Genomic DNA, 133,133 nt, shown 5'->3' on the forward strand with positions numbered 1-133,133 from the left:
TGAAAGAATGAATGTATGCATGAAGGAACACATAAAGATTCCTGGCAATCATTCCTTTCACAACATGATGGAATCAGATTATCTATACCTCCATCCTCCCTGAAGAACAGGGCTCTCAAGAATATCAGGGCTCTGGCCACACAGTCATAGGGTCAGGCAATCCTAAGTCAAAAGCCTGGTCACAAAGATACAGTCAATACCCCAGGGTTAACAGCCGCAGAGTGCCCAGCATGTACCTGAATACGCACGCTGCGGTGAGTCTAGGAATCCTGGATGGTGAGCGCAGGTGCTGAGATCTTGCCTGCCCTCTTAGACTCAGCTCAGATATGGTCCAGAAGAGCCTCCAGGGAGAAAGCAGGAAGTAATCAACATATGGCAGGGGCAGGTCCAGACAAAAATAAAGGCAAGTGAATTGAAGGAAGCATGAACAGCACATCTCCACTTTTCAACAGTTTGTTTCTCGTTGTTGCTATTTCAATGGCTCCCTGTATTCTGCCCTATCACTGAAATCGAGAAAAAGAAAGTGGCTCAATTGTGAAACCTCACCCAATTCCTTTTCTGTTGTTGTTTTTCCAGAGTACAACCCCATGTACCTGAAAGAGCTGATGAAGCCCAGTGTGTTAACATTTCGAAGACAACCTCAGGCAACAAAAGTACTACACATTTTTAATTAAAGAGTAAAGTCCATATGACCATCCATTGTTTATATGCCTTTGCTTTCAAATTTTGGGTTACTTTTTTTCTTGTCCATTAATATTATTATTACCGTTAATAATAGCAGAGGCTCGGGGACTCCCTCTAAGTGAGATAGCCTTCCTATACTGCCAGTTCTGCTCCCTATGCCAGGAGCAGGTTTTAACGGCTTCTTTTCATTTCAGAGCACACTTGTGGGCCGAGCTCACCTGACTGGCTCCTGGCTCAGGACTAATGTTTAAGACTAACACCTCCTGTTTCAGATTCAGCCTTCTTTTCTTAATTTTATAAATTGTGTTTTATGTAGAACCCCCCAATTACTGGAATAATGGCTTTTATCTATGCTTAATTCTCAAATAGTGCCTCATTCCATCTTGTATATTTGTGACTACCTCTTCAGTCTGGGTGGGAGTTATGTATGTTATGGCTTTATAGTGTTGCTATTAATATTTTGAAACATAAAGAGATGTGTACTATAATAATGTAATTACTATGCCCTAAGAAAAGTCTACCCACTGCTCTGTGAGGGTCAGTAAGAAAATGATGGCTTGGTGTGCGGAACAAATCAAAATTTGGAAAATTAGGCACGATGGAGATAGAACCAGCTCTGAATCCTGGAGCCACTTCTGTCTGGGCTGCTGTTAATCCGAGGAGGATCCACCTGCCAACAGGCTATTGATAAGTCTTAGCAGAGAGCACTGTGTAAAGCAGGAAAGCACTATGCACTGTGAACCCTGCTTCTCTTCTTGAAAGAAAAGACTGAGATGATGGCCCAGGGTAACTGTTCAAGAACAACTGAGAGATCACAATACTCAAAAGAGAGAGACAGAGATAGAGAAGGAAAGCTTTTGACCGACAGAGATGTGCATGAATGTCCTATCTGTCCAGTCCTCCAGCAAGCAACAGGTGAACAGACTGTCCAAAAGGACTGGAGACAGACAGCACCTTCCCTGGTGGTTGGTGAGAAGTTTGGATAATACTCAAGTTATTGTGATTTTCCATCTGGCTGGAGGCAGAGCTGCGGAGGGACAGCTATCATCTTGATAATGGGATAAATGGAAGGAGGCTGAGTACTCTTCCAACTCATGGCTGAGAGAGAAGGAGCTAGAGTGGAATTAGGAGGACCAAGATGCAAATCATCCAGAGGCCAACATAGCTGGCAGGTGTCCTAGGAAGGGATCAGCTGGCCCAGAGCAGGACTCGCAGATTTGTGCCTGAGGACTGTCTATGTCATTCTCAATGATGGGAAAGCTAGGTGCACAAGAGGACTATGCTAGCCTGGTAGAAATGAGTTAGGTGACCCTGGCATCACTAATGGATGGAGCAGCCTCAGTCCAAACCGAAAGAGAACTTTGGGAGGCCCAACCCACAGAAATATTTCTTCTTATTCTATATAAAGGAACCTAGAAGATTGTAGACAGCTGTGCTAGCCATGCTTGCCTTGTAATATTACCATTTGTGTGTTGTGCCCTGCCTCTGACTTCATTAAGCTCTAAGCATCTTGTTGGTTCCTAACTTGTTTTATACAGTGAGCTCTTAATAAATTTTTCTTAAATTGAGTTGAAAGTCTCCATTTTCTGCTTCTACTTCAACAGTACTACTCAACACTTGTAGTCTGACATTACTTGCTCTGCCTTCCTAATGTACTTCCTTCCTCTCAATGTCTCCATGGAAGCCTCACTCTCCAGTCACCCTAGCTGGAGGCCTCTGACTCATCCCAAACCCTCTCCTCTTCCCATTTCCCTTAACAATTATATAAAAAAGGGGGGGCTTATATGATTCTAAATGTTTATCTTAGTTATGAGACATAAAAAATAAAGCAAAGAAGGTTCTTTCTGAGGACAGTTGGGAAATTTAGAGTTAGGAAAGAGATACTTGCTTTTTAGTTTGTAACTTCTTATATTCTGTAATTTTAAACTATGTACTCATATGTACATTAAGCAAAAGCTTAATGTAAAATATTCCTTAAAATGCCTTGATTACAAAATGAATGCTTACAACTATTTTGTATATTTCTAGAGTTGCCAAAAGAGTAAATCTCGAAAGTTCTCATCACAAGAAAAAAAAGTTTGCACCTATGTGTAGTGATGGATGTTAACAAAACTTGTTGTGTCGATCATTTCGCTATACATATATAATAATTTTATAATATATATAATATATATTACATAACATATATTATATATAATAATATATAATAATTTGATATATATTAGTATTATGTTGTATACCTAAAATTAGTACAATGTTATATGCCTATTATACCTCAACTAAAAATAAATAAATGCATGTATATTGCATGCACTTAGCACATATTGCTACATATATATTGCACACACTTAGCATATAAAATGCACTTAGCACATATTGCTACATGTAGCTTATATATATGGCATGTGAGAAGACCCAGGAAAATTCTGGAAAAAAGAAAACTCCAGGCTCTGTGAGGGCAGCAATGTATCTAATTTCTTCACCAATGAATCCTGGGCACCCAAGAGTACCTCAAAGCTATTTGTTCAAAGATTGAATGAAACATTAATGTGTGTTCTGGTGAAAACATCCTTCCGTTGTATGTTAAATTCTCTAGATTTTCTATGTTCCAAATCTGGGGAAAGAAAAGCCAAGGAAAGTTGAAAGAGGTCATTAAGTATAATAACAGTACAAGTTAACACTCCTGATACTCACCTTGGACCAGGGACTCTTCTAAACTGTTAAACTCATTATCCCATTTATTCCTCACAATGACCCTGTGATGTAGGTGTGTGGATAGTATGACCATTTTGCTGATGAGGAAACCTAGACATGGACAGGTCAAAGCAATTAACCCAATGTCACTAAATGACAGAACTGGGGAAAATTTTGCAAAGCATCACTCTTTCTGCCCCTTTGTTTCCCAGCCATAGAAGAGACAACACTTTGGATGGTTGTAGGTTGAGTGCCTACACCACATCCCACACTACACTCCCTCAGCCCTCCGAGGTGGTGCCTCTAGAGGATGCATATCTCATAAGGCCAGAAGCTGTGGATGATAAGGCACATGATATGACCAGCAGAAATGAGTTTTTGGCATGTGATGTAATGAGCACTGGGTATTTATAAGACTGATGAATCACTGACCTCTACCTCTGAAACTAATAATACATTATATGTTAATTAAGTGATTTTAAATTAAAAAAAAAGAACACGGTAAAACTTGTATAGATGGGGAAATGTAAATCATATTTCCCCGACCCTCCCCAAGGGCAGAATAACTAAATGGACTTTGAGACAATGAATTTAGGAAGAACTATCTGCCATGTTAAAAGTTTAGATGTGAAAAACTTTTATATTCATCATTAAAGAAAAACTGGCAAACCAAAAAAAAAAAAAAAAAGAATAAGAAGAAAAGAACTGAGTTTTTGCTCAGAGGGAAAGCAAACTACAACTGCGGCCTCCAACTCCTCCCCCTCCACCCCCACTACTTACTCTTTTGCAATCCACCCTCCTCCCCCTGCCATTCTGAAACCAGTTTCATCTACTCAGTGTTCTCACATTTGTGAACTTGGGTTAGAAAGCAAAGAGTCATCTCTGACTACTGCCCTCCAAACTTTCCCTCAGTACCCACTGCCACCCCACCTTCCTGCCACATTTGGTTATCACAAGACCATGCAAATATTCCTCTGACTTCAGCAACCACCCTTTCTTTTCTCATTCAGGTCCTTATTTCCTCGATCTAAGAGCATGACAGTCACTACCCAACGGATCCTAGTCTACTGTCTCTCTTCCCCTGCATTCTGTCCAAAACATCAAAAAGAACAAGGAGATAAATAGTGAAAAAAAGGTCTCCTCACATTCTTTTTCTCTAGACACACAGAGACAACTACAATCTCCAAGTTCTTATGTATCTTTCCATAGACACACTATGCCTATATGTGTGTGTGTATGTGTACATATACATACAGAAAAATAGTGTACATGCATATATACATATACATACATAAAAGTGTGTGTGCTTGTATGTGTATGTATTTTCCCCCCTTATTCAGGTAGATTTGGTTTTACTCTACACCTAATGAAACAGCCTAAACATAAGACTTCTGCTAAGATGATTAAGAGAGACACCAGCCGTCAGTATAATCCTTCATATTAAAAACATATTACTGTATCCGTTTTCAGTCTCACCCATTATACCAGCATTATTGTAGAACTTGTAATAAAAGTGAGATTCCATTGGCTTTCACCATGTCTGCCTGTTCACTCCATAAGAAAAAATACTTATAGAGTCCTGCACTATCCTCAGACACAATTTTTTTTAAGAGAGAATCTGTGCTAGCGTGGGGCTTGGGGGTACTGTGGGGGAAGGGGCAGAGGGAGAGAGAGAATCCCAAGCAGGCTCCACACCCAGCACAGAAGCCCAATGCAGTGCTCAATTTCACAACCCTGATATCATGACCTGAGCCAAAACCAAGAGTGGGATGCTTAACCAACTGAGCCACCCAAGCATCCCTTTAGACACAAATTTTTGAGCCTGCTCCAATTTGAACAAGTTTTACTCTAGGTCTGGTCAACAACAGTCACCCTGAACTGGATCTCCCATTTCCTGTGCGTCATTTTTTGTCTTTCTTCATTTACTCCCTCACTTTGGTGGTACATATACGCCAGTGGCTTTCTGAGAAAGGATATATAGGAAATAAATTTAATGAGATTTTGTGTATCTGAAAATGTCTTTTTCCTACTTTCCCACTTAATTAATCTTTTGGCTTGATATGGAATTTTGGATTAGAAATTATTTCCACTGTTTCTACTTTTCATTGTGGTTCTTGAGAAAGCTATAGAAATTCTGACTCTTTATATGTGGAAGCTTTTAAGATATTCTCTCTATATCCAGTGTTCTTAAATTTTGTAATGAAATGGCTATTCATCCACTGTGATTTACACTGAGGTGGTCTTTTATATCTGAAAACGCATGTCCTTCACTCTAAGGAATTTTCCTGAATTATTTCATTGATTAATTTTTCCACTCTACTTCACTAACTTCTCATTCTGTGATATGGATTCTGATGTTGGACCTCCTACATTGATCCTCCCATTTTCTTATCTTTCTCTCCTCTTTTCCATCTTTTTGTCTTTTGTTCTATTTCTTAAAGATTTCCTCAAGTTTATCTTCCAAACTTTCTGTTGTATTCTGCTATCATATTTTTATTTTCAAGAGTTCTTTTTTGGCTTCTGAATGTTTCTTTCTTCAAGGAGTCCATTCTTAATTATGCAATATCATCTTTTGGCTCTCTGAAGATGTTAATGATAGGTGTTTAAGTGTTTTTCCTCCCTTATCTCTGTGTCCTCCAAGTTGTTTCTTCCTGTGTGTTTGCTTTGGTCTATATTATCCATGTTGGAGGATTCCTCAGATGTCTGATGATGCTTGATTGTTCATGATTAAGAGTAAGGAATTAAAAATTTGTTTGGAGGACCTAAGTCTATGGATGAGCTTGTCAATTTTAGCATTACAGTAAAGGGACCTAGGTGGGCCTTTGCTGGGAAACCATATTTAGATCTTTCCTCTTCTGCTAGTAGTTTTCCAGTATCTTGCCTAAAAGGTGGAAGTCTGGCTGTCAGCACTTTGGAAACGAGTGAGAGAAAAGAGGTGTGTGCACACGTGTGTGTGTGTGTGTGCGCGCGCGCACATGTGATAGTGGTGGGGTCTGTGCAGGCTTTATTCAATATGAATAAATGTATTTAATCTATACGCTTTCAGCATGGTAACTCCATCCTCAAATGTGTGAGATGTTTCCCAAATGAAACACTTTCTGCTTTACCCTCTCCAGAGAACAAGACTCTAGACTTCTACCAGGGTGGGAGAGGGAAGTTGCCCAGTGGTATGGAGTGGGAAACAAGAGCTCAGCAATAACTCCTATCAAACAACTTTTACCCAGTCTTCCTTATTTTGGCCCTTATCATTCCACCCAACATTCACCCTCAATTGATTCTCAGTTCTGCCAGTTCCTGAGGCTTTTGATGTTTCTGGAGTATAAACTGGATTGTTTCTTGGGTTTCTGCACTGATAGGTAAGACTTGGCTGTCCTGCCTTATTAAGTTAGTTACCACTCATCCATTTACTTTTCAGATTCCAAACTGTTGTCTCCTCTCCTATTCTTGTACTGTTAAATTTTTCCACTTAAATAAATAATTTTTCTTTAGTTTTAGTGGAATTCAGAAGGTAATGGAATTAGATGTGTGTATTTAATCTACCATTGTATCTGGAACTCCACTATTCTCGGACTCTACCATTGAGTGCCTTCAATCTAACATCCAAAGTCAACAGCAGTGGGACTTGAAACTAACTCAACTCTTTACCAATCTTTATTTCCCCTCTTCTAATCATATTGGAAAACCATGACACTGCCAGATTTAGCTACTAATAATTTCTGAAATATAGCCTGTATTATCCAGGTTGTTTCCATTTATGCTATTCTGTATCTCTGGGATATTTCTCCCCATCTTTCTCTGTTTATTGGACTCTTGTTCATCATTAAAGCCGGCCTCAAATACCACTACCTCTGTTGGGCCACATACCTAAACACTACCCAGGCTTTGTAGTGAAAACATATCCTTGGATCACAGTATACCCTTTCCAGCAATAATTCATTCCTATCCTTAAACTTTCCTTCCCCACCAAGCACCATGATTCTGGCCATCAAACAATATATAGAGGAGCTCCAAGTTTCCAGGGGGACTTCAAGGAATGAAATAACCAAGTGTTATTTTGTTATATATAGCCTTAGTCTTAAACCCCTTGCTCTGGGTAGTTTTATGCTCTTCATGCCAATTTCTCCCAACCATCCTAGCTTTGGCTTTTTTTTTTTTTAATATTTTATTTATTTATTTGACAGAGATAGAGACAGCCAGCGAGAGAGGGAACACAAGCAGGGAGTGGGAGAGGAAGAAGCAGGCTTCTAGCGGAGGAGCCTGATGTGGGGCTCGATCCCGTAACGCCGGGATCACGCCCTGAGCTGAAGGCAGACGCTTAACCGCTGTGCCACCCAGGCGCCCCTAGCTTTGGCTTTTGATCACCCAATTGCCTCCTGTCCTTGCCATACCACTTAGATCTGACAATCATCTCCCTCACCCAGGTTAAAATCTTAGTTTCCCCACATTAAGTATGACTTGGATTCACTCCCTAAAAAAGCTGCCTCTGGCCACCCGGGATAATCATCCCTTGACCCACCTCAGTCTTCTGAGACCATTATTTCAGAGCAGTCACACTAGACCAGATCTTCCCAGCCAATAGGAAGCAGGATTACAGTCACATGGCCCTACACAGGAGGGAAAGGTGTGCCCTGTATCTACTCCTCAATTTTAGTAGACATTCTCATTAACTTAAGTAAAACCTTTCATTTCATGGAATCATATAATTTTAGAGCTTAGAAGAACTCAAACAGTCCTTGGCCTTCATGGGAGGTGGAAGCTGGATACCACAGGAATTGAGAAGCAGGGTCTGGAGAGATGTGGAAACAGAAAAGGAAGACTCCCTCAGAGATGGGTAGGGTGGTGGCAAAGTTAAAGTGGAATAGAAAATGAAAACTGTTTACAACATTTCTGAACCTTACTACACTTTAAGTTTGCTGGCATGTAATAAAACATTTCTAATTATGTGAGCAGTTATTTTTGTCTGTTCCTTACACATTTCCTAAGAAAATATTTGTCTGAAAATGCTCCATTAACAAGCATTAAGAATTAAAGGCACAGATAATGAATGAAACGGAAAAGAAATCAGAATCAGTAGTTTTCATGTCTTATGAAAAAGTACATAAGATTTCCCACTTCTCAAATTATTTCCTATTAACCTACACTTTTGCTTATAGCAATTAATAAATTCTCTTTAGTGAATGAGAATACACCTCAGTTTTTGTAGGGCCCTACACCTGTAAAGTCTAAATCAGAATCTCAGAGTTGGGGGAACCATAGATGCTGTACCTTGGGTCAAGGCTGTCTACTAATGATATTTTCAGAAAAAGTAAGTACCTATGCCTTCTTCATCCCGGCGCCATTTACATTGTCCCCTATTCACATATACACAAGAACAATGTAGTAGTTTTTTATAAGCAAGTGTAACATGACAAAGATTAGAGTACTTACTACTTTTTAAATGTTTTATTGTGAAAAGAAGCCCTTTAAAAATATATGTGAAGTTATTTCAGAAAGTAGCTCTCCACCCTAGCAGTAGTGCCAGCTTACTCCTACCCATTGCATGAGGCCCAGTGGCTTCTTTTCCCATGATCCGATTGTATAGCACTGTTCCTGAGATTACACACTGTGAACTCAAAGGTTTCCAAAATAGAGCACAAAGTAAAAAGTCACTAAATTGTCCTAACAGTCTATTAGACATGGAAGAAATAGAGAAAGCATCTAGTAGAGCCCTTTCATTTTATGTAGCAAACAAGGGCGGAGAGGAGAGGGATTAACCAAACATCAGAGAAACCCAGCACCAGAACTCAAGTTCTTGACCTTCAGGTTGGTGCTTTCCACTTTATAGTGCCTTCTGTGCTTCCTGTTAACTGGAAGAGCTGTGGGAGATGGGTGTCAACAGATTAAAATGCTGCAAAAGCATGGACATCAGGGTCAGATAGACCTGGCATTGCTGGAGTTGGCATATGAACTTGGGTGATTTAATCTCTCTGATTCTAGGTTTCTTTATGTGTAAAATAGGGTTAATAATACCAACTTCATGAGATCAAGCACAATAAAAAAAAAAAAAAGATGAGGATTATACATCCGAGAAGAGAGGAGAGAAAAAGAGAAAAGGCAGGAAGGGAAGGAGAAGGATCCAGGAAACAAGCAGTTGTGTAGCTTGTGGGAGTAGGGTGGGTTGGGAGGTGGTGAGTGAGCTTTAGTAGTGGGAGGATGGGAACAGGAAGCCATCGAGGACTAATAGTGGTGAATGTGGATTCTTTCATATAACACTCAGCCCAGAAGTCCTTCCACACCCTGTTGAAAGCCAGAAATGCTCCTACAATTCCTCCTACATCAGCTTCACTTGAAGAGAAGTCCCTCATTCAGCATCTCAACCCAGAGCCTGAGATGATCCATGCAATCTCCTTACATGCATGGGACCTTTCCATTCTTACTGCTGCAGCCAGAGTCATCTTTTTAAGACCTTTATCTTTGTTAAATTATTTCCAGACTCAAGAACACCTACCTCTCTGTCAAGGTGGCAGAAAGTTCTGCCCTTACTAAATAAAACATGAAATTCTGTACAGTCAGGCTGAGAGACAAAAAGGGTCTCTCAAGGGCAAAGGGATCCCAGTCCAGATTTTGGAAGACCTTTGCCTTAGAGGGCAATCATGCAGAAAATGATTTTGGAGGGTAAGGGTGTACAAATTGGAGGCAGGAAAACCAGTTAGAAAATGGGCACAATGAGCCGCTGTAAGTTTGGCATTTCCAAGTTGCTGAACTAGAAGAGCCTCCTTACATTTCCAGGCTGGATCCTGGTGCCTAGGTTCATCAGATCAGGGGCAGGGCTAAGTACACTCCACTACAGAATCAAATCCAAATGACACGGAAAAGGAAACTTAAGGGAGATGCTTTAGGAAAGATGGACCACAGGAGTTCTCTGCACTCATTCAAAATGGGATGAAAGAAAACCTAAACTATGTTGGAAATGTGAGATGATTCAGGTACAGCTACCAGACTAAAAATAATAGTATAAATCATAGTCTTTGAATAAATTACTCTTCAACAAAAGAGGCAAGAATATGCGTTGAGAAAAAGATAGTCTCTTCAACAAATGGTGGTGGGAAAACTGGACAGCAACATGCAAAAGAATGAAGCTGGACCACTTTCTTACATGACACACAAAAATAAACTTAAAATGGATTAAGGACCTAAATATGAGACCTGAAACCATAAAAATTCTAGAAGAGAGCACAAGCAGTAATTTTTCTGACATTGGCTGTAGCCAACATTTTGTAGATATGTCTCCTGAGGGAAGGGAAACAAAAGCAAAATTAAACTATTGGGACTACATCAAAATAAAAAATTTCTGCACAGCGAAGGAAACAATCAACAAAACTAAAAGACAACCTATGGAATGGGGGAAGATATTTGCAAATGACATATGTAATAAAGCATTAGTATCAAAATACAGAACTTTTAAAACTCAACACCAAAAACCCCCCAAATAATCCAATTTAAAAACAATCCAATTTAAAAATGGGCATAAGAGGGGCATCTGGGTGGCTCAGTCCTTTAAACATCTGACTCTTGATTTCAGCTCAGGTCATGATCTCAGTGTTGTGAGTTCGAGCCCCATGTTGGGCTCCACACACAGGGTGGGGTCTTCTTGAGATTTTCACTCTCCCTCTCCATCTGCCCTTCTCTCCACTCTCTCTTTCTCAAATAAAAAAAAATAAATAAAATCTTTTTTTCAAAAATGGGCAGAAGCTATGAACAGACATTTCTCCGAAGAAGACATACAGATGACCAACAGAGACATGAAAAGATGTTCAACATCTCTTATCATCAGGGAAATACAAATCAAAACTACAGTGACACCTGTCAGAATGGCTAGAATCCAAAACGCAAGAAACAAGTTGGTGAGGATGTAGAGAGAAAGGAACACTCATTCACCGTTGGTGAAAATGCAAACTGGGGTAACTGGTACAGTCACTGTGGAAAACAGTATGGAAGTTCCACAAAAAATTAAAAATAGGTCTACCATATGATCTGGTAATAGCACTACTGGGTATTTACCCAAAGAAAATGAAAACACTAATTCAAAAAGATATATGCATTATTTATTGCAGCATTATATACAATAGCCAAATTATGGAAGCAGCCCAAGTGTCCATCAATAGACGAATAGATAAAGAAGATGTGAGATATATAGATAGATAGATGATAGATAGATAGATAGATAGATAGATAGATAGATAGATAGATATAATGGAATATTATTCATCCATGAAAATGAATGAAATCTTGTCATTTGTAATGACATGGATGGAACTAGAGAGGATAATGCTAAGTGAAATAGGCCAATCAGAGAAAGAAAATACATGACTTAATCATATGTGGAATTTAAGAAACAAATAAACAAAGGAAAAAAAGAGACAAACCAAAAATCAAACCCTTAACTATAGATAACAGATGGTTACCAGAGAGGAGGTAGGGGAGAGGTGAAATAGGTGAAAGAGATTAAGAGTACACTTATCTAGATGAGCATTAAATAATATATGGAAGAACTTAGCATCAGAAACCAGTGATGTACTGTATGGCGACTAACATAATATAATAAAAAAAAATTAAAAAAAATAATAATATATGGAAGTGCTGAATCACTATATTCTACACCTGAAACTGATAAAACACTGTATGTTAACTACACTAGAATTAAAATTTAAAGCAGGAAAAAAACCCTAGATTCTTTAAGAAAATGGAAACATTAAATTTTCAGTAATAAAACAGTTATCTTTCAAGAAAATAAATAAATAAATAAATCACAGTCTTTGCTATAGTCACCAAGATGAAAAGATCCTTTTCTATTTCATAGATCCAGTATGAGGGTAAGGCAAAGGTAATTTCAAAAATGAGACCCAAAAGACACAAAGCAAGAAGCAGAGTTTCTTTGCTTCCAGAGCACTGACTGACAAATAATTAAAACTCTTTAGGTTCATATTTGCAACCCACAGTATATACCTGAAGGTTCTTACTAGAACATGCCAGGATAGGGTTGCCATGCTGACTGACAACACAAACTAGTTACGTGCTGTTTTCACCAGTCCACCTGCCACTTTTTAACTGCACACATCAAGTATGTGCCCTCAGGCGTCAGGACCCACAACCTTTGTAAAACAGTTGAGCTGTATCCGCTGGATGGGAAAACATCAAGTCTATTCCATTAAAAAAAAAAAAAAGCAAGCCAACCCAAACAATCAAAACATAGTGGGTTTCTTTACTGATTTACTTTTTCCTCTAGTTTTCAATTTATTTGTTGAACACTCTTAGAGTTATAGTCTCAGAGTTTGAGAGTCTCATTATTGATTTAGAAAGGAAAAAAAAGAATGCTTTTTTTAATGTTAAAAATAAAGTCTATTCCTGTGTCCAAACCAGGCATGCATATTAACATATTAACATATGTGAATGTCCTTAGGGTTTAAAGTGTCTTGACTGGAAAAAAAAAAAACTTTAGCAAGACTTAAACAAGGTGACAAATCAACGAAAATTTTAAGAATTTCATTCTCCCTGAGTAATTGCTTATATTCAGAACTTACTAGAAATAGTTTATTTGCAGCAGGAAGTATAGGTAAGTTATAAAGAAGATATTACATCAGGGTCTTAAGCATTGGTTTGGTCAAATCTTCCCAAAACTATGTAAGGAAGGGATGCTGCATCATTGTCGTCATTATCATCATCACAGCTATTTATTGAGCATACCATATGTCAGGCACTATGTTAACCACCTTATGTGTATTATCTTGGGAAGAAGGAAGAAAGGCTGCATCATTCAGAAGTTTAAGAACTTGTTTGAGAAGGGAGAACCAAAAGGAAAGGATAGTGAAGTAAGGTAGTACCAGAATTTAGAGAAGGGGGGAAAAGTACGACAGCAGCAATGAACAAGTATTTTACTGTACTGGAGCAGGATGGGGAGTTGTAGTCCTACATTAAGAGTCGGGTGTAAGTGATCACGAGGACAGAACTGTCAAAGAAAACTGATACTACTAGGAAATAATTCCTAAAGAAAGAATTCAGTTATGAATATTCAGGCATCATGGAACAATTGCCAAAAGTGTAAGTAGATTTTGAGGAAACCAGAGTATCTCCCCCAGCTTATTGCTTGATTCATGTTTAACCTGAAGATGGAGCCAGTCCCAAGAAAGCGGATCCAAGAGATAGATCATGGTGATGTCCTGCAGGCCCTGTTTACAGCCACACCTTTGGTTATGTAAGCCAATAGTTTTTCTGTCTCTCTCTCTCTCCCTCTTCTTCTCCCCTCCCACCCCTTTTTATTCCTCAAGTTGGTGTTATTCCTTAAGTCAGACTTTTTATTCTTTATACATCACAGAAGGGAATATCTTGATACAGCTGAGTCCAAAGGTGCAATCAATATCTTCAAGCTACTTTCTTCCTCTCCCTGCTTCATTTTGGGTTGGCTTTTCTTTGCATGTTGACCTCCTCTCCAATTACAGGCAGATTCCTTCAATACGGCTAGGAAAGATGGTCATCAGAAGTTCCAGCTTATGTTGTCTGGGGAATCTTTTTTGTTAGCTCCAGCAGAAATATTCTTGAGAAAATGTTAATTGGGTTTGTTTGGGTCATGAGTTCATCCCTAAACCAATCACCATGGCCAGGGATTTCTGACCTTATTAAACAGGCCCAAGTATTGCTCTCACTTCTCCCTCCCAAAAATCCCAGGGAGTGGAGTCAACTCAAACTGGACTACAAGAAAATGTTGTATGGGGTAAAGCGGTGTAATGGATGTTGGTACCCCACCCAGGTTCCCTTTACCTGGTCAATGCGCCCATCCCCCCAGAAGCTGTGCAGGTCGACACTAAACTACCTATAAACTACCGATAGCTGCCTTCTTTCTCTGAGACTTGCCCTTAGCCAAATAGGAATTTCCTCGTCCTAATTCTATCTTTAAAATTTGATTTTGTTCATTTTGATTTTTTTAATTAATTTTGATGTACTTAAAATGTTACATTAAAATAGTATTCATCTTGATTCCTGAGTTTTTGCCACCCTTCAAATTTTGCCCTGCTCCCCTCACCCTAGTCCTGGCCCTGGCTAAGAAGCTATCGCCAGCCCTCCATCATCCCCTCTGGGGACAGACCTCAGTCAATGATTAACTGATGTGAGCCCCATTGCCTCAAGACAGGGCTAACCCTGCAGTAGGAGCTTCCATGGGATTAGATCCTATAGTTAGGCTCCAGCTAGGCCCACATTCTTGCGGGTCTTTATTCCTACCTCATTTCTGCCTTCCTTAGTCTCTTTTTCTGAGAGCATTCCCAGCAACTTACATCGATAAGAATCCCTGCCTTCAGGGAACCCTACCTAAAACAGTTGATACCAGGAAGGGTTCTAGAAAGTAGACACTAAAGGTGAGTTTCTGTAGTTCAGTTACACACAAGCTGGATAACAATGAGAAGTAGGTTTTGATACTGCCTGGATGCTGTAGTAGTAGATTATTAAAACTTACCTGTAATGAGCTATTATGGGATCCAGACACAAGAAGATGCATTAACTGGTACAATGTCCTAGCATTAAAGTTACCTAGAATCTCTAAAAATTCCTAAGCCCGGACCACATATAAGACAACTGCATCACAATTTTTTGAGGGGGAAGGACACAGGCATCAATATCTTTAGAAGCTCCCCGGTGATTTCAATGTGCTGACAAGTTTAGGAATACTGTCTCAGGCAATTGAGGGGTATGGGAGCAATAGTGACTGTAAGAAAGGACTGTGGAATTGGATCGTTCTTGGTACGCACTAATTCTTTGCAGAGAGAAAAATCACAGGCTCAAGTTTATTAATGCACAATTTTAAACAGTGGAAACATCAGAGTATCTCCTTGACAACACATTTAAAGAGACACTCGTTTCCTACAGCTGGAGGGGAGGCATGGCTGAAGACCAGGCTGAAGAGAGATCGAGAACTTTTAGTTGCCTGAACTGTCTAGGCCTACAGAACTGACCAACTCTCCCTTGTTGAAAGATACAGACCTCATGCTGCTTAAAGGCTATAAGGAGATCTCAATGAGGCTGTGCTTTACAAGTTGGGTTGCCAGATAAGATGCAAGATGCCCAGTTACATTTGAATTTCAGATAAACAATGAATAATCTTTTAGTATTCCAGTCTCCTGTATCCTGTATTTTTATTTGCTAAAGCTGGCAACCCTGTTTTTTATCGATTTATTTATTCGTTTGGAGAGGGGACAGGCAGAGGGAGAAAATCATCAAGCAGGCTCCATCCCTAGCCTAAGAGCCCAAGATGGGGCTTGATCGCACGACCCACGAGATCATGACCCGACCCAAAACCAAGAGTGGGACACTTAACCAACTGAGCCATTTAGGCACCCCTGAAACCCTATTTTTAAGGCAATTCTTGCTCTATTCATAATCTGCCCCCACCTCCATCTGGCTACTGGACACATTATCACGTCTAAGTAAAACCTGACTGGGAAGTCTGAGGCTTGCTAAAGGAAAAGAAGAGAAAATATACCAGAAGAGCTAAAGGACCTGGCTGGCATGTACTGGCAGGAACTGGGAAAGTATTCCTGGGAGTTGAGCCCTGGGATGCCTCATCAAGGGCGGAAGAATGAAAATCTAGATAAAGGATTTAACATCTGGCAGTAAAAGGGTCCTGGCTGACAGTTCTAATATATTACTGAAATGGTACTTGAAGATTAGAAAAAAAAAAAAAGAGGCCCATTGTAAATGAAGTAGAGGTGCCAGAACTGTGATGGCAAACTGTGGAGGAAAGTCTCAGAAGGCTTAGAGAAGTCAGAATGCTAAAATGAGCCTACTATATAAACATGGACACCTATGACTGTCCATTGATCAGGAGGGCCTAGAAGACACTTCATTAACCAAAGCAGTAAAAAGTATGCTGGTGAGAGGGGATGTAAGCATTGCTGAAAACCTAGTAATATTTTTTTCTCTGTAGATGAGGACTGACAGTAGAAGATGCTGTTACAGAGTGGGCTTTACAACATCTACGATGACATGACCCCGAATACTAGAGGGCAGGGGCAGCACTTAAACATCCGAGGTAATGGGCATAATTAATGTGATGGGCAGCAAGTTTGGAACAGTAGGCAGGGGGCCTCAGTGATCCCTAGGGATGGCTTTCATAGAAATGGTATCCCTAAGGGCAAAGAGATGGGCCACCCTCAGAGGTCCTGTTTAACATATGTAAACAAAAAGGATCAAGAACAGATAAGAAAACTGAGGTCACAAACCCACCATCCTCCCACACCTAGAGGTAATCTTTATCTTTGTGATAAAAGTTTTCTTTCTTTTTTTTTTTAAAGATTTTATTTATTTATTTGACAGAGAGAAAGAGGGAGAGAGAGAGCACAGGAGGGGGAGCAGCAGGCAGAGGGAGAGGGAGAAGCAGGCTGTCCACTGAGCAGAGAGCCCAATGTGGGGCTCAAACCCAGGACCCTGGGATTATGACCTGAGCCAAAGGCAGACGCTCAACCAACTGAGCCACCAGATGCCCCTGTGCTTAACTTTTCTTGCTTGATTTATTATTTTTCAGCCTATGTATGTACCCTAAACAATACAATTTAGTTTCCCTCTGTTTCCAACTTTTATATAAATAAAATTATACTATATGTTTTCTTATGTATGACTAATTTCCTTCACTCTATGTTTGTGAGATTTACATATATTATGTGTGTGCTCCATGTTATTCCATCATATGAATATCCTACAAGGTCTGTTTCATGGGACATGCAACCAAGGCAGTCATACAGGGTCCCACACTCAGAAGGACCTGTTCTTGGTTTAATAATTTTATCTTTGAATTTTAGTTTTGTAAGGGAAGTCTGATGGAACAATGCAGCATGCGCTGCAGGCTTGAAGTCTTGGCTCAAGAACAATCCCACCTACTGCCATCTTCCTTGAGTAGGTTTTCAGCCAAGCACTCCCCACCCCAGTCATCCCAGGCTTCCTGGTCCCAGCCCCATGCAGCAATGGCTAACCCCCTACTAGAGGTCTGGTCAAGGGCACAAAGAGGGTCAGGATAATGTCCTACAGTATCTGGGTGGGGGGTGGGGTAGCAGAGTATGCTGGTAATAGTCCCTGTCCTAGGCTGGGAATGCCACAGCAAATTCAGAGGTGACTTGATGGGGACGAACCTTTCACCAACCCATGTCCAAGAACCTAGCACTTCCAGGCATGAAGTTGCAATACTTTGTGGGTTAGAAGGGGAGATGACTGCCTCAACTTTGGGGGTCAGGTCTGGAAGCTGGTGGGAAGAGTAACCCAGCAGTTGGTGGGTTTCATGCCTATGCCAATATGGAGTCATGAGGTAGGGCTCCCAAGTGCCTGGGAGGATTTGTACTTGTTCCATGAATGTCCCAGAACCCAGGAGAGCATGATATTAAATAACAAATCATAAACACTGTGACAGGTCAAGAGAAACCACAGAAGAAAGGAAAAGGCTTTCTTCTTGCTTTTTGAAGGTGCCCACATTTTCATTTGGCACTGGGCCTGCCAAATGATGTGGTCAGCCTTGATCCTACAGTTGTTTGTCCGCTGCTATTTAAATCAATTTGCAAACCTTAAAAATTGTACCTATATAAAAATGTATAATTTGGGACAGCTGGGTGGTGCAGTCAGTTGAGCATTCAACTCTTGGTTTTGGCTCAGGTTGTGATCTCTCAGGGTCATCGGGTAGAGTCCTGAGTGGGGCTCTGCAATCACGCAACATCTGCTTGGGCTTCTCTCTCCCTCTGCCCTTACCCTCCCCTCACTCTAAAATAAATAAATGAAGCTTTTAAAAAATGTATAATTAGATGAGTTTTGACATAATTTATATCCCCGTGAAGCTGCTGCCAAAACCAAGATTCAGAACATCTCCCAAAAGATTCCTTATGTCCTTTGCAGTCCACTCCTTCCTCCATCCTGGCCCCCAGACAACCACTGATCTGCTTTTTGTCATTATAGATTGTTTTATAGATGATAGATTGATTTTCAAGTATTTTACATAAATGAAACCATACAGTATGTATTCCTTTTTTAATTAAAAAAATTTTATTGAAGTATAGTTGACACCCCATGTTACATTAGTTTCAGGTGTACAACATAGTGATTCTACAACTAGTATGTATTATTATTCTTTTGTGACTGGCTTCTTTGACTCAGCGTGGTTTTGAAAATCCACTTAATCTTGATGGACAGTTTAATTTTTCCCAAGCACAGCTGTTATGGAAAATACCATTGTTGACATTCTCATACACATGTCCTGGTGCACATGTGAACAAGTGCTCCAGGGTTCATACATAAGTTCATGGGCCATGGTTAGTTTCTATTTTATTAGATAAACCCAACCTCTTCCAAAGTTTTCCAATTTAAATTCCCACCAACATGTATGACAGTTTTCCCTACTTTACATCCTTGTCAAATCTTGGTATTGTCAGTCTTTTTAATTTTTGCCAGTCTAGTGGGTGTGTGATGGCATTTCATTTGTGGTTGGTTGGTTTTAATTTGCATTTCCCTGATTACATCTTTTCATATGCTTATTGGCTAACTAAATTTGCTGTATTATGAAGTACCCATTTATTCAGTTTTTTTTAAGATTTTATTTATTTATTCGGCAGAGATAGAGACAGCCAGCGAGAGAGGGAACACAAGAAGGGGGAGTGGGAGAGGAAGAAGCAGGCTCATAACAGAGGAGCCTGATGTGGGGCTCGATCCCACAACTCCGGGACCACGCCCTGAGCCGAAGGCAGAAGCCTAACCGCTGTGCCACCCAGGCGCCCCCCCATTTATTCAGTTTTTATATTAGATTGTCTACCTTTTTCTTTTTGATTCATAGGAGTTCTTTATATATTTTTATTACTAGTGAGGTTTTTCTATCAGTTTTATGTGTTATTAATATCCTCTCCTCTTCCATAGCTTGTCTTTTTATTCTTTTTATTGTATCTTCTGGTTAACAGAAGTTCTTCATTTTAATGTAGTCAAAAGCATCAATTTTTTCCTTTATGATCAGTGCTTTTCAGATCTTGTTTAAGAAATCAGTCCCTACATGCAAAGTCATGAAGATATTCTCCTCCTGTGTTACGCTCTAAAATATTTTTGTCTTTTCCTTTCACATGTTAGTACTATTTACAATTTATTGTGTATTGTATAAAGCATATATCCCAAATAGCATTTTTTTCAATTTGGATAACTAATAATCCCAGCACTGTTTACTAAAAAATCTACCCTTTCTCCACTGCTCCATATACTACCTCTATCACAAGTCACTTGTCCAGATATACATGGATCTGTTGGGGGGGCTCTCTGTTTTATCCATTTATCTATTTTCCATCCTTACACCAATACCACCACACTGTCTGGTTAGGGCTTACCAAGCAGTCTTAAACTTAAAGTCTAGTAAACAAGTTCTTCCACTTTCTATCTTGACTATTCTTAGCCATTAGCACTTTCATATATGTTTTAGAATTTGCTTATCAAATTCCACAAATAGATCTTTTTGAATTTTGACTGTCACTACATTAAATCTATGAATCAATTTGTAAAGAATGGGCATCTTCACAAAATCATGTTATCCATCCTACGAATATGGTAGAACTGTCCAATCATTTATGTCTTCTTTGATGTCTTTCAATAAAATGCTAGAATTTTCTCCATGGTATCCATGCTCACTTGCTCATCTTTTGATAGACATGATCCTTGGCACTTGATGTGGTATTTTTAGTTTTATTTCATGTCTAATGAACCATTGCTGGTATCTAGAACTACAATTTATTTTCATACATTGACTTTGTATCCAGAAAACTTCCTAAATGCTCTTGTTAATTCTACTAATTTATCTGTAGATTCTTTCCGATTTTCTACTTACACAGTCGTGTCATCTGAGACTAGCAATAGTTTTATTTCCTTTCCAATCTTTATACCATCTATTTTTTTCCTTGACTTACTGTATTTCCTAGGATTTTCAGTACAACACTGATTAGAAGTGATAGCAGGCATTGTTTTATTCTTTTTTTTTTTTTTTTTTTTTTTTTTTTTTTTTANTTTGACAGAGATAGAGACAGCCAGCGAGAGAGGGAACACAAGCAGGGGGAGTGGGAGAGGAAGAAGCAGGCTCATAGCAGAGGAGCCTGATGTGGGGCTCGATCCCATAACGCCGGGATCATGCCCTGAGCCGAAGGCAGACGCTTAACCGCTGTGCCACCCAGGCGCCCCAGGCATTGTTTTATTCTTGATCCCAAAGGAGATGCTTTCCAATGTTTCACCATTAAGAATGTTTGCAGTAAGTTTTTGTCCATATTCATTATCAGCTTAAATACCTTTTTGTTCCTAGTTTAAGAGATTTTTTTATCCTATTATTATAAATGAATACTTAATGTTATCAAATGGTTTTCTGTATCTTTTGGGACAATAATACAATTTTTCTACATCATTCCATTAATGTGGTCAATTATATTAATTGTATTTCTAAAGTTATTCAATTTTATATTTCTGGGATAAATGCAATTTGGTCTTGATCCTTTTTATATATGATGAGATTTGGTTTGCTAAATATTTGGCTTCAGATTTTTGTACCCATTTTCATGAGTCAGATGTCTCGTAATTTTCCTTTCCTGTCCAGTTATCTTGTCCTAGTCCAGTTTTGGTATCCAAAGTATATTAGTTTCCAATAATGAGTTAGAGAAATGTTACTTTTTCTATTTTCTAAAAGAGTTTGTCTCGTACTAGAATCATTTCTTTCTTTCTTTCTTTCTTTCTTTCTTTCTTTCTTTCTTTTTTTTATTTGTCAGAAAGAGAGAGAGAGCACAAGCAGGGGGAGTGGCAAGCAGAAGGAGAAGCAGACTCCCTCTTGAGCAAGGAGCCCAAAACATAACTCAATCCCAGGACCCTGGGATCATGAACTGAGCAATAGACAGAAGCTTAACCAACTGAGCCACCCAGGCTTTCCTAAAATTATTTCTATATAGAATATTTGACAGACCTCTCTGGTAAAGCCATCTGTGCCAGGAGTTTTCTTATAACCAGGTTTTGACTACCGATTCAATTTCTTTAGTAGTATAGCACTATTCATTTTACTTTTTTCTCTTTAAATCAGTTTTGTTTATTATATTTTTCTGGGAAAATTTCCAATCTACCTAACTTTTCAAATTTATTGACATAAAATCGTTTATAAAATCTTCTTGGTATCATATTAATGTGTGCAAGATCTGTAGTGATGGCTCTTTTGTCATTCCTAACATTGGTTATTTGTACCTTTATTTTCCCTTTCTCTCCCCCCATGCCAACCTTTCTCCCACACATGCACTCAATCTCACCAGAAATTTGTCAATTTTATTGGTCTTTCCAAAAAACTACCTTTTGGTTTTGTTGATCCTATTTTATTCTGTTTCCTACTTCACTCATTTCTGCTCTTATATTTGTTATTTTTTTCCCTTCTACTTTCTTTTGGCTTATTTTGTCATGCTTTTTCTAACTTCTTTAAATAGATGATTCATTCAGGTGTATTTCCTTTCTGATCTACTTACTTAAGGCTATAAATTCTGTCTAAAAACTGCTTTAATTATATCCCAATAGTATGCTATGCAGCATATACATTATTGTTCAGTTCAAAATATTTTCTAAATTCTATTGTGATTTCTTATATAACTCATGGGTTACTTATAAATGTATTTCTCATTATCTAAACATTTAGGGATTTTCTAGGTTTTGTTTTTGTTTTTGTTTAGTTTTTACCAGTTTTTAGATTAATTACATCATAGTCAGAGAACATGATCTGCATGATTCCCAGTCTGTGGCTTTTTGTTCTTTACGGCTCAGTATATTGTCAATTTTTTTACTATGCTCCTTGTGGGTTTGAAATGGAAGTACTTTTGTAGTTGTTGTGCACAGTGTCCTATATAAATTCACTGTGTCAAATCTGTTAATGTTAGTTAAATCATAAATCCTTATTGATCTTCTTTGTATTGTTATTCTATCAACTACTGAGAGAAACTTTTTAATTTTCCCATGATAGCTGTGCATTTTTCTATTTCTTATAATTCTGTCAATTTTTGCTTTGTATATTTTAAGGCTAAAAATTAGACGCATTATAAATTTCAAATTGTAATGTTTTCCTGATGAATTAAGCCTTTTATTGTTATAGAGTGGTTCTCATTGCATATGGTAATTCTTTTTATTTTTAAGTGTACTTTGTGTTATGTTTATTAACCATACCATATTTGTTGGTGTATTTGCATACTGTATCTTTTTCATTCTTTTAAGATACCTCTTACTGTCTTTATGGTTTAGATGTGTCTAAACATTTATTCTTAGTTTTTATAAATCCAGTTTATTATTATTATATGTATTGTAATTACTGATATATTTTATTTATTTTTGTTAACTATATCATTTTATTTTGTTCTTTTTATTTGTTCCATCTGTTCTATGTGTATTTTTCTCTCCTTTTTTGCCTTCCAGTATTCTAGAATCTTTTATTCTCTACTAAGTGTGAAATTAAATATTTTGTTTCCGTTATTTTGAAGATTTCTATAGAAACAACAATATACAAAATTATCAAAGTGTACAATTAATCACAATCTCCTCTTGGAAAATACAAAGCCCAAGTATACTTTTTTTTTTAAGATTTTATTTATTTATTCGACAGAGATAGAGACAGCCAGCGAGAGAGGGAACACAAGCATGGGGAGTGGGAGAGGAAGAAGCAGGCTCATAACAGAGGAGCCTGATGTGGGGCTCGATCCCACAACGCCAGGATCACGCCCTGAGCCAAAGGCAGACGCTTAACTGCTGTGCCACCCAGGCGCCCCCCAAGTATACTTTTAATACCATTTAAACCCCTTCCAACTTACATATCATTTTTGTCATGTACTTTAACCATATATTTTCTTTTTTTTAATACTACAAGACATCATTACTGTTTTATATAGTCAATTTACCCATATATTTACTACTTTTACTATCTTTTATTTCTTCTTAAACTGTAGGCCTTCTTTCTAAGGATCCCTCTAGGATCATTTTCAGTCTATTTAAGGCATATGCATTAGACCTTCTTTCAGTGAGTGTCTGCTTTTGAAAAACTCTCTGTTTTGTTTATTTACCCTTATTCTTGACAGATACAAAATTCTATGTTGGCAATTTTGTGTGTGTGTGCATTAAAGATATTATCCCACGGTCTTCTCGCTCTCCTTGTTACGTTGAGAAGTCAACTGACAATCTGTCACTCCTTTGAAAGCAATCTGTGTTTTTTTTCCCCTCTGGCTTCTTTTAAAATCACTTTGTCTTTGGAGTTCTGAAGTTTCATTATGATGTGTCTAGGTATGGATTTCTTTTTATTTATGTTGCTTGGTTTCATTAAGCTACTTAAATTGTTGTATTGAAATTTCTTTTTCATTTCCTATAAATTTTGATCTATTACCTCTTCATATATTGTTTTTCCAAATTTCTTTTTCTTCTTCTACTACAATTCTGATTAATTGATTTAGGTCTTCCCATACTATCCTCCTTGCCTCTTAACTTTTCATCTGTATTCTCCATTTTTTTTCCTCTAGACATTTTTTTTCTGCCCTATCTCATAATTCACTAATTATATCTTTACCTATATCTAATTTGTTGTTAAACATTTCTACATTGCATCTACTATGAGATGCAATTCCTGGTCCTTCTCAGAATAGAATGGTTGTCATTCATTCATTCATTTATTCAATTAATACTGAGTACTTACTATGTTTCAGGCACAGTGGATGAATAAACTCGGATATACAGTAGTGAATAAAGCAGATAAGATCCCTGCCCTCATGAAGCTCACAGTCTAGTAGAGAGAACATACATTTAAGAGGTAATTAAACATTCACACTCATTTCATATTGTAGTAAATATGATGAAAGAGAAAAAAATGTTGGGAGACAGAATGGGTGTTGGAGCTTCCACTGTGCCTCATTTACCTCCATGAAGGCTCACATCATGATTTATTCTAATAGTCTGATACCTGTGGCTATTATTTCTTGGCTACCAACTTGTCTTTTGTCTGACACTATTCCTTTCTGAGCCATCATCCCTAATAGGGATACACCCAAGTTTGACTCTGCTTCCCTATCCCCTGGCCACCCTGCTGACCTAGCATGGCATGAGTCACTCTGGCTCTGAGAAACAAAGTTCTGAGAAAACTGAGCCAATGAAAAGGTGACAGAAAAATAAAACTCCTAGCATAAGGGATTTGGAGCATGTAGGGGTGGAAAAATCACTCTGGAGTTGTCAGATGAACCTGATCCAGATAAAATACTCTGTGCTTAGATGAGCAAACAGATAGTGAAGTAAATAAAAGTATATTTTGAGTACTGTTTGAAATAGTGGCACATAAATACTTCCTGTGCCTTGAGAAAAGACCTCACAGTAATAGAGATGTTGTGACAAAACCAGACGTAAATATTTGGACTGTGAAAAAACAGAAGACAGAACATGCAGTCAATGAATCCACATTTTCCCTAACACCATAGTCTGGAAATAAGCCATTATATCCTCAGGATTTCAGGATCTTAAAAGAAGTCCTAAAATGACAGGAAAGGGCCTTCCAGTGTCTTCTTTGAGCTAAGGGCATTTACCATCAAATTTCTGCTCCATCAGCTGCATGGTCTTAGGAAGATTGTTTAATCTTACTCACTTTGAGCTCAATTCCTCATCATAAAATGTGAATAATAATGGTGGTTTTAATACTTAATATATAATAGGCATTATAATTTTATAATATATAATTTTTTCAGCATCCAGCTCAGTGCTGAACACATATTAGATGCTCAATAAATGTTTTTTTGTTCTATGAGCTGTGCCTTTATTATTGGGGCCTCTCTCAAATAGTGAGGATGCATCTCTAAGATAAATGAGTAGGTAGTCTCTGCAGCCCCACAGAGGATTTCAGAGGCCTGGTGACCAGGTCTGCAAAGAGTGACACAGGGGCATTCCAAGACACATTCACCCAGCTAAGCCCCCAAGCATGGAAAGGAAAAGACTTCCTCCGTTTACCTAGGCCAGGTGCCTTGCTTCACCTATTTATCTTCCACCTCCCTAGGTAGACATGGTGGCAGAAACAGAACAATTTGCATATTCTTTAAATAAATGAATGGATGGATGAATAAATAAATAACACTGGGTAATGCTTATAAACATTCTTAGTCAAGCTGAGCTAAAAAGAAAACTCAAACTGACTAGAGGAGCTTTGCCAATGACCTGCTCAACATATAAGGTTGTGATAGAGTAGGCAGTTAGTTAGACATGAGCTGCAGGCAAGAACACTGATAAATAGGTTACACATTAGAAGATTGGGGACACAGCATCCTGACTTTGTGGTTTTCAAAACCCCTCAACATCCTGGTCTTGTTCCAAGACCCCAGGACTAACAAACCAAGAGCTACTGGTGCAGCACATGCACTTTCCCCTTCCATTTCTGCCCCCAAGGTAACCCTTAGACTCATTATAGTGCATTTGCACTATGATTTTAGTCCCCCCATGGGGGAAGGCTGCCATGACTGTTCTGGTAAAAACCTTGTAGGGTCAAAAACTCCCCCTGCCAACTTGTGAGAGGAGTGCCCCAAATGCTTGGAAGCAGCCTTCACTAGAGACTACCCTCCATGACCCAAGACCTAGCTTACATAAAAGGAAAAGACCCCTATAGACTCAGGGCACACCTGAAGGGCCTTCCCACTGTCCCTTCTTGAGAGTGTACTGTCCTTAATAAACTGCTTTGTGCTTACTACTTACTTTCTGTCTATCTTTATTAAAGTACAGATCCTCATGTAAATCTTTCATGGTGAATCCAAGAACCAAGACCTCCATCCACACAACGTAGACTCTCCTATCAGTAACAGTTGCATGGCGTTAGCTTTACGCAGAAGACCACTGACCGAGTCCCAGGACCCACACCTCTTTCCTGACCAAAGTTCTATCCCACACCCTGGTGGTCTTCAGTCAGTTCATATGGGGAAAGTTTTAACTTTCTCCATGGAGCAGCAGAAATTATCTTCTTTAGTCTATCATCTGCTTCACCACCATAGCTACAAAATGCCAAATCATGAACTGTCAGACGATGGGGTAGGAGCTGCCCGCAAGGTCACCACCTCTGGCTGCTTCCCTGAGTATTTAATGGAAACTTCAGCTCTACAGGAAACTCTGTTGTTGGGGGCCTGGTACCTGGGGTAGAAAGAGACTCCCTCTGAACTGCACTTGGTCCTAAGCCAGTCTGGGACACAGAATAAGAAGGGATTCTTAGGGAAGGAGAGACATTCTGCAGGGCTCCCCACCTGAAAGGGTAAAGTTCATCTTAGAAATTTTGATGGAAAATTTGATGGACCTAATCAATAAATCATCTAAAATTCAAGGAAATTTGCTCCTACCACAAAGAAATATAAGGTCAGAATTTTTCTTTTCAAAAGAGCCTGAGGCACTCTTTGGAAAGGAAGTTTGATATTTATAATTATGGGTTTCTTAGTAATCAGCTGGCAACAATTTTATAAATCAAGAATGGAGACAGAATTAAGCATTCAGATATGAATTTGATACATCATAGTTAAGGTCAATCCTGTGACAGTAAAATGGTTAATCTTGGGTTCACAGCTGTGAAGTAAAACAGAAAAAAAAATAGTTTATTTCCTGAAAGCTAAAGACTAGGCTCTCTCTCTAATCCCAGACCACATTATCCTGATAAATAAGGAAGTTGTGCTTATTAACAGGAGCTTAATAAGATTGCATCCCCCTTTAAATATCCTGAAGATATTGGCGGCTTTCCTCTCTAGCAACAAACTGTGGTAAGCAACTCAGAGTCATTTCCTGCCCTGTCCTTGACTCCCAGCAGCAGCCTGTGGACATGGCTGACCAGGACACAGAGCCATGATTCATCTATCTTCCAGCATATGGATATGAGGGCAGCACCATCTCACAGGAAAGCACAATTTTGTTTTATATTGTTTAATGTGCTTCTGGGACAGCACAAGCTGTCCCTATTCTGAGGCTGGAGAATTTGATTTCTTCTCTTTCCGTGGAAATGGGCTCCGTATCTGACCCTATTTAATGACAGATTGTTAGCACTAACCTGAGTAAGACGGCAGACTGGAGGCCCTCCCTGGGCCATGGCAGAGAACAGCACTAATTCCTTCTCACTGAACCTAAGCTCGGGCTCAGAATTCAGAAGTGTTGGCAGCCCCACCAACCAGAGTAGGCATGTGTGATTAAAACCACCATATGTTTCTTAAGTTCAACAATTCATATTATTTTTTCACTAGGAAAGAAAAACACATTATTATTTCAACAGTTAGCATGGAATTCTACTGAGGGAAGAGAACAATTAGCTCTAGCAACAGTAATGTACATTTTTCTGACCCTCTTTTCAGTGCTACTTTCAAATTCCCCTCTGAGCTCCCTAACTCCTCAGTCAGAATCTAATATAGACAACCACCTTAATATTCCTGCCGCCTTAGGGAATGGAGGAAGAAGGGTGCTGTCTATATGAAATGAAGCACAGGGGAGACAGGACCACAGATGCTGAAAGATGGTAGAAGCCAGGAAACAGTAGAGAGGCAGGCTGCAGAGTGGACAAACTCAGAGAGAGGTAGACACAAGAGAATCCTGCAGAAAAGGGGGCAGGGAATGGGGGAACAGGTGGATGAGCGTAGAGGGCCTTGGGGCTATTATAAGTGAGGGGCTTTCCAAATAGTAGACATTTATTTGTTTAAAACATCTGTGGTGATAATTCATGTGTAATCCAGTACCTGACTTTTTTGCAAAATATAATCTCAGAAGTACTTTCTATGTTACTAATACATTTTCTTCATAAATATCATTTCCAATGGTTTCAAAATAGTCTATTGAGCAGATGTGCTATGGTTTACTCAATATTTCTGTATAATAGACTTTTAAATAAATTCAAATTTTAGCTATAAAGGATGACGATACTATGAATATCATTATGTATAACATTTTTTATCATAGGATAATTCCCTCATGGTACATTATCAGCAATGGCATTTACCAGGCCAAATGGTATGAAATTTTTGAACTTTTGATAAATATTGATATATTTTTTTATTTCCATTAATAATGATGGGGATCCCAGTTTCTCTGCACAAGGGAAGCTCTCTATTAAGTTCTGTTTATTCCCTGGAGGGAGATTTCTTAGACTGACAGATATTTTTAGAGGCTACATCCTTAAAGATAAAATTGCTAAGTCAAAATGTACACATATTTGAACTTTTGGGAGACAATGCTAAATCACCTTCCAAATAGGCGATATCATTTAAACTCCCAACCATAATGTTCATACATCAATCACATATGAAAATGTTCATTCCTCCTATGGTTGCAGACCATGGGTACTATAAAACTCAAAATAACTATTTTTGGTCAGTCTGATGGTCAAAAATATCATATCATCTTAGTTTATATTTTCACAGCTGCTAAAGAGGCTATTTTTTCATATTATTAGCTACTTGTGTTTTTTCATCTGTGAATTGCCTGTTCATATACCTTGTCTATTATTCTATTAAATTATTCATATTTTACTTATTGATTTGCAGAAGTCCTCTAAATATTACCAAAACACATTGCCTATTATGTATATTGCAAATATTTCCTGCTTTCTTTGTCTTTAATGCCTTTTATTGTACAGAAATTTTTAATTTTCCTCAATAGTCAGATCCACCTGTCTCTCCCTTTTGGCATCTGTGTTTTTATCTTGCTTCGAAGGGTCTTACCCACCTCACGATTATAAAAATACTCTCAGAAGTTTTATTCTAATAATTTTTTTATATTTAACTATTTAAATTGAATGGAATTTTGTTTTGCATATGTTGCAAAGTGCGATTTTATTTTTTTAAAATAAATGACAAGTTGTCCATTTATCACAAACTAAATCCATAGTCTCCTTGGATTGAGTTTTACATTCTCTAATTATTAACTTCATAACAGATTTTATTCTACTGAAGACAAATATCTCCTTGATATCTTTCTTATTTTAAAATTTTATTGATTATTCTTGCATATATATGTTTTCAAGTAAACTTTAGAATCATCTAGAAAAGGATTACCTTTTTAAAAGGCAATTAATTTTCATTGAGATTACACTAAATTTATATGTTAATTTGGAGATAAATAATACACCTTGATAAAATACCTTGGTAATAATATTAAATCTTTTCGTGCATAAAATGGCATCACTCTCCATTTACTTATTTATTGGACTACTTTTCTATTATTATTGATATCTTCAAATTTTTCACTTTGTCTTGATTATCTTTTTTTCTTAGTTTCATTGAGATATCATTGACATAACATTGTGTAAGTTTAAAGTGTACAAGATAATGACTATACATATATATTAATATATATGAATGTCTATATATCAAAATGAGCACCACAATAAGTTTAAACATTCATCATCTCACATAGTATAATTTTTTTCTTGTGATGAGAACTTTTAAGATCAAGTCCCTTAGCAGCTTTCAAATATATAATACTGTATTATTAGCTGTAGTAACCATGCTGTACATTGTAGCCCCAGAACTTACTTATCTCATAACTGGAAGTTTATACCTTCTGAGCACCTTCAGCCATTTCCCTCACCCCTCCTCTGTCTCTGGCAAACACCAATCTCTCTTGGTTGCTATGAGTTTTTATTTTATCAAGTCACGCATATAAGTGAGATCATACAGTATTTGTTTTCTCTGCCTGACTTTTTCACTTAGCTTAATGCCCTCTAGATCCATCTATGCTGTTGCAAATGGCAGGATTTCCTTCTTTTTTATGGATGAATGACATTCCATTGTGTGTGTGTGTGTGTGTGTGTGTGTGTGTGTGTGTGTTTTCTTTAAATATCAGCTGATGGGTATTTGGGTTCTTTCCACTTTTGACTGTTATGATAATGCTGCTATAAATACTTGTATATAAGTTTTTGGTGGACATATGTTTTCAGTTCTCTTTGGCATATACCCTAGGATATAGGTATATACAGTTATACATACCTGGAAGTACTGGGTCATAAGATAATTCTATAACATTTTGAGGAATTGCCAAACTGTGTTCCAAAGTGATTATACCCATTTTACATCCCCACCAGCAATTTATAAGAATTTCAATTTCTCCACCTCCTCGCCAACACGTTATTCTTTTTTATTATAGCCATCTTAGTATGATGTATCTCATTGTGGTTTTGATTTGCATTTCCCTAATGACTGATGAATTTGAACATCTTTTCATGTGCTTATTGACCATTACTCCTGTGTTTTCTTCCAAGAGCTTTATAGTTTTAGCTCTTATTCAGGTCTATGATCTATTTTAAGGTGTGAGGTAGGGATCCACCTTCATTCTTTTGCATGTGGTCATCCTGTTTTCTCAGCGGCATTTATTGAGAAGACTATTCTTTCGCCCATTGAATGGTCTTGGTACACTTGTCAAAAATCAGTTGACTACTAGGTATTTACCCAAAGGATACAAAAATACTGATTCAAAAGGATATGTGCACTCCAATGTTTATGGCATTATCAACAATAGCCAAATTATGGAAAAAACCCAAATGTCCATCAACTGAGGAATGGATAAAGAAAATATGGTATACACACACAAACACACACAATGGAGTACTACTCAGCCATAAAAAGAATGAAATCTTGCCATTTGCAATGACATGGATGGAGCTAGAGAGTATTATGATAAACAAAATAAATCCTTCAGAGAAAGACAGATACCATATGATTTCACTCATATGTGGAATTTAAGAAACAAAACAGATGAATATAAGGCAGAAAAAAGAGAGGCAAACCAGAAAATAGACTTTAACTATAGAGAGCAAAGAGAGTTGTTGGAGGGGAGGTAGGCGGGGAGATGGGTTAAATGGGTGATGAGTATTACGGAGGGCACTTATGATGAGCCCTGGATGTTGTATGCAAGTGATGAATCACTAAATTCTACACCCGAAACTAATATTACACTGTATGTTAACTAACCAGAATTTAAATTAAAAAAATTGAAAAAGAAAAAAAAAAACAGTTGACCACAGATTCATGTTTTTTTTTCCTGGACTCTCCATTCTATCCCATTGATGTGTATGTCTATTCTTATGCCAGTAGTTAGTACACGATCTTGATGACCATAGTTTTTTTTTTTAAAGATTTTATTTATTTATTCGACAGAGATAGAGACAGCCAGCAAGAGAGGGAACACAAGCAGGAGGAGAGGAAGAAGCAGGCTCATAGCCGAGGAGCCTGATATGGGGCTCGATCCCATAACGCCGGGATCACGCCTTGAGCCGAAGGCAGACGCTTAACCGCTTTGCCACCCAGGCGCCCCTTGATGATCATAGTTTTGTAGTAGTTTTTGAAATTTAAAAAATGTGAGTCCTCAACTTTGTTCTTTTTCAAAATTGTTTTGGCTATTCTAGGTGCCCTGCAATTCCATATGAATTTTAGAATCAACTAGTCAATTTCTATAAAAAGTCAGCTAGGATTCTGGTAAGGATTACAATGACTCTATAGACCAATTTGGGGAAGTATTACCATCCTAATAATATTAGCTCTTCTGAATCATGAACATAAGGTGTCTTTCCACGTATTGAGGTTTTCTTTAATTTTTCGACTATGTTTCAGAGTACACTTGTTTTTGCTTAAATTTATTGTTAAGTATTTCTTTTTCTAATCCTATCAAAAAAAATGGATTTTTTTTCTTAATTTCATTTTCAGATTGTTCATTGTTGGTGTATAGAAACACACCTGATTTTGCATATTGATTATATATTCTGCAACCTAGCTGAACTCATTTATCTATTCTTATAATTTTTATAGATTTCTTAATTGTGTTTTTATATAGAAGATAATGTCATAAGATAGTTTTACTTCTTTCTTTCCAACCTGGATGTTTTTTATTTCTTTTTCTTGCCTAACCGCCCTTGCTAAACCCTCCAGAACAATGTTGAATAGTAGTGGTAAGAGCAGACATACTCATCTTGTTCTTTATCTAAAGAACTAGTCTTCCACTGTTATGTATGATAATAGCTGTGGATATTTCAAAAATGCACTTTTTCAGGTTAAGGAAGTCCTCTTCTATTCCTAGTTTTTCAGTGTTTTTATCTTAATGAAAGGGTGTTGGATTTTTTCAAATGCTTTTTCTGCATCTGTTAAGATGAGCATGAGTTTTTGTTCTTTATTTTAATAATACAGCATATTACAATAATTGATTTTCAGATGCTAAGCCAACCTTATATGACTGGGATAAATTCACTTGTTCATGGTATATAATCCTCTGTATATGTTGCTGGATTGGTTTGCTAGTATTTTGTTCAAGATTTTGTTTCTATATTCATAAGGAATATTGAGCTGTAGTTTTCTTGTGATGTCTTTGAATGTTTTTGGTATCAGAGTAATAGTAGCTTCATATAATGAGTTGAAAAGTGTTTCCTTTTCTTCTATATTTGGGAAGAGTCTCTGAAGAATTGGTATTAATTCTTCTTTAAACATTTGGTATAATTAATCTGTGAAGCCGTTTGGGCCTGGACATTTTCTTGTAGTAAGTTTTTTGATTACTAATTCAATCTCTTTACTGATTATGGGTCTAATCCAATTTTCTATTTCTTCCTGAGTCATTCTTTAGTTTCTGTCTTTCTAGTAACATCCATTTCATTTAGATTTTCTAATTTGCTGATGTATAACTTTTTATAATATTCTCTTATAATGCTTTTTATTTCTGTAAACTTGGTAGTTATGCTACCTCTTTCATTCATTTATTTTAGTAATCTGTGTTTTCTTTTTTCTAGTTTAGCTAAAGGTTTGTTAATTTTGTTGATCTTTTCAAAGAACTAAATTTTTGTTTGATTTTATTAGTTTTCTATTCTCTACTTCACTTATTTCTACTCTAGTCCTTTTTTCCTTCCTTCTGCTTGCTATGTGTTTGGTTTTCCCATCTTTATCTGCTTGTTTCTTATGATGTAAGCCTAGATTATTGATTTAAGATATTTCTTTTCCATATAGATGTTTGCAGCTATAAATTTCTCTCTAAGCACTGCTTTACCTGCATCTTGTATGTTTGGTATGTTGCTCATCTCAAAAAATTTCTAATCTACCTTATAATTTTTCCTTTGACATATTTGTTATTTAAGAGTGTGTTTTAATTTGCACATATTTGTGAATTCCCAAATTTTTTCCTGTAATTAATTTCTAATTTCATTCCAATGTGGCCAGAAAACATGTTTTATATGATTTCAGTTACAAACAAAAAGTACATTTATATCCTCTCCTTTATATATCCATGTAATTACCTTTACTTGTGCTTTTTACTTCTTCATGTGAATCTGAGTTACTGTCTAGTGTCCTTTCATTTGAACCTAAAGGACTACACTTAGTATTTCTCTTTTCTTCAAGTTTTTATTTAAATTCCAGTTAGTTAACATACAGCATAATATTAGTTTCAGGTGTAGAATTTAGTGACTCAACTCTACATACAACACCTGGTGCTCATCACCACATACACTTAGTATTTCTTGTAGAGCAGGTTTGTCACCTTTTATTATCAGGGAACACCTTGATTTCTCCTCTGGCTCTGAAGTATAATTTTGCTGAATATAGAATTCTTGGTTCACATTTTTTTTTCAGTACTTGAGTATGTCAGTCCTCTGCCTTATGACCTCTATAGTTTCTGAGAATTCTATCAGCTCTTGATCTTATTGAGGAGTCCTCGTATGTGAGAAGTTGCTTATCTCTAGCAGTTCTCTCTCTCTCTACTGAGGTATAATTGACATATAACATTATATTAGTTTTAGATGTACAACACAATGTCAGTTCAGATGAACTGAATAGACCTGAATTTTTCCCAAAAAGATATGCAGATAGCCAACAGGGACATCAAAAGGTGCTCAACATCACTAATCATCAGGGAAATGCATTTCAAACCTCACACCTGTTAGAATGGCTAGTACCAAAAAAACAGGAGATAACAAGTGTTAGTGAGGATGTAGAGAAAAGGGCACTTCCCAAGTGCAGCCACTATGGAAAACAGAATGGAGTTTCCTCAAAAAATTAAAAATAGAACTACCATATAATCCAGCAATTCCATTTTTGGATATGTATCCAGAGAGAATAAAATTACTATTTCAAAAAGATATCTGCACTTCCACGCTCACTGCAGCATTTTTTATAATAACCAAGACATGGAAACAACCTGAGTGTCCATCAACAAAAAAATGGATATAGACTATATATAAATACATATACATATATTCCATATATATTATTCCATGTTATTCAGCCACAAAAAAGAAGGAAATTCTGACATTTGTGACAACATGGATGGTCCAGGAGAGCATTATGCTAAATGAAGTAAGTCAGAGAAAGACAAATTCTGTATAATCTCATTTATATATGAAATCCAGAGGGAAAAAAAACTCACCAAAAAAGTCCCCCAAACTCACAGATACAGAGAACAGACTGGTGTTTGCCAGATGCAGAGCAGATTTAGGCAGGGGGTAGTTGGGGATGAGGAAGGGGGAAATGGGTTAAGGTGGTCAAAAGTTTACAAGCTTCCAGTTATAAGATAAACAAGTTCTGGGGATGTAATGAACACCATGGTGACTAAAGGTAAAAATATTGTACCATATATTTGAAAGTTGCTGGGAGAGCTGATCTTAAAATTTAAAATTTCTCATCACAAGAAAAAAAATTTGTTAACTATATATGGTGATGTTAACTAAACTTATTATGGTAGTCATTTCATAAAATATACATATATCACTTCATCATATTGTATATACACCTAAAACTAATATAATATTATGTCAATTTTATCTCAATAAAATAGGAAAAAATAATAAAATTAATTAATTTTTAAAATTAAAAATGTGACATTATGAATACAAAAAATACAGTGAATATTTATAGTGTGATAAAGAAATCACCACAGCCTTGGAGTTAAGGTCCCCTTATTTTATACCTAGCATCCCTGTGCTAATTCACAGGGGCCATACAAATGAAGTATCCTGACTTTAAGCTTTATTAGCTTTAAGGTATAACTATCTCTGGCAAAAGTTCTGCATTTATGTTAAAATAATTGAACTTTATTTCAAAAATACAGGCTGAGGATATTGTTTGACTACAATCTTATTGTGCATCAATATTGTGACAGAGGGAAAAAAAGAGCCAATTCAGGCAAGTAATATTCTAAATTTACCATATGCATCAGTCAAATCAGTCTGGGAGCCCAGACTGAAGGAGAACATTGCAAACCAGAGCTCATACTAAGGAATGAAGACAATATGATGAGAGAGTCTTAAAACCTGTTTTTGAGGAACTGCTGAAGGATTTGAAGCACTTGGCTGTGAGAAGGGAGTTCTGTTGGGGAATAGTTGAAGAGCCAACATGTACAAGAAAAAGACTTATTAGGGGCTCCTGGGGGGCTCAGATAGTTAAGCGTCTGCCTTTGGCTCTGGTCATGATCTCCAGGTCCTGGGATCAAGCCCCATGTGGGGCTCCCAGCTCGATGGAGAGTCTGCCTCTCCCTCTCCCTCTGCTTCTCCCCCTGCTTGTGCTCTCTCTTGCTCTCTCTCTCTCAAGTGAGTAAATAAAATCTTAAAAAAAAAAAGGAAAAGACTTATTCTGTATTGTCCAGAGGAAGAAAGTATGAGTTGCAAGATGTCGATTCAATATAAGTCAATTCAACTCAACAAATATTTAAGGCACCTATTATATGCCAGGAATTGTTTGAGGCACTGGAAATAAAGCAGTGATCAAAATGGACAAAATCTCTATTCTCAAAAAGTGTATGTTTTGTAAGAGAGATAGATAATAACACACGAATATGTCAGGTGATGAAGTGGTGACGTATCTTAGAAAAAGAAAAAAAGAAAAATATCAGCGACAAACAGTTAAGAATGAAATTTTAAAATGATACCAAATGCAATTGTATCAAAAACCATCTAGGGGTACCAGGATGGCTCAGTAGGTTAAGCATCTGACTCCTGATTTCAGGTCAGGTCATGATCTCAGGGTTCTGGGATCGAGCTCCGCATGGGGTTCTGCACTTAGTGGGGAGTCTGTTGAAGGATTCTCTCCCTCTCCTTCTGCCCCTTGCCCCACTTGCTCACTTCCTCTCTAAAAAGTAAATAAATAAATCTTTAAAAATAAAGCATCAAACACATAGGAATAAATCTAGGAAAATATATGCAAAACTTATACACAGAAAACTCTAAATTATTAATGAGAGGAGTTAAAGAAGATTTAAATAAGTGGGAGAATATTTCATGTTTGTAGATTGCAAGTCTAACTATGAGATGTCAATTTTCTCCAAAATTGATCTATAAATTCAATGTAATTCCAGTAAAAAATCTAGAGGGGAGTGTGTGTGTGTGTGTGTGTGTGTGTGTGTTGACAAGCTGACTCTAAAAATGTATATGGAAATGCAAAGGACCAGTAGCAGCCCATATGATCTTAGAGAGGAATAAAGTTAGAGAACTTACTGTACCAAATTTCAAAATTTACTATAAAGCCACAATAAAAAAGACAATTTGCTATCTCAGCAAAACAATAGGCAAATACATATACAATAGAGAGTCTAGAAGCAGACCCACACGATTTGGTATTTCACGACAAAGATGACACACAGAACAGGAGGCAAATGTTGATCTTTCCAATAATGGTACCAAGTCAATTGGATATTCATTGGAAAAAAAATGAAAGTTGACCATAGAAAAATCAATTCCAGGAGGATCCTAGATCTTAAAGTAAAAGGAAAACAATAAAGCTTCCAGAAGATAACAATGGAGAATATGTTCATGACTTGGTATAGGCAAAGCTTTCTTAAGCAGGACCAAACACACTAACCATAAAGGAAAAGACTACATTAAAAATAAGAACTTCTATTCATGAAAAGGCACTTAATATTAAGAACCACAGAATTGGAAAAGACATTTTTAATATCAATAATTGCAAAGAACCTAGAATATAAAAGGTATGCAAATGTTTAGCACTAGAAGAGATTGCCAAAGAATTTTCCGAAGTAGTCATACTGATTTCTATTTTCACCAGGAGTAAATGGGAGTTCTTATTTATCTTATTAACCCAGTAATTCTATGCTGATATATTGCCCAACAGAAATGCAAGCACATGTACACCAAAAAATATTCATGGCAGCATTATTCATAACAGCTCAAAACTGGAAGCAACATGCCCATCAAGTGAAATGGGTCAATAAATTGTGATACAATCATACAGGAGAAAATTCTACAACAATGAATAGGAACAAACCACTGCACAATATGGTTGAATGTCACAAGTTGTTGAGTGAAAGAAGTTAGATATAAGAGAGCATTTAGTGAATGATTCCATTAATATAAATATAAATATGGTGTTATAAACCAGGACAATGGTTACTTTCTGGGGGTTTTACAGAATGGAAAAAGGTACAAGTGCCAATCAAGTTGTACGTATTTCTAAACATGTGTTCCACTTCAATAAAATTTGTTAATTAAGACAAAAAAAATGATTAGGCTCCATCTGAGTTTCTTAGAGCATCTTGAGAGGGATTAGGGTGAAAGAAGGATGTGGGCTAGAGATGAGAGTGTGAAAACACCCTCTAGCAACAAGACAGGAAACTAGGAACCCAGGAGGAAAGACCGCCAAGGAGAAATTCATGGCAGCTGGATTCCTACGTGTTTGTAAAGAACAGAGTATTACATATTCATTTTTAAGTTGTTTTCTGTGCTGCGATTTGCTCTAACTTCTCTGACCCCATCACCTCTCTTCCCAACTTTATTTCCCTCAAGCCATAAAGTTTACAACACCCTAAAAAAATGGTAAAGCAGAGTAAAGAAATAGGGATGATGTGGTTGAAAGAGGGGCTATGCTGTTAGGGGATAGGAATCCCAGACGAATGCATATCTGTAAAGGTAACCCTTGAATAGAAAGCAAAAATAACGTTCCAGATTGGGAAAAGTAAATGAAAGTCTCTGAGGCAGGATCTGCTGAGCACATTCAAAACCCAACAAGGAAACCAGTGTATAGGAGCCAAGAAGGATTATAGGAGATGAGATCAGAGATGAGATCAGAGAAATAGCCAGTTGATGTTGGTTTTTATCAGCCATGAATTTTACTGGATTTTAGTCTGAGTGAGATAGGAAGTCATTACAGACAGGGTTTTGAACAAAGAAATGACATAATCCAAGTTGTGTCAAATGTATCGCTCCAGTTGCTATAAGAATAGATTGCAGAGAGGCAAGAGTGGATGCAGGAAAAATTAGGAGGTTTTCTAAGAGATGCTGGTTTGGATGAAGTTGGTAGTGGTGGACATGGAGAAAAGAGGTTGATTCTGGCTGTATTTTGAAATTAGAGCCAGCATGACTTGCAGATGGATTGGGTATGGAATGTGAGGGAAAGAGAGGTCTTTCAGGGATACCTTAGGAAAGAATTTTCCAACCTAAAGAGCTGTCCATTGAATGAGCTTCCCTGAATGCAGTTATTCTAATGTGGGCAGTTACTCATTCCATCTGAATGCTCTTTTCCTTCTAGCTTACCTGTAGTATAAGATCCTAAGAGGATTCCTGCCCTTAGAAACAATAGGCCTCAGTGACCTCTAAGATATTGCACATGCCATATATTCTGGAGCTTTAAGGCAGTTCGATCATGATCCTGTACATCATGAATTTTTAGCCCATACAATTGCAAAATAAATTTCCTACACCAAAGTAAATTTTTAACTGCTGTGTACCTTTTTCACCACACATGCATTTTTATACTGGTCAAAATGGGTTAAAATGAACAGCACGGGCAGCTGCTTTGGGGTAAGCAGACACCACACAAGCCTGAGACTGGGAGATGCTGATATCTGAAAGAAGGAAGAGCAGCCTTGTCCTCGTGGCCCTTGGAGATTGTTATGAATACAGATGACACCAGAAGAAAGTGCAATTAAAGAGCAAATGATTGAATTATAAACACCCTAACATTTTCAAACGTCCCAAAATGCTATCTCTTTCAAAGCAATTACCTTGAGAGTGATCTGCCAGTGTTCCATACATAATACAAATGTCACATTGGTGCTGCTGTTCCTCAAAGCTCACTTGGAACCCTTCTTTTGGATTTGTCTGCAAGGGCAGTTAATGTAACTTACTTCAAAATGCAGTCTCTCCAGTGGTCAGGTCCCTGAGAAGCTCTGCTGTCAAGAATGTCAGATTCTCCGGGTTGGCAGGAGCTTCAAAGCTTACAGCCTATCTAGTGTGTTTGACTTTCCATGCCATCACTAGTGGCAAGCAGGCATCTAACCCCTGCTTCAACTCCTGGAGGGAATGCAATGTGGTAAACACCCCCATGGCAGCCCTTTCAAATCTTCCCACACAGCTCTCATTGTCAGGAAGTTCCCATTCATTTTGAACTGAAACCTGCCTCACCATACCTTCCATCCACTGGTCATAATGGAGTGTGAGGCAGGATTTCCCAAAGGTCAGGCAACTGTGTATCACCTTCATCATTTTGCCATTTCTACTATATCCAAGAACCACTGGTCTTACTCGTTCTTTAATATTTTTCTTTGAAGTTACCCATTTTTCTTATGTAAGTAAATTTACCTTAAATGAAAACAAAAACAACTTGTAAGTGGAAAACCTGTATCAGTCAGAAATTAACAGTGTAAGGAATAATATCAGAAGGAAGAGAAAGCGATGATATTAAATTCTACTTAGGAACTGTTGCCTAGCAAAGGCGCTGAGCCTGAGGCAGGCTTTCTCTTTGTTAAAAACAGATTAGCAAGTGTCAGAGAGGTGTAAAGACAAAGAATCACAAAAATGATAGTTCTACGTAGACATAATCCATAGAATCAAGAGAACTGAAAAGGACATAACTTTTTTCACCATGTGATCCACTGTTACATAGCATCGTCAACTATATACCACTCAAAACCATCTACTATACCTCCAGCGGGAGATGTACACACTGGGACTCACTGGCAAAGGGGTCAAACACTTTGGCTGTGCTCAAACGAATCCGATTTCAGGTCATGCTTCTGCCACCTCTTAACTGCTGTAAGCTTCAGTTTCTTCATCTTTAAAATGTAATAATAGCTCTTCAGAGTGACACTTTCTTAATTAAAGACATTTGAACATTATGCCCAGGTGTAAGTTGATCGTTGAGAAGTATTAATTCAGCCTAAGGCTGCAGTATCATTCGGTTTTGGGGTGGAATTAATTCAGCCTTTGGGCATGACTACCTGGTGCTTGCAGCCAACTACAATCTTTTAAGACATTTTGATATGAACTCATAGTGAGCCAAATCCCCTGCTGTGAATTGCATTGCTGGGCATTTGGGCCTGAGGAAGGTCTTGGCATTTATTCTTATTAACTAGTTCTCCTCTTTATCCTGGTGCTTAAACATTTGTTCAACTCTCCTTATGCTGTGTTTGAGGGGAAGTCAATGGGCAGAACTTGGCTGTGAAGAGGATGAATTTGAGAGACTAGATGTGAGTCTGTGCTCCTTTGAAGCAAGAAAATGGAAACTTTTTGCTGACTAATCACTATGTATCAGGCATCTTCCCCAAATATTTAATTACATTTAATATTCCAAGAATCCCTCTATGTGTTATCCCCATTTTACAGAGAAGAAATCTGCGTTTTTTACTTGAAGTTGTTAAGCTTAGTAACTATGCAACTTTTTACTCTTTTGGCTTAATGTTGTTTTGCAAACACTTCATCATGTTACCTCGTATTTTCCTTTTTTCTTTCTTTAAAAATAAATACTCCTTCTTGTTCTAAAAATATTTTGAGGCACTCTTGCCTTTGGCTTTTCATTCTAAGGATTGTGTAATATCTTTTTAAGTTATCCTCCCATAATTTAACCGATTTCCTATTGTCAACAGTTTGGCTTTGTTTGTTTGCTTTTTGTGTTTTTTTACTATTATTAATTTATGTAAAAAAATAATAATTTTGCTACGAACATCTGCACATGAGCATTATTTTGTTTTGGAAATTTCCCCAAGAATGAAATTACTGCGTCAAAGGGACAATAATTTTTATGGTTCTTTATAGGGACTAGCAAACCGCCCACCCAAAGGAGTACGTGTTGCTTGAGGATAAAAAGAAAAACACTGGTTTTCTACAAAAGACATTAATTTTCACTTATTCAAAAAATATTCGAGTGCCTGATAGGTGGCGGGCGCCATGCCAGGGGCTGGGAACTGAAATGAGCAAGGCGTAGGGTCCCGGTCTTCAAGGAGCGCAGGGTCGGGTCGGTAGAGGAAACCACACGTTACAGGTGCCTGCCACCGGCCAAGGAGGACCGAGAGCTCTTTGGCGCAGGAGCGTGGACAGAAGAGAGGAGGCAGATGTTTTCGAGCACCGAGAAAGTCTCGCAGCGTGGGCAGCGCTTGACCGGAGTCTTGCAGAATGAGTAAGAGTTTGGGCATGGGATTTATATTTTACTGTGACTCTCTGGCCTTTCACCAAAAAAAAAAAAAAAGTTTCCCGCTCTTGGCACAGAGAACGTTGGTGGAGTCGTAAGCCCCCAACGCCTTAAAGCCTCTTTTTATTTCCAAGGAGAAGGTAAGGGGTTCTCTCTGACTGCAGGAGCAGGATCTGGGGACCGGGAATTCCTGGTGCGGAGAGGACAGGAGGGGACCCGAGCGCGGGCCCGCTGTCCCCGGGAAACAGACCCAACGAGTGGCCCCCGGGAGAGAGAAGAGGCACCTTTGGCGCCGGGCTCCAGAGGAGTTAGCGCAGCTTCATCTGCATGGGAAGACCGTGAGCGTACTGGGGCTGCCGGGGGTGCGGGGTTACAGAGCAGCCGGCGAGTGGGCTCCGAAGGGAGCTGAGCTCCGCAGTCTGGGATCCCCAGGTGGCAGGCGGGCGGGGAGCGGGAGAGGGGCGGAGCTCCAAGGCCGGAGCCGCGGCGGCTGCCCAGAGGGTCTGCGGGGGCTGCTGCGGCCGGCCCCGACATCTGGCGCCTCTCCGAGACCGTGGCCTTGGTTGGCATCGGGAGCTGGGCCCACCTGGTGCCCTGAACTCAACTTCCAGCGGATCCTCGTGTAGATCCACAGCCAACGGGTCGGAGCTGCCCCTGGTGAGGGAGCCCGGGCCAGGGCGGCAGGTAGGACCAAGGTACGCGAGGAGGGCGAGCGGAAAGCGCCCCGATGCCGGATGGGCAGTGGCGGCGTCCAGAGACCTCACGGCCTCAGGAGCTAAAGGAAGGGCGCCCACCGAAGCGGTTCAGCCCTGGGAACACCGGGTGCGGGGCGTGGGGGAAGTCAGGGCAAAGTTACAAGACCAAAGACTTCAGGCGCAGGACCGTTCAGTTACCTCGGATGAACAGGAGTTCGTACCAAGACACAGGCTGTGGGTAGTGTGTTGTGCCTGCGCCTTGTTTCTGCCTGTGGCGCCGTCAGAAAGAGCTCCCTTTCCCTGTGTGTTAACAAGGACACGGGCAGCTTTCTAGTGTGTTCGCAAAGGGAAGGGAGGGCCACAGTGTCAGCACCCATCCTCCTTGGCCAAAGGCTCCAGGTGCCTTGAGGACACCGCCTCCATGGCACCAAATTAGGGTGTCAGACCTGATCACCAGCTGCCACATTCCTTGGGGTGAAAAAAAAAGGTACCAGACAAATGGGGTCTTTTATTATTTTTTAGATTATTTTAAAATTGTAATTTTAAACAGATAGCACATGGTTTTTAAAATCAAATAATGCAAGTTTATCTTCTAGTTTATAGCTCTTTTTTTTCTCATGTCCTTTCTTACTCTTGCTCTTCCTCCCCCCTTTTGATTCTTTATCCCACCTCCTGCCTAATGAAAGTACCAGAAGAAAATGACATCACTGCCACTGCCTGCGTCCCATAATCTCCAGTGTTTCCCACTGGCACCACCCCTGCTGTCTTCAAAGTCTTTCATTGGGGTGGACCTTGGGGTAGGGAGCCCACTACCGAGAGGACACTTCATTTACTTTCCTTAACTCTCCCCACATTAGGGAGGAGTCCATGATGAGTGCTATTCTATGTTCTTTCCCTTAAACTAGACTTTCCAAGTGTGATTTAGTAGAGTCTGGTACTGAGGGGAATTAATGAAGGGTATTTCCTAAAATGCGCTCGATTTCCAGGAATTAAACACCTCATGAGTTCCTATTCCTGAAAGCAGAACTTTGCCAATGACAGCTTTACATTGCCTCTCCCTTCTCTACCCAGGCCCAGCAGAGTAGCAGGCATAGGATTCTTCCTCTGGAAGAACCTCAAAAGATGGAAGTTTTATACCTGTGAAGGGGCTCGGGGACATAGCTTTGTGGCAGACAATGGGGGTGGGGGGCTGACAGAGAGAGATGTAGAAGGGTGAGAGAGGAACACAGAAGTAGGAAGTGAGAAGCAGGCCAAGATTCTTGAGTGGAGAAGAATCCTGAAGCACAGGGCTCTATCATTTAGGAATAATCTCCAGATAATTTTGCTATAAGACACACATATGGCTTAACTTCTTGCTAACAATCAGCACAATCAACTCTGTTCCAAGGCCAAAATATATTGAGAAATGGAAAAAAATCAGCAAATAAACCCATTTTTATCTATATGATAAAATAGAAGTACTTTAAATTGTTTTTAGTGAACTAATAGGTTTTTTAGGAGTTGTGTAGAGTGTTTAAAATAACCTAATGGGGGCACCTGGGTGGCACAGTTGGTTAAACAGTTGACTCTTGGTTGCAGCTCAGGTCATGATCTCAGGGTCGTGGGATGGAGCCCCTAGTCGGACTCTGTGCTCAGTGCAGAATCAGCTTAAGACTCTCTTTCCCTCTCCCCCTCCCTCCTGCTCTCTCTCTTTGAAAGAAATAAATCTTAAAAAAAAATACTTAAATAAAATAACCAAATAGGTACTCTAAGTCACTACATTTCCTTTATTTTATTCATGTTTTTCAAGTTGCATGACCTAGACCTGTATCCCACACATGTCAGAAAGTTCAAGCTGGTTAGAAGCTACCACTTGTAAGAAGCCTTTTTGAATGAAGGTTAATAGGGGAGTAGATTTGAAAATAAGGACAGATCCTTATGGTAGGGTAGGGAAATAATGAGGAGGAATGAATTGAGTACCAGCTTGAGTCTCATAAGGAATCAGGTATAATTCTTAAGAGAACATGGCAATGATTCATTCATTCATTCTTTCTTTCATAATGTTTATAGAGTGCCTGGCTATGTGTCAGTCACTGGAGGAAAAATGGTGAATAAAACCAGGCAAGATCTCTGATCTCCTGGAGCTTATAGATGCTTTAGGGAGGCAACTGTTAGTAAAATAACAAAGTATTGAATACGTAATTACAAACTAAAATAAGTTCCCTAAAGGAAAGAAATAAAGTTCTTTGAGGGTGTATACACACTGTACAGCAAGACCAAGGAGGGCTTATCAAGGAGGTTTCCCTAGAGCTGATATTCAAGAGTAGGTGGAAATATTGATGATATATATGGTTTTGAGATAGGAGCAAAATGTATCGGCTAGAAATTGCATTTGGCTGCTAGTAATCAAAAAGTCTGGCTGCCACATAATGTTTGCCAGACGGCATGTGTATACGTGTAGAATTGGCATTTCTGGAATTTTGGGGAAGGATTCCTTGCTATCACAGTATCATCTGTGCTGCCTTGAGTTGGTCATCGTTTTCCATTGCTGTTATTCTTGCTTTTAAATTAAATGTTTAATTTCATTTTTATTGGTTTATTTTACTGAGCATAATAAAATATGTGCATTGTGGTTCAAATATGAATCATCCATATTCCCATTGCTAAGGTAGGTATGTATGTAACTGCCATACCACATTTGGCTTGTACAGTGACAACTCATTGTTATCACTTTCCCAGGTGAAAAGAAGTGTGGCAGGTAGACTACAATATCTTCTTTCCATTCTTATCCACTGCTCTAATTGGTAGGATTCAAAATGTTTTTTGACTCTAAAGCTGCATGTACCTCTTCAGAATATTCAGTCCTTTAGTAAAGAAAAAAATTACTAATTGCGATTGGTGCTCTAAGTAAAAGCAATATAAATCTCACAACGTAATGGCATGGGGTGCTCTGACCAAGCAACATACTGCAAGTGCAAACAAATATTTTCATTCATTCAACAATATTTGCAATAAACCTTCTAGATGCCCAGCACTGTGCTAGATACTATGGATAAAGTGGATTAGTAAGACATGGTCCCAGCATTTAAGGAATTCATAGAAGTCTAAGATGGGGGACTCATCCTTATCCATGTAAGGATAGGAAAGCATTGTGGTTGCCCTAATGAAAGCATAATTAGTGATACACAGGGAGCGGAGGGGTCAATTCCAGCAAGGAGAGGAGGGGTTGAGGAAAGGTTCATGGATGAGTTAACACTTGAGATGAATCTTGAAAGATGAGACATTCCACAAGATAAACAAAGGAAACAGGGCATTAGAGAAGAAGGGACTTGTGCGCAAAAACAAAGACAGAAGTGGGAAACAGCATGTCAAGGTCCAGGACAGGAAAGTGGCTCAAAGAGCTGAAGCATCAGGAGCAAAAAGGGGCTCATGAAGAGATGAGGCTGGAATGGTGAGCAGGCCAGGTCACAGAGAACCTACATGCCATCACTTGGATAGGTGGTGGTTTTAAAATAGACACTGTGAAACAGGCATACAGACCCAAGTTTGAGTCACTGCTCTGCCACTTTTTTGACTTCAATAAGTAATGGTATTGAAGTTTGTACCTCCATTATTGGGTTCCTGCAAGAACTGAGGATAAGTCAGGTAGTACCTGGCACAGATTATGCATCTAGTTATTATTGGCTTTTTTTTCATTATTTATCCTTATGCAAAGGAAGTCACTATAAGTAGAGGAGTGACTTAATGAGCATTTTTATTTAGACCATACTCATTCTGGCTGCATAAGGATGCTGAGTTAAAGGGGAGCAAGTTTGGAGCAGAGAACCCACTTACAGAAATTATACCCATTCAGATGATGATGATGATAGCCCGAACCATGGTGACCATGGCAGTGGCCATAGAGAAAAGGAACCAAAGCTTGAGGTGTCTGCAAGGTAAACGCCACAAAACTCAATTACTCATTATTTGTGGGGAGTGGGATTCTGGTCTGTTATTTTTTTGGTTCTGTCATCTAAGTGATTTTAGGATAACAAAAGAAAACCAGATATCAACCAGGACTAGGGATTAGGTATCTAGGAACTGCTTCTGTGCAGAGGACTTAATGATTGGAACAAAAAAAAAAAAGCTGTCTTTGTAACTGAGAAGACTCCTTGACAACTTCTATGTTATAACATAAAATAGCATCAGGAAGGCTTAGTTGATCCATTACAAATAAAAGCCATTATCTCTCTCTCTCTCTGTCTCTCTCATCTCTGGGAGGCTTTTAGTTCAAGGTGAGTGAACATTAGATTTCATCCATTTGCCACTGTCATAAAGTGCCACATACAACACTCACTCGTGCCTGGTAGTTTGGGTTTTAGTCTTGCCTGACACTAACCTGATTGAATTTTTTCTCCATTTTTCTCAAATGCCCTCTCACAATTCAATATGCACAGGCTAAGGTGCCTCTACTAAAGCTAGTGAGAATCGGAGGATTTAGGTGGTCCCTGTTTTATATGCAATGTAGTCTTGGTAACCATAGCATCCGTTTGTAAAATGGAAAATAATCCAGATGTGTGTGGTAATGTTTGCTGAAAAGTTGTTGGAAATTTTGTGCCTGTTTCCCCCAAATGTGGATCCTAGGAAATGCTGACTGAATGTTGGATTCACTTGCTTGAACAACTGTATAATTACTTGAAGCCACAGAAATGAACAGACATTATAATTAGGCAGGGCCAATGAGTGAGGTGGTAAAGTGTAAAATGAAGAAAAGTAAGGTGTGCCTCTGCCCTAGACAGTCTAGAGTTTGGATAAAAGTGGACTGGCCATCTCTGTGACTTTGGGCAACATATCTCACCTCTCTAAGCCTCAGTTTTATTGGTGGATATTCCTTTGGATATCTGTAAAACAGAGGTAATGTCTCCTTCAAAGGGTGGTTGTGAGGGTTAAATGAACTATATAGGGAAAGTGCTTAACAATGCCTGGCATATGGTAGCTGCTTAACTGGTCCACATCCTTTGGCTCAGCCCCTGTCTGAGATCTTTCCTTATACTGATAAAGCAGGAAGAATGAAGATTTCTTAGGTTAAGCAACCTGAATTAATTGGCTTTTATGTGTTTCTCATCTATAATTGATTTTTTCCCCTAGAAACTAGGGTGGAAACCTGTTTTCCTCCACCCTCCCAGAATGCTTATCAGTATGATGGGGGCAAAGGTAATATGATACCTGCAGGGAGAAAACTAATTTTAGCTATTCTTTCAACAAGTCTTCCACATACATACAAGCAAAATTACTAACAGTAAGAAAACGAAGTGATCTGACTTCTTTCTCCCATGTTTTTTGTTGGTGGAGTTCCTAACAAGCATGTTTCATGTTTATTTGTTGTTTTTCATGTAGAAAGAAAGAAGCAGGCTCAAAGATACTGCTACTGTTTCCCCAACCCCCAACAATAACTGTGAGCTGTTTGTCCTTAGGAAATAAGTTGTTTTTCTCCTCTTAATAGAAGTTGATGGTTGAAAAAATTATCACATCCTCCATTTAGTCCTTCTAAATATTCTGTAATTTGACATAAGCCTTTTTTAGTTCAACAAGCATTGTTTGAGCTCCAACTGTGTGTCAGGCATTAAGTTATCACTACACACTCAGGCCAGTCTTGACCCAGCTCTCCAATCTGGTAACCCTTGTGGAAGAGGGTGGGTAGGTAGAGGAGTGGACGTGCAGGCTGATCAGAGAGAGCCAAAGAGAGCAGAACCACCAGACCAAAGTTCTCTACCATAGCTTCAGGCCCCCAGTCCATCAGATCATGAGCTCCTTCAGGTCAAGATCCCAGTCTGCTCCTCCCTACCCCATAAACCCCTGTCCAAGGGAGCCCTTTAACACTGTTTGTCAATGGAGAGATCAAGAGATGAAGGTAGTGAGGAGGCCATATGGCCTTCTCTTTCTGTATTCTTAAAAATGAAAATATTCCAAATAAAGTTTCACTCTGCAGTTATCTAATTATCACCCTCATCTTTTGAGAGGCAGCACAGCCTCATGGTTAAAAGTCTGGACTTTGGAGTTACATTGCCTGGGCCCGTGTCCCAGCTCTACAACTTACTAGTTGTGTGACCTTGGGTGAGGTATTTAACCTCTCTGTGCTCCAGTTTCCTTATGTATAAACTGGTATTATTAATATCACCTACTTCATTGGGATTTTTTAATTGAGTTATAATTGATATACATGATGTTAGTTTCATGTATACAACATAATGATCACCAAAATAAGTCTAGTTAACATCCATCAACATAAACAATTCTTTTCTTGTGATGAGAGTTAAGATCTACTCTCTTAGCAACTCTCAAATATGCAATACAGTCACCATGCTGTATTACATCATTACATCCCCATGACTTATAACTGGAAGTTTGTACCTTTTGATGCCCTTCATCCATTTCACCCACCTCATTTCACCCACTTGTTGGTTGTTAAAGGACTTAAAAGAGCTAATACACATTGTTCAACCTCATCCAGCACAGACAGCAGGTCTTATTCAGGTGTTGAAACCCCAGAGTCCATTGGGGGAGCTGAATGAAGGAATGACTCTCAAGATGTAGACTGCTGTAACACTCAGTGGCGATAAAGCACTTTCCTAAGATTAACTCATATGATCCTCAGAACATCTCAGGAGATAAATAAGGGGGATGAGCGGGATAGCTATCATCATCTCCAGCTTACAAATGAGAAAAACAGAGCACTGAGCGGCAGAATGACTTGCCAGAGAAAACATGACTATGGAAGACAGAGTGGATTAATGCTCTTGAGTGCGTTTATTTCTGGCCCTTGACTCTTCCCGCTACCTGGCTGTCTCTTGATCTTATGCAGATTTCATGGAACTCAACAGATATCTAATAGCAAAAGTGAATACATATAGCTCTTGTATCTTTCTGAAGAAATGAACTTCTTACTGTAAATATACTCCCTCAAATTGTAACTTCAAGTTAAACTTGAAGTTTGGAAAGTTTCTTTTTAGGCATGTGGGGAGGAAAACAGAGGATTTTTTTATGGAAATGAGGAAATTCTTTCTCAGTGTGAAAGCAGAGAATCATGAAGGAAAATATTAATAGATTTTATTACATAAACATTTAAAATACTACATATTAAAGTCAAAAGGAAAACAAACTTAAAAAAATTGTACCAAATATGCCAAAAGGTTAAAAGTTTCAGTATCTAAAAAGCACATAGAACTGAATAGGAAGAACATTTCAAAAAGTGCGCAAAGGACTGTTGTTTTCAAATAAAGAAAAGCATGTGGTTGGTGAACATATACAAATATTTTAACTTATGAATAAAAGAACCTTTGGGACTAATGGTTTTTTATAACTTTATTACCAACAAGACATAACTGAACTGACATAAACTGACATAACCTAATCCCACTTACTATACCCATATTTTGTGACTATCATCTATCTTAATCCTTTTCCATAGTTTTACTTTCCATGAAGAATCTCTAAAGTTCTTTATAAATTAATAACCTTCATGCACTTGTAAAAAGATTAACTTTGAGGTCAAAGCTAACTGGAATCAAATGTATCTACTTTGAGCCAATCTCTTGGCCAAGAAATTTTTCCAATTCCTCCAGCCCAGGACTTTCAAACTTTATGGTTGGGGATATTCTTAACATGTAGATTGCCGAGCTCCACCCCCAGAAATTCTGATTAGGTAGTTCTGGTGTAGAAGCAAATGTCTGTGATTCTTACCAGTTCCCAAGGTGGTGCTGGGATGCTGATCTATGGACCACACTTTAGGTAGCTCTGCTCAGATCCATTCCCTCTTTAATTTGTATCACCTCTTACATTGTACCTTTCTTATTTGAACATTTTCATTTCTGGGAATCTTCAACTTGTTTTTTATGTTATCATTTTCCAGTCAAGGAGACGTCCTTCGTATGCTGTGCTTTTATTTACAGAAGTAATCATATAATAAAATTTTCTATCACTTTCTAAGCACTTACGATGTTCCAGTAACTGTGTTAGTGCTTTATTCATACTACTTTTTTTCATCCTTTCAACAATCCTTGTTCTAGAGGTAAGAAAACTGAGGTCCTAGGATTCCTAGGAAGTGGGAGGAACAAGTCCTTTTGGCCCCAAAGCCCAAGCTCTTTCCATTTTACTGTCCTGTCCATGGTGGTACGTGTCACCAGGTCTTCAGTCAAAATGCCTTCTCAGTCGTGCCTCAGCTACCTAGCTCCTGCTGAGTCCCCAATCTAGAACCCCCTCTCTCCTCATCATCTATCCAGATCCCATCCAAGCCTTCTATGCCAGAAAGCTTTCCCAGCTACACCTGTCCACAACCAACACCACACCTCATGTTCTTACCTGGCCATTTATCATATGTGTTTGCATTTTTATATTAAGGGATTTTGTCTTCCTAACTGAATTAGAAACTCCTTGAAATCAGGCCCCATCTCATGCATCTCTGGGTCCGCCTTGGAGTAGCCATTGTGGGGACTGATTGCTTCCCTTACCCATACCCCCCTTCCTACTCTTCTCCTTTCCTATCCCCCTGTCTCTACCTCTTCCCTTCCTAATTTGTTGAAATCAAGCCCCATCAACAAGAAGTCAATAAATAAGCCAACCTTAACCCTTCTTTCCCCTCCCCTGCATTGCAGCTGTGGGTTACTTGCTAGTGTTTGCCCTGTTGTTCCACAGTATCTCGAGAAGGAACTTTTCTATAAGACCCTGTATTTGGCAGAGAAGCACTAGCAATGCCCTGTAACCCCTGATTCTTTTTGAGGGTTCCCAGACACCCCTCCTCTCCTTCCATATTTACTCAAATTCCGTTTCCATTATTTTACTTCCCAGTTTCACTCTGCATCCTTCACTGAATGTCTTCATTCGAGTATGTCAGTTCTCAACTGCCCACTCCCAGTTTGTACATCTGCAGAGCTACTTCCCCCCTAATGAAATCTATTAGGGCCAGTATGGTGGGACCCATTCATTTGGTCTGCACACTTTGGTTATTTTTTTCCCTCCCGTCTCCCCTCCTTCCTTCCCTCTTTCCATTCCTGCCTTCCTCCTTCTTTTTGAGGTCACTATTCCTGTTATTGCTTGAGTGGTGTTATCAACCCACTATGACAGCTTACACATCTCAGGGCTTAAAATCTTCCTTTTGTAATTTTCCCAAAACTTGTCATTATCTCCTTGTAAGGGTTCTGCAGAGCAGCTGGGCCTCATAGCAAAGGGGTTAGATTTTCCACGGCGCTTTCATTTCCTCCCTGACCATTGGTAGGAAAAGTGCTCCCTGTGTTCGTGTTGCAGCCTCATGCAGCTATGCTGCTAAAATGACACCACTAGGACATAATTTTAGAGTCAGTTTTCTAATTGAAGAAGGCTTTTTTCTGACCCACATTAGGGGTCACATGAGCCAGTTTTGTGGTGGCCCTGATGCTTTCCTTTAGTCTCCCCTAATCTGAATTCTTTCTCTGTGGTGCCTCATCCTGTGTGCTATTCTTGGTAGCTTTCAATATGAGACTGTAAGAAAAAAAATTCTAAGGAATACCATTTACTGTTTCTTTAGTGTTTACAATGTATTGGACATAGCACTAAGAATTTTTATACCTTGCTTTGTTTAATCCTACCAAAAACTTTGGTTGTTATTTACCCCAAAGATATAGACGTAGTGAAGAGAAGGGCCATATGCACCCCAATGTTCATAGCAGCATTGTCCACAATACCTAAATTGTGGAAGGAGCCGAGATGCCCTTCAACAGATGACTGGATTAAGAAGATGTGGTCCAGGGGCGCCTGGGTGGCACAGCGGTTAAGCGTCTGCCTTCGGCTCAGGGCGTGATCCCAGCATTATGGGATCGAGCCCCACATCAGGCTCCTCTGCTATGAGCCTGCTTCTTCCTCTCCCACTCCCCCTGCTTGTGTTCCCTCTCTCGCTGGCTGTCTCTATCTCTGTCGAATAAACAAATAAAATCTTTAAAAAAAAAAAAAGATGTGGTCCATATATACAATGGAATATTACTCAGCCATCAGAAAGAACGATTACCCAACATTTGCAGCAACCTGGACGGGACTGGGGGAGATTATGCTAAGTGAGATAAGTCAAGCAGAGAAAGACAATTATCATATGGTTTCACTCATTTATGGAACATAAGAAAAAGGAAGATCGGTAGGAGAAGGAAGGGAAGAATGAAAGGGGGGGTAAAGAGAAGGGGGAATGAACCATGAGAGACTGTGGATTCTGGGAAACAAACTGAGGGCTTCAGAGGGGAGGGGGGTGGGGGATTGGGATAGGTTGGTGATGGGTATTAAGGAGGGCACATATTGCATGGAGCACTGGGTGTTGTACGAAAATAATGAATCACGGAACACTACATTAGAAACTAAGGATATACTGTATGGTGACTAACATAATAAAAAATTATTATAAAAACAAGGGGGGAAAAAACTTAGGTTGGGTATTATCCCAATACAATGAAAAAACTGCGGCTTAGTTAGGTTAAGTGACTTGCCTGAGGTCTCATGGCCAGTAAATGGAACAGCCTTGATTCAAACCTATGTCACATAATTCCAAAGCCCGTAGTCAAAATTTAGTTTCTGGGAGCTTTGTTCCATTCTTCAAAAAATATGATGGTTTTGCCAAAAGCTCTCTCGTGTACTTCCATGACAGTATAAATGGAAACACCCTTATTGGAAGACAATTTGCAACACATATTATAAGTTTTTAAAATGTTCTTATCCTTTAACAATTCCCGTGCCTGAATTTATACTAAGGAAAGAATCATTAATATGTGCAAAGATTTAACCCTAGGGAAGATTAGGGAGGCAATATTCATAATATGAAAAATTTGAAATAGGTTCCATGTCCAACAGAAGGGAATTACGTATGATACATAGAGGTAATGAAATACCAAATAGCCATTATAAATTGTTTGGAAAAAGAATGTTCAGTGGCACAGAAATGTGTTCATGATATAGTAACTACTATAGGATTTCAGATTACATCCATTTTTGTAAAAACAGATGACAAAATAGATTCAAAGAGAAATGATACAGAGCTAGAGACACAGATATGTAGTATATATAAAAAATGCAAAAAGTTGTGAGATTAATGTGATAGAATTAAGATTAATTTTTATTTTCTTCTTTTATTGTTTTGTGTACCTTTTAAATTGGCATTGAAGTTTTTTAAAACTTATTATTCTTCTTGAATTGGAAAAATGTCTGTGTGTTGTTTGAAGACATAGGGTCTTTGGAACTGCATCTTGGTCATTCCCTCTGTTAGTGCTTTTATGCTGAAGACTTCTTAGATTGTTCTTTTTGCCCACCCACCTGCAGGGCTGAGCTGGGGAGCTGATCATATGTGCTGGAAATGTTTGCATGAAAGTAAGCTCTCGTCTGGTATTTTGTACCTTGTGGTTCAAGTAGCAAATTTATAGCTTGTTTGATCCAAATCCTTTTCCTGGTCTAAACTAACTAAACGCCCTCTCCTCTTCCCTCTGCTACCTGGTTCTGTGCCTGGCAACCCTTATTTTTCCTGTAGAGCAAGAGTCAGCCACCTTTCCTTACCTTCAGTCACACTGTAAAGAAAATTTCACACTTTTTTTTATAACAAAATCTTTGACCACTGTTCGTATTTACCAGTGCTCTTTTTATAATTTTCTCCACAAACAACCTTTTCTATAGACACTTGAGTTCCATCTTCTCAGCTTTTTTTAAATTATGATATGTTAATGACCATACAGCACATCATTAGTTTTTGATGTAGTGTTCCATGATTCATTGTTTGCATTTAACACCCAGTGCTCCATGCAATACATGCCCTCCTTACTACCCATTACTGGGCTAGCCCATCCCCCCACCCCCTCCCCACTAAAACCCTCAGTTTGTTTCCCAGAGTCCATAGTCTCTCATAGTTCATTTCTCTCTCTGTTTACCGCCCCCCCCCTTCATTTTTCCCTTCCTTCTCTCAGCTTCTTTAATAACTTTTTTTTTTTTTTAAAGATTTTATTTATTTATACGACAGAGATAGAGACAGCCAGCGAGAGAGGGAACACAAGCAGGGGGAGTGGGAGAGGAAGAAGCAGGCCCATAGCAGAAGAGCCTGATGTGGGGCTCGATCCCGCAACGCCGGGATCACGCCCTGAGCCGAAGGCAGACGCTTAACCGCTGTGCCACCCAGGCGCCCCAATAACTTTTTTTTCTTAATGCAGGTTTTCATTCTTTTTTTTCTTTGACTCAGTTCACTTTGGTTTCCTGACCCGGTCACCTCCCAACTGCTTTGTGCCGCTGACTCATATATATCTCCTATACTCATCATATTGCCTCCCCTTCTTTGAGGTCTCAGGGTGTCTTTGGAAGACACCTCCCATTCTTGCTTTCTTTCTGTTCTCCTCACTTTGATCATCTTTCTGCTGGCTTCCTTCATAGACTGCTTTGCAGTCCCCATTTCTGCTTCTACACAGTCTACCTATCAGTCTCTCATCTATTTGTACCCTCCATTCTGCTGGTAATCCTTAGTGTAATCATTTTAGCCTTTTATTTAAAGCTTCTCTGAAGTGTTTTTTCAGATATTTTTAAAGCAAGTTCCACTGCTCAGGCTCCTGAAGGGGGTGTGGAGCTTTCTGACTCATGCATGCCCTTTTCTTTAGAGCATATCAATTGTAGAATGAATAGTTTAACCTTAGAAAATAAAATACTAAAACAAAAAATCAGTTGGAACACCCTGTATTTTAAAAAATGTATATATTGGTTAGAAAAAAAAAACAAGTAATCTTTGAGAAGAGCAAATTATCCATGACCAAAAAAAAGCTCATGACACAGTATTTCCACCTCTTGAAATTAATCCTAAGGAGATAATCAGACAAGTGTTAAAGAAGTATTTGAAGACAGGTTAATTGAAATAGTTTGTAATAGGAAAAAAAATAAGAAATATCTTAAATGCCCAGCAGTAGATGATTGGTTACATAAATTTTAACTCATTTATACCATTAATCACTATGAAGCCATTAAATATGGTTGTTATGTATTTATGGAAATAGATACATTTGAGAATGAAAAAAAAATGGGTTGCAGTCCAGAATGTATAACATGATCCCGTTCTGTAAAATTATACATGTATATGTATATATAGTCACCAGAAGGAGATCTCTTGGTGATGGGCTTTTGGGGTGATTTTTAATTTTCTGTTTCTTTTGATGTCTTCTTTATATCTTTGTACATCGTTTATATATTTTACAGTTAGTAAACATTGTTTTTAAACCAAAAAAGCACTTAGTTTCTTTTCTTGGTACATTACATGACTAACTTCAATTTCTGATTCTTCCTTTTATATTTTCCTAACATTTTAGAATGAAAATATCAAACATTGTTTGATTTATTATGAAATATGTCATTCATACTAGAGATTTGTGATATCCACGTATGGTTTAAAGAATAATAATAAAATAGATACCTGTGTATCCATAATCAGCTTAAGAAAATTAATTGTTTGGAATCCCTCTGTGCCTCTAATCAAGCCCATCCTGTTCCTTCCTTCAAAGAGGCAACTACTCCCACTTTGTATTTCATTCCCTTACCTTACAGTTTTATGAAATATATATATGTTCAGTTGATTATGCTACAACTTGTGTTACTTTAATGCACACTAGTTCATATGCAATGAGCAAATAAGGGAATTGTGTCAATATGCACAAAAGTCACATTGTTTGTATAATATTTTTCTCCACACATCAATGTTCTGTCCTACTAAGGAGCAGTAGCTAACTACAAAGTACACTCACAAGGCTGAATGCAGCAAGCTGTGAATCTCTGTAAACAAAACTCATCCACCCCAAGTTTTTCTCTTGGCTCATTTTAGGCTCATCATCTGTCTGGGAAGTGCCTGTACCTATCTAGGAAGTACTTACTACACAGTTCTTCCTGACCTTCAGGCTTAGGATCTTTGTCCTAAGGCAGTTTCCTCAACCTTCCTTCAGTCTTCTTCTAAGAAGCTATCTTCCTCTTTTCTATAAGATCAATTCTCATATTTGCAGACGTACTTATTTATTAAGAATGTAATATGTCTTGTAGCTACACTAATGTTTTCACTAGGATTATTTATTTTATTAGTATTCTGTTTATAAAGTTATCTAGAATTTTTTTCTATTTTTCCAAAGGAAAATAGTCCATAATCCTGTTACTGTTAATGAATGGTTTTACAGAATGAGTATTTTTTTAATACATATATTACATTATATAAGAGACACCTGTATCCCTAAACAATATTAATTTGCATAGTTTTGAATTTTGTACAAATGGAATCATGCTATTTGCATATTTCAGTGTGCATTTCTAAAAATATTATATTTGTGAGAGTAATCCATGTTAATGACTATAGCTGTGGTTCATCCATTTTCACTGCTGTACAGAATTTCATTCTATGAGTATGCCAAAGTTTATCTATTTTCCTATTGATCAGCAGTTGGTATTTGCAGTTCTCTGGTATTATTTTTAAAATGTTGTTAAAAACAGTTTTGTACATGACTCCTTGGCACATATGCAAGAGTTTCTAGGGCATTCTACCTAGGGGTAAAAGTGCCAGGTTTAGGGTATGCACATCTTCATGTTTACTAGACAATGTGAGATAGATTTCCAAAGTGATTTTACCAATTTAAACTTCCACGATTACTGTGTGAGAGTTCTCATTTATCTACATCCTTGCCAACAGTTGAGTTGTTGCCAAATTGTTGTAGTTTTAATTTGATTAGCGATGTGTATGTGTTTCTTTCCTGGTCTATTCGTATTTTTTTCCCTCTGAAATGCCTGTTCATGTCTTTTGCCCATTGCTTTTCCATTGGGAGGCTCTATTTTTCTTTCTATAGGAATGCTGTACATTCTGAATACTAATCCTTTTTCACTTACATTGCTGCAACTATCCCCTTCCTGTTTGCAGCCTGTCTTTTCACTTTATAGGATCTTTTTATGAGCATTTCTTACTTTAACGTAGTTGAATTTGTCATCTTTTCTTGTATTATTTGTGTTTTTTTAAACTTGTTTAAGAAATCTTTCCATACTTGGGGTTATAAGACATGCTATATTTTCTTCTAAAAGAAATTTTTTGTGAACCATAAACTTTATTAATGGAAAATGGAATGCCTTGTTTCTGTGTTCTCTGTTCTATACTATTTGTCTTCCCTGCCATTATCAACTGTCTCAGTTATTCCAGCATAATATTGTTTTAGCATCTGGTAGGGTGAGCCTCCACCTTCTTCTTCCATCTTCTTCTTCTTTAAGAATATTGAATATTCTAGGCCTTGTTCATCCATAAAAATTACAGAAGCAGTTTGTCAAGGTGTGCTCATGCAACACACACACACACACATCTGTTGAAATTTTTATTAGAATTGTAGTGAATCTATAGATCAATCTGGGGAGAATTGACATGATAACAATATTGAGTCTTCCATGAACACAGTAGAGATCTCAATTTATTTAGATTTTCTTCGGTGTCTTTCAATAATGTGAAATTTTCTCAAAAAAGTTCTTGCACATCTTTAGTTCATTCTCTTCTTAAGAAACTTACTTTTTTCTGGGGCGCCTGGATGGCACAGCAGTTAAGCGTCTGCCTTCGGCTCAGGGTGTGATCCCCGTGTTATAGGATCGAGCCCCACATCAGGCTCCTCCTCTATGAGCCTGCTTCTTCCTCTCCCACTCCCCCTGCTTGTGTTCCCTCTCTCGCTGGCTGTCTCTATCTCTGTCGAATAAATAAATAAATAAACTTAAAAAAAAAAGAAACTTACTTTTTTCTATTATAAATAGTATCTATTTACAAAGTAAATACTTACAAAGTATATATTTCTGTTATTGGTGATTAATAGAAACACAATTGGCCTTTATCTAGTATATAACTGGCAACTTTGCTAAATTCTCTTATGAATTCTAGTTATATGTATGTAGATTCTAAGATTGTCATGTTGTCTATAATTGATAATTTTATTTTTCCTTTCCAAACCTTACACTTTTGATACCTTCCTGCTGTATTACTAAATTGTCTAAAACCTTTGAGAAGTATGGTGACTAACATAACATAATAAAAAATTATTAATAAATAAATAAATAAAACCTTTGAGAAAATGTTAAAGAGAAATGATTATGGGGCATCCTTTTCTTGTTCCTGATTTTGAAAGAAGGGCTTTTAACATTTCATCATTACATATAGTGTTTGGCACCTCTAGCATGGAGATGCCCTGTATATTGGACCACACTTTTCTCATACTTGATTAGGAAGAGTTCAACTCAAGTTTAGCCTTGGAGCAAGAGGCAAAATCATTTGCCTTAGATCTAGATTACGTAGGCTAATGTACTACAGAAAAAGAATTTTCTGTGTGGCCCACTACAATTTGACATTGGGGTTTGGGGCCAAAGCCTCAGCTAATATTCTCTGTACAAACATTTTCCTCTGAAACCTTGAGGGCAGGATTTGAGTAGTTCTATGTCCCAGCCAAAACCACTTCCTAATGCAGTTGGGTGGGTATCAGAATCAAACATTGTTGGGCCCCACCCCAGAGTTTATGACTCAGCAGGCCTGGGATGGGGCCTGAGAATTTGCATTTCTAAGAAGTTCCCAGGTGATGCTGATGCTGCGGGTCCTAGAACCATACTTAGAAAAACACTGTCCTAGCTCACTTGGTTAAGCATCCAACTCTCAATCTCAGCTCAAATCTTGGTCTGGGTCTCAGTGCATATCTTGATCTCAGGGTCGTGAGTTCAAGCCTACACTGGGTGTGGAGCCTACTTAAAAAAATCAAAACACTGTCCTAACCCCACCTCCTTAAAACATCCCAACAGTGACAACTGAGAGACAAGGAAACAAAATTATTAAAGTGTCTGAGAAGGAAAGAGGGAGACTGCAGCCATGAGTACCACCTCTGGACTTCATGACTGGAGCATGACAGATGGCCACTCCAAACATGGGAGAAATGAAAGAAGAGGGAAATACAGGAGGAAATGGGAGATTTGGGACGGAACAATGAAAGGAACTTATAAGAAAGCATGAAGGAGACCACAAATCACCACATAAATCAGGTGGGACTGATTATTCAGTCTGTATCCAACAAAAGACATGGAGGGAAAGGATGACAGTGCGACCTACATAGCTTTGGGGAGGGGCAGTGACAAGATGGCCATTTAAGCGACAATTCCTTGCTAAGATCTGTTCCACAAGGAGGTGGGTCTCTGCCAAGATAGTAAGTGCTAGACAGGTCAGAAACCCAAGCCCCAGGAAGTAACAAACTTAATGCAAGTTTCCTATTAAGCAGATAAACTGGATTTATTCTTAAAGTACATAAGAAAAGGTAAGGTACTGCAAGCAGACAAGCCTTAAAGTCATGTTCATCATTTCAGAAGCTGCAGTCCCTGCCAGAGACACTTTTACTTGGGCTCGGGGACAGTGAAGTGGCAGAGGTAGGACAGGGAGAATCACGTAAGGAAGAAGTTGGATTCATTGCCCTACTGGAGGGAAAGCAATACCAGAGGTGCCAGGGAGAGCAAAAGACTAACTCTGCACATAGGACTGGAATCATATGATGTTTTTAATACTGGGCTTTTACTCACCTACAAGTGCAAATAAGCAACTGATAAAAAATAGGAAGGGCGTAAGTTCTCCATTCCCCTTCCATACCTGCTGCCAGCCAACTTCCTGTCACGGGCTAGCTGGCTCTCTGGGACATCATGTTTTAAAGCTGTCTCTGGCTTTGATAGTGTACAACATCTCAAAGCTGGAAGGAACCACAGAGGTGGTCCTCACCTGCTGGGCCCATATAGCAGGAGCGACTAACCAAAAGTCAACTTGGGTAACTGCATTCATTTATTTTATTTTACATATTTGTCATTAAGACTGTTTGATTTAATTTCTTTACATATTAAAACATATAAATCAGTATCTCCATATTTACCCTATAAAACCTGAAAAGCTTGCCTTGGATATATGTAGCATGTTGCCTCTAGGTAAACTCAAGTAGCTTCATACGTATACGTGTATAGAGACCATTGAGAATTATATCCCTATGAAGGATTTTTATCCCAAATTAGCTCAAACAATTTCTAAGCAAGTTGCTTCATTATTCTGTGATTCACTGCTCTTGTGAGGCTAGAAGTAAAAGCACTTTAAGTTCCAAGAAAGAAAGGTGCAGTATAAATTCAAGATAGTTCTTAAAATTGTATAGTCTTCTACTGGGATAGGCAGATCACCTGTCCACACTCACCCATGGCCAGATGTCCCCTCTGCTTCCCTCACACCTGCTCCTCCAGCCTCTTCCTGAACACTTTTACACCCTCACTTTAGAAAGCATGTATTCCCATTGTTGCATCGTACTGTCATGATTGGAAGCTTTTCTCACGCCTTTGAAAACCTACTAGGTTTGTACCTTGTACAGTTTTGTTAGAAAATTCTTTCTTACACCACACCAAAATCTGTCTCCCTGGAATTTCTGCCTGTCTGTTCTGTCCTATTCTTGATACCCACCAAGAAAAAACCTAAGACCACTTTCACCATCCTGAGGACTCCAGTCATGTCCCAACCAAGTGTTCTTTTCTCCCAACAAACTATCAGTGTTAGTTCCCACAACTGTTTCTTCCTCATGACTTCATTTTCTTTTTTTTTTTTTTAAGATTTTATTTATTTATTTGAGAGAGAGAGAAAGAGCACGATTTGGGAGGCAGAGGGACCAGAGTGAGAGGGACAAGCAGACTCCCCACTGAGCACAGAGCCCGACAACACAAGGCTCCATCTCATGACCCTGAGATTGTGACCTGAGCAGAAACCAGGAGTTAGACTGAGTCACCCAGGCATCCCATGGCTTCATTTTCAAGCTTTCATTGTCCTGTTTGCCTTCTCTAGACATAAGCCAGCTTGTCTGGATCCCCTTCTCTAAGACTGAAATATACATACCTGGACACTGTGTGACATAGGAAGTGTAGGCCAAGGCTGGGTATGATAGGGTTCTTGGTCCTCCTCCTCGTCCTTGTTAACATCCACTGCTTTAGAAGCCACCTAACCCTGTGACTCATATATTGCCTACAGGCATTATAGACCCCTTCTATCTTTTTTCTTACTATTTAGATACAGTTGCTAAGCCAGTATCAAAACACCTATCTAAATTACTCAAATCAACACTCATTTTTTTAATCCATCAATCTGACAACCATAGCAAAGAGAGGTCAAAGATAATTTAAGATGACTTGCATAAGCTGGTTCCTGACTATTTCAGCTGTGGTTTCTAAGAGGTGGAAGCCCTCCACTTAAAGATATGTTTCTCATTTCTTCCATGTGCTTGTTCCTCTTGCCCAAATTCTGCCAATTGCCCTGGACCTATATCAGTGCACTACCCACATTTAGCTCCTTAACACTTGACCCTGTGTTATCCCCTCTTCTTGAAAATTCCAAGGTGACTTTTGGAAGTACTTGCATTTTTGTTGTTGTCGTATACTATTTCCTTATCCCTTTGTCCCTCTGATCTTTCATTTACCAAATTCTTTCATTTGCTCTTTTAGGTTTGTTGATTCTACTTTATGATTCTGCTCTCTTTTTTCTGCCTACAGTATCCACTTGAAGATCCTTTTAAGAGTCTTTGATGGAGAATATCCATTTTGCTCATTAAAGTCTTTGATTTGTGCTGGCTTCTAAAAGCTTTCTTCAGAACTTCTCTAAAAATATGCTACAGTAGCTTTATGGTATCTTAAAAGGGGGTATAGACAAGCAATTTCAGAGCTGGAAGAGAATCAAGTTCTCCAATCTCTCACTTGTATGACTAAGAGAAGAGGATGCCGACACAACCTCACTGTTCTTTCTTAGGTCAGAGTGTTCAAAAACCCCAGGGCGATAGCAAACTAGGCAGGAGAGGTGAGAGTGAACTGGGAACATCAAGATCATCGAATGACACATGCTGAACACATCTGAGTCCATCTCTGGCCCAACAGAGAAAGATGTACTACTATTCAGGTAAACTCAGCTGTCATTCACTCTGTACTTGGATTGTACAGGAATGCTTTACGGTCTAGACTCTAATGGTGAGAATTTAGCCAATTAAAATCTCTCTGGGCTGTTAAGGAGTCCTTGGAATGAAAATAACAAAAGACCATGTCCTCTAACTGGACACATGGTAACAGAGCAGTAAGGCCAATTCCTTGTTTGAAAACACTCATAGAACAGTATTTTTTCAATGACTGGACAAGGGGTCACATAAAAGCCCATGATAAATGACTTGCTTTTCTTACAAGTCATTTATTAACCTCAGGAGTGTGGAATGCATCACCAAGAGACTAATCTTTGCCACTGGAAGGACATAAACCAGAGTTTTCTGGACCACTAAGGGGGAGGGTAGAAAGAAAGAAGGAGTAGGTTTATCCTTGCCTTTGCTATTCTCCCAAATATGGCTGCCTCACTACCCTGAATAACAGAAATGATAGAGAGTTTTTGCCCACACAAGAGAAAGCTGAGCCATGCTATGATTAAAGCCCCCTGCCTCCAGGAGTGAACCAAAAGGCACAACTAGACAGTCAGGCTATGAATGAGGCATAAAATGACTTACTAATTTATTTTAAATCAACACACTTTTATGTGCACAGCCTAATAAGTATGGTCTCCTTTTAAGTAAAGCCCCTTGAAAGGCTTTCCACTTATTGCATGATGGTTCTGTTTGCTCAAAAGATTTGAGGGGAGTTGGGTGCAGGAAAACACACATGCACACAAATGACAATCATCTATATCTACAAGTTAGAATTAGCTGTAAATATTTTGCCATATTCACTTCCAACATTTTTATTTAAGAAATCTGTTTCTATGCTTTCTCATTAGAGCAAAACATGGCTTATTATAGAGGTTTCAAGCAATGCAGAAAAGAACAAAAATTGAAAGGTTTTTTAAACACCTAAAAGTCCATCATTAATATTTGGTGGAAATTCCAGGAATTTCTCTATATATCCCATTCTTTTGAATATCATCAGTTTTGACAAAGTTTCCACCTTTGAGGAAGGATTTGATTTTTGAAATAGGTCAAAGTTGCCAGGAGCCAGCTAAGTCTGGTGAATAAGGTAATGATTAAGTTGAGCGACAAGATTTTGGTGCCAAGTCAGGTGTAATTGGTTTTCTAGGACAGCTCAGAAATTGGCTCTAAGAGAGGCACCCGTGTCAGAAGTGCTCTGAACTCCAACAAGAGCTATCCTCTGAGGGGCTGTCTCTGCAGGATGTGTGCATGGGGTGGCAGAGGCCTTGAGAACACAACCCCTGGAATTGAGCCAGGACTGTGTCCCATGAGAGCTGTGGGCCTCAGTCAGGTCCTTACCCTTGAGGAGCCTCTGTTTGCTCATCTTTAATGGGATGTTCATAATGTCCACTTTTCATGAGCAGTTATGAGACTCTAATTCGATCATGGACATGAAAGCACTTTTGCAAACTGTCAAGCCCTGTACAAATGTAAGGCACTATGATTTAAGTATGTCTGTCAAATTAATCTTGTTTCTTGATGGGCACACCTCCTACAGATACAGTCTCCATGGATGGCCACATCATCAAAGCATAAGTGCGTAGGACTATTCTCTTCCCTTCCGGGTTTCCTTCGGCTGCAGTTTTATCCCTTCAAGTCTGCCTTACCCTTGACCTCATGATCATTTTACCTGATTTTTCCAATACCTGAGCATGGGCAAGGGAAACCAGAGAAGAACTGGTGGGACGTAGTTTGAATCACCACTACTGGCATTTCCAGCTTTCCTGAGGGGAAGGGAGTGCTAAGTGATCTCAGTCTGGGATGTCTGTTTTGGAATTTTAAAAGGATCTGGTCAATTTATCATTTATCTGAAATGTTTGTTTTATTTTTTTTTTTTACATTATCGCTCACAGAACAAAGGAATCAGAACAGTTAGGAGTTCCCATGATGCATTAAAAGGGGCAAGAAAGATTAAAAACTATAGTTATCTTATCTACAAAAATGGGGATAATAACTGCACCATCCTAATAGGTGGTTGTGAGGACTACATTTTAGGCACTATTTATGTAGCCAGTACAGTCTAGTATTTTTGGTGTTATTATTAATACAAAGATTGGGATTCACAGACTCTAAGTTATAAAGATGTCAGTGTACATGCTATCAGTGACTTTTGGCACATGAAAGAGCACCTCATCAATAATGAGCTAATGTTACTCATGTATAGAGATTTAATTTCACCATTTGGAATGGTTTTGCAGCTTATATTTTATTCATTCAACATGGATTTACTGAGTCTTTATTATGTATAAGGCACTGTGCTATCCACTGGAGATACAACAGTGAACCAAACAGACATCACCCTCATCCCCATGGAGCTTACTATGAAGGCAACAAACAGTAAACAAATAATCATGGAAATAAATGTTCTATTAGAACTTCTTTTAAGTGCAATGATGGGAAAGTGTAATTCTATGAGGTCAGGTAGCTCAGTGGACCCAATCTTGTGTGGATGAAGGGGGAGTAGGAAAAAGGATTCAGGGAGTTTTCTTAAGTAAATGACATGTGAGCTAAGATCCAAAGAGTGAACAGGACTAATGTAGCAAAGAATGGGGAGGAGCAGATTCCCAGTGGAGGAACAGATGCAAAGGCCTTGAGGCTGGAAGGAACAGGGCATAGTCACATCTGGAGTAGTGAGAATAATAGGTTGTAGAGCAGAAAATGAGATTGGGAACTGGAGGGAACTAAACCAACCAGGGCCTTGCAGACTACTATAAGGATTGTGGTGTTGAGCTCCACAGCAAAGGAAGCCTCTGAAGTCATTTAAGCAAGAACATGAAAGGACCAGACTTCTGTATTTAAAGATCACTCCCACTGCAAGGAGAAGAATGGATTGGAGGGGAGCCCAACTGAAGCAGGGATGCAAGGTGAGAAGCAGGTCACGTGACGGTTGATGGTAGCTTGACTTAGGGTGGTAGTGGTGGAGCTGGAAAGAAGTAGAAAGAATTAAGTTATTTAAGTGGAAAAATCTCCAGAATCTCATGATAAAATGGATATAGAAGGTAGGAAAGGGGGGATACAAATAATCTACTCACTCATTCATCATATTTATTGAGCTCCTACTAAATTTCAGACACTGTGCTAAGTACTGAGGATTCAGTTGTGAACAAGACAGACAGGTCCTTACCTTCAAGGGGTTACAATCTAGATTTGGAGCTAGAGGGTTGATAATAAGCAAACAGATAAACAATCATGTTTGCATTTGGAAATTGCAATTACATGTTGCAGAGTGTGTGATGTAAGTGCTAAGAAGAAGAAAAACACAGGGATATCAGACAACTGGGTTGAGGGTAACTTTTGATAGGGTAGTCAGGAAAGACCTACCAATAAAAGTAACATTTAAGGTCTGACCTGAAGGATGAGAAGGAAGCAGCCAAGAGAAAAACATTCCAGGTAGAGGTAACAGTGAGGCCAAAGAGCTCGGTGTGTTCCAGGAATGGGTAAGAGACAAGGGTGATTAAAAATAATGAACAAAGGGGGAGTCATACAAAATGGGGCTATAGAAGCATATCATTGTCAGGGTTTAAAAGACTAACTGCTATATGAAAAATGGGGGAAACTGGATGATTTTAGAGCAAGAGTAAAAGCAGGGAGTTCAGGTAGGATCAGGTGATAGAAAATGATGGCTCGAACTAGGGGTGTGAACCAAGGAGAAGTAGACAGATATGAGGTGGACAGATACATTTTGTAGATAAAACCAATTAGCTTCATTTAAGATCCAAATGGCCCCTAAAACAGTGGTGGCTTGATTCAGCTGCAGAGGTCATCAGGATGGTGTAACCTACTCATAGAAACAGGATCTACAATTCATCTCCGGAGTCCAGGCAAGGGTAGGGCTGCATTTGTTCAAGCTCCAAAATAGCAGGTTGCTGGTACTAGGGAGACCCAGCCTGGATCAGGGATCAGAGACCAAAACTGGCCAGGGTAACTGGGATCAGGGTTCACCAGGACTAAGGTCACCAAAGTCACCGTAGCCCAGAGTGAAGGGGGAATCTGTTGAGCTAGGTCTGTACAAGCGGTGCCTTCCCAGAGCCAGAAGTGGGAACTGGTTCAAAACCTGGGTCAGGTCTGGGCCAACCATGAAGGTTAGAATGGCAAACTCACCAGTTCAAAGTTAGAGGGATGAAGAGGTACCATCTATGATACCAGTTTGATAAGATATTTAGTGGATGATTCACACATGTGAGCTCTATTGTAGAATATCAAAAACTATGATCTCGATGTTGTTTAGCTTCTTGTGATTTAGACAAGAGGAGTTCCTGCCTTACAGACCCGGTTTGATCTAGAGTGTGAGGCCTTTGGGCAGCCTCACTAGGAACATACTAGCCTCCCTGATCCCATTCTCTGTTTCTCTCCATGTCAACAACATTGTGCACATAAGGGAAAATATTCAGAATTCTGTGACAAGTCTCAGCTCAGCGCTGCCATACTGCTGTGTCTGCATGTACATATGTGTATATATACACATTGTATCAACCATGATGAGCATGTGTGGCAGCTGGGGTGTGAAGAATGTCTACATCCAGGTGCATTAATCTTCAGGGCAACAAGCATCTCCGTGCTTGCTATGAAGTTAAAGAATAAGCAAAACTAAGCTAGAGTGATAGAAATCAGAATAGAATTTGAGGGTGTAATTGGGAGAAGGCATGAGGGAGTCTTCTAGTGTGCTGGGAATGTTCTATGTCTTGATGTGGATGGTGTTTATATAGCTGTTGTACATTTGTAAAAATTCACCAAGTTGTAGTTTTATAATTTGTGAACTTTATTATATGTAAGTTATACCTCAATAAAAATGTTTTTATTAAAGAGAGAGATAGAAGAGATACCTGAACCCAAGGCAGACAAGACAAAAGGATGGTCCATTCTGATATCAATCCCAAGGAGCAGCAGCGTGTCTCCTCTCCAGAGCTTGCTGGCATCTGACCACTCCTTCCTGCCCTGCTTCTAGTCTCAATCCCCAGCCCATGTGAACGCTGCCCAGCAACATATAGAAAGGGTGTCAATTTATGACAATAAGCCAGGTCCAATGAAGTGTCAGATAGTACTGATTATTTCCAACTATTGGTAATTCAGTGTGACACAGACTGAAAATTTCTAGAGAAATACAGAGCATCATCCCTCTTAGTCATCATCAGTATCCCTGATGATCACAGTTAAATACAAATAAATAAATAAATCATAGAACACCAAGGATTTAGAGCAGTATGAACTTGAGATCCAGGAGAAGAGAAAAAATAAAAAGAAAAACAACAGAATGAAATTATATTTGTCTTGCCTTTCAACTTTATTTACTTTGTCCTTTTCTCGGAGATTCTATAAAGCACATTAGACTACTGAAGGCATTCATAAGTCCTACAGTCAATAGACATGTTTACTTTTATTTCACACAATGTTTCTTTATATATTTGATCAAGAACACTTTGGGAAATTGTACTCTAAGGCTATCTTTTTTCCCCCCCTCATTTTCTTCCTTGGAGAATCATCAAAGCTCACCATTCCAGCTGCCAATTTGGTGCTATAAAGTCTCCCTTGTCTTAGCTCCAACCCCAGCCTCTCCCTACCCCAGCGTTAGGACATCTCTACCCATAGCAAATTTTCACCTAGATGGTCCACATGGGGCAGAATGGGGATCTAAGAGGAGTTCAGAGGGAACACTGAATTATTTCAACTTTCATGCAATGAATATGAAGAATGAACCTGGTGGTATGGAAAAGGCTCTATTTCTGCAGTTTTTATTAAGCCACCTTGAGAACTGAACTCTGAACTCATTGAATCTTAATGAACAACTATGGCAAATATAAGATACCTTTCCTCACCTCTCTTATCTGTCATTTCACTCCCATCTTCTCCCACTTCCTTTTAGATCCATGAAGCTAGCACATTTTCCACACAAACAACCTGAATCCACAGCTATTCTCCTTCCTGCCACAGGCATATTAACTGAGAATTCTGTCAGAAAGGGAGAACTGGGCTGGTCACTGTCTTCTAGGACTGAAGTGGGGTTGGTCTTTCTCTGAGAAAGCCTCTAAAAGACAACATCATAACTTCAGAACAGATTCCACAGAGTGAGTAATGGAGGCCTTTGGGAGTATCCTTGCCCAGCTGGGGGTAAAGACAATTCACTTTGTCTTGACCCTTGGTTTTCTCATTTGCTAAGTAATTCCCCAAGTCCCCACCAGCTCTGATCGCCCACGTACCCAGGGTGTGTGCATAAAGTGCCTGGCAGCTTGCCCACACCACTTGCCCATGAGAGGTTCAGGAAGCCAGGAGGATGTCTGTTGAGCACATTACTGTACCATTTCTTAAAGCAAACAAAAACGAAACTTTTTCTATTGGCATCTAAATGACCCTCTGGCTGGGTCAATGTGACTACTTCAAAGTAACAAGTCCGCTACCTTATGATCCAGCAATTGCATTACTGGGTATTTACCCCAAAGATACAGACGTAGTGAAGAGAAGGGCCATATGCACCCCAGTGTTCATAGCAGCAGTGTCCACAATAGCTAAGTTGTGGAAGGAGCCAAGATGCCCTTCAACAGATGACTGGATTAAGAAGATGTGGTCCATATATACAATGGAATATTACTCAGCCATCAGAAAGAATGATTACCCAACATTTGCAGCAACCTGGACGGGACTGGAGGAGATTATGCTAACTGAAATAAGTCAAGCAGAGAAAGACAATTATCATATGGTTTCACTCATTTATGGAACATAAGAAATAGGGAGATCAGTAGGAGAAGGAAGGGAAGAATGAAGCAGGGGTAAAAAGAAGGGGGAATGAACCATGAGAGACTATGGACTCTGGGAAACAAACTGAGGGCTTCAGAGGGAAGGGGGGCGGGAGATGGGGATAGGCTGGTGATGGGTATTAAGGAGGGCACATATTGCATGGAGCACTAGGTGTTATACGCAACTAATGAAATCATGGAACATTACATCAAAAACTAGGGATGTACTGTATGGTGACTAACATAACATAATAAAAAATTATTATTAAAAAAAAAACACAAAGTAACAAGTCCTTCCTGAAATGTACATACCTATGAGGGACACCAGCAGTCTGAGGAAAGAGTGGATTGGAATGGTCCAGGGGAAGAACACTGAATGGGAAATCTGAAATCTGGTTCCAGCTCAGGCTTTGCCACTTACCAGTTGTGTGATACCGGGCAAATCACTTAATACCCCTCAGTGTCGGGTAACCTTGTTGTTGCTGTGTTGTTTGTTTGTTTGTTTTCAGCATTATGGGTCTAACACTATGAATCCCTTCCCTGTCTAGGTCACAGAGGTGTTAATAATGCTCCATCTTTCCTTTCTATGTCTATTCATATTTTTAAACCAGCTGGTTTCACTGCACATGCTGTTCTGTAAATTTGTTTTTTAATTTATTTAACAGCATACTATGAGTATTGTCCTATGTCTTTAGGTGGTTCTATTACCTTTTTAAGGACTGCAGATTTTAAGGACTGAGACTGTACCATCTTGGCATGCCAATCCTCACTTGTGGGACATGGAGTTCCATTTTTGCTATTAGAAATAAACAGTGTTGGGATGCCTGGGTGGCTCAGTCAGTTGAGCGTCTGCCTTCGGCTCAGGTCACGGTCCCAGGGTCCTAGGATGGAGTCTGGCATTGGGCTCCCTGCTGGAGGTGGGGGGGCTGCTTCTCCCTCTACCCCTGCCCACCCCACTCATGCTCTCTCTGTCAAATAAATAAAGAAAATCTTTAAATAGAGAAAGAAGAAAGAAAGAAATAGAAAGAAAGAAAGAAAGAAAGAGAAAGAAAGAAAGAAAGAAAGAAGAAAGAAAGAAAGAAAGAAAGAAGAAAGAGAAAAAGAAAGAAAGAAAAGAAAGAAAGAAAAGGAAAGAAAGAAAGAAGAAAGAAGAAAGAAAGAAAGAAAGAAAGAAAGAAAGAAAGAAGAAAGAAGAAAGAAAGAAAGAGAAGAAAAGGGAGGAAGGGAGGGAGGGAGGAAGGAACTAGGGAGGGAAGGAATAGTGTTGCCAGGTGCAAAGAAAAGGAAAGAACCTGGGCTTCTCAAATTGAGATCGCACCTCTGTGTGCTACTTGCACAGACTTGTCTGTATCTGGCTGGAATTGAGACCCTGAAAACAGGAAGGACTGAAGAACTGGTCTCTTAGAAGAGAGGAAAAGGCTCAGAACAGGGTAGGAGCTGTATGTGTCTGTTTACTGGGAATTGAGGTACCAGACGCTTTTACGTCTGTTAAAACAACCCCGTGAGATAAAGGTTGTGCCCACTATACCTGCCCTAGCAAGGGTGAACTAAATCTGTGCTTGCTAGTAACTACCAGGTTGAGAGGGGAAGCTGAGAGGGGACCAGAACTACCCCTGTGCTACCTGTTCCTGTGCCATCACGCACTCTACTCCCCATCACGATCCTCCCTTCCCTCCCCCATCTACACCTTCCATCCCCCAATGCGCTACTCCTCTCAGGTACCTCCCCCAGATACCCACTGACTTCTCCTATCTGGAATTCCCAATCACATATGTAGCATTTTATTATAAATGATCTAACTCTCAGATTCTTTTGGTTACCACAGTTGATTTGCACAGCCTTGCCTATGTGCAATAAAGTGCCTACAAGATAAACTACTGTTTTTCTGAAAGTATTGTTAAAATTTAATGATCTCACAATACTATGAAGATAATCTATGCCGAATGTTTATTTTATTGTAAACAGTCTTAAATTTAAAATATACACTTTGTCTGCTAAACTTTTTCCCCCAGCCTCTCTATTTCTCTCTCCCAGCTCCACCCCTCCCTCAAAATCAGGACACACACTAGAAGCAAAATTTCCTACTTTCCTACTGAAGTGTGTTTATGGGGTTCATTTGCATTTCTGTTAAGGTGAGTTTGTTTATTTAAGAACAAGTGTGGCAGCCGACAGGGTCCACAGGTGTCTACACCAAGCAGTTGATAACTAAAATGGGAGTGACCTAAAAGACCTCTAATATCCTTTACAAATTTAGAATTCTGTATCATTTGGACATAATGTTTTAATGGTCCAAAGCGATGGATCTTTTCTTTTGTGGTTTACTTTCTTTTGTAAAAAGTTTGCACACTAAAAATTAAAAAGAACAAAACTTCCATTCCTTACCAAAGTAAGCAACATGAAGCGAGAGAATGAACATTCACGTTCTACCCCTAGCACAGCGGAAGTCTGGCCATGTGCCCTTGGCAAGTCATTTCCCCTCCCTGAGCCTCAGTTAACCCGTTTGTAAATGGCAGATTTAGACTAAACATAGACATGCCGCCAGGGTTTTACTGGATTCCGATTATGTATTTCATCTTGCTCAGTGTCTCTGGTCTTAAATGATCAGTAACTCCTAGAGGAGCCTAAGACCTTGGGATGCAATCCCCCACGCCGGTCCGAGGCGTGCAGGGGCGGCCGTTTGCTGAGTCGCCTGCTGGAGCAGAGAAGTGCAAAGGCAGTGTCCCCTTGTCGCCGCGGGGCCGGCGCTCAAGGCCAGAGAGGGCCTCTCCCTCCGCGCATTAACAAATCAAAACAACCTCTCTGCCCTGCTGACGCCACCGCCGGGCTGGGGCTGGAAATCGATCTGCGATCTTTCTGCTCCAGCACAGCCGGGCCCCTGGCCGATGCGGGCGCGTGGACTCGCGGGCGGAACGACGCCGGGCTGCGCGGGAGCGGCCGGCGGGGGCTGCTGACGGCGGAGAAAGGAGCCAGCTCCCGCGACGGGCGTCCTCTCCCCACGCCTCCCGCCACCGCTACCCAACCCCCGCCGCCGCACCGGACAGTCGCTGAGCCCACGGGGTTGGCTGAAGGGAGGAGGGAGACCCTCTCTCTCACCCGTAGAAGGGGAGGGGAGGGGAGGGGGCAGGCAGAGCGGCCACTTCTAAGCCCAGCCCTCTACTGAGGCTCCGCCTGCACGGCTCACCAAATCCGCGCTGCCCAGCTCAATCATCTTACAGATAAAGAGGCCAAAGCCCGGAGAAGGACAACAGCTGGTCCCCCAGGGGGAGCGGCAGAGCCGAGACTAGAACCAGGGTCTCCTGACCCCTGCTAGTCTTCTGTCTCCAACAGGGTTTTTCAGCCAAAGGGCTTTTTCTTGGTTTCTTCACAACCATGCTTCCAACTTGTTGTACTGACCTATCAGACTGATTCATAAAGGATCCGAAACTCGCACAGTTGAAACCTGAAACCCATCTCTCCCTGCGGGGTTTACAGCAGACATTCCTTGCTTGTTCTACGGCCATCAGCGCAGAGTGTTTGCCACTTTCTCAGTATCATCCTCTGGCCTGTGGTCACCCTGGGAGACGTCAGAAAACGTCCTGATCATGCCCCCACTGTAGGAGTGTGTCACACAGCAATATCCACCCTGTGGACAGGATGCTAACTGCATCTCTGATCCAGCTGTTAGGTGGCGTGCCTGACTTTCTGCCCCAGTCCTATCTCATCATCATACACGTGCTGTTTGAAGGTAGCTGTGCTGTGGGTGAGCTAAACCGGGTGTATTCTGGGACCAGAGAGAAACAGCAAAGTAACCTTTCCGCTCAATTCAAGTAAGAGGGGAGAGGTGGGGGGGCGTTGCAATCATCATGTTAAGAACTAACTTTTATCTAGTATCTACTGTGTGCCAGGCTCTGTGATAAGTTCTTACAAAATTATTTTAGTGTAATCCTTACAGCAACCCCACTATCATTATTCCTGTGTTACAGATGAGGAAACAAAAGCACAGAAATTATACAACTTGCCCCAAGTCACCGAGTCATTGTCAAAGCAGAGATTTGAACCCTGGGTTCATTCAGAGCCTGTGCCTTCAACTGTTATGCCTTGTTGTCTCTCATGATGGAATGAACATTTTGATGTTAGGATAAAGGATAAAAGATGGGGAATAAGGAAATTTAGCTTCCATTCTTGCCCTGCCTCTTCACGGAGGTAACAGAGAAGTACCTCTCCACAGGGAGAAAAACCTCAAATCACATAACCTTGCTTTTCAGGAATATGAAACACCTGAAACATATGGAATTATGTGCGGATGTGCATTTTTCTGGGAAGAGCAGACATAGTTTTCATCAGCATTTCATATAAATAAGCTGTCTGGACTATCTCATCTTTATAGCCCTTTTCTTGCCAAACAGCCCACTCTACACTGTCTTTTAACATTTTAAATAATGATGCAATAGCGGCTTCAGACTCTGGGACCTCTCTCTGGTTCAGGGATGTGAAGGGCTCCTGGCTACATGCTGGCCTTTCCAGCACACCCGCATGTCCAGATAGTGATCACAGGAAGGACGGCATTGGGATGGGATCATCAAATTCATCCTCCACCTACTTGCAACACCTCAGCATTTTTGCTTTAGCCTGTTGTATTCTTTACTTGCAACCAGACTCTAAGTTTATATGGAGGCACCAAGAAAAGATTTCAGAATCCTTTTTTTTTATTATTATTGTACTATAAAAAGAATTCCAGTGGTGGAAGCTCCACCAGTCTTGGGGCAAAGTGTTCATTCATTACTGAGGCTCTGCTATGTCCAGAGCATAGGGCAGTGAAAGAGACCAGATCCCTGACTGCCTGGAAGAGAGTCAGAGGGACTAGCAGGGAAGTGCTAGGAAGATGCAGAGACCATTAGGAAGAGGGGGGCCTCTCAAGAGAGTCAGGAGGGGCTTCCTTGTGAGGTGATGGGATTTGAGCCAACCCTGAAGGATGAGTGGGAATGGATTAAGCAAGATGTGCAGGGCAGAGTGGGGGAACAGCATTCTAAGCTGAGGAAACAATTTGTGAGAAGGGCCTGAGACAATAAAGAACCTGGCCCTTGGAAGAAGTGAAGGGATGGGCAGACAGGAGCACAGGAAGGAGAGTGGTATAGGCTGTCCCTACACCTACACAGTCCTAACTGGCTGCAACATCTCTCTGATCTTCCATTTCCTTAACTTAAACATGCAAGGTGTGAACTAGATGGTTTCTAAAGTCCTTTCTGGCTCCACTATTGTGTGATTTTGTGACTTTAAGGAAAGTGGAAAAGAGTGAGTCAGTGAGACTAACTGGTCAGAAAGAGAAAACTGGCTCTGGATACCGGGGAGCTGGGTGGTACTATCAGTGAGGCCTTGATGTTTTCCTGCTGAACATATGGAAGTTCATAGAACATCACCATCAAACAAGACCACTCTGTGACTATGAAGGACAAAGACAGAAACAAAAGCACTCCACAATCATGTCTGAGCACAGATTAAAAAATAATAATACTAGCATTATCCAAACCACAACAACAACCAAACATCACCCTATCCTGGCTCAGGTGGCAACTGCATCTTTACCAATTACAGCTACAGCCTCACTCTGGTCTCCCTTCCCTTTAGACAACCGTCACTAAGATGCCTTCCCCCAAATCCCCTCACACAAGCCTCATCCTGTAGTTCTTTCTACTACCTTCGCTGAGATGACCCACAGTTCTACTTCTCTGTAGTGAGTAACAAACCACACTTGTCCGACCATAGGGCTGTTCCTCCAAAAGGGCCAGGACGAGGGCCAGCCACAACAAGCAGTGCCTCTCCCGTTCTGCACCCTGGGTGCCTCCCTTCCCTCTGTCCTGGTGGTGCTTGGCTGAAGAGCATTGACATAAGTCCCCTCGCCTTCCAGTGCTCTCTAATCTTACCCTACTGTGAGCCTCAGGGTGTTGGGAAGAGGATCTGTGAAGTGGAGGAGAAGAAGAAAATGAGAGAAATCCAAGAGGACACCTTCACAGGGGAATTTGCATCCATCAATGGCAAGAGCAGAATGAAAGCAAACATTTCTTCTCTCTCTTGAAGTGCTGGGCCTCCTCCTTTCAGGCCTCCACCCCGCCCAGACCATGCATGGGCTACATGGGAGGTAGTGGTATTTCTGTTTCCCGACCAAACCACACCAATCATACTCTCCCTTAAGGTCATCTTCACAGGAAGGTAGCTGGTTCCCAGGGAACTGACTCATTTGGCAGCATCAAAGGGGGTAAAAATTGTTGCTGCTGGTGATTCAGCATCTCAGCTTGGACTTCCCATCTTTAGCTTCCCATTTTTTCACTGGGGGGAGTCCCCACCACACAACCCACTCTTCATGTGAGAAAATGGCAAACAAACAAGACCCCTGATGCCTCCTGAGTCAGATGGCAACCAAGGAGAAGAAGTGACCTGTTTCTCTGGTCACAAAACAGGCTGTTGGACTCATTGCTCTAGTTGAAAAGGCTAATGGAATCCGCTCTTTTTAACTTGCAGAAACTGTTCTGCACACCAGGCACATTAACTATTTCCAAAGCTGTCAGCATACAGTCATAACAAAGATGGAGTTTTCTCTGTGTTCAGTTTAATTCGGGAGTCAGCAAACTTTCTGTGTAAAGGACCAAATAGTAAATATTTTAGGCTTTGTGGGCCAATGTCTGTTTTAACTACTCAAATCTGCCCTTGTAGCACAAAACCACCCACAGATAATATGCAAGTGAATAGGCATGCTTATATTTCAATAAAATGTTTACAAAAATAGGTGGGCCAAATCTGGTCATAGTTTGCCCCCTGGTCTAGTATAATCAACACATGGGCATAGCTAAATAGGAACAGGAATAATACCATTACTCTTAAAAGAGCTTATTTCTCATGATAGAAATTGGGAGAAATCTTAAAAACCAGTTTGGAAACTTCTGAAAAACAAATGAAAGCAAAAGAGGGAAAGAAGAGAGAAGAAAATCAAAGTAAAATAGGATTTCATTTCAAAAGAGGAATGGAGGCATCAAAGTGGAAAGAGCTCTTTGTAAGGCATCTGTGGCCTCCTCTTACCCTGAACAGGTCTTCAGGAGCCTCTAACAGGCTCAGGACTGGGCAGAGAGACACTGAGAGTGCCCTGGATAGCCACAGGTTGCAGAATGTTCAGGACCATTCCAGCTCCTGAAGGAGAGGTCTTTCTGAGCCCCCAGAAGGGCTGGCAGAGAGAGCAGAAGAGAACAGGGGGTACTGGACAGAGGGGATTTGTGGAAGTGACTTTATTTTTCAAGATTTTATTAATTTATTTGAGAGAGAGAGCATACAAGCACGAGCAGGGGGAGGGGCAGAGGGAGAAGCAGACTCCCCGCTGAGCAGGGAGCTTGATGTAGGGCTCCATCCCAGGACCCTGAGATCATGACCTGAGCTGAAGACAGACGCTTAACCAACTGAGCCACACAGGTGCCCCTGTGAAAGTGACTTCTAATGGTCACGTATAAACAGGATGCTGGACCTTCCTATCTGGAGCTAATCCACTGGTTGTGAGGAATATATATCCATTTGGCAAATTTGAAAGAGGAATTTAGTAATGAAAGATTTCAGTTTAAAAGTAGAGCTCCCAAGATTCTGCCAGAGAAAGGTAGAAGAGAATGATCACTAGATAGATAAATCCCCTGGCTCGGAGAGAAGGCAAGAAGGGGCCCATCTGTGGTTGATGGTCATTTTCTCTAGTTCACAAATCATGCGTACTTTTTATAGATTCAGAAAGTTACCCTAGCTACAGAGCAATGATTTATGAACTATGTTTCCTGGAATACTGGTGTCATAAAATGTTATCAATTATTACATGAGAAAAATTTCAGAGAAACTGAAGAATAAATTGACAGGAAACTATTGTGTATGCGCTCCAATGTATTTTTGCCTTGCTAGGTGTTATGCTTAAAGAAAAAAGTTACAGTGTTGGGAAAAAAAGGTTCATTTTGAAATTATTCTTAGGAACCAGATTTTTTTAGAGTCATGAACAGACTAGTAAACTATGCCAATGCAGATAAAAAAGAATTGTTAAGATAGTCTAGCAGAGGTTCTCAAACTTGAGTATATATTAGATACAGAGCTTGTTAAAACCAGATTGCTGGACCCCACCCCAGAATATCTAACTCAGTAGGTCAGGGTGGGATGCAGGAATTTGTATTTCTTTTTTTTATTACGTTCATGAAGCCACTGTATAGTACATCATTAGTTGTTGATGTAGTGTTCAATGATTCATTAGTCACGTATAACACCCAGCGCACACCACAACACAGGAATTTGTATTTCTGACAAGTTCCCAGGTGATGATGTTGCTGGTGGTGGTAGTCCAGGGACTTGACTTTGAGACCCACTGCCCTGCACCCAGCCGAGTGCCTGACAGATATGAGAATCTATTCAATAACATTACATTTCTGCCTGAGATTTACCACATTGCAGGAAATGAATTGGATGGGTTTCCACCAGGTGTGAGGGTATGTTGGATAATCCAGCTTCAAAGTCAGGTTTATGGAAACATACATGGCTTTATTTGGGGGAAGGGTTACTGTACTTTGAGATAGTCTTCCTTCAGAACAGCTGCAAGGGTCCAGTGCAGAGTCTTCTCATGGGGGCAACTGAATGCAGCATTTTCCAGGATTTATGTTTTTAAATGATAATTCATGATTCTCCAACAAGTACAAAGTTGGATAGGCCACTTATTTCCTGACATTTCTTGCCAGCGGGATGGGGTCCTTCAAAAATGGGAACAAAATTCAAAATGAATTTAACGGGACAATAGTTCTTCAGAAACAAAATTCAGTTTGAACAACTGCAATGTGATATATCTGGAGATTTTTTAAAATACCAATATAGGTTCTGAAAGGACTATGAAAACAAATATATATTAGAAAAACAAGCAGAACCTAGATGACCAGAATGTTGATGCGAGTCAGCCAAATTATAGCATGTGGATAAAAGGCTACAAATATGGCCTGAAATCTGCACAGAAGGGCCGGGACATAATGCATCTCAGCCTCAAGCCAGCCTCAAGCACGGTCCCATTTTTGTTAGCGTACTCTAAAGAATGACATGAAGAAGTTAGAAAAAGTTCCAGGATATTAACATGTATCTCTAGAAAAATATGAAATAGCCCTAAGCAGAAAGGTTTGAAAGAAATTTGGATTGTTAAGCCTGGAAAAAAAAGGAGGGCAACTCTATGCTACCTTTAAATGAATTAGAGTTTTCTGAGTCTGGTCTTTCGCTGCAGTGACAATGTAAGCAAAAAAGAAATGGCCCTAATTTTTAAAATATTTGTGATTTTGGTTAACTTTAAGGCAGAATGTTCTTTAAAATAGGATAGTGGGGTATGTCATTTTGGGCCTTGGATTTTGCAAGAAGCTAATAGAAGTCGGGAATTTCATAGAACTCTTTCATAATTCCTGCACAGGTGGGAGCAAACCTGAAGGAAAGACCTGCCATTATCATTGAAACAGCCCAAATGCCAATCAATGGGAAAGTGCATGAATAAACTGTGATCTATTCACACAGTGGGCTATTATACAGCAATCAAAATGATGAATGATAGTAACACATAATAATATAGATGAATCTTACTAATATAATATTAAGTGAAAAAAGTAAGTCTCAGAAGATTACATATAGCGTGATGCCCTTTTATAATGTTTAAAACAATTAAAACAATTCTAATGCTTCTTAGGACTACAGGTAAATACAACATAACCATATAAAAGGAAAACAAGAGATGACTGCAGTGAAAAAGATTGGCAATATCACGGGTGGGCAAGGATATGGATCAGTGGAAATTCCCATATATTGCTCATGGGAAGATAAACTGGTTACAACCATTTGAAAAACTTTTTGGTATTACCTACTAAGTTAAACATACACAAACTCTGTGACCCAGCAATTCCACTTCAGGCATGTACTCAACATATTTCACAAAAAGACATATTCAAGAATGTTCACGGCAGCACTATTCATTAAAACCTCAAACTGTGGGGCTCCTGGGCGGCTCAGTTGGTTAAACGTCCAACTCTTAATTTTGGCTCAGGTCATGGTATTAGGGTCGTGAGGTCGAGCCCTGCCCTGTGCTCCATGCTCAGCTTGAAGTAGGCTTGATTATCCCTCTCTCCCTCTGCTCCACCCCCAGCTTGCGTACTCTTTCTCTCTCTCTCTCTCTCTCTCTCAAAATGAATAAATAAAATATTTTTTTAAAAAGATATCATTTATTTATTTTGAGAGAGAGAGAGTGAGTGAGAGAGAGAGCATGAGAGTGGGGAGGGTCAGAGGGAGAAGCAGGCTCTCCACTGAGCAGGGAGCCCAATGTGGGACTCAGTGCCAGGGCTCTGGGATCATGACCCGAGCCGAAGGCAGTAGCTTTAACCAACTGAGCCACCCAGGTGCCCCATGAATAAATAAAATCTTAAAAAACAAACAAACAAACAAACAAACCTGTTCATTAACAGAGGAATGGGTATGTAATGTGCAACAGTGAGAAAAAACAAACCATGGTTACACAAAACAATATAGATGAATCTTGCAAACATAATGTTGGAAAAAAGAAGCCAGACACAAAAGAGTATATACTACATAATTCCATGTATATAAAGTTCAAAAACATGAAAAACTGATTTGTGATGGTAAAGGTCAGGCTACTGGTTACCTTAGGTGAGGATAATGACTGGGAAGAGACATGAGTGGGGCCTCTGGGGTTCTGGTTCTATTTCTCAATCTAGTTTTTTGGATGCTGGTTTCATGGATGTGTTTACATTGTGAAAATTCACTTATGATTTGTGTATATGTCTTGATGTCTTATATTGCCATTAAAAGTTTGAGAGACAGAGAAAAGAGAAAAGGGAGGTAAACATTTTATTAAAAAAATAGAAGACATGAAGAAGTAGTACCCATAAGCATATGTTTCAAAATATATTTCAAAGTTTATATAGTATTACTAAACAGTAAAATCATTTTTGCAATGTTTTTCCTTCATGTTTAATGTTTATGTCTAATTACATAGCCATCCTTTTAAATAACATTTTACAACATCTATTCTGATTTTTAAAAATCGTACATTTTTTATAATAATTTTTTATTATATTATGTTAGTCACCATACAGTACAACCCTAGTTTTTGATGTAAATTTCCATGATTCATTACTTGCGTATAACACCCAGTGCACCATGCAATACGTGCCCTCCTTAATACCTATCACCAGCCTATTCCAATCTCCCACCCCACTCCCCTCTGAAGCCCTCAGTTTGTTTCTCAGAGTCCATAGTATTTCATGGTTCATTCCCCCTTCTGTTTACCCCCCCTTTCTTCTTCCCTTTCTTCTCCTACCAATCTTCTGACTTCTTATATTCCATAAATGAGTGAAACCATATGATAATTGTCTTTCTCTGCTTGACTTATCTCACTTAGCATTATCTCCTCCAGTCCCATCCATGTTGCAGCAAATGTTGAGAAATCGTTCTTTTTGATGGCTGAGTAATATTCTTGTATATATGGACCGCATCTTCTTAATCCAGTCATCTGTTGAAGGGCATCTCGGCTCCTTCCACAATTTAGCTATTGTGGACAATGCTGCTATGAACATTGGGGTGCATATGGCCCTTCTCTTCACTACGTCTGTATCTTTGGGGTAAATACCCAGTAGTGCAATTGCTGGATCATAAGGTAGCTCAATTTTTAACTTTTTAAGGGACCTCCACACTGTTTTCCAAAGTGGCTGTACCAACTTGCATTCCCACCAACAGTGTAAGAGGGATCCCCTTTCTCCACATCCTCTCCAGCATTTGTTGTTTGTTGTTTCCTGCCTTGTCAATTTTTGCCATTCTAACTGGCGTAAGGTGGTATCTCAGTGTGGTTTTGATTTGAATTTCCCTGATGGCTAATGATTTTGAACATTTTTTCATGTGTATGTCTTCATTGGAAAAGTGTTCATGTCTTCTGCCCATTTTTTGACTTGATTATTTGTTTCACATGTATTGAGTTTGAGAAGTTCTTTGTAGATCTTGGATACTAATCTTTTATCTGTGGTGTCATTTGCAAATATCTTCTCCCATTCCTTGGGCTGCCTCTTAGTTTTTTTGACTGTTTCCTTGGCTGTGCAGAAGCTTTTTATCTTGATGAAGCCCCACGAGTTCATTTTTTCTTTTGTTTCTCTTGCCTTTGGAGATGTGTCATGAGAAAAGTTGCTGTGGCCGATGTCAAAGAGGTTGCTGCCTATGTTCTTCTCTAGGATTTTGATGGATTCCTGACTCACATCAAGGTCTTTCATCCATTTGGAGTTTATCTTTGTGTATGGTGTGAGAGCGTGGTCAAGTTTCATTCTTTTGCATGTAGCTGTCCAATTCTCACCGCTCCATGTGCGTCCCTCCCAAAGCTGTGCGCTTTGTCAAAGAGGACGACCTTCCCTGATAGAGGAGGACCGTTCTTCAGTCAAGGGTATATGAGTAGCTGCGCTCCCCTGCTAGAACCTCCAAAATCATACGTTTTTTTAAGTTTCAAAAACAAAGAGCAAAACAGGGAAGAAATCCATAATTCTACCACTGAAAACAAATCACTCAACGTTTTGATGTGTATCCTCCCAGTCTTTATTATGATTTAAAAAAATATTTTAAAGCAAGGGTTGGAGGGGGTGGAGAGGAAAGCAAAGAAATGATGAACATGTGGTAAAACTTCTCATCACAAGAAAAAAAATTTGTAACTGTGTGTGGTGATGGATGTTAACCAGACTTATTGTGGTGATCATTTCACAATACCCACAAATATCGAATCATTATGTTGTGCACCTGAAACTCATGTAATGTTACATGTCAATTCTATCTCAATAAAAAAAGTAAAAATATCTCCAGACAATACTAGAGAATCAATGAACAATGGAAGTAATTTAAATAATAAAAGAAGTCAGTAAGGTATCAACATATCTAATTAACATACAAAAATCAACAGCTTTCATAAACACAAATAATAATCAGCTAGAGGATATAATGGTAAAGAAAGCCCCATTTATAATAGCAACAAAAATAAATACTTAGGAATAATTTTAAGAAAAATGTGCAAAACCAATGAGGGGAAACACTCTTGAAAGACATGAAATTAGACTTGAAACAAAAGGAAATGCATCCTTGAAGTTCTTGGATAAGACAACTCAACACCATCAAGATGTCAATGTAACACAATCCCCATAAAAATATCTGTAAGCTTTTTTTATGGAGCTGGATAAGTTAATGCCAAAGTTTACAAGGAAAAACAAGCATGCAGGAATAGCCTAGAACACACTAAGAAATAAAAACTATAAATGTAGACTAGTCCTACCCGGTATTAAACTATACTATGAGTCCCCATAATTAAAACAGGGTGCTACTGGGGCACCTGCCTGGCTCGGTCGGTTAAGAGTGAGACTCTTCATTTCAGCATAGGTCTTGATCTCAGAGTCATGAATTCAAGCCGCATGTTGGGCTTCATGCTGGGTGTGGAGTCTACTTAAAAACAAAAATAAAAACAGAGCGCTACTGCCACTGCCCTAAGAATAGCATACAGACAAGAATAGAATAGATAAAGGTGGCATCTTCAACCACAGAAGCAAAGATGGGCCATTTCTTTACTTATTTATTTTAAGATGAGCTTTTTAAAAAATGTTGCTGGCACAACTAGGTAGCTACTTAGAAAACAAGGTAAAACCAGATCCATAGCTCATACCATACACAAAAATAAACTTCACACTGCTCAGGAAACTAAATGTAAAAAAAACAGAATTAGATAGAAAATAAATTAATAAAGTGGAAAAAATATGGTGAACTCTTCTATAAACTCAGTGTAGGGAAAAGCTTTCTAACATTAATTCAAAATCCAGGGGCAATAAGGGAAATAATTCATAAATTTGACCACATAAAAAATGTTCTTTAAAGTTGCATGGTAAAATAAAGTCAAAGAACTGCCAAATTTGATGAAAATATTTGTAGTATACCTCACACCTTAACGGCTAATATTCATAATATATAAAGAACTCTTAAATTTGGAGGGGAAAAAGCCCAAAACTCTGATAGAATAATGAGAAAGATAAATGAACAGAAAAAATTTTCATAAATTAAAATAACTTAATAAATAAAAATGGAACAGTCACGGACCAATGGCGAGGATGTGTCACCAAGCAAGGATTATGATTAATCCAACTCTATACACCTAAGGGCCAGTTAAAACTCCAGGAATTCCCATAATAGATTTTATGCTGAAAATGAAACTAAGTTTAGTCTCCTAAAAACCTAAAATGCTATTACTAAGTCACACTAGGGGGCACTGACAAATCAGAGGAAAAAAGAAAATGACTTTCCTTCCCTTCCATTGCTGAATCTCACACAGTTTCTTCCATGAGTTCTGAATTCCAACTCCTACACTTGATAAGAGTGGCCACCATGATCCAATAATTGAGGTGTCAGAAGGTTTCAGTGTGAACAAGTTATGCTTCCCAAGTCCCTTCTACCTCTAAAATTCCACATTTTATTTTTTATTTTTTTACCATGTTCAATTAGCCAACATATAGTACATCATTAGTTTTTGATGTAATGTTTAACGATTCATTAGTTGCATATAACACTCAGTGTAGATTAATGACCTGGCCTCCCAAAACAGCCCCCTTAAATCTACCCACTCAGTTACTGAGGCAAGAATGGCTTTCCCAGACCCCCTTCTTCTCACTGTACAGGGAGTCTTCTCTGGGGACATTTCTTATTCCCCATAGTAGAACCCCCAATATATGTTTTTGTGTGTGTTTATATCCCTATCATTGCTTATAAAAAGTAAAAGATTTAATAGGGTGAGGAAATGGGGGTGAAATAAGCATGGGAAGAAAAAGTAATACGTTGAGTAATGTTAGAACACATAAATGCACTCTTTGGTTTCTATATTATCTGGAGCTGGACCTCAGATTTGGCTTCAGCTTCGTAGCAGTCAGAGCAGAGAAGGAAACAGGAGGAAAGAAAAGATTCATAATAATGTCCATAAAATAATTGGGGCCAGTTTTTCCAAAGACCAGTATTTCCATTTGCTTAGAGCTGTGTCCCAGAAGTATGTTGCAACAGGCTTCTACCAGCCCATGAGAGCCAATGGTTAAATAGCAAGGATTTTTGCAAGTTGGCTATGAAATCACTGGCAGCTTGAAATCTGCCATGGTGGGAATATTCAGCAAACACTACAAATCAGGTCATTTTTTTTCTTTCATTTTTTTCCTTTTCTCTCTTATTTTTGCCTCCAGAGAGCCAGTTTACCAGAATGCCCCTGCATGTTCCAAAGATCCTTGTGGGGGAACACTTCTAGGCCAGAGTTGCTGCAAGTGGGAGGGAGAAAGGCTTGGTGTAAAAGCTTGTTGAGTGCAGCAGAAACATCCTGCAGAAGAAGAGAAGCAGGAACACCTATGCCCAAGATCAGAGAATGACTGGAGTATGCATCAGCATTAGCTACCCCCACCCCTCAGTCCTTTCTTCTTTCCAATCTTACCCTTTGGAATTTCATTCCTGGGATTACAAGAAATGCTGTGCCCAGAGAGGGACGGACATACCTCCCCATTCAAAAATGCATCCAGAGAGAACGGGAAGGCTCCAGGGAAGGATTGTATACTTTCCATGAGGTTAACATTTCCCAAGCCTGTGTTTCACAGCATTGTTAACAAAAGTCCCATGCTGAAATAGATTTGAGAATGAGTGGGTTAAAGTTATCTTTACTGTAGGACTTCTCAGAGCCTTTGGGAGGCAAATATGTCCTTGTGGCAGAGTGTACATCAATTCCCAAACTTACTTTACCCAAGGACACTGTAGTAGCACATCGCACCAGACTGAAAAACACCTGGCTAATCAGGGTTCCTTGCAGTTTTGAAAGGACATTATTCCACAGAAAAATTTTTTTCATGTACGAACCTCTCGCATTTTTCTTTATAAAAACATGAGTTGCGTGTCTTTGCTTTTCACCTCAACCATTTCATTAATTCCAGAGGTGTCCACACATCCATCAGCAGAGCTTACTTAAGGCATGAAGGGAATCATTTCAGGATAAGAAATTTCTTAACTCCATGGCCTGTGTCCCCAGGAACTCACTCCGTCCTGCTGTGGAAACCAGGCATTGGCAATGTCAAAGCCCAAAGCCAGCACACATTTCAACTCATAAGATTCTAGAGCAGAGAATGAGCATTTCTCATCATTTTTTAACCTTGAATTTTTCACCTTCCCTCAACTCCCATTCTATTTCTTTTTCTCTTTTTCTTTTTCTGTTTCCTTCTTCTTGAGATGGCTAAACTCCTAAGATGGTTTATGGGGATGTGGGGACCCCACGTATATATATTCATTCACCTGATCATTTACAGAGCCCCTCTGGGTTCTGGGCCACGAACGGGACAGACCAGGCCATGTTGCTGGGGGCTCACAGAACAACATTAATGAATGTTCATTTCCTCTCCTACTTATCTCCTTTATTTGCTTTGTCTTGGCTCTTTCTCCCCATATTGCTTGACACCCTATGCTGCTCCTCCCCACTCTTGTTCATCCTTTCTCCTCCCTTCCTTGATAGTTTTTTCCAGTGACTAACAGGAACTCAGCTCAGCTGGTTTTTATCACGCTCCTGTCCTTGCATTTTTCCGACTCAATTAAGCCATTACCAGGGCTAAATGAGGCATGGACTCTCCAAAAGTCACACCTGTTGTCAGGGAGATGGAGAGTAGGAACCTGAGCAGCTGGCGGGCGAACAGCAGGCAGGGCTGGAGGGAGGCAGCCGAGTGTGACTCGGCAGCTCGTGTTCCCCCAGTGCTGACAGAGGGCCCTCATTTGAAAACAAGATGTCCCTTGCTTTAATACAGAAGGAATGAGGTCTGACACAGACCTGAGGATGGTCACACTAATGATGACAGATAAGATGTCCCTAATTCTTTAGCAAATGCACACCAGGTGCATATAAAAACCCACACTGGGGATGTGTCCTCAGCAAAAGGTAAAGAAAGCTGTAACCAGAGCCAGGTACACGGGTTTTGTGATATTGGTTGAAGTTTCTCAGGTTTTTCCCTATTCACCCTCCTTAAAATGTATGTGTTTCACCTTTATGCAATGGTGGCTTTACACCTACTGTTACTATTCTTTATGATCAGCATGACAAAAGAGGGCAAAGATTATAGTACAATAAATCACAGACAAATCAATGTACTCACCCTATGTAGATAAATGATTTCTGCTGGAAATCGATTTTGGGTTCACAACCACCTTTTCTCTAGGCAACCTGGAATTTGTATTTCTGCAGGCTAGGAATTAACAAATTGTGGTTTTTGGGTTTGCCATGCCTCTAATTTACTGAGTGGTTTTATGTATGTATGTATGTATTTCTGAGTGGGTCTATGTTTAGAGGTCTATGATTCAGTTTTGTCCAGCTGAAATGTAGGTAAAATCACTCTTCTCTAGAGTTACACAATTTCTGGAAATATTAAAGCCAAGGGACATGAGTCAAGGTGGTTTTTACTTTGACGGAAATTGAAATGTTGCAATGTTTGTTGCCTTCTAACCTTGCCCTTCTATCTTCTGTTAATTCAGCCATGACTCTGGAACTTTTTGGACAAATGCAAGTTCAACATATTTCGATAACTTTCAGCACCAGGTTCAATGTTCAGTGCTGGGAAGGCAACTGCGATCATGATGAAGACCCTCCCCTCAGGAACCTTTGGTCTTGTGGGATGACCCCTTCTCTGTTCTGTCCTACAATTGCCCAACCAACCCCTGGTTTTTACTGATCATGCTTCATTCATTCATTCAGCAAACATTTGTGGAGCACATACTAAGCTGTGCTGAGTGCCAAGCTACAGTGATGAGAAGAGACAGGCCATACCCTCGGAAGCTTCTGGTCCCCACTTTGAATTAATTCTCTTGGCAGCATCTGCCTCTGTACTCCCTCAACACCTACTTCATGCCTCTTTCTAGTGCTTGCATCACTGTTCTTATAATACATATCTTTGTCTCCTTTAAAACCATGAGTACCTTGAAGGTAATGATCTCAGCTTTCTCTCCTGGGTGTCTTGCACTCCCTAGTGTCTAACACATAGGGGAGCTCAATAAATGTTTTTGAATGAATAAATAATTGCATGAATTTACAAATTAATGAACCTATGGAGCCACAGATCAACCTCCCACGCCACATCTCTTGGATTAGGAACTCAGTGATGAGTCATCTGTTAGTACTGAAACACTCCTTATGATTTCAAGGACTTTCTGAACATAAAACCAGCTGGTACACGGGTCATTTCTTCTTCCAAATGTATTTGCCATTGAGATAAAGAACAAATACTAGCTTCAGCTTGTGTTTACAATACTTTTTTGCAGGAGGGCAAACATGATTATATATGATTTACATGGAATGAACTTATAGTAAGGAAAACAAATGAGTTTACTTGAACTTTTGGATAGATACTGTTAATATAGCTACAGAAAGAAGAAATATAATAACAATGGCTTAAACAAGCTAGAAGCTTTTTTATCTATCATGTGAAAGTCCAGAAACTGTCTGACACAGAGGTTCTGCTCCATGAAATCATCAGCTCATGGTACCATCATTCCCTAAGATATGGTACATGGTTCAAGATGGGCTCCAGCTGTCACCTATATCTCCATGCTGCAGAATGAAGGAAGAGGGATGAAGGGACAAAGGATAAACCCTAACTCTTAAGCAGTTTCTTGGAGGCTGCCACAGGCACTTCAGCTTATATCCCATTGACCACACATGATTATTAAGGAAGTTGAGGGAAGTGGTTTTTATTTTGGATAACCACATGTCCAGCTAAAAAAAAAATTTAGTGTGGCATAAAAGGAGTACAGACATGAAGGATACAATCAGATGTCTCTACTGCAGATACTGCCACTGAAATATTAGTGATTATTCCAGAACTACTGTATTCTGATTACTGCAAGCTGAAGTCACAATGATGAACTCCAATTGTTAATCCACTGTGCTATGATCACAATTGGTACTGTTCTGATTGCCGCTATCAATGACAGCAGGAGTGAGATAGAAGAAAAGAAAGCCTTTGCAATAAGGAAATTGGTGGGGGCCAGTGGGAGTCTGGGTAAGGCAGGGCAAGGGCAATTGAAAGAAGACAGGGTGGAGAAAGATGGTAGAATCAGCAGGACAAAGTGGTTGGATATTGGAGGAAAGGGAGAGGGAGGATCTAGAATGATTTAGCTTTAAAGCAAATTAGACCCTAGTAATTGGACTAAACAGGGTGGTTTAGAGACTGCATTAGACTGGGGGAGTTAACTGCTGCAAAATGACCCCAAATCTCTCCTTGATTTATTACTTCGCGCCATGAATTTTCTCTTGAATGGACTAATGGAGTTAATAAATTTCTTCAAGTAGTTAATCTTTCACAGGAAAAATTTAACAGGTCTTAGTGACCTACCTTAACCAGTCATAATGTTCCCTCTCCTAATTCAGTACACTACTTGGGACTCCTTAAAATTCTCAGTTCTTGAGGCATTCTTAATTCAAGTGCCAGAATTTCTCACTTGATTAAGCTGAATATATAGAGGATCTATGCCCCCATCTAGAAAGTGGAGTTGGTACAGCAGTTGTGAAATTTAAAATACACTGGATGCTTAAAGGACCTGACACAAGGCCTGGTTCAAAAAATGCTAGTTTCTGTGTCCTTCCAAAGTGCTTTCTTTTTTTATACATTCATTCAACATTTATTTAGCAGTTACTATTTCAGACACTGAGCTAAGTGCTGGGGAGCATAGCTGAATTTAGTTCTTGAAACCAAAGTTATAATATTTTTTTTTCACTTCTGAATGTTGAGGTAAATTCTGATCCTCTATACCAATGTGCCTGCCTACTAGACTGGGAGCTCCTGAGGGCAGGGAACATGCGTATGTTTGTTACCTCTATATTCCCAGTTCTTAACACATGTACTTATTAAATGTGTGAATCAATGTATGACCAAGGTCCAAAAAATGAAGCCAAAAATCTAAATGCAGGACTGGGGTCAGAGAACTACTACATGGTAGTTCTGGATGGATCATGGGTGCTCAGATGTAAGGTCATGGGCATGTTCAGACATTATTGGAGACAATTCCATGAATGCTAAGAGTCTGTGGGAGTACTCCTTCCACGTGGGGGCCAGTAGCCTCTGCTAGATAGCTATTGGAGGAGGTGGGTTTCCTAAAGGGCAAGAGGCAGCATGTGACAATGATTAAGTGTTCGGGCTCTGGAATCAGACATTATGCATGTAATTATAATCAAGTATGAAAAATCTCCCAAGAGGAGAACTCCAAGATCCAAGACGTAAAAGACTAAAACACTTAGTGGTTGTTTGAATATGAAAGGCAATGATGAGAAGAGGGATGAGGCTAAGATGACTCCTTATTTTGTGTCTTTGTGGATGATACATCATTTGCTGAGATTAAAAAACAATGAAGTAGCAAGAAGTTTGGGAGGAAGGTGAGTTTAGAGCCTGTCAAGTTGGAAGCACCTGTCATCCAGGTGAAGATGGCCAGCTGACAGTTCAGTTCTGGCCCTGAACCTCAGGAGAAGCTGTATAGTTACCCAACATCAACGTATCATTGGTAGTTGACCCAGAAAGTGGGTGAGAGAGTGTAGAGAAGAACAAAGATTTCCTAGCAGAAGGACTTTTCCCTAGATCCAGCTGTTGAGCCTTATCAACATAGTCTGACCTTTGATTTATCTGCATCCTTTACAAGAACTATTCCTCAAAGGTTTATGGAGTGTCATGTTATAAACTGAAACAGAGATCTGTGATAAGAAGGTACAAAAAAGGGAATCTACCATAATAAAGAAAGAATAAAGAATAAATGGCCTATTCTGACATTTTTGTTTGATTTAAAGCCAGATTTAAACTAAAATATGACTCATTCTGTATTTTCTATAAGAACATAGGTGCTGAGGGGCGCCTGGTTGGCACAGCGGTTAAGTGTCTGCCTTCGGCTCAGGGCGTGATCCCGTCGTTATGGTATCGAGCCCCACGTCAGGCTCCTCTGCTATGAGCCTGCTTCTTCCTCTCCCTCTCCCCCTGCTTGTGTTCCCTCTCTCGCTGGCTGTCTCTATCTCTGTCGAATAAATAAATAAAATCTTTAAAAAAAAAAAAGAACATAGGTGCTGAATAAAATATCATTTATATTACAATAATGCAAGGAACTGCTTCTACTAAGAAAATTCTATGCATTATCCATGCAGAAGAATGAATGAATTTAAAATCCAGCAACAGCATCAGTGGAGGCCTTACCTTATCAATGAGTTCTTTAAAGGGTGGCCTCACACCTGAACACAGTCCTTCTCCAACATGAGCGAGTAAAGTTTTCTGTATCTTCACAAAGTGCTATAAAAATGAGACTCTAAGTCATGCCTTCCTTCCTGCTAACCCTCAGCCTCTCTAAATGGAAATGCTAAGCCATGTCAGTTGCAGTCATCATAACAAGATGGGATTTAGGTTTAGCTGAATTCATTTTGTTTCTCTTTTCTTTCAGAAAGCATCACAGACACCCTTTACATGATGTGGCTTCTAAAGACTCAAGGACCACCCATCTTACGAGTCTGCAATGGCAAAGTCAGAAATGGATATTCAAACACCACAGCCTCCGTTCTGTTATCACTCACTCTGTAGACATATGCCCCCACTACAGGGAGTGAACTGAACCAAGGGGGAAAGTTCCAGGGGCCCCCACACCACCAGCACTCTTGTCTCTCTCCTGGAGAGAAAGCAGAACTATGGCATTTTATAGCTGCTGTTTAACCCTCTTGGCAATTACCTGGTGCACTTCTGCCTATGGGCCTGACCAACGAGCCCAGAAGAAAGGGGACATTATCCTCGGGGGGCTCTTTCCTATTCATTTTGGAGTAGCAGCCAAAGATCAAGATCTAAAGTCAAGGCCGGAGTCTGTGGAATGTATCAGGTAAGGAAAGGAGCCAAGTCAGAGTCTCTTCTCTGCTGGCGGTTGTAGAAAAACTGTACCAAACCCAAAGTAATTTTTTCAAACTTGGTTTTCTCTTTTCAAAAATGGTGACTGGTAGTCATTCTGAAATTATTCCATCCCCCTTTTTAAAAGAAATTTTTCAAAAAGTAAAATGTCAAAAATATTGAGTAGAAAAATCCTTGGCCTATTGGGAGTATGTGTCTGGTCACTTGGTAACTGAATTATCACTGTTCATCTGGTAGCAGTGTTGCTGAATGAAAGACTGCGGACTTAGAAGGAAATTTCTTACAGGTCTTGGAAACTTGAGTAGAAAATCTCCCATTTACCTTAAGTGCCCCAGCTATTAAGGTCAGTAATACCTGAGTGTTGGCTGCCTCTCACTTTTTTTTTTGAAAAGGATTTTAAAATTCATCTTCAAAATGCAGGCATCTTCAAAATGCAGCCCACAGGATTTTGGAAGTCCTTCTTTTAGAAGGCTAAAATCCTGCTGCCTAACACCCATGGAGAAAACACAGAATCCATCCAAGCGTCTCACTGAACTCTCTCTTCAGCCATTGGAGGACAGCTAACATGTCCCATTGAATCACTTCTTTTCCAAACCCGTCTCTGCTTTCTGAACAATTGCTTCATGACATGATTTCCAGACCCCTCACCATTCTCACTGTCCTCCATGTAATGCTCCTTAATTTGTCATGACTATGATATGGCATCTAGAATTAGGCACAATTCCTTCAAACAATATCTGACTTCTGCAGAGTAGAATGGACTGTGTATCACCTCTCTTCACCAGGGTATCGGAGACCATGCCTGTACCCCAAGTTTTTACCCAACTTCTAAGAGAAAATACCACTTTGTCTCTAAGACTTGCAACGTTCAGAAGGGGTCCAGCATCTTTTCCTGCTCTTCTGGATTGCTGGAAAATGAAAATGAAAACTACAATTGCTCCAACAAAACTGGATTTTGTTCATATTGTAATGAAAGCTGGAAAATTAAATAACATTTTCACATTTTCCTCATGAATACAGAAAAACTAAGTACAGAATTTCAATTATGCTGATTATATCCCTCACATAAGCCATGTGGACAAATATACCCTTTGCTGTGACCTCCTGGACAGAGCTGTGCGTGTGCTACATTTACACTTAAGATCAAGCACGAAGACCTGAGATACTATATTTTTTAAATTATACCAAAGAAAGATAGTAAAAGCAGTATAAGTGTTTTATGTAAAGAAATACTCTGTAATCTCTCCTAACATCACAGGTTTAAAACAAATAACTGAACAAAAAAAAATGATGTAAAATTTAAAAAAATGACTAGGAGAAAAGCGTCATATTAAAAGTTAGGAACCTAAACAATACAGTGGAGTGTAGCAAACTGTACTTCTTACCTCCTGTCACTGAGTTCCTATAACCTACCACATAAAGAACCTGCAGACTTGTTACATTTCTTCCTTTGGGCACTGATACACTGATTCAGCACACTTATCTAACCCTCACTCTGAGCCAAATCTTGGGAGAGTGAAAACTATGTCACTCACCCTACTTCTCTTTGTTTAATTTGCTTGATATTTATTTAAAATAATGTTCTTTGAAAAGCAAAGCACGCTCATTTTTTAAAAACAGAATATATAAACAAAACAAAAGCCCACAATTTAAAAAACCCATCACTCCACCACCCAGAAATAACCACTGTTTGTAAACAGCCCTTCTATATATGTTCGTTAGTTTACAAAGATGAGACCCATCATTTCCCTTTCCCCTCTGACCTCCAATAATGTCATAATCTAAATTTGTGACTTTGCAAACCTGAACTTATTTTTAGGCTCTCACCTATTAAAATCCTAATCTTACTTATATTTTCCTTAGTCCTTTTTTTAAAAAATCTCTATTATTTTTAACACTTCACATCAGCAACTTCAAACTCTTTGCTGAATGAAGCAGATACAAATTATTCATTCTATTAGTTACAACAATCTTTGCTATCATTGCTCCCTCTGTGTAAAGCACCAGGCTGAGAATTTTGCATAATTATCTCATGTTCACAGCCACCATGTGAGGTAGGCACTGTGCCCATTTTACAGAGAGGACTCTGAGTCTCAAAGAACACATCATGAAACCAAAGAGTAACAGAGCCATGATTCAAACCCAGGTTTACCCTGTCCCTACTCTCAAGTGATTGACCAGAAAGCCTCCCATTTTCTTCCATTTCTTCTTTCTTCCAGGTACAATTTCCGTGGGTTTCGTTGGTTACAAGCAATGATATTTGCCATCGAGGAAATCAATAGCAGCCCAGCCCTTCTTCCCAACATGACCCTGGGATACAGAATATTTGACACTTGCAACACTGTTTCTAAAGCCTTGGAGGCCACCCTGAGTTTTGTGGCACAGAATAAAATTGATTCTCTGAACCTTGACGAGTTCTGCAACTGCTCAGAACATATCCCCTCTACTATCGCTGTGGTGGGAGCAACTGGCTCGGGCGTCTCCACGGCGGTGGCAAACCTGCTGGGCCTCTTCTACATTCCCCAGGTACATGCGCCTTCTTAGATGGGGCGGCAGAGTACGCAGGGATCAGGACTCAAAGGGCTGCCATGCCCACCGTCCATACAGCTTGCGTTTTTCCTACCTAAGCTTTACCTTGGCATAAAAGACCTTTTAATTAGTCGGGGCACTGTACCATGACCATTTGGGATTTCTGAGACCCCCACGTCAACCATGTCAACTAAACCTTCACAACTCTTCCAAAATTCTTTTAAACATACCATGTATAAAACTTTGTCTTTTTTTATCAAAGTGTTCCGTTATTTACTTTTCACTCCCTTCCTTTAGTAAATGCCCATTCTTCTGCCTTTACTGAAGGGAATGAGACCATGTGTTGTAAAACCCAGCTTTCAAACTCAAAATATCTCTCCCTAATCCTATTTCCTTAAAAGTCTACCTCTCTACCTTCTGGTTGACAGTTTAGCTCAGGCAGAAGCAGAGTATACTTTCTCACAGAACAGGAACTTAACCATTGTCTTGCACATTCTAGAAATGGAAAATACTCCATTTCATTCAACAGATATTTATAGAACACATATGAATAATAGTGTCCACCCTGCAGGAACTCAGCCTAGGTGAGGAGATGTCTGTATTTTCAAATACTAGTGAACAGTTCACTGAAACAAGTGCTATAATAAACATTTATTCAAAGTTGCATATTTTTCACCTATGAAGTAAACCTTTTCTCATGTTAATATTCATAGATCTATGACATCATTTTATAATAGTGAAAAATTGGAAACAACCTAAATGTCCACGGATGGGAGAATCAGTTCAATTGTGAACATCCTTTATAACAATTTCTAAATTAAATTACAAATGATAATTGAATTTACCTTTTCAATGTCTAATATTTAAAATTTGTAAGAGTACCTTTCATAAATTCACATTTATATGTTGGGAGTCTCCCTTTCTTTGGTAATAGACATTATCCTTTTATATACATGTGGCAACTAAAAAAGTTTTGTCATCATTTCCCAAATCCTTACTTCAGGGAATTAAAGGTGTTTCCCACGGGGAAGCCCTGACTCTATAACTTTTGTGCAAAATGATCTAACAATGCCCTTATCAGTAAATGTGCTGGGCAATATGCAAATATGCATCTTAAAATTTTGGCTTATTGTACAGAATTTTTTCAAAATACACAGCTAAAGTGAGTTGTTGTAGCCAGTAGGCACAAGATATAATTGCCACCAAGTAAATAAAGAACCCAAAGTAAAGGTTTTAATTCTTTGTGATTTGGATGAAAGATGAGGTTAACTGAATTTGAACTAGAGAAGTGAAGACTATACTAATTCCAGTCAAAACAATGTTAAATGTATCTACAGCAGTGGTTCTCTGCTGTGACTGAATGTTGGAATCACATGGGGAGCTTAACACTACATCAAAAACCAAGGATGTACTGTATGGTGACTAACATAACAAAAAATTATTATTAAAAAAAATGCCAAGGGGCGCCTGGGTGGCACAGCGGTTAAGCGTCTGCCTTCGGCTCAGGGCGTGATCCCGGCGTTCTGGGATCAAGCCCCACATCAGGCTCCTCTGCTATGAGCCTGCTTCTTCCTCTCCCCACTCCCCCTGCTTGTGTTCCCTCTCTCACTGGCTGTCTCTATCTCTGTCAAATAAATAAATAAAATCTTTTTTTAAAAAATGCCGATGTTTGGGTCTCACACCACAGAGATTTGGGTTTAACTGATCTGAGAGGCAGCCTGGGGGGCAGTTTTGAAAGCTCCCCCAGGTAATCCTAATCTGCAACAGAGTTGGGAGCTGCTGCTGTGCAGGTGGGGACAGAGGCCCTGTGGTATTTCTTATACCACTCATGCCACCAAGTGGATGGAATAAGCGGACCAGCTAGAACAGTTGTGGTTAGAAGTTTTCCGAATCATTCATGAAATTCTCCCCTCTTACAATAGAAAAAACTTTTGTGTGTTTTTAAGGGTTTTTTCTTTTGTTCCGCTTTGTTTTGTTTTTTGGTGGGGAGGACAGGTAATGAAGTAGTACTCATCCCCACTTTTCTAGTTTCTTTAAAAAAACTGGACAAGTATTATAAATACACTTTAAGAGAACCATACTCATAGTAGATATGTTTGTTTGTAATTTTAATCCTTTTAAAATGTTTTGCCTGAGTAGGTTTTTCATTTGCAAAAATCTGATTCAGAAGCCCACTGTTTGGGTCTGCAAGTAGAGCTCCGTAAAAACAATAACATCTCAACAAATTACTTAGTCTAAACTACCTACACCTCATGAACTCTCGTAACAGCAAGAAAAATTGTCAATTTCATATTATAACTTCCAAAATCAAAGCTCTTATCAGGAAAATCATGCCCCCTTACCAAAGTTGGCCCCGGTCTTTTTTTTTTTTCTTTAGAAGTGCTGGAGAGGGGAGGGCAGAAGGAGAGGGTGAGAGAGAATCTTAAGCAGGCTCCACGCCCAGCATGGAGCCCGACCCAGGGCTTGATCTCACAACCAAGAACATGACCTGAGATGAAATCAAGAGTCAGATGCTCAACTGACTGAGCCACCCATGTGCCCTGGCCCTGATCTTTCATACACCAATGTCTTTCATGTTTTTGGTGTAGAAACTATTCATTGATAAGAAGGAATGTATTGGAAAATTCAAGGAGGGCACGTGAGGTGGTTAGCGCTGGGTGTCATATGCAACTAATGAATCCTTGAACACTACGTCAAAAATTAATGGTGTACTATATGTTGGCTAATTGAATTTAAATTAAAAAAATATCTAAAAAACCAAAAGTTCATTTTAAAACATTGAACATAGAAAACTAATTGTTTCAACTGGTGAGAAATAATAAAAAAAAACATTCCCCCCAATTTTTTCAACTTGGTTTCCTTTAAAATCTCTCTAGAAAACTGGAGAACAAGAGATATTAAACATTCCTTCATTACCAAGAGAGAGAATAACTGGAGACTGGAAGAGAGAAACTAGGCAGAATAGGAAAGAAGACCCTTGGGGCTCCTCTGAAGAGCCTTAGGTTTATAACCCAAAGGGAACCTCATTCCTTCCAGAAGTGAGTCATGGGCAAAGTGTTCATCACAGTAAAGGTGAAGCTAAAACATTTAGATCAGAACCTGGACCTAACGGGAAAAAGATGTGTACATGGATGTATTATAACCATGTACCAGAGGAAGTTAGGAGCAACTATGGAACAGTGGATGAAGACTGCCCTTGAAAGGTTAAGTAGATTCTACTACTGAGTTGACTTTATGGCCAGACCCATTTCGGAAGGTAGCATTGTGAAGAATCACCCACTGGGAATTAGAATGCTCCCTGAAAGACAGATGCTTGAGTGTTCACACTGGAGAGGAACAGATTCTGGCTGTCTTCACCCTTTCATCCCATCTGCCGTGAACAGCATGTTTGATAAATTAAATTAGTGAAAGCTCAAAAAAGCGCCTATGCACAGCCTCACTCACTGGTACCTTACTCATTCATCCTGTGCTCTTTGCAGGTCAGCTATGCCTCCTCCAGCAGACTCCTCAGCAACAAAAACCAGTTCAAGTCCTTCCTCCGTACCATCCCCAATGATGAACACCAGGCCACCGCCATGGCAGACATTATTGAGTATTTCCGCTGGAACTGGGTGGGCACAATTGCAGCTGATGATGACTATGGCCGGCCAGGGATTGAGAAGTTTCGAGAGGAAGCGGAGGAGAGGGACATATGCATTGACTTCAGTGAACTCATCTCTCAGTATTCTGATGAGGAAGAGATCCAGCAAGTGGTGGAGGTGATCCAGAATTCCACAGCCAAAGTCATTGTTGTTTTCTCCAGTGGCCCAGACCTTGAACCCCTCATCAAGGAGATCGTCCGGCGCAATATCACAGGGAGGATCTGGCTGGCCAGTGAGGCCTGGGCCAGCTCTTCCTTGATTGCTATGCCCGAGTACTTCCATGTGGTTGGAGGCACCATTGGATTCGCTCTGAAGGCTGGGCAGATCCCAGGTTTCCGGGAATTCCTGCAGAAAGTCCATCCCAGGAAGTCTGTCCACAATGGTTTTGCCAAGGAGTTTTGGGAAGAAACATTTAACTGCCACCTCCAAGAAGGTCCTAAAGGGCCTCTGTCCATGGACACTTTCCTGAGAGGTCATGAAGAAGGTGGTGGCAGGATAAGCAACAGCTCCACTGCCTTCCGACCTCTTTGTACAGGGGATGAGAACATCAGCAGCGTGGAGACCCCTTACATGGATTTTACACACTTACGGATATCCTACAATGTCTACTTAGCAGTCTATTCCATTGCTCATGCCCTGCAAGATATATACACATGCTTACCTGGAAGAGGGCTCTTCACCAACGGTTCCTGTGCAGATATCAAGAAGGTTGAGGCTTGGCAGGTACATCCTTCACTTAGATAACAGTTCACTGTGTATTAAGGCAGAGTCGGGCGGATCCAGGCGAGACAGATAAAGTGGTTACCTCAAAAAGGCAATATCTAAATGACGTTGCTCTATGTAGCTTTGGACTCAAATTGCCTTTTCAAACATCTGAGCTACTGACTTCTGCAAAATTAGTAATCATTTATTTTGATTATCTGTTTAAAGCCTTGGATCAACTGTTCTTTAGTCCAATGGTTCAGAATACCTAGAGTATGGCCCCTACAAGTTTTTAAATATCCTGGAACAGATTTAATATTGTGTGGAGTATTTTTACAATGCTTGTGTTACAGATATTATTCCCTTATAACAAGTATTTGTTGAGTACCTATTATATTCCATACACTAAGGGACATAAAATTAGTGTTACTGTGTTTAGCCACTACTTTTACCGTAATATTATTCACAATATAATGTGCTGCACCACCCAGTAAGCCAACTACGCTTAGGACACTAGCAAATCAAGGGCGCAGGAAAAAAACAAAAAACAAAAAAGCTCTTCTCAAAAAGATTTGATATTGGATATTTCAAAAAGAAACACTGAAGTGGTTATCATAGAAAATGATTAGATGAAGGTGGAATTCCTACACTCATTTTATGGTTTAGTCTTATGTTGTATTTTTTATTTGAATTATACATAACAGAGCCATCATAATCTTTTTCATTTCATAGAACTTCTGAAGATAAAAGTCTGCCTGACTTAAATACTACATAGTTGTTCATATCTGACACAGTACCTTGATTTTTCAACCAAACCTTGTTTTACACTCCCTTTGTATCTTCCTCAGCTCCAGACTGACCTATCAGACAGTGCATGATTGTTAGGGGGAGGGGACATTCCTGAACATGAGTTGAATGACCCAGCCTCCAGCTTCAGCTCCAACTCCCCCAAATACTAGCTGCATCATTTGGGGGATGGCAAGCCACTGCTTCAAGTCAATCACGGGCAAGCCCTGGCAAGCCACTGCTTTAAGTCAATCTCTTCATCTGCAAAATGGCCCTAATATCTAGCCTACTTTCCACCCCAGGTTCTTTTGAAGATGAAATGTGATGACATATGTGAAAGCAATTTATAAATTTTCAAGCTCTAAATGGATGATGATTATCATAGTAGTATTTCAATATGCCTCTAATTAAGCAATCAGGTTAAAAATGGTAACTACAATAACTGTGTATGTACAAACCAACTACCACAAACCCCTGGGAAAAGATACCAAGAAACAAAGAATGTACAACCTATGTCAGTCTCTAGAGACTCTCATGAGATCAAAACAGACTGTCTAGGGTGGCAGAATGAGCCAGGACCACAAGTACTTCTTAGCCATTCTTGTGTAGGGAAAATCTCACTCAGATGTCATTGTTGGCTAAAGTTTCTCATCTCTATGAGGTACTTAAAGTTTCTTTCCCCTTCCTGCACCCCAATGGAAAAAAAAAAGGGGGTTCTAATGACAGTCAAAAACAAAAAAGACTTCAGGAGCCATAATAATAAGGAGGGGAGTTTTAAGAAAGAGGAATAAAGGTACAATATTTTAGTAAATACTGTTGTATTTCCTCCCTTCCCTTCCATGTCCCCCGAAAGAAAGACTCCAGCTCTTGAAAAGCCTACAGGATGAGGGTGAGGTTGAAGGGGAAAGAGGCTTTCAGTGTGTAGTTTTACAGTTCTGTTCTTCAATGGCTCCTCTCCAAACAAAGAATTAAGATCCAGATGGTCAAGACCAAAGCTGGGACATATGTGAAAAAAAGCTGTAAGAAGGAGGCTATAGTCAAAACTGGGACTTTAAGTTCCATATGGTAGAAAACCCAAACCAAATTGGCTTAAACAGAAGAAACTCATATTATTGCAGCTCATAATGCTGAAAATTGGAGAAGTATTCTAGATAAAAGTAGATGCTTTCATCTCCCCTCTATTCCTTATTCCTCAGGGTTAGCAGTTTTGAGCCTCTACAGTAATTTCAGGCTCACAGAATCTTTACTGTTAGGCTCTTACTTCCCAGGATCTCCTGTAAAAGTTCCAGAACCCACGTTGATTGACCAGTCCAGGATCACATATCCATCCCTGAAGCTAGGAGTGGAATCCTTTCAAATTATATAGACAGAGAGTAAAGAGGGGGAGTGGATCCCCAAAGGGAAATCAGGATGCTGTTACCAAAAGGACGGAAAAAGAGAAGCAAAGCAGGCAAAATAAAGATCCACCACACAGACACCTCAGCTGACAGGTTAAGTACAGGTTATGATGTGCCCTCCTGGTTCACACACAGTCTGGAACAATTCAACCAGGAGAGGAGACAGATAGGAAAATAGGGTCACAGCTCTAGGGAGGAATAAGATGTGTTCATTGGCCAAAACGTCCCGTGTGCTAGCTATAAGTCTCCTTTAAGCCTCAGGAACCTAGGCATTTGGGTGGGCATTCTGGAATTTAAGATATTGGCCATGTCTCTAACTATCAGGAGATGGACCAACAATTATTCACTCTCATTATGAAGACCTACATGGAAACCTATCACCTGTAGAGTACATATAATCTAATCCAAAGATCTCTGCCCAGAATTCCATCTCCATCTTCTCTCAATTCTCTTATAAGCCAACCTGCCTGGCACCTCCCCACAAAAGCATCTATGAGGTTTTGGCAGGGCATTTTGGCTTAGATCACATCCCACACCTGAAGGGCCATCAATTTTTGTTTCCTGTATCTACTATCCCCCACAAAGTTTTAACCCTTTTTCAAAACTCACTTTCTCCTAGAAGTCTCTGCAAGTCATACTCCCACACACACTCTTTATGACCACTCTTTCTTCCTCATTTTTGCCACTTATATATTCAACTTAAGCTTCTATAACTCTTCAGTTGACTGAAATAAATTCTTATTAACTAAACTTCTAGTTAAATTAGATCACAAGTTTTTTCTTTTGTTGACCTTTGCCACCCCTAAAATTTGTCAATCAATTCATATGCCTTAAAGTATCACTAACAGATAATTTATGAGCACACAACACACAATTCCCTCCTGACTTCCTCAGAGACCCCAAGTCCTTCTCCACTGCTCCTCAGCGCTCTCTTCACTCTGACTTCTCTAATGTACTGTTCAGCACTAAGTCCAGAACACCCAACACCTGAGTATGTATAGGATAAACAAAAGAAAGAATAGAAATCTAGTTGATTTGGCCTGACAACTAGAGTCCTTGCAGAAAAGTGTTCAACCCAACAACCCATCCTTGAGTCAATCACTCTGGTCCAAGTACTCTAGACTCTGATTAGATAAGCCTGTGTCACATTCCCAAGAACCAAATTTGTATGGAACCTTATGTAAGGAAGTATGGAACCACCTTCTTCCTTCTCTCAGGATGATTATACATAAGGCATGCTTCCTACTTTCCCCAACCCTATACCAACCACTCACTAGTCAAAAAATAGGTATGCGTAATGACAGAACTATGGTGATAACAGAAGTCAAATGGAATTGATCTCCCCAGGAATTGTGAGTACTGTTGGGATTTGGAGAGGGAGTGAATTGGGGTTAAAACCAGAAGAGATGGAGGGTAGATAAGGAAATATGGCTGAGGTTAGAGAAAGGAACTGGTCCTGGATCTTCCCAACACTCTTAGTGTAGGAAGTGGGCAAGAAACAATAGTCTCCTTATCTGTGTAAACAAACCCTCATTCACCCCTGTGTGGATGGGGTGCTTTGTATATCCCATCTTCCCTCTGTGCTGTGATGCCATGTGTAAGACCTGGAAATCCTAGACAATAGTGGGAGGTTTCTAGTCTCTAGTCTTTGGTTTATTTCAATTAACCATTAGACAGTGCCAAGAGGTGGTTCCCATTTATGCTTACAATGAGCAATAGTTTGACTTTAAAATCCTTTAGAGGAAATACCCTAAAAGGCCACAGGATGGAAATAATACCACATAAAAGATAGTATGTGACCATCTCGGTGTGTGCACATTTTAAGTACTTGTCCCTCTTTTACTGTGTCTTTCACAGTGTTTAGTTTCTTTATGAGCCTGTCAGTTTCTTTGTCTGTATATTATTTTCATATTTAAGTCTTTCCATTAACTGTTTTCCTTTCTCTTCCCCTTCATTTATTCTTATTTTCCTCATATTTATCCCCAAGTAAAATAATTTAGAAGCATATTACACTGGATTGTAATCTCAAGTAAAATTTTATATTTTCTTTTTTAATGGAACTATCAGTCCCTTTTTTTAAAATTCCAAAAAGAAGAGTGTTCTCTCTGGGGAAAATATCTAAATTATTTTGTGATATATGTTGGCTCTTTTGTAGGTCAATGATTATCATTTAAAGATTCCATACCATTGCTTTTAAGGGTGAAACAGTTTCCATCTCAACCTTCCTGTTATGCAAGGTATTAATGTAGAAAATTAGGTGTTCAAAGCCAAACTTGGAAGTCAATATGCCAAAAGAAACATTAAAGATATCTAAAGGATGACTTAGACATATGACTTAGAAAACAAATAATTGACCATTAATGGACAACGTACAAATTTTGACTAGAAAAATTCAGTATTCATGATTTTATTCATACACCTGCTGTGAGGATGAAACACGACAATCCTATGCTGGTTAGGATTTGAAATAAGGACTAAAACAAAAGATATCATCTGAGATGGGCCTTGAAGGACGGACAGGATTTTTGGAAAGGGTCTATTCCTTGGAGAAAATGTCAAATTCAAAGGCAAATACACAACATAGGTAAATCCCCAAAACATCATGCTAAGCAAAAAAATCCAGACTTAAAAGAGTCATTCTCTTTTATTACTACATATTTATATGATATCCTCTCTCTAATGACAGAAAGAAAACAGATCCGCTTTCTCTAATGATAGAAAGAAAACAGATCCACAGTGACCTAGGGCTCCAAGTGGGGGTGGGGACTAATTTGGAAGTGACATCTGGGAACCTTTTGGGATGACAGCAGTGGTGGTTACACAGGCATATTCACCAGAACTCAGAACTATACTCTTAAAATAGGCATATTTTATCCTATGTAAACTATACTTCAGTATAGCTGATTAAAAATATAAAACAATGAAAAGTCCCTGGAGTGGGAAAGCTCAGGCAATGTATGGAGAAGGATGTTGTTCAGTATGGACCACTTTTCCAATTAAGGTTTCTTGTGTTGCCACAAGCATTATACATGTCTCCATGATCCCATTTTAAAAATAAGCCTATCTTCTCAACCTAAATTTTACACCAGTTAACCTGTTGTAACTAGCAATAGACAATGTAATAGATAGACTACCTAGTCTGACTCCTGCACTTGAGTAGATAGTATATAGTATAATGGTTGACAGTTTGGACCCTAGAGCCAAACTAACTAGATCTAAATCCCAATTGCTACTTAACAGCTGTATGACCTTGGGCTGTCACTTAATGTGCCTGTGCCTCACTTTCCTCACCTGAAAAATGGAGATAATGAAATGTATAAGTTCATTATAAGGATGACATTAGTTAATATGTATAAAGTGCTTAGGATACTGCCTATACATAATAAGTGTTCAGTAAATATTAGTCAAGTATTATTCTTTTGTAGGTGAGGAAAATAAGACCCAAAGAAGCCAAAATGATTTGCCCAAAGTCATATGTCTAGCCAATAAGAAAGCCCACATCTGCCCCAGGCAGTCTGTTCCCCTGATGACACCAAGATGACTGTTAAAAGAACCATGTACCCAGTTGTCCCTCTGGGCACATGCTTTCTAGCTCCTAAGCAGCTGCAGGGTCAGCCAATAGTTTCACAGTGAAAACCTGGGTTTCACTTTAAACCTGGGTGATCACCAGAGGAAACCCAACCATCCTGAAACTAATTCATATAGAGACACAAAGTACAGTGTGCAAATAAGTAATAGTGGACACAACTGACCAAATTAGAGTAATACCAAACATCCCTTTGTCCATATTGAATATAACTGTATCTCTTGTCACTAAAAAAGTGCCTGTTTGGCCCATATTAGGTGCTTAATAAATACTTGTTTGAATGAACAAAGAAAGAGAATGGGACAACGGTAGATACTGAGAGAAGACAGTTCTTAAGTGGATAACTACAAAACAATACAGAGACATAGGCACAGAAAAAAGAGAAAGTGAGTGGTCTGAAAAGTCAGCATAAATGCTCATGTAAAAAAAAGCCATAATAATTCTGACTTCATAAATGTGGGCTGAAACTTACCTCTTCATTATTAATGAGATAAATGATGGGGAAAATATCACTTCAGTAATGATTTTTAAGAGTATTTAAAAAACAGAGTACAAACAGGATTATTGAGACATGAAGATATAGAAACAATTAAATTTTATTCTTATTTTTAAATGACACAGATTTCCTAAGAATCAGGAACAATTTTTAGCCTAATTTGTACCAATGAATATCCCTAAAAGGAGAAGAGAAACTTTTTTTAAAAAAATCTATCTTGGCATTTTTTTTTTATACTTAAAAGGGAGAGGGGCTTGTCCTTCCTTGCAATTAGTTTGAATTACTTTATCACAGCTAATTGAATAATTCTGGTTCTCTATTAAGGGACTGTCAGTCCTACATTTCAGGTGTCGGCTGCTCCCTTCATCTTCTGGCATACTCTGTCATCAATATTATATGGAACAGTTGTTTGGGAGCCTTACCTTTCTCTTCAGGACACTGTCAGCTGTTACACCAACATTACCACATTATGGTGATTCCAACTTTCTTTTTCCTCAAGAAAGTGGTGAAAGTTTTATAATCCATTTTTTCCATGTTTTGAATGTTTACTCAGAACTAAATGTATGCCTGTAACCAAAAACATGGCATGCAAAATATAATATTTAGCTTCAGCTTTCTAAAAAGACCTCAAGGGACATAGTCCCCTAGGGGGGAAAAAATAAGGATCTTTTTCCTCTATGGAAAGGTTGACATTTTATTCTCTGAAAACTAATTCTTCCCTACCACTGTTAAGTAGAATCTTTTAGCACATTTTAAAACTAATTCTAATATTTCCCCATTCACTTCTGTGCCATTTTTTGTTTGCTTCTTTAAATCCAGAATGTTTTTCTTTTTAATTCAAAATGTATGAACCTAAGTTAAAGTTACATCTCAAAGGGAAAAATTGTGTTGGCCCTTCATCCTGTAGTATAATTTTAAGTATTTTGCTTTTAAAAAACAGGTTTATGTTACAACTGATTATATAAAAGCCTTAATTTTAATGGTCTTCAATGAAGTTTTTCAAAAAGTGAATCCTAAGTCTTTTCACCTTTTTGAAAGTTCTTTTATTTGTTTGCTTATTTGTTTTTGTTTGTGTTTAGAACTTACCTTGTCAGTCTGAATCAGCTGAATTCAGCCCAACTGTACTGGCTAGAACCTCCATTCCATACCTACAGTGTATAGCCACAGTGAGAATGGACATTCTTGTCTTGATCCTGACCTTAGGGGAAAAACATTCAATCTCTCACCACTAAACATAATGTTAACTGTAGGTTTTTCATCGATGTCCTTTATAGGATTCAGAAAGTTCCTTTTTACTCCTAGATTATGGAGTTTTTATCAGGAATGGAAATTGGATGTTATCAACTATTTTTTCTATGTTTATTGAGATGATCATATGGTTTCCCTTTTGTACTATGTTATTGTAGTCAAATGTTAAACCAACCTTGCATTCCTATGATAAACTCTACTTGGTCACAGTGTATTTTGTAGATAGTTAACATTTGGCTAAGAAATTTTGCTTCTGTGTTCATGAGAGATATTGGTCAATTGTTTTATATTCTAGTAATATCTGGATCTGGTTTTGGTATCTGAGTAATATTGGCTTCAAAGAATGAGTTAGCAAGTGCTGCCTCCTTTTCAATATTCTGAAAGAGTTTGTGTGGAACTGGTATTACTTCTTCCTTAAATATGTGGCAGAATTCATCAGTGAAGCCAGCTTGGGCCAGTTTTCTTTGTGGGAAAATTCTGAACTGCAAATTCAATTTCTTTAATACTTACAGGGCTGGGACGCCTGGGTGGCTCAGTCGGTTAAGTGTCCAACTCTTGATTTTGGTTCAGGTCATGATCTCAGGGTCATGAGATCAAGCTCTGTGTCAGGTTACCACTGGGTCTGGATCCTGCTTAAGTTCTCTCTTTCTCCCTCTCTCTATGCCCCTACCCCACAGCTCTCCACGTGCACATACATGCTCGCTCTCTCTCTTAAAAAAAAATACTTACAGGGCTATTCTAGTTACCTTTGAAGACAGCTTTGATAGTTTGTCTTTCAAAAACTGTGTCTAAGTTGTTGAGTTTATTGGCATAAATTTGTTTAGAATACTGTTTATTAAATTGTTCACAATATTCTCAGACTATCTGCAAGATTTTTAGTGATGTTACTGATCTCATTCCATTTTTGGAAATACGCATCTTCTCCTTTTTTTCTGATCAATCTGGGTAGAGATCCACTGATTATATTGATCTTCCCAAAGAACCAACTTTTGTTTCAGTGACTTTCTCTCTATTTTTCTGTTTTCTATTTCACTGATTTTTGCTCTGATCTTTATTATTTCCTTTTCCCTTCTTTATTTTAATTTACTTCGCTCTTCTTTTTCTAGTTTCTTAATTTGGAAAGTGAGGTCATTGATTTGAGAACTTTCTTCTCCTCTAATATAGTAATTTTAATGTGACATGTCTCCCTCTAACTGTTGCATTAGCTGTATCCCCTAAATTTTTATATGCTATGTTTTCATTTTCATTTAATTCAAAATACATTCTAACATTCGTTTTCATTCCTTCTTTAACCCATAGGTTATTTGGAAGTGTGTTACTGGCTTCCAAGTATCTGGAGATTTTCCAAGTATCTTTCTGTTATTCATTTCTAATTTAAATCCTCTGGAGTCAGGGGCTCCTTTGTCTCAGGGCGTGATCCCAGCATTCTGGGATCGAGCCCTGCATCAGACTCCTCTGCAGGGAGCCTGCTTCTTCCTCTCCCACTCCCCCTGCCTGTGTTCCCTCTCTCACTGGCTGTCTCTCTCTGTCAAATAAATAAATAAATAAAAATCTTTAAAAAAATAAATAAGTAAATAAATCCTCTGGAGTCAAAAAACATCCTTTGTTTGAATATTTTTAAATTTTTGAAAACTTGTTTTATGATCCAGGATATGGTTTATCTTGGTAAATATTCTATGTGCCCTTGAACAGAATGTGTATTCTACTGCTATTGGGTTGAGTGTTCTATAAATATCAATTAGGTCAAGTCCGTTGATCACGTATCATTCAAGTCTTTTATATCTTTATTGATTTTCTACCTACTTGCTCTTTTAACTAATACAGAAACCATGTTGACCTTATTTTTCTTATTTATCCTCAGACTGGTGAAAACCTCATCATGGTTTGACATTACCTGAAAAATGCAACAGTGTTAGTTTAATGCACACACTATTAACCAAACATTCAACAGACAGTTTGAGTATCCATTAAAATTCAGGCCCTCCACAAATCACTGGGGATACAAAAAGGAATAAATCTTCTTTAGAGGAAATTTGTCTAATCTCGGGTATAAAATTTCTCGCCACAAAAATTCTGGGTACTTCCTTTTTGGGATAAGATGTTTGTACTGCTCTTACCTTCTGCGTATCCTTATCTCCTGTCCCATTTGAGGCTAGAATTGCTATGTCTCATTAGCAAATTCTCAACACCAAGTATGCTCAAGGTTACCTTGTTGTCAAGGTCTCTATCTGCTGCTAAATATCAGCTCCACCAAAGAAGTCATATTTGGATATTTGAAATCCCTTTCCATACCTCCTCTTTTAAACAGCTTTATTGAGATATAATTCATGTACCATACAGTTTACCTATTAAAGTGGTTTTTAATATATTTGCAGAGTTGTGCAACCATAACCACAATTAATTGAGAACATTTTCACCACATCAAAAAGAGACTTCATATTCTTTAGCTATCACTCCTTCCCCCCTCAGCCCCCCATTACTAAACAACAACAAATCTACTTTCTCTCTGTATTTGGATATTTCTGGACATTTCATATAAATGGAATCATAAAATATGTGGTCTGTGTGACTGACTTCTTCCACTTAGCATGTTTTCAAGGTTCATCCATGTTGCAGCATGTATCAGTACTTCATTCCTTCTTATGGCAGAATAGTATACCATTATATGGATATAACACTTTGTCCATTAATCCAACTGATGGACACTTAGATTGTTGCCACTTTTTGATTATTATGAATAATGCTACCATAAACATTTCTGTTCAAGTTTTTTTAATTCAATTATTCAACATATAGTACATCATTAGTTTCAGATGTAGTGTTCAATGATTCATCAGTTGCATATAATACCCAGTGCTCATCACATCATGTGCCTTCCTTAATGCCCATCACCCAGTTACCCCATCCCCCTCCCCTTCTGCAACCCTCAGTTTGTTTCTCAGAGTCAAGAGTCTCTCATGGTTTGTCTCTCTCTCTGATTTCTCTCAGTTTTCCCTCCCTTCCCCTAGGATCCCCTAGGATCCTCTGCACTGTTTCTTATATTCCACATGAGTGAAACCATATGATAATTGTCTTAATCTGTTTGACTTATTTCACTTAGCATAATACCTTCCAGTTCCATCCATCCATGTCAATGTAAATGTAAATGGTAGGTATTCATCCTGATGGCTGAGTAATATTCCATTGCATGTATAAACCACATCTGTTCATCTGTTGAAGGACAACTTGGCTCCTTCCACAGTTTTGCTTCTATGGACGTTGCTGCTATGAACATTGGGGTGCAGGTGCCCCCTCAGATCACTACATCTGTATCTTTGTGGTAAATACCAAGGAGTGCTGGGTCGTGGGGTAACTCTATTTTTAACTTCTTGAGGAAACGCTATACTGTTTTCCAGAGTGGCTGTACCAGCTTGCCCTCCCACACAGTGTTAAGACGGTTCCCCTTTCTCCACACCCTCACCAACATTTGTTGTTTCCTGTCTTGTTCATTTTAGCCATTCTAACTGGTGTGAGATGGTATCTCATTGTGGTTTTAATTTGTATTTCCCTGATGACAAGTGACGTGGAGTATTTTTTCACGTGTCTGTTGGCCATTTTTATGTCTTCTTTGGAAAAATGTCTGTTCATGTATCTGCCCATTTCTTGACTGGGTTATTTGTTTTTTGGGTGTTGAGTTTGATAAGTTCTTTATAGATCTTGGATACCAGCCCTTTACCTGATAGGTCCTTGCAAATATCTTCTCCCATTCTGTAGGTTTTTTAGTTTTGTCGACTGTTTCCTTTGCTGTGCAGAAGCTTTTTATCTTGATGATGTCCCAGTAGTTTATTTTTGCTTTTGTTTCCCTTGCTTTTAGAGATGTGTCTTGCATTAAGTTGCTGCAGTCGAGTTCAAGTTTTTGTGTGGATATACGTTTTCCTTTTTCTTGGAATGACACATGAGAGTAGAATTGCTGGGTTGAGTGGTAACTCTATTTTTAACTTTTTGAAGAAGTGTCAATGTTTTCAAAGGGTCTGCACCATTTTACATCCCCACCAGCAGTGTATGGTGGATTCTGATTTCTCTATATTCTTATCAACCCATTATTATCTAGTGCTGTGCCTTTTATTCTGAAATCTAGCCTCTTTGCCTTGGCTTCTCTTTACCTATCTACTTTATTTCCCCTTGTTCTCTAGCACATATACAAATTTTAAGAAGCTGGTTTCTTTACTGCCCTCATAACACTTCATGTTTATTCCTAACTTGATCTTTGTCGATGCTATTCCCACTGTTCTTAACACCATCCTTCCTTCTGTCCTTTGCCAATCCAAATTTCTACCATGCCTCAAGCCTGCATTGACCTTTTCAGCCCTTTTTAATTTCCATCTCTCCTGAATTTAGCTGTATTTAGAGATGATACCTCATAAGCTAGCCCTTCACTATATTTTATCTCACATGATTTGTTATTTCATCCAATATTTATGTCATTCCTTATCTCCCTAACCCATTTGTAAACTCCGTGGGGACTATATTACTATGCCTTATACTACTGCAGCCTAGTTCAGAACACATAGTGGATAGTCTATAAATATTTACTTGTTGATTGATTCTAACAGCATACAAATCTCACCTTGTATTTACAATGAGTTTTTTAATGGAAACTTTAAGAGGATGGTTTTTGATTAGCTCCTTCTTCATTCAAATTAAGATTATGGTAGAAATCTCCATCCCATGCCAATAGCAATGCAAAAGGATTATAGCCAGGGGTGATCTCTGAGTCACTTTTCTGCCCAATCTGACCAATGTAGAAGAAAACCATTTAATTATAAAATGATTGTCCCTGTTTCCTTACCTATTCACCCACTGATGCCTGGAGAGTTTCACTGCAGAAAACCCACAGACAGAAAAAAGGATAAAGGGAGCTCGATGCCTGGCATATTGAGAACCAAGGAATTAAACCTGAATAAAAAGTAAATTTATGCTAAATACTCTAGCTTTACTGCTATATATGCTTTTAAAATTATTTTTCAAATAAGAGTGATGCTTTTTAAAAGTATACTTAATGAGGAAATATTACCAACAAATACTTGCCATGGACACTCTAAATAATTTATATTGGAGGCAGGATGGTACAGTATGAAAAGTTCATGTTTCAGTCATAGCTCAAGAACTTCCTAACTTACGACTGGCAAGTTTCTTGACCTCTCTATGCCTCTGTTTCCTCATCTATAAAATAAAGATAATAATGGAGTTGTGAGGATTAAATGAGATATTGTGTAAAGCATTAGTACAATGCCTGGAACACAGGAAGTATAAATAAGAGGTGGGGCGCCTGGGTAGCACAGTCGTTAAGCGTCTGCCTTTGGCTCAGGGCGTGATCCTGGAGTTTCGGGATCGAGTCCCACGTTGGGCTCCTCCTCTGGGAGCCTGCTTCTTCCTCTCCCACTCCCCTGCTGTGTTCCCTCTCTCTCTGGCTGTCTCTCTGTCACATAAATAAATAAAATAAAAAATCTAAAAAAAAATAAGAGGTAATTCCCTGCCTCTCCACTCTTCATCTCCTTTACACACATCAAAGACAGAGTTAGCACAGTTGTGGAAAGGACCATGGAAACTGTACAATTAGGATAATAAAACCCTTGCACTGAAAAGTAATGGTGGGTATGTGGGACCAAAGTATGGAAGGTTTTGGAAGCTACCTAGAGAAGTCTGAAGCATATTTCATCTGAGCCATGATAGGTCCCCAGCAGGATGAGGGAAGAGCATGATTATGGAATGGAGAAGGGTAGATTGACCATGTCAGAAAGGTTCCAGAGTGGGTGGGAGCAATGAGGCTCTAAGTGCTGCAAGAGAGGGTCAGCCTTACTGTAGGTTCCTCTCAGGGAAAGGAAGCTGTGTCAGGACAGGGATGCATTGGGGTAGAGAAAAAACTGACACCACAGACACCACTCTGTATAGGAGGAGGCCAGATCATTCCAAGAGCAAGGAGGAAAAGGAAGGAGAACTGGAGGTATAAAAAAGGAGCATATCTGGGGCACCTCTCTGAAGACAGGTTTAAGAGCTCAGTAAAAATGAAGGAAAAAATGTTAAGATTGATGACCACTGAGGGAGGCTCTGGAGAACACAGGTGGCATGAATCCTTAGTAGGATTTATTCTCCATCTCTTTTGAGGATAGCTCAGCCGTTCTGGTTGCAGAACAGAACAGATAGCAAGGAGTGAGGCAGCCCTCCCTTCCCCCATAGGTCTGGGCAAAAGTCAAGGCAGCCAGAGTCTACCAGGGTAGCAGTGAGGACACTAAAGAAGTAAATCACACAGAGAAGGTTAGGTGAGGCATCCAGCATGGTGCGTTTGTGTGCATATGTGGTCTGCCATAGACTCTGTCCCCAGACTTGTCCCAGAGTTGTTTAAGAGCAAATTCAATTAACTCCTTTTCCCCATTGAATTTTCCTTATAATAAATGTTTATCTGAAAATAACCTCAATACCAATATATATTGTTAAAAACCAGTGTCAATTCTGGAATGGAATGGAACACTGAAGGTGCCCTCAAGGAGTGGAACATTAAAGGTCTAGCTCAGTCAGCTCAGTTTGTCATACACATTAATATGGATCATGGGTGCTAGGCCTCAGTAAGGACATCCATTAGACAGACTCAACCCAAACTTTTCCCCAGTGTCAGACTTGATGTTGGTTTTTTAGGTACCTTAAAAATAATGATAAAAGGGAGAGATGCCTCTAGATGTACTCCTGGGACCACCAAACCACAGAACAGGAGAAGTCCATACTAGAGTTTGCAGAGACCCTGCAGCCTTTCTGGCCCAGCAATCTCCTTTCAAATGTGGGGAAATATGCTCAGAGCTGGAGAGTGATAAAGCCCAGTGACTTGTGAGGTGCAGCAGAAGCAAGCATCCCTACATTCATAGGCTGGACTGTGTCTTAATCTCTTTTGGTGGCTCAGTGACCCTGGCACATGCCACATGAAAGGGCCTGAGTGTCCACTGCCTCCTCCTGACCCATGTCAGGGGCACACGGGAAGCAAAGCCAGGAGCCTAATTATGCTAAAACAGAGCACAGCCGTTAAGAGCACAGGCTTTGCACCACTTGCTAAATGTGTGACCCTAAACAAGATACTTCCATTTCTATGCCTCACTTTCCCCACCAATAAAATGGGGGTGATAGTACTATTTGTTGTGCGGATTAGATAATGAATATAAAGTATGTAACATCTGTGCCCAAAATGTAGTAAAATGACTCATAAGGTTTAATAATTATTATCATTACTTTTTTATACAAGAGCTATGTGACATATAAAACCCTGTAACAATTAAGGGTTTGCCATGACTATTACAATAGTGATAGTGAGGTCTCCACCCACACCTTCATTTCTTTCTTCCTTCTACCCACCTCCTCTGTGATCTTGGCAAGGCACTTCCCTAGTGGCAGTAGCACAAAGATGGTGCAAATCATAAGAGTACTTCATGCCTCCACTCTTTCCCCAAAGACCATCTCAGAAGACACCACAAGTGGCTCTGGCTTACAAACCCTGCACCTCCTGGGGCACCACCAGTTGATAATGTACCTGCAGAAAACTGGATTTGGCCAGGGGCCATGGTGAGATGTACCCATTTTACTTTCCTGACTTCAAGAAGGTATTTCCTACCCCAGTTACAATTTGAATACCAAGTAAAGCCCATGGCTTACCAGGGCTGCGGCTAACACATGCAAGTACCTTAGTGTAAATTAGAAAAAGGTTCCTCTTCCTAAATGTTATGTTCCTTCCACTTTGTTAGAACAAGATAGTTTACTGTCCTTGTGCAGTACACAACATATTTAACCATACATGGCAGTCCTGTTGCTTGTACTCAGAATCTCTGTTCCTCTTTAGGTCCTGAAGCACCTACGGCACCTAAATTTTACCAACAATATGGGGGAGCAGGTGACTTTCGATGAATGTGGTGACCTGATGGGGAACTACTCCATCATCAACTGGCACCTCTCCCCAGAAGATGGCTCCATAGTGTTTAAGGAAGTCGGATATTACAACGTCTATGCCAAGAAAGGAGAAAGGCTCTTCATCAATGAGGAGAAAATCCTGTGGAGTGGGTTCTCCAGGGAGGTATGTGCTGTCCATCAGAACAACAGATGCCTCCACCATGGGCAGGAAATTGTGCTGAGCTTTGGGAGGGCCTTGGACTTCACCACTGGACTTGAAAACTGATAAGTCCACTTCCTTCAACTCACTAACTCTGCACTGCCAAGGTTCCCACCTGTGAAATCCATCAGTGTTTCATGTACAGAGGAGAATCCTCAGAGCCCAAGCCCCATACTTACTATATTGGAAAATTTGTTATTCTTCATAAATCTGACTCCTTGGCTAAATGGCTAACAATTTCCTCACCTAAAACTTTCCCCAACTAGAGCAAAATATTTAAGCAAACATAAATATCATTCAAGGCAGGGCCTGGACAATTCACACAGAGTTAGTTCCCTATAATCCAAATAGCTCAAGGCTGACCTATAAATCAAAAGGACAATGTCTTAGAAGATCAAATGGGTTGGTAACTTGGGAAAGATAAAATCTCTGAGAGTACTGTGTTACTATGGTTGAGAGTGCTAATGTGTACTGTCCTTCATTATTTCTTTTCCTTTCTTTCCCTCCCCAGGGTCCCAAGAAACTTAGAAATCATCAGGTCCAATACTGCCCTTTCTATCCCTCTTTCATTAGAAGATAATGCCAGTCATCTGCAAGTTTTTTAAAAACTCCTTGCCAAACCAGTTATTTCTTTTCTGTTAGAGCAAAGAAATTATTTTATTGCTTTCCATGCATTTACCTTTGTAAGGTGTCTCAAATAAAGCAGGTAAGTGGGAAGAGAAGGGAAGAGTCTTATTAAAGAGATATTTTGCAAATAGTATGAGCCCTCCATGTTATCTGACATGATCATATGGAATGAGACAGAAGTAGAGCTTCTGAAATAGTGAAGCAATAAATTGGACAAAACTGTCAAAAACAACTATTTAAGGATCTGGCAATCAACCAAAAGCAAACAAAAGGCAAAGTGTCAATTTTTAAGAAAAACTAATGAAATCTGGGTAAGAAAAGCTCATGGCATTTTAACTTGGGGCAGCTCCCCCAATTATTTCTAATAATTGGGTTGCTGTTTCTTTTAAGTTTTCTATGTGAACAATCATATCATCTGCAAATAACAACAGTTTTATTGAGTCCTTTCCAATATTTATGCCCTCATTTTTCTTGTCTTATTCCACTAGCTATGAACTCTGCAATGTTTAATAATAGTGTTGATAGTGGGCATTCTTGTTTTAAAAGAAATGCTTTTAATATTTTCTCATATAGAATGATGTTTACCTAAGAATTTTTTATATTACCCTTTTCTAGTTAAAGATATTTCTTCCTAACTCCTTTTTCGGTTAAGTTTTTAATCATGAGTTTGTGTTGAATTTCATCAAATGCTTTTTCTTCATCTACCAATGATCATATGATTTTTCTGCATTAACTTACTAATGCAGGGGATGACCTTTATAGATTTTTTAACGATAAACTTGCTTGCATTCCTGGCATAAACCAACATGATCATGGTATGTATTGTTTTTTATGTCCTTTGAGTTAATTGTTTTAGTATTTTTCATCTCTCTTCAAGTGGTAAAAAATAGTTGTACTCTTCCAGGTCCTTTCAGATTCCTTATACTTTGTATATGTCTCCAGGACTTCTGTATATTTTTGCTTCCAATAACCAGAACTCACCACTCTTTTTCAGGAGACTACCAGCAGGCTAATGGAACCCACTTTGCCCACAGGCTCAGGGAGGCAGAAAAGCCTAGGAATTTACATTTCCTTAAGATGACCCTTAACAATGAGTGGTGCGGAAGTATGAAAGCCCTGGCTCCCTTTTCCTCAGGTCAGGACAGCTCTGAGGAAAAACTTACAGTCTGCCTGTGGGATCAGGCAGAAGCTACTAGAGAGTCTTTGCTCAAGATCACACTCATGCTGTCTTCTTCCCTTCTATGTCTGACTTGCTCCATTCTCTTCCTGGTTCCCTTGAAAGAACTTTCTTTATAAACTCCTTGTACACAGATCCTCAAATCAGGTCTGCTTCTGAAGACAAGTTAAAGTAGTAAGATGGGCCTGTAATTTTTTTTTCTTTTCCATACTCTTTTTGTCTGGTTTTGGAATCAGGGTTACACTGGCCTTATAAGAATGAGTTAGTGAGTGTTCCTTTTTTTTTTTTAAAGATTTTATTTATTTATTTTATTCAACAGAGATAGAGATAGAGACAGCCAGCAAGAGAGGGAACACAAGCAGGGGGAGTGGGAGAGGAAGAAGCAGGCTCATAGCGGAGGAGCTTGATGTGGGGCTCGATCCCATAATGCCAGGATCACACCCTGAGCCGAAGGCAAACGCTTAACCACTGTGCCACCCAGGCACCCCTCCTTTTTTTTTTTCTTTTAAACCTCTGCTAGAGTTCACATAAGATTAAATTCATCTGTTCTTTGGAAGTTTAGTGTAATTTGCCTGTGGTAAACACAGAATAGTGGTCATCTCGGGTATGAATAAGTGGTGGGGGAGGAAGCAATGGTGGAGGAAAGCATGCAGTTAGGTGTAGGTTATTGTTCTGGTCCTAGCTTTTGTTTTGGGTGGTGGTCATTAAAAACGACTGACTAAAAGTGACTGAAACGTGAATAAATGATGATGGGGAGAAAAACAAGGATTATGATCAAATTCTATGCACCTGAAGTCCACTAAGGAAATAAATAAGTAAATAAAGAAAATCTCTGTTATCTGAAATTAATGTAGCTATTGCAGATTTCTTTTGGATAGTAATTCCCTCACATATCTTTCTGATCCATTTATTTTTGACCCTTCTATGCCTGTCCTCCCTGCCTTGCTGAATGGTTGCAAGATCTCAGAAGTCTCCCTATAAAGCCTAAAATAAAACTGCAGGAATTGCAATTCACTGCAAAGTTCAAAGTCTCATTTTCAAACAAATTTCTCCTCATCTCAGCATATCCCCTTGCAATTGTTCTTCTGTCTGTAGGTCCATGTTCCTGTATCTTTTAGTTTGTCTTAAACGTCTATTTCTATGGAAAGTAAACAGGTGTCTCACTTTGGGATTCGGAGGGAATGGAATGGGGGATTATTTAAGGAGGTTTTGGTCACTGTGTAGAGTCCCAACAACTAATCTTCCCAGAATCCCATGAGTGTGTGTGTGTGTGTGTATGTGGGTGGGTGGGTATGGGTGGGTGCGTGGGTGTGCGTGCGCACCTGCATGCACATTTGCCCATGGACATCTCTCCCTTTCATAGATAACAGGAACAAGGATCTCTGGAGCTTCCTCTGCCTGGAACGGGCCTGAAGTCTGTCATACTATCCTTGTGCACAAACTCCTCCCCTGTAATTACGCCAAAGGAGCTGTGAAAGTGATCCCACAGCTGCAGCCCTTCACTTTTGTGCTCTCGGTTCTCCAGGTGCCATTTTCCAACTGCAGCCGAGACTGCCTGGCAGGGACCAGGAAAGGAATCATTGAGGGGGAGCCCACCTGCTGCTTTGAGTGTGTGGAGTGTCCTGATGGGGAGTACAGTGATGAAACAGGTAAAGGAACATGCCCTCATGGACACCATGCAAGGTTTGGTCCACTTTGGGGCCCTGCAGTCAGCAAAGTCCCTGGAAGGGATAGGCTGAGAACGTACTTAGCATAGTTTCTCATTTAACAAGGTATGTCTGAGAGTCATGCTGGGCCAGGCACTGGGTGGGGGGATAGAAAAGAAATATTAGATGTCTTGTAATACTATAAAAGCTTTGACATCTTTTACTTTGATACCACTCTCCAATATTATATTCCTTTTCTAACAGCTCAGTAGCCCTGAATAGACAAAGTTCTATCTGTTCCAGACCGCAGAGTTAATAGGCTATGATATATTGCCTGCTGGGTGCCTGGCATTGTATTTGCTGTCTTATTTATGTTTTTCCTGTGCCTCAGTTTCTTCATCTATAATGTGGGAATAATAAGCCTATTTTATAGAGTTTGGGGGAATTAAATGAGTTAATATTAATACAGCACATGGTAAGTTCTAGATAAATGTTAAATAAAAACCTTACCTGACATATTGGAGGCACTCTATAAATATTAACTATAATGTTATTGTTACTATCTCATCTTATCCTCACCACAATGGGATTTTTGCTTTCATTACACAGATGATTGAAACTGAGGCTCAGAGAGGTTAAGGAGCCTGACCAAAGTCACACAGCTAGTAAATGGCAGAGCCAGGATTCCCATCCAAATCTCTGACTGAAAGCCCATGCTCTTTTCACGCCCCAAAACTGCATGATGTTTGAGACATAGCAGAGACTTAATAAATGTCTACTGGCTGAATGAGTCTGCAGTCTCCCTCACTGGAAAGCCATGGATGTGGAGTAAGGAAGGCACAGGTCATTTGTGTGGGATACTCTGCCTTGATCTAAGAGGAATTCTGTTCTGACAGGTCCACAAAGCCCATCCATATATCCAAAATGAGTCGGGCTGAGTGCGAATCACTATGGAAAGTTGATGAACTATGCTTGACCCCTAGTGCATAGGTAGCCACCTGTCCAGCAAGATTGATCATTCTCTGGTATAAACCATCACTAAGCAGTGCTAAAGGAAACATGTAGCACTACCCCCCACGTGTACAAAGGAAAAAATAATAGAACTATTATAAATACATCAAATTAAATAAGTATATTAAATGTAAGTCAGAGTTCAATGTGTTTGTAATGTAAAAATCACAATTATGTCATCAACAAAGAAAATTTAAAGTGACCACATCCAATAACCTGTACACCCTTAGCACCACATTCACACTCACAAATTATAGTCCATGCCACACAGTAACTAACTCTTCCCTGGAATAATTCACAGATGCAAGTGCCTGTGACAAGTGCCCTGATGACTTCTGGTCCAATGAAAACCACACCTCCTGCATTGCCAAAGAGATTGAGTTTCTGTCCTGGACAGAGCCCTTTGGGATTGCACTCACCCTCTTTGCCGTGCTGGGCATTTTCCTGACAGCCTTCGTGCTGGGTGTCTTCATCAAGTTCTGTAACACACCCATAGTCAAGGCCACCAACCGAGAGCTCTCCTACCTCCTCCTCTTCTCCTTGCTCTGCTGCTTCTCCAGCTCCCTGTTCTTCATTGGTGAACCCCAGGACTGGACATGCCGCCTGCGCCAGCCAGCCTTTGGCATCAGCTTCGTGCTCTGCATATCATGCATCCTGGTGAAAACCAACCGTGTCCTCCTGGTGTTTGAGGCCAAGATCCCCACAAGCTTCCACCGCAAATGGTGGGGGCTCAACCTGCAGTTCCTGCTGGTCTTCCTCTGCACCTTCATGCAGATTGTCATCTGTGTGATCTGGCTCTACACCGCCCCACCCTCAAGCTACCGCAACCATGAGCTGGAAGATGAGATCATCTTTATCACATGCCATGAGGGCTCACTTATGGCACTGGGCTTCTTGATTGGCTACACCTGCTTGCTGGCTGCCATCTGCTTCTTCTTTGCCTTCAAGTCCCGGAAGCTGCCAGAGAACTTCAATGAAGCCAAGTTCATCACCTTCAGCATGCTCATCTTCTTCATCGTCTGGATCTCCTTCATTCCAGCCTACGCCAGCACCTACGGCAAGTTTGTCTCTGCCGTGGAAGTGATCGCCATCCTGGCAGCCAGCTTCGGCTTGCTGGCCTGCATCTTCTTCAACAAGGTCTACATCATCCTCTTCAAGCCATCCCGGAACACCATCGAGGAGGTGCGCTGCAGCACTGCTGCTCACGCTTTCAAGGTGGCAGCCCGGGCCACGCTGCGCCGCAGCAATGTCTCCCGCAAGCGGTCCAGCAGCCTCGGGGGCTCCACAGGGTCCACACCCTCCTCCTCCATCAGCAGCAAGAGCAACAGTGAAGACCCCTTCCCACAGCCCGAGAGGCAGAAGCAGCAGCAGCCACTGGCCCTGACCCAGCAAGAGCAGCAGCCGCAGCAACCCCTGACCCTACAGCAGCAGCCACAGCCACAGCCGCAGCCCAGATGCAAGCAGAAGGTCATCTTTGGCAGTGGCACCGTCACCTTCTCACTGAGCTTTGATGAGCCTCAGAAGAGTGCCATGGCTCATAGGAATGCCACGCACCAGAACTCGCTGGAGACCCAGAGAAGCAACGAGACCCTGACCAGACACCAGGCATTGCTCCCGCTGCAGTGCAGGGAGACAGACTCAGACCTGACTGCCCAGGAGACAGGCCTGCAAGGGCCTGTGGGTGGGGGCCGCCGACCAGAGACGGAAGACCCTGAAGAGATGTCCCCAGCACTTGTAGTGTCCAGTTCACAAAGCTTCGTCATCAGCAGTGGAGGCAGCACTGTCACAGAAAACATACTGCATTCATAAAATGGAACAAGGTGGCCCGTCCAGGGAGGATCCAGAGAGGTTTCCTGGGGTCATGTTCGATGACAAGGATGAGGAATCTCACCCCCCCCAGATTCCTTTCTTCTGTGGAAGGAGGGATGACACACCAAACACCTCAAACTTAGTTGCACTGTTTTAAATAACAGTGAATTGACTAATGATCCCTTTAAAATTAAACAAAGAAGAAGAGCCATGTGATTCTGTGGTTGGATATGTCAGAGTATTGAGAACACCATAATCAGATATGCTATGTGTCTCTTCTCTGTTCTCTTCCTCTGTTCTATCCCACCCAATAGCCCAGAGATGAAACAAGTCTGTAAGCGACCCACCTGTTCCCTCATTTTTTCTTAACACTGAAATGCCTGCTCTGAACATTGCAGACGCCCTGTCCCAGAGACAAGAGTGTGCGGAGTGACAAAACATTAGACTGGCCACCACTAGATTTAAGAGTCTGAAAGACAGAAAGTCACCAGTGATGCCCAGCACCTTGACAATGGGAAGAACTTCAAATGTTCAAAATAGTAAGGTGAACACGTCCCCTCCTATTTATGAAAACCATAAGATACTTGGTCTCCTACCTGCTGCTGCTATCATGTGATGTCTAGAAGTTTAGCATCCCTCCTGTACCAACTGCATTTGGTCAAGAATGTGATAATGATGCCGTGTTTAGATTTCAGGATCATGAGAATCACCTCAAATTGTTGCGAAGGGACTGCATGAATCCAATGAGCTGTATCTGTAATTAATATTGCTAATATGTAGTTTTAAATGCTTCTGTTATAATAGTTCATGGACAGTATAAACTGAAAACAAATGTCACAGTCTGGTTAATATAAGGCAGTATTATTGAGCTCCTTGCCCAACCCTTGCCCACCCCAACCCCCTCACCTCCATGAGCTAAGCCCAAGTGAGTCCCAGGGATCCAGAAGTTTCCCCCATCCCTGACCCCAAGGCTTTCTGAAGCCAGATCCACACCTGACCCTGTGTAGAATAAGCTTCCAATTGTTATCCCCTACCAGTTGCTGGGGTAAGAAAGTGTGATTCCAAGAGAGCTCTCACAGGACCTTAACCTAGCACTCCCCCCTCCCAATGCCATACCTGTATTCCTGCCAGCAGTGGGGATCTGCCCGTGGGTGGTGAAAGTGGTTGAATGGCATACTTCTGAGCATTCAGGCTCTGGAGCCAGAGAGGCCTGTGCTCAAGCCAGTCACTTGCAAGTTGGGTGACCATAGGCAGGGAACCTTAACTTTGCTAAGCCTCAGTTTCTTTGTCTCTAAAATAGAGGTAATAATCATTCTTTTCCCTCAGAGCACTTATGTGACTTAAAAGAGATAATGTATGTAAAGTACCTTAGCATGGTGCCTAGCATATAATAAACACTCAATAAATATTAGTTAATATTATTACTGATATTGCAATTATTTTTTTTCACTTGCTTACATTATAAAACAAACCTTATTTGTTTACCATTCAGATTTTAATGATAAGCCCACTGATGACAAAAACTTTCTTCATAATGACCCCAAGAACTCTGGGACCCGGTTCAAGGGGTCTGTCCTTGGAACACTGGCTCCTGGTGACAACCAAAGAGTCATTCAGACCCCCAGAGTGGGGGGTCTCTGGTTCTAGCACCAAGGGAAGAATGTCACCAGTCTGGCAGTAGTTTCTCAGATCACTCTAAATGCTGCTCTTACGCAAAGCCAAAATATAGCAATTAAGTCTGTGTGAGGCCTCAACTTCACAGCTCTTGATGACTTCTTCCTCTGGCCACTTTCTTCAAAACGGATGCCTTTCCATGATTTTTAAAGTAACTTGTTGATGTGAATGGTTGTTAATTTGGATGAAAAGGCCCTCAAGGGCACCATGTGGGTGTGCCACTGTAAGACACAGAGGAGGTCTCACACAGGAAGATGTTGGTGAGGTATCTGCTCCCCAAGCAGGAAGGGCACTGGCCTCAGGCCCCACCTGCTTCTCCTGTCCTCGTCATACCTCTGAGCAAGGCACAGAGCTGAGTGAAGATTTATATTTGACATTTAACCTTACCTTAAAACAAAAACAAAAAAGGAAGTTGAAAAGTTTGAGGGCTTGGTTTTTATGTGTCAAATAGCCATGTAGAAACACAGTTACTTTGCTGTGCAAAATATCACACACTCATCCTTCAACATGCAGCTCACCCATGGTGCTGACCTGGAGGAGACTCATCAAGGAAAACATCCAACATTTACATTAAGCTCCATTTCACCAAGTGCTCACGAATACAGAAGTATTTCCCAATAGTCTTGTCAGAATGGTAGACCCAACATCATTGTCCTCATTTATATGTTGCAGGCACAACTCTCAGACAAAATCAGGAATCTAAAACATGAACTTTATTGTAACGACCTAGTTTCTATCAGAAATTCCCATTCAGCCTAGTGACAGGAAATTCATCTTAATTAAATTGGTGTTTTTCAGTAACTTCAGAGTTTTCTGAATCAATCCAGATTTCTGGGGGTCAATTCAAAGGTTTCTTCCCTCCCCCTTCCATGAGGGTTTTTAGTGAAAAGGAACATGATGTTCCTCAACCATCAACTCCAACTGACATCTCTGAGAACACTCTTATCGGGCCCCAGTGATTGTAATGCCTCCACACTGGCATCCTCTGAGGACTCGCCTCCCCATAAGGTCCCCAGTCATGGGATCCATGGTGATTTTCATAGCTGCATTACTTTGTCCCAACTGCTAGGCTCCTCCCAGGCCTGCCAGCTTTCTCATGAATAGAGAACACGGGGGACTGGGAACTGCCAGCCAGCTCTCAGGCCCCTCCCTCCTGGCCTCTACTTCACTCTGCCTCCCCATGTTGGTATGGAGAATTCAGGGAGACTAGCTTTCAAGGCGCCAGAGGGAAAACAGGGCACGTTTCTTCAAATCTATACAGGAATTTGTTGAAGGCTGAATAACAATAAAGATGCCCACGTCCTAACCTCCAGAACCTGTGATGATAAATTCTGTGGCAGGAGTGAATTAAGGTTGCAGATGGGATTAAAGTTGCTAATCAGCTGACCTTGGGGGGGAGATTATTTTGAATTATCCAGGTGGGCCCCATGTCATCACCAGCTCCTCAAAAGTGGAAGAGGAAAGCAGAGAATCGGTGTCAGAATAATGTGATATGAGAAAGACTCCACAGATCATTGCTGCTTTTGAATATGGAAGGGAACCAGGAGCCAAGAGACACAGGCAGCTTTTAGAAGCTGGAAAAGGTAAGAAAACAAGTTCTCCCCAGAGCTTCTAGAAGGAACCAGTCCTATCAAAACTTTGATTTTAGCCCAATGAGAGCCTTTTTCGACTGCTGGTATCCAGAACTGTAAGATAATAAATTTATGTTGTTTTAAGCCACTAAGTTTGTGGTACTATTACAGAAACAGCAGGAAACTAACACATTTTTTACTGTCCTCCCTTTCCTGAGCTTTTTCAGCTCAGGGAACAGGCCAGGGCCTTTCTCAGAGATCCACCTGTTCTCACTCTGATGCTCTCCCCACCAACTAGCTCTGTCTCTCTCCTCCCAAAAGAAAGTTCTGCCCTATATACTATTCCTTCAAATCTATTTGGGGAAGTAGAAACCTTGTGTTTTTGGTCTTTCTGGGTTTCGGTTTTAGATAGTTAACAGCCATTGGCTCTCAATCTATAATCTGTTAGTAGCAGAAACCTGAAAAACAGTAGCTTTAACAAACGAGGTTTTGTTTTCTCTTGTATAAAGTCAGTCAAGAGTTTTTTTAAAAGATTCTTTAGAGTCCACTGGCAATGGAAAACTGTTTATCTTTCTTTTGAAAATAAAAATTAATTATATAGTTATGAAGGGTTTTCACTCAAATGAAAGAGTTTCCTAGAAGATTTTAAAACTTTACACTAGAACTTCACGGGTAACGATCAGCATGTAACATTATCACTCTGAAAGTCCCTATGATCACCAAAAGTTGTCTAACTGTGTTAGTTTCAATTCTGGGGAAATCAGACTTCCCTCCATCTTTCTCCTAAAGTTGTATTTCTGGGCAATATTATTTCTCCTTTGGGCCTGGCTTAAGTCCTAGAAGCTGCGGGCTAACTCTGCACAAAGCCAGTTTTCCTGTGTTATCTCCTGCATTTGAACACATCTGGGCTAGCACTGCAGCAGAACATTAATAAGGGGTGCTGTTAATCACCCCTGGTCTGAGCCTGGATGGTCATTTTAGGAGTCCAATGGAGATAAAGGTGGATCTTGAAGGTGGGTGGAACTGGGGTAGGTGGAAGAAAGTTGTTGTGATGAGATCACTGGTGTCCAGGAAACCCTGGCTTTCCTGTCCTGGATCATGGGGAAATACCAGCAGTTGGTCGAGAACTTTGCTATCATGCAAGAAGTGAGGTAGAGGTCAGGAATACAACAAGTACAGGGTAGGATGAGTCACGGGAACAAAGGTGCATTCCAAGGACAGGGAGAAGAGTTTCAGCCTTGAAGGGAGCTGCTCAGCTAGTGGTATAAGTGGAGAACTACTAGAAGAAACCAAATAGGGGCAGGAGACTGGGCAGAACCAGCAGAAGGTGTATTTAGGGACTAGCAGCACAGCTGTGACCCAGGCATCAAGTGGAGAAGGGGGACCACCACCTCCTCTGTGGGAATGACCACCACATCCGTCCCTCCCCTGAATCAAGCACAAGAGTAGGGGGAGTTTGGAGTGGAGGCAAAGATACCTGTTTATACCAAGAGCTGGATTAGAGGAAGTGGGTAGGAGAGCAATAGAGATTATTACCAGCTGTCTCCCTCTGAAATTGGGGCATTAGCTACCTGGATAACTAACTAGCCAGAGTAGGAGGCTAGAACCAATAAAACAATTAACTCTAGGACTGAGTTCACAGCACATAGAGTACAAATCTTTGTGAGTATAATGGAACTAGGTAAGAGATCAAAGCCCAAGAATAACCCTCAGAGTCAGTACAGGATTTGATCCCTGACAGAAGTATCAGGAAATGTTTTTGGGAGAATGTGTTGTCCTTGACATGAACCCAAAGATGTGGTTATTGCTCAAAACCTCTCAATTTTCTTTAAATGTTTTGTTTCTATCTGACCTACAAAAACATTCAAATAATAGACACTGCTGCTTGTGGTGGATAATCATTTCCACTTCTTTAGAATTATAGCTCCCAAATTTTGTACATTAAGCACAAAATTATACCAGAAAAAATTAAGAAAAGAATTTAAAATTGCCACGAGTTAAGTTTTAAATGGATAAGCAAACTATATTAGATAAGAATCACCCAGTTAGGTCAGCTGCCACTCTTATGAAGTTTTGCTAGCGCTATAATTGGTTCCAGGACTCTTAGGGACTATTTTTTATTGTTAGTCATGAATAGGTCGAGTATTGGAGTAGTGAAACATCAGGAGTGGAATTCTAAACAGCATAACAGATAAACTATATGTCCTTAGGTGAGGTAGTTAGTGCCCAAATTCATTTGTCTCGGTTTCTTATATAAAGAAGATACAATATTACCTGCCATAACTGGTTATTTGCCAAATAAAATAACTGATGTAAAAGTATCCCCCCTTTTCAGGAGTATAGGAAAATTTAGAAAATCATCAAAACCACAGATGGTTAAAGTCTGGAGGTTTTGCTTTTAGAATCTCAAGAAGTGTCCTAGAGTTCAATAATTTCTTCTATCAAGTTTCTTAGTTGGATGCAATAAAATTCATTCTAGCTAGTTTAAGCAAAAAAACCCAAAAAATCTGTTACAGGATATTAAGATGCTTCTGAATTTATGATAACCAAGCTTGGATGCTACACAATCAGGAACAATGCAGCCAGGAGAAATATCCAATCCCTCCATGGGGTTCTTCTGGCAAAAACCTCACTACTTCCCCTGCCTTCCACTTAGCACCCATGGCACAGGGAACTGGACACTAGACTCTTCACTGCAGCTGGAGGAACCAAACCCTTCTGCCACTGTGCTTGGCCCCATTCACATCAACTTTCCAGGCCTCCCACTGGCTATGTGCAAAACCCAAGCTGCAAGGGAGTCTGGAAATGTGGCTTTTGCTGTCCAGCCTCTACAGTATAGGATGACCTGCTAGAAGAAGGTCAAAGTGGATGATGGACAAGCCAATCTGCAGTACATGGTGCCCACAAACAAAGCATTTTTAAGATCAAACACAAAATGAAAAAAACATTCTCCTGAGAGAAAGCAAGAAAAAATAGGATTCACTTTCATCTTAGCAGCTGTAATAGATAAGGAAGTACTACCCTGAACACAGAGCTGCAGCTGGCCTTTTGCCATTAGTGGTTGCTAGCAGATAAGAGAGAGCAAGCAGGAAGTACTTCAGGCAGGTAGACTGGTGGGGATGGGATGATGGGAATTATGTGCTTGATTATAAGCCCGTTAGTAGTATTTGACTTTCTAAATGGGAGGCATATTTTATGTGTATCTGTCTGGGTGTATCTGTGTCTGTTTAACAGCCTGGAGAAAAACACATAATCATTAAATAGTGATTGTGTCTGGGTGTTAGAATAATGAGTGGTTTTTATTTTCTTTTTAATATTCATCTGAGTTTTTCCCTTAATTTCTTTCCAAGAGTATGGTTTATAGTAAAACAAGAAAAAACTGTTCCTGGATTTTCAGATGTGGTATTATCATGGTCATGTTTTTTGTTTGGTTGGGTGTTTTTTTTGTTTTGTTTTGTTTTACTTTTTATTTAGAAATAATTTCAAACTTACAGAAAATTTGTAAAAATAAGTACTACAAAGATCACATATATCCCTTTACCCAAATTCGCTTACTGTTAACGCTTTACTCTGTTGGCTTTGCCATATGCACTGTGGTCATTTAATAAGTTGTGATGTAGGTTGAAGTATTTATGGGTGAAATCATATGATGCCTGGGATTTGCTTTAAAACATCACAATGTGTTGGGGCACCTGGGTAGTGTAGTTGGTTAAGCATCTGACCCTTGGTTTCAGTTCAGGTCGTTATCTCAGGGTCATGAGATCAAGCCCCTGCATTGGGCTCTGCACTCAGCATGGAATCTGCTTAAGACTCTCTTCTCCCTCTGCCCCTCCTCACCCCCCGCACTCATGTGCTCTTCTCTCTCTCTCTCTCTAAAATAAATCTTTAAAAATAAATAAATAAAACACCACAATGTGAGGAGGAAATAAGCATATAGGGAGAAAAGAAAGAACAGAAAGTTAATGGTTGGTGAAGCTGGCTAATGAGTATATGGGGCTCCATATTTCTACTCCTTTTATTTTGTTAAGTTTTTAAAATCTTCATAATAGAAAATGTTAAAAAATCAGCCAAAGTTAAAAAATTCATCAGCCAAAAAAATCACACAATAGAATTTCAGTGATTTGACCGGCCCCAGTTTGTCACAAGAGAAGTCAGTCCACCAAACAAAGAGAACCTGAAAGTTCGCCAAGCAGTTAAAATTTTAGTCAAAAAGCAAAAATCTTTAAATAAAATTAAGACCTTTAAAACAAAGTTCAAAAAGTAATTCCTTGAAGCCTATCAGAAAGGCCTTCTTGGAGATTGATGAAAGACCAGTCCCTCAGGATCTTCTGACGTCCTCTATTATGATCTATCCTTGGATAAACTAACTTCAGCCTGGTTCATTTTCTGGATTGTCCTTTGGCAAAACATTTAAAAGTTTTTATAAAGATCCTTCTCAGCCTTTGTGCCAATAATTTCTTTTATGTATGCACTCCCAAGGAAATGATCCAACAGGTAATGATTAAAAGCAGCACCATGTTCCAGCTGCATGAGAACCCACCAGAGCCTCATGCCCAGAGCCTGCACCCATGGGGGCACTGACACACGACTGAGGGTCTGGGATACAAACAGGAAAGAATCCAGATGCCCAACATCCAGAGCACAGCTAAGGAAATTACACCATAATCCCACTGTGGGAGAGCTCACAAACAACAGGTATGACAAGTGTGTGTACCATAGCAAAACACATCATCAAGTTTAGAAGTAATGCTAAGGGAAGAGCAGGACACAGAATACTGTGTCCACAGAGAATAACACAAATGAAGCTTCACTGAAAAGGAAGAAGAGAAAATACAGGGAAGGAAAATAAAGTACTGTCTGCCCTCTTTCTTTCTTTTGCAATGCTATATAACATCATTGAAAGAGGGAGGGAAGGAAAGAGGGAAGGAGGGAAAAAGAAACACAGCCTTACCTGTGGTATTTTAGCTACGATTTAAGGACTAATAAAGCCAAGATTATAATGGACAGTAGATGAGAAGAAATCATTTGTGGGCTCTTGAGCTAAATCCATCAGAATTCTTGATTGGATAAGCTATGGAGAGTGTTAATCCATTTCCCTACATCTTGGCCAATATTAAGTGACCTTAAATAAGTTGGGAAGTTGGGGTGCCTGGGTGGCTCAGTGGTTTAAGCATCAGACTCTTTATTTTGGGTCAGGTCACGATCTCAGGGTCGTGGGGTCAAGCCCTGCGTGGAGCCTGGCATAGAGACCCTCGAGGAGTCTGCTTGGCATTCTCTCACTGTGCCTCTGTCCCTCCCCCCACGCTCATGCTCTCTCAAGAGCTCTTTAAGAAAAAAAAAAAAACCTAGGGGTGCCTGGGTGACGCAGTCTGTTAAGCGCCAGCTCTTGGTTTTGGCTTGGGTCATGATGTCAGGGACGTGCGACCTAGCCCCATGTCAGGCTCTATGCTCAGTGCAGAGTCTGCTTGGGATTCTCTCCCCTTCACCCTCTGCCCCTCCCACTTGTGTGTATGTGCTCTCTCTTGCTCTCTCTCTCTCTAAAGATAAATAAATAAATCTTTAAAAAAAAACCTTAAAAAATAAAGCGGAAGGTAAAACATTCAAAGAATAATTTTAAAACACACTTTCTTTGTTATACAGATGTGGGTAAGTAAACTTTAACCCAAATATAAAACAAACAAAATATTATTACCATCCCTCAATCTCTTTTCCAGTCTCTTGACCTTTCCCCTCTCCCACAGCATGCTAATTAAGGCACCAGATATCTATGTCCTGAACTTTCACAACTGTAACAATCCTATCAAAAAAGCAAAACTCATGGGATATAATCCTAAAGTAACTTTATTTTTGTTTCCCTACCCACCTAAATCTGCTCCATGGGCCTAGTTCTCTTTTCTCTAAGTTGAAAAACTCCGGTATCACTTTTCTGGTAACTGTTAGGTCATACAAGGTCCTAATCAGTAATTCAAATGTCTAGTTTCTTGTAACAGTCAAACTCTCGGCTTAATTTAGTCTCCCTCCTTTTCCCTCAGCTCAGGCCTACTGCAGAGAAAGACGCCATTAGTCAGGAAAGGGGCTATGGTCAGCCATTTCCCTATTTATCCCACAGGTATTATGCCCTCTCTTCCCTACACATATGGCTATCCTCTCCAAGGATGCGGCACAGAGAGGAAGAAAAAGTAACCTGGGTAGGAAAGTCCCCATATTGACTGGTACCCAGCAGGTGTTTATAGATAACTCTCGCGCATGAGTATTTACATGTGTTCCTTAGAGACCCCCTCCATTGCTGGGGACCTCTCTCCTGCAGGTTCCTTAATGTGGGTGATGCGCTCTCCTCACTCCCAAATATTCTGCAGTATTTCCAGTTTCTCTTTTTGCTCATGCAGGTGGCCCTCTTAGACGGGATCTAAGAACATGCTGAAGAATAAGCTCTAAGTTCCCATGGCCCTGAGGTTCCTTCCTAAGTAGCAATGGCCACTGCGAAGAATAAATAACACAATGTGGATACACAGCATCACTAATTTACTTCCCCTGGCACAACCACTTTGGTGGGACATTCAACATAGCTGAGGTTCCCAAGATGTTCTTGAGCTCACAGGCTTTTATAATCACTATTATTTGGAATCCAAGACCATGCCCTCAAAATCACTGCCTTGGTCTACTGCACAAGCCCCTCCCAAACTGCTTCCAGACCTTGCCCAAGGTAGAGGTTGTGGATTTTCCCATCATAAAATCATTAACTCACAGAGTAGGACTCATAATCAGGGCACCTGAGAGCAGAGATTTTTACTTAAACTGAAGCCTCTGATACACCTGGTTCAACTCTAAATATTTTCTTGGCTCAACAAACTATTGTATACCCAAGATTTTGTCATTTCTTCCTTCTTATTTTGTCTGACTGCACCCAAAATCCACCAAAATTCACTAACTGAAAACATTTCACTCTACTAACTAAAACCTCATCATTTTCCTTTCCCTAGATTTCTCTACCTGATCAATAATACCCAACAATTTTCATTTGCCATTTCAGAAAAACCCCATCAACATTAGTGGGGCAGATTTTATTGCATTTAATGAGACATCAATGAGTATGATTTTTCTTAAGTCTGAGGAAAATATTTGAGCCAGAAACAATTTCTATTGCATTAGCAGTTATAAAATTATCACAAGAAGTCAGCACCCTGTGTACGCTAAGTGGCCCTAGGCCACACCAGAACTTCAGCTCTTGGTAAAATACTAAGTCTTGACACTACATGAGTCTGGATGTCGATAACATGATCCACTTCTGTTCTGATTCAAACAAATAACCCAGAAGGAGGTATGTGTGACCCACCTATGTTTATGGATTCTTTCACCATACCCTGAAGTGACAGAAGAAAACTAGAATTTAAGAGGTCGAGTTGAAGTGAATTACAAGATTTGAGCCATTTAGATCCTTCAATTATAGTCAAAGAAAACACTTAACTTCCTTATCAAAACAAAAGAAAACTAACAAATGAAACTATCTCATTTCAGATGTATCACGGTTCAACAAAGGATCACCTTTTACTGAATTCCAATGCAAAATAAGCATGTAAGGTTGCAGTGTACTGAAAAGACTCTTGAGAGTAACTTATAAATCCTTGTCAGGTCACCTCCTGTCATAGGCAAAATAGTGGCCCCAAATGATGTCTTTGTCCTAATCCCTGGAACCTCTGAATATGTTATGTCACATGGCAAGAAAGAATTAGTTTATATATGTAACTAAGATTCTGATTATCTGATCCCGAAAAAGGAAGAGTATCCTGGATTATATTCAGGTGGGCCCAGTGTAATCACAGTAGTTTTTATAAATGGAAGAGGGAAGCAGGAAAGTCAGGGTCAGAGAGAGATCTGAAGATGTTACAGTGCTGGCTTTGAAGATGAAGGAAGGGACCAGAGGCCAAATCATGGCCTAGAGAAGCTGGGAAAAGTGAGGAACAAAGTTTCCCTTAGTCTTCAGAAAGGAGTGCAGCCCTGCCACCACCTTGATTTTAGCCGAGACCCATGCTGGACGTCTGACCCCCAGAACTGTAAGATAACAACTCTGCATGATTTTAAGCCACCATATTTGTGGTAACTTGTTACAGCAGCAATAATAATTATCTATCATACTGGGCCTTTCTGAGGTGTCAGTCGGAGTGGGCTCTCCTGCTCTGACATTCTCTGGTTGCAAGTCTTCCAGAACAACAAAAGAGTCAATAAAATCATATTGTGGCTTCAAACCACTGCAACTTCTGAAAACTTTCACATAATAGGAATTGTTGTCATCAAATTAATTTGACTATATACTCTTAGAATCAAGTGACACTATAAAGAAAAGTTAGACAAATCCAAAATATTGGACATTCTATAAGACAACTGTCCTCATCTCTTCAAAACGTCAGTATCATTATTTTTTTTAAAAATGCTTTTAGGGGCACCTGGCTAGCACAGTGTTTAAGCGTCTGCCTTCGGCTCAGGGAGTGATCCCAGCGTTATGGGATCAAGTCCCGCATCAGGCTCCTCCCATCAGGCTCCTCCGCTATGAGCCTGCTTCTTCCTCTCCCACTCCCCCTGCTTGTGTTCCCTCTCTCGCGCTGTCTCTATCTCTGTCAAATAAATAAATAAAAATCTTTTAAAAAAATGCTTTTAAACCTTTCTAAATTATAATATTCTAAACAGCAACCCAAAGTAATGTGTAAAACTTGAACTTGAGGGAAATTTGGGAAATGTAAATACGCACTGGTTGTAAGATAATATTAAGGAAGTATTGTTAATTTTCTTAGGGGTAATAATACAATTATGTAAGAGAATGTCCTCATTTTAGGGGATGTGACTCAACTCTACTCTGTAAATGGTCGCAGTATCTGCAATTTTAAAATGTTTCACCAGGGGTGCCTGGGTGGCACAGCGGTTAAGCGTCTGCCTCCGGCTCAGGGCGTGATCCTGGCGTTATGGGAACAAGCCCCACATCAGGCTCTTCCGCTATGAGCCTGCTTCTTCCTCTCTCACTCCCACTGCTTGTGTTCCCTCTCTCGCTGGCTGTCTCTATCTCTGTCGAATAAATAAATAAAATCTTTAAAAAAAATAGTTTCACCAAAAAAAAAAGATATATATTTAAATATGTGGCAAAATATTAATTATTTAATCTGAGTGGTGGTACGGGGTATTTATTGCACTATTTTTCTGAATGCTTAAAAACTCTGTAATAAAAAGCTGGGAATTTATTTTTTAGAATTGTTTATAAATGTTTGCTGAACTATCGCTCAGAAACTATACATTTTGGCTTAAAATGCCCTTTGTGTGTAGAACTTTCTAAAATTATTTGTAGGAACTCAGAGTTGTGGCTAGGATAAGGCAAGATAAGTACTATCATATGTAAAGTAGTTTAAATGAGTTTCCAGTTAGAAAGCTGATGAGAAAAAAGTGATGTCATTCTATGAATCAGTGGAAAATTACTGCCCTCTAATTGAAGAAAGTAATCTGGTGGAACGGGGATTTTTGGTCTCAGCAGGTCAGAGATTTTCATTTCTTGCTTTTGCCAATAGAAGGGATAAAAATGAAACTCTGAAAATAAGAAATGGAAACTTATGGACAAGTAAAAAAAAGACAGACACAAAAATTATTCCCTAAACCCCAATATCCTAGAACCAGTAGCAGAGGGAAACTGCAATAAATTTGTGTTATCCAATTTAACTGAAGTCTCAGAACTGTGCCAGCCATTTCCTATTAACATATTATTATAAAACAACATCAGAAGGAATTAAAAAATATCATTCTAGTCAGTCTAGAGATAAGAACAGGATTAGTTAGCAATACTATGAAAAATATTTCTATGTAGTTTGCCTCTTAGACTTTTTAAAAAAATATGATTGATCAACATTTCCTATTTGTATTAAAGCAATACGTAAAAGTTTTTAAAAGATGGAAAAATATTCCATGCTCATGGATCGGAAGAATTAACATAGTTAAAATGTCCATGCTACCC

General features: G+C 39.8%; 2 protein-coding genes across 6 annotated transcripts in view; both read left to right on the forward strand.

Moving 5' to 3' along the window:
• The window catches only part of CD86 (CD86 molecule), a 64,852-nt gene extending 62,600 nt beyond the window's left edge, over positions 1-2,252 (forward strand). For all 3 annotated transcript variants that reach the window (XM_019807942.2, XM_002927223.4, XM_019807943.2), the window contains one exon: positions 577-2,252. In XM_019807942.2, coding sequence (XP_019663501.1) covers positions 577-670 — 94 coding nt within the window. In that variant the 3' untranslated portion in view covers positions 671-2,252. The remainder of the gene's footprint in view (positions 1-576) is intronic.
• Positions 2,253-41,718: 39,466 nt separating this feature from the next.
• Positions 41,719-119,900, forward strand: CASR (calcium sensing receptor). 3 transcript variants are annotated; one of them, XM_034659412.1, is made up of 7 exons: positions 41,719-41,759; positions 90,669-91,094; positions 93,340-93,646; positions 97,129-98,013; positions 113,364-113,594; positions 116,960-117,083; positions 118,393-119,900. In XM_034659412.1, the coding sequence occupies exons 2-7, from the start codon at positions 90,910-90,912 to the stop codon at positions 119,898-119,900; spliced, it is 3,240 nt and encodes a 1,079-aa protein (XP_034515303.1). In that variant the 5' UTR covers positions 41,719-41,759; positions 90,669-90,909. The 3 variants fall into 3 exon arrangements, with proteins under 3 accessions (XP_034515303.1, XP_002927270.1, XP_019663503.1); XM_002927224.3 differs by lacking the exon at positions 41,719-41,759 and adding an exon at positions 42,283-42,466; XM_019807944.2 differs by lacking the exon at positions 41,719-41,759 and adding an exon at positions 42,283-42,455.
• The last annotated feature ends 13,233 nt before the right edge of the window (positions 119,901-133,133 follow it).

This window comes from Ailuropoda melanoleuca, chromosome 1 (assembly GCF_002007445.2).
Source record: "Ailuropoda melanoleuca isolate Jingjing chromosome 1, ASM200744v2, whole genome shotgun sequence".
NCBI classification, from domain to species: Eukaryota; Metazoa; Chordata; class Mammalia; order Carnivora; family Ursidae; genus Ailuropoda; species Ailuropoda melanoleuca.

Bases quoted from the DNA above. Each gene is read 5' to 3' on its own strand.
- CASR (XM_034659412.1), top strand. From the start codon at position 90,910: ATGGCATTTTATAGCTGCTGTTTAACCCTCTTGGCAATTACCTGGTGC. The intron at 91,095-93,339 runs GTAAGGAAAGGA...TCTTTCTTCCAG, and splicing joins GAGTCTGTGGAATGTATCAG to GTACAATTTCCGTGGGTTTC. The intron at 93,647-97,128 runs GTACATGCGCCT...TGCTCTTTGCAG, and splicing joins GCCTCTTCTACATTCCCCAG to GTCAGCTATGCCTCCTCCAG.